This window comes from Empidonax traillii, unplaced genomic scaffold (genome assembly GCF_003031625.1).
Source record: "Empidonax traillii isolate 1590-97213 ecotype Southwest subspecies unplaced genomic scaffold, ASM303162v1 scaffold276:size1176444, whole genome shotgun sequence".
Classification (NCBI taxonomy): Eukaryota; Metazoa; Chordata; class Aves; order Passeriformes; family Tyrannidae; genus Empidonax; species Empidonax traillii.
In genome coordinates, this window is record NW_020955469.1 from 1,038,732 (window position 1) to 1,170,526 (window position 131,795).

The following is a 131,795-nucleotide window of genomic DNA, read 5'->3' on the forward strand; positions in this document are numbered from 1 at the left end:
TTATTACAAAACATGTTAAGAGAACATTGAACAAGTTACATACAACATCACTTTATCTTTAGTGGGCTTTTGTGCCCCTTTTTTTCATACTGTCCATGTGGCAGAAATGGCATAGAACTTGCAGAATGCTCAGTCTTAGTATTGCACCATCGATGCACAAATTTAGCTGCTTGTCAAAATATTTGACCACTAACTCGGTAATCACAGTCCAATACTCAAAAAGTACATCTAAGTGTACCTGCAAGCCACAGACATCTTGGAAACAAAAGCTTCTGACAAACCTGAGATGAAATGGGCTGATCTTGTCTAACTCCTTGCTGTGACTTCCTAAGTCTGTAACAAAAATGCCAAATTAATATGCTATCAGCTTATTAAATTCATCCTGTTGGTTTGGGGTTTTTTTCTGGGAAAGGTATGTTGGGAGGGCCTGAGTGATGGGGAAAAATACTTCATTCTACGTGTAATAAACCTGGATTCCATTAAAGGAACCCAAAGGAGGATTTAGCTTTACAAGAGAAGGTTGTCTACGTTGAGCTCTGGGACAAAACACTCTCACTTTGTTTTTTGTAGGCTCCCTATGTGGATGTGATTTGTGTAAATAGCTACTTCTCCTGGTACCACGACCCAGGCCACCTGGAAGTGATTCCACTACAGCTCACAGCACAGTTTGAGAACTGGTATAAAACCTACCAAAAGCCCATTATCCAGAGCGAATACGGAGCAGACTCAGTTCCTGGACTCCACAGTGTAAGTGTTGCAGATGTCCCAGATGGAAACAGCTCTGCTGCTCTGACAGGACACCACAATTTAACTGGCAGAGATGGGCCCTGAGCCTGCCTTTGTTTTGAGATGCATTGGCTGGGAGTGCCTGGAAAGACTCCAGGACTGTAATCCTGCTCCACCAAAATCAGTGAGCTTTGCCACTGGCAAAGGTTGGAGCCTGCCTAGGGAGGAGTTCCCAGCTCTGAGTGAGAGCACTGAGCACTCTGAAACCTGTGCTTTGGCAGTTGTGGAAGATGCTGAATTGGAAGATGCAGCACTGGAGGGTGATGTCATGGTGCTGTCACATGCAGAAGGGGGTGGCACTGCTGTCCCTGCCATGACAAAGACCACCGCAGCCTTTCCCTGGAATTCTCTCTGTAGGTTATATGTGTGGCCCCTTGGCACTGTCAGTAGTTGCCAGCTGTCTCTCACAGCCATTGTTAATGCAGCAGCAATGAAAAGACAAACCAACCACGATGTTTGCCTTCAGGAAGCAGGTCCCCAGTAATGGGAAGTGCCTTTGCTGGGATTAACTGTCACCTGCACTCAAGGCCACCTCTTTTCCCTGGCTGCAGGATCCCCCTCTCATGTTCAGTGAGGAGTACCAGAAGGCCATGCTAAAGGAGTACCACTCTGTTTTTGACAAGAAGAGGAAGGAGTATGTGATTGGGGAACTCATATGGAATTTTGCTGATTTCATGACTAATCAAGGTAAGCTTCTCTTTGTGCTCCAAACAGCTCTCCATCCTCCCTGCAAGTTTAAAGTGGTTTATGCCACACAAACAATATTGGGCTGCAGGGCAGGACAAAGAGCCCTCTGTTTACCAAGACAGAGCACTGCTGGTTCCTGTGACAACATCCAGCATGACCAGAGCCAAGAGGGAAGGTCCTGCCTCTAATTAATGCAGCCTCTCTCCAGCCTGAGCTCCTGCACATCCCACCTGCAGGGATGGTCCCCAGAACACGAGACAGTGCACTAGGGCAGAGCAAGGGAAGCTTGTGAGCAGACCCAGACTGCTCCTGTTTCTTGGCCACCCTCAATTCAGAGCTCATTCAGCTGTCAGGACGTGTCTCACTTCCTATTTCATCTACAGCTGCCCTTAGCAACAGAGCACCCTAAATAATGCATCATTAACTTGGTAGAGGTTTAGCAACAGAGGAGCAGATGCCACACTGGCAGACAACTGTCTATCATGACACTCCATCCACCATTAATAAATGATAAGTGCAGTCACAAAGTACTGGGCATTCCTTAATCTACAGTGCAGCCACACAGAAATTAAACAATTACAGCTCAGGGGACCTGGTAAGGAACCACTTCTGCTCATGCCACCTGCAGTGAGCTCAGGGGTGAACAGTCAGTGTTGACTGCAGGCAGAGAAAACCCCTAAGAATAATCCAGAGAGCACCAATACAGGCAGTAGAAAGTTCAGTCAGTGCAGTGCAGGGGTCAGGAAAGTAGTATCAGCTTCAAACAGGAGGATGGAGAAAATGTAGACAAAGTTCACACACACAGATGCAGTTCCAGTGTCTCTCTGTGCTGCAATCCTCTTTTCTACTTTCCTATGAGAACTAAAATAGGCTAAAAGGACAGACACCACTAAAGGACAATACAGTCAAACAGTCATCAACATTTTCCAACCATCAAATTTCAAGGTGGAACCAGTGGCAGGAATATCTACTGTAAATACAATACTGCACAAATTAATGGGCACACCCAAATTAAGTGCCATCGACTTACCAGCTGTAAATACACTGAATTGCAGCTGCATTGCTCTGTGACATCGATTATTTGTGCCAAGGTGACACAAATTACATCAGCCAAGTTCCCCGTTGTACCTTGACTGTGTGGAGAGGAAAGTGCATAGGTCTCTTCCTCCTAACCTGATTTAGTACCTGCACTGCAACAGTTCAAGTAGGGCATGTAAGAGCATGTTATATATGCTGTATTTTATAACCTCTACAGGGACCACACGTGTTTTGGGGAACAAGAAAGGAATATTCACCCGCCAGCGACAGCCCAAAGCAGCTGCATTTGTTCTTAGAGAGAGATACTGGAAGATTGCAAATGAATCAAGCTGTCTTCCTCCTGTAATAACATCACATTCCTTCTTTCTAAAATGAAATCAAAGGGTTTTATGCTGAACTTGTTAGTAAATTTCTGTTTAAATAACTTGTGTGCCTGACTCAAGTCTTGCAAGTCTAATGCGATTTCTTAACCACCTGAAGTAGTTACTGTGATGAGAAGCAGATCAGAAACACTGGTTTCCTCTGCTTAGCCATGTCTGGAGCTTCCTCTTTCCAGAGAGTGAAACAAATATTCAGAGTTTCAAGGAGCTGAAGTTTAAGAGATCCTGACTGAGGTATCTGTTTATGGCAAAAAAAAACCAACAAAGCAACACAAATATTAAAAGACACAAATCAATGCTGAAGACTTAAAAAAAAAATAAATCTAAGTTACCCTAAATGAACATCACATCCCCCTAATGCAAATGAGGTTTTCCAGTTATACTCCCCTAACAGTTACACTACTCAGATCACAGCAAATTGTCCACAGAGGAGCAGAGTTTAATGCAGCTTCTCCTGCCTGACAGGATGTGTGTGTGAGAACTCCTGAGCATTCACAGCATTCAGGAAGGGCAAGAACCACTGTGAGGACACCCAACATACTCCCAACACAGTATGGAATTCATAGTACAGCAGCAAGGTGGAATATGTTAGATAAGCAGGTAGTACATCCACTGAACTTTAATAAAAGTATTGATTTTCCTCACAGTACCAAAACTGCCATTGTTTGATGCAGTTTTACCTTCCAGCATGGAAGGGCTTCCTTCACTTTAAACTGTCACCATGGACCACAGATGTTTGCTGCAGCCTTCAGAACATTTAGGAAGTTTTCAAGGGAAAAGAAACAACATACTATCAACATCTCTCACACCATGTTAGGTCTAGATCTTCTATTTAACTAAACTCCCAGAATATAAAAGTCTATGCACAGTAAAAAGACACTTGTCCAAACGTACCATGGTAGAAGCAGTTACCATATTTAAATCCACTAGCAGTGTTTGAAAGTCACTTCAACTTCTCCACCTCTAGACATCATTATTTAAAAATGATTCCCCATTTCACCAGACAGGACATACCAAAACACAGAGAAGGATCTGACACTGTTCACTCATTACAAACCAGGGCTCAGATCCCTGTGGTAACACCGGGCTTGCAGCTGCAGAAGAGGAAGTTTTAACTCCATTCAGTCCAACACAGGCAGAGTTTAATACCCATATGTATGAAAAGCACACATTTGAGCTCAGTTCCTGCTTGTTCTGACCAGCTCAGTGCAATCACAAACCCAAGCTGCCCTACCCAACCCTTCCCGGCAGCTCCCTCAGCCCCCCCAAATCCAGGAACACACGCACTGCATTTCCCAGGTTCTTGGTGATCTTGGGGCGATGGGTTCAAGCAGATCCACAGAACCAATAAAGCAGAAGTGATAAAGATCACACACTGAACGTTGGGGTTGTGTGTTTTTTTTGCACGTTGCTTAAAGAACTGTAAACAATTAAAGCCTCAAGTCAACGCTGCTCAGCCTTTACACACCCAGTGCACACAACGTGATGAAGCTGCAGGAATTCTACAAACTGGGATCTGTGGGGAATCAAGTGCTTTAAACTACTGCTAACACACACAATGCCTTTGAAAAAAAAAAAAAACAAACACAACTTAGTACATTTCTAGAAACAGAATTACAGTACTGACGTAAAAAACAGTTTCTAAGGCTCAGACTGAGTCCAAAAAGGCCTCTGATTGGGTTCATTCAAGCTCTTATGTTTGGACTGCATGAATGCAGCACAAGAATGATTGCAGCAAGACGTCCACAGGTAATTTCTACATTTATTATTTTTCTTTTTATACCAAAAAAGTTATGTGCAACAAATAGAATTCATACATATTTACATTGGTTTTTTTTTTTACCTGTTAGCAAAATTGTATCCTAAACCTCCGGTAGAGAATCTCTCAGCCTGTTATCGATGAAAGGAACATCTGCCCAATGACTCCATTTCCATGGGTGTTTAAATTTGGAGTTTAAAGCACTAGGAATAAATAGTGGATGGAACATACTATACAGAACAAACACCTAATATTTAGGCCATGCTTAATACAGTTTTATGGTAACAGAATACTTCATCTTTTCTGGACCAGTTTTGTCTCGTTCACGTTTGAAACAACATTGGCAGAACCAAAGCCATTCAATCTCTGACTTCAGCCCATATAAATCAGGAGCATCAAGTGCTGCCTGAAGCACCTCACCAACCTCCTGGAACAATTGAGAGACTCTGTACAGCAGCAGACAAACACTACAGAATGCAGAAACCTCCTCACAAGAGATCTGTTGTCACTTCAGACATCAAAGGTGGTCGGGAATGTTTCATTGGCCTCAGCATCGTGAACACTTTACAGTGAGAAACTTCCAAGAACACTCATTTCCTCAACCAGACTTGAATGCTTTGTTGGCCTTTAAGAGTAACAAGTACCTTACAGTAAGAGGATTTCAGGAATGTTTAATTCCTAAGCAGGTTTTGGGATGAGGTTCTTTTGCCTTTCCAATCCGCCCCTCACCGAGGAACTTCCAAATGAGAATATTTGGTGACTCTGAGAGCCAAAGAGGGAGGGGGAGGAAGGACCCAAATTCAGAGCCACTGTTTGGATATTGTGAATTTTTTTCCCCTCTGTTCTCATGGGTGTTGAAACCACAACGAGGATCTGCGTAACATCCCCCTGTCCCTTGCCAGCACAGGTATTAATTTACCTGTGTTTTCCTGTATCCTCAAGATTTCTCAGAATTTGCCTTTGGGGCTTGGAAGGGTAAAATCAGAATCAACCACACACTTCCCACCATGTTTGTTTTGGCTGGGGCAGGCAGGGGGGCACTCCTCTGATTTCCATCACATCACCACCTGAGCCATTTTACTGGAAGAAAGATGCTGTTTCTATCATTGGGAGCAACAAGGAGAGCCAAAGAACTGGAAGCAAAAAGGTCCAAATTTCTACTGCTAAGATTATTCTGCCCTTTATTCAGGCCAACTGCATTTCTGAAGCACGAGAGAGAAATAGAAGAGTCAGGGCCGTTTCTAGCAAATCACTTCCAGTAAAAAGTAACTGCAAGAAAAGCACACAAGACAAAAGAGTTCACAATTAAGGATCAGATTTGCAAGTCTGTGCACAAAGTGTAGCTGCAAATTCTTCCAGAGACCAAACTCCAGTTCCATTTGATCCCTGTGTGCACACTAACAAGGACTGCAGACACGACTGCTGGAAATCTGGCCCTAAACATTTTTACTAAACAAACTGAATTAACAGACTATGCCCACACAAACAAGCACAAGACACAGTGAAGTTAAGTCAACACCAATACTTTCAGCTGATGGGGCTTTTTTTTTTTTTTTTCTCCTTTTTTTTCCCAGAAATTGGGCCAAGTACTCATTGATCATACTTGTCTCCATGGCTGCTTGTTCTGAGATATGAGCACTGCCACTGACCGTTTCAGGCAGCACGTGTTCACCTCTTCCTTGGATGAAAAAAAAAAAAAGATGCCTTAGTGTAGATCACAGGAATGCATCAAAATAAATCTATACCACATATTAAACAGTGATAATGCCTCAAGGCTTGTGAGAGAACAAAGCCAAGCCTTGAGGGACCAGTTTAACATCATTCATTCCCCTCATATCAAAGTTCAAGGCATTTGAGAGACAGAACTAAACATCAAGACAAGCTTTAACTATACTCTGGTCAATACAAAACGTATTTAATGAATTGTTGTCTAAAACTGTCAGACAAGAGGGACAAGTAATTTAGTGTTACATGCAACAGATGTTACTCATACCACAGAACTCTATACATAAAAGCAGTTTCCACCTACATCCTTGATACAAACCAGAACATGACTTCAGTAGTAATTTAAATACTATTTTGTGGATTCAACCTCCAAATTCTCTTTGCTCTACGGAAACACTGCATGTTTCACAGTCAAGTTTATCCTCAGCAACTTAGTGTTTATAATCCACTTATCCATACAACAGAAGGGTCTCTCCGACATTCAATGTTTGAGAAAAAAAAATAAATCCAAAAAGTAGTTAAATTAATTCTTTAAATAAATGGTATGCAGTTGGAATTCTTCATGTTTAGAAGCTGACAAGGGCAAAAAGCAGCACAGCACCAATTACAGAAAGTAACTGAACCTACACATTTTGGTGTCACAGAGTCCGAAACACAAATACTTTACTCTTCCAAATCACCATCAGCCTTTTTTTAATTAAACTGAAACAACATTGCTACCACTTCTCAGTCTAAAAACTAAACCATCTCTCGTAATACTCCTCTATCCCCAGCAAGTTTGCTGGGAATTTTGTTTTGTTTTTGTTCATTTTTAAAGCAAGGACACTTCTGCCTGCCAAGTTCAATGCAAAGTATTTGGTTTAAGATTTTAAGACAGAAGGCACTTTTAACATTCAGCCTTAGAATACTTAGTGCAGAAACAACATGTACAATTTTGTTCCTTTGTTTAAATCTGCAGTTTAATATTTCCCCCCCCCCCCAATTAGTTATTAGAAAGAGCAATGATAGCACTATATCACATTTCATTTTCAGGAGCACATTTACTTACTTATCCCATTAAACAGCTTGCCCTTCCAAGGGATCTTGTGTGTGTGTGTGTCAGGCCTAAAGTTCATTTCCCAGTATAGCACAAACCAAGGATCCTGACGAAGATCAATTAAGTAACTGCTTTTTTCAGTGCACGACTTGGTTATCCCGCTCAGTCAGTGGTTTCCACTGCAATTGCAATCCTATACTGCAGCATTCATAGAACATCAAACATCAGTAACACTGGCTGGCTGACCACAGCTTAAAAATGAAACAGCTCTGCATGGAAACTGAGTCCTTCCAGAGAACACTTTGACACACCAACCCCCAACCTGCACAGAATATCCTGGTGGATCGACCACACGGAGCTATTTTCACTCGGTACAGAATTAACGAGGTTGTGGTTTAATGAACACACTTCAGGTTTTCAGCTTTAATTCCATTTTCGGTACTGGAGACAAAAAGAAAGAAAGAAGGAAAAAAAAAAAAAAAAATGGAACCAACCCCAAGCGTCATTCTTGGGACAGCACGAGCAGTGAGTGCAGCAACTCCGTGTTCTCTTTAGAGGTCACTTCTTCCATCGTGTCAGTCGACTGTGAGCTGAACCCTCTGACAGCTCCTAACAAAACCCATTTGGACAGTGAGTTCTCCAGGGATGAAACCAATAGTTCTAATTTTATTTACAGTGTTAAGTCCTAGTCAAATCTAAGTCCATCAGCTAAAAAAAAAAAAAAAAAAAAAAAAAGTAATACACATACTGTAAACATGGCAACATTAAATATGGTGATGCTAGTCTAGAATATTTAATGTCATGATCACATCTTGTTATACCTGAATTTATATACAGGATATTTTATAGCAAGTGTTACCCACTTCACAAGTGGAGGGGGACGAGAGAGTCTAGGTTTTGCTGTGGCTAAAACTCCTTCAAAGTAAAGTTAAAGCTTGTCTTTGATTGTATTAGAGCTTTCTTTCACAACCACATTTAAACTGAAGATTAGCACAGAAAAATTACCGGGGGGGCCCCTTCAAATTTATAATTAAAAATTCAGTTATGATTCTCAGGGAAAGTGTCTGATATGGAGAATAAAAAATTACTGCAAAATAAACTTAATGGAAGTTGGGTCTTCAGACTGTCAGTCAAGAGTTCAAACAGGGGTTATTCCTGTTTGGGTTGGAGTTGCCGTTTCCAGGCCTCGTTCAAATAAACTAGTCGTTTGTAGTTGATGATAAAGAGAATGAAGTTCAGCAAATATGTGATGACGCAGACAATGCAAAATTCCTTCAGCACGAAGTACAGAATGTATGCCAAGTACAATGACCCTACTACAGACACTATGGAGGATGTCATGAGGATTAGAGCTGCTACTGCACTTGCTGTCATACCTGCAACAAGAGAGAGAGAGTTACTAGGGCTGCTCTCGGGCCCCTCCACACACAGCACAAAGTCCGAGCACTCACTCACGCTGAGGGCTCCTCAGCAAGTCTATCTTACAGGAAAGTCTGGCTAAAACACCACTAGTTCATGACAAATCACCCTCTGGAGGGGAGCAGCTAAGTTCTGTCTGACAGTCCTGTGATAAGGAGTATGTTTATATCAACCATCCTCCGTACTCCTGAGTTATGGGAAAGTTACAGGCTGATCGAGTTATTTCTATCAAAATTAACAGCTTTATCACAGACCACATGGTTACCAATAGGTATACATTCCATGCACTTTTTTGCCTATTACTCCTGCAAAACTTGAGAATCCCATTTTTATTGCCTCTCTTTTCTACCATGCAATTGGATGCTAAATATACTGAAGTGAAAATACCAGCACAGAAACTGTCTTGACACTTATATTATTAATAGTAAAGCAGAGGAAAATGCAATTACTCTTGTTATCAGTTGGGTTTTTAAGCCCTTTGGACAGATGTATCATTAGGCTGGTGCTAAAAAAAAAAAAAAAAAAGATATAAAAATCACAAGCATTTATCTGGTTTCTGGCAGATTGTGCAATCTGTACTGCACTCCTCCTTCAATACCACAGACCTGCTACATGCTTTAGGCTTTAAGAAGAATTAATACTTACCAAGTAGCATCTGTAGTATATAAAACACGAGTCCAAAAACACTGTTTGACTGATTTATTGCACTGTCCTTTCCAAAGATGGAACCCAACAGACCGAATCCTCGACCCCATCTGTAAAACAGTGAAACCAATTATCTCCTGTTTGGGCACCTATTGCTTTTACATCAGTATTTTCAGTTCATCTCTGCTGGGAAAAGAAAAAGAGGTGCATATATTCTGACATGACCACTGGAATCCTACGGGAAGTTCCGGGTTATCCTGGAAAACCAAGCAGCTTGCAACAGGGGGAGCACTTTATCCACAGGTACAGCTTTATCCCACACCTGGCAGATTGTAAACTTTATACACACCAGGAACTACGAGTTCACACAGCTGCAACTTCACCAAACACCACGTTTGCTTCTGTTTGAAGCTGTTTTGTCGAGTACCCAACAGCTTTAGCAGTTCCCTCCACCACAGCAAGTTGGACACGTGGTCACTGAACAGGGACGATGGTACAAGTGGTAGGGATTTGTTCCCAACTCTGCAAACCAGGACATATGTTTGCACCTCAGCTGCTCCTGAGCAGTCTCACACCCCAGGAAGAACCCCAATCTGTCAAGCAGATGAGCTGGGGTTGGCACCAGAACAAGATCCTCAGCCCTCGTTTGTCAGAGCACAGCGAGACACTTTGGGCCAACACCTGAGTTCCCCACAAAGTGACTTCCTAGTGATAAGACAGAAAGCAGCACAAGCCCTACAAAACTGCTGCTGCAATGAGGATAAAAGAGGAAATTACCAAATGTATTTGTGCTAGAAACCAGGAATTTGATGCCCCAAGGCAGATCATGCCATTATTTGTAAAAGCAAAGTGAGGACCTTATTTGTTAGAGTCACTTGAAAAATATGAAGTTAATGCTATTCCAACAGGCAACTTAACTCACTTACAAGAGAACATCGGGATATCTGCCAGCACGATTTTGGAGCACCAAGCCAAGCACTACACATGGCTTGGTTCCCATTATCAGGTTAACTGCCACAGAACTATGTAAAAAGGCACCATTCCTCAGTCCTGTTGCAGCAGAAAATGTCAGTGTGCTACATTTATGCCAAGAAAAGTGCAGTTTGTGGGTAATTTCTTGTGCTAGAGGCCATGCCCTGCCAGACCAAGACACAGCACAGGTTTGCTCTGTGCACAGGGCAGGAACATTGCCGATACAACTCACCACACATGTGGGACCAGTGACAGGACACCAACACATGACAAGCTGTTTCCTCACAGAAAAAGGGATCACAGCAAGTACAATTCAATGCCATCTCCAAAACACTTCACAGTCTCACAGCCATCTGTGCACTAGTTGCAAAACATATCCAAATTAATAATTTTAATTGCAGACAGTTACTAAATTTGAATTAACTATTATAGGCAAGTCTTGTGCTCTTCTCCTCAGGAAATCCAACAGAAAATTGAGTCCCAATTTCTAGAAAGCAAAAAGAGTAAAAAAAAACCAGTGGATCCCAGCACTCACAGCAAAGGGAGCCACACTTCCCAGAGAGGGATTTAAAAACAGACCAAACACCACAGAAAAACAGATCAGCAAACACTGTAAAGAAATACTGCAAATTCCAAGGAATCTCCGCCATGATGAGATTTTCCTCCCACGTGCTGAATGTTATCTGGATTTTAAGTGAGAACTGTTTATTTTTTAGCCTTCCTTTGCTAAGATATCACAGCACATGTAACAATTGTTTTGTGTTGCCCAGCTGCCAAAGGCAAATACATTAAAGGTATCATCCTTTTGCATATCCTAGTTGATTTTTATTTTTCTCCATTACTGCACTTATAGATACTTCAGCTTTCTATCCACAGGTGAAATGTATTATTCTAGTCTCTAAGGGAGCCTTTTTTGAAGGGTGATATTAAACTGTTTGAACACTTTCCTCACCAAGAGACTGCACAGCACAACTCCCAGTGTGCAAAGCCCGTGATGCTCAATCCCTCCCCATCCCTGTGTGCTTCCCCCTCTGACGCTCATCAGATCCTGCAGTGTTTGGATGCAAACTCCAGCTTAAAACATCAGAAACTTTCTTCTGCACAACCTGACCCTGCAGTCCCTCTGCAAGAGAATAAAATGTTGCCGGTGGAAGGATAACGAGTTCCAGCCTTTCCCGCCGGGTCCACACCCGCAGTGATCTAGTCAGAGCTGCAAGGTCAGAGCACGGCGAGCACTTTTTCCACTTCCAAGAGTTCATTAAGGCTCTTGTTGGACTTGTAGCAGCTTGAAGGACATGAAGTATTACATTTCAGTCCACGGAGTAACAGCTCTAATCTCACATCTTATTCCACACTCTTGAAGGCAGCTAAGCAGCCTGGGGTTTAACATGAAGGCCTTTTCCCAGCCCTATAAGGTTGGAAGTGCGAGCAAGTTTTCTGCTTCAAACTGAAAAAAATTAAGGCTTGGTATATTTTTATTTTAATCTAATTTCTCTATTGAAGAGGCTAAATCAGCTCCTAATTTTATTGAGGAAGTTCCTCAAACCTACTAAAATGCACAATGAACCAAGAAAAAAGCAAGCAATTGGAGGAAGGATAAAAACTGAGTAGGATAATCTTCCTTCTCACACCAAAACCAGGCAAAACACACCTGAGTTACAACGATTTAGAAGTCTTAAAAAAAAATACAGCAGACAAACATCAAGAAGAAAGTCCAAATAAAAGAATAAGCCCCAAGAAATAAAACATCAGTTCTTCAAAGAACCTGCCTTTCTTACAAAGAACATAACTTAGAATAACTGTTATTAACTTGTATCAACTTTTTTGGATACAGAATACTAAGTAAAATGAACTTGCACTAATTACAGCGTGGTTTGCACAGCAGGATAAAAGCAGAGCTCAGTATCACCAACTTTTTCCTGGTCCTGACTTGTGGCTCCCATCCCTGAAGTGCCAAGAATTCCAGAGTGAGAAGTGCAGTCACCTGGGGTGACTCAGAGCTCGGTGACAAACATGGGAGCCAAGCCCACTTTCACCACGCCCGAGTTTCACTCCTATTAAATAAAAATAAAGAGCAATCTGGACTAAGCACAAGGAAGATTTCAAACAAACCATTGAGACACCTTTGTGCATGTTTCAAGTAACTCAACTTCCCTCTCTGTTCAAGACCACAGCCTGCTCCACTCCCCACCTGCACGTACGACTCTGAATGCTCTTAGAAAAGTTAAACAGTGATTCAAGAAATTCAAGATAAAGTGGTGAGAACTGGTTATGCAGTTTCCCAACATCTAAAATTGAACACTACAGTGATTTCCAGTCCAACGTGCATTGGGTCTTGAAAGTTATTATCCACCCCTCTAAACAGTGTCCCCTTTGGTCTGAGGTATTTAAAGCTCAGCACTGTTGCATTTTTACAAGTTTAAAGCAGTATTTGTGTTAACCTGCCACTTCTTAACAGGAAAACTGGAACTGAGGTCACTGTGATCTACAAGTGACACACCTCCAATAAAATCTTATACTGTTCTACCATTACCTCTCCTGCACAATTATGAACATCCCCTGTATTCCAGAACGGCGTATTATGGGATGCACCTTAAACATTTTACCATAATTTAGCAGAGAAAACGCCACTGGCAGAAAGGGAACCATGAGAACCTCACTTAGTACACCAGTATCTGATCCGTTTTAGGGAACAAGCAAACAACCCTCATGTTTAACAAGGTAAAAGCTGTAACAGTTATCAGTATTGGCTCAAAAAGCAGCAGAATTCCAAGCCTGCCAAGCACAGGAAGTCAAGCAAACACAACAGAAAGTATTTATTTAGCCAGGAGTTACATTACTGTCCCATCCACTCTCTGTAAGAAATGCTATAGGGTTTTTCTAGCCAAGCACCCCAGTTCTGACAGGCACTGTCAGAAGGAGATGTTTTTAACACTTTGGATGAAGAGATCATTCCTCAGGATGCTTTCCTTGACCTCCATCACCATTAAGTTAAGAATCAGCTTAAGAAACTTCCGAACTGGGGTTTCACCTGCATCAACACACTCACCTTGACACCTTCCTGGTGCTTTCTGAGCACTTACTTTTGACCTCCACAACAACCCCTGGTGATGACCAGAGTCACATCACCTCGATTCCACCTGGCAACCCTTAGTTCTCACGCCCAGAAGAGAACTAAGCACTGTATATTCATTTGAACATGAAGATAACCATATTAGATGGGGTCAGGTCCAGCTGGCCTCAGATCATGTCCCTGACATCAGCCAGCAGCAGATGCCTCGAACAAGCATGTAATTCCCAGGTCACATTCCAGTCTCCTCAAGGACTAGTTGAAAATGCTCAAATCCTTCAGGGGGCTATGATAGGATATGACCCAAAATCTGAGGATATTCTGCATTTGTGCAGCACCAGCTTTCCCCACACATTTCTCTCTCTCAGTTGTTGGGTTTGCTGCAGTGAAAAGGGAAAACAATCAAAAAGATTCTGTTTGCAGAAAACTGTAATTAAAGAACTCAAGTTTTGTTTTCTGAGCAGTAGCAGGTTACTCAAAGCCCCTCTTTTCAGGATTATTAATCATCCCATAAGCATTATTTTGTTATCAACAGCAAGCACCACTTACCCCTTTGTAACCCCGGGGGAACAACAAATACAATTTTCCTAAAAAAGAGGCTACACTTGACAAGTGACTTGCACATTTCCTTAGGCATCACTGGGCTTCTGAGATAAGTTATGGTCCAGAGCTGGCCTGTGCTCACACACTGCCTTCAGTGAAAGCTCATGTAAAGGTCAAAGGATCTGGAGCATGTTAGTACTTAGCAATGTTAAGAAACTTTGGTTGCAGCTTCTTTCCAGCTTCACTAGAGGATTTTGGATTAAACCTAATTCACGGTTTCAAGGTTGCTTAGGTCACTCTTAACAGTTTTAATAAATTAAGTACAAGCCTTCAATTAGAAGCCACAAGAAAGGAGATTAAAAATTCCCATTTGTAAACTTGCCAGGACTGCTCAAAAATTTTGATACACTTAATTTCACGTTTAAATCTCTTAGCAGTATTTAGCATAAACAAATGAGATTTTGTTCTATATATCCCCCAGCTCTATTTCAGAAACAGTTTGTAAAAATCTCAGTGTCTAGATCAGCAAAATCTCAAGCAGACAGTGGTTAATTATTTTAAAGTAGCCTTTACAGAAGCACAGGCTATTCAAGCTACAAGCCAACAGCTCTGTATCCCTTCTACATAATCTCTTCTTTGTTAAATTTACTTTGCACCAAGCAAAGTAATTCTCAGCCCTATTGCAAATTCCAGTCGAGCCAGAAATGATATATTTATGAAAAGCAAAAAATTCATGTGTTTGTGTAAGTGCTGTAAGGATGGAAAATAAAAGACAAGACTCCCATAGCTCTGGTTCTATAAGAGATGTCCCTCAGGCACTAAGTACTTTATCAGTCAGTAGTATCAAATTATCAATTTTCTATTAGAAAGATGGGGGGGAAATAATCACTTGAATTACCAGCTTCTGCAGCTTTAGGAGCGACTTTAATGAAGCTGGTTTCTACAAGCATTCCTGAAACACCTTCCTTCCCAGCTCACACCCTCCACCCCTTGCTCAGGTCCGTTATCTCCCAGTCTGAGTCCCTGGGCACGTGGTGCCAGCCCAGCTGGCAGTGCCAGGGCACAGGGAACCTTGGCTCACAGGCCAGGGTTCCCTCCAGCAGAGGAGTTCCTGGGAGCCTCCCTCCCCTTTGGCACTGAATTTGTCTACTCCGACTCCCCCCTGCCCAGTGAACAAACCAGAGATCCCCAAACCTTCCCTCAGGTAGCAAACCCAGTGAATCCAGAGTAACTGCAGAAACCCCACTGCACCTGCAGTCTAACACTTGGGAATACAATTTCTGCAGTCTAAGAACCACAAATATGATTTCAATTGAATGATCACCCATTGCTCCACCCTCAGCTTCTACCTTCTTCTATCCAGAATCAAAGATGCCTTACAAAAACAATTAACTTGGCTCAGGTTAAAGAGACTACCGACTAAAAAACCCAAAGAGCTGCAAAATGAATAAAATGTTTTTAAAAAGCACATGGGCCTCATTTGTGTGCACTGGTTCACAAGAACAGACTGGACAAACTTCTCCAATCACCTGCACATAGCTACTTTTAACCTTTGCCACCTTACATCAATCACTAACTGCAAACCTCACACATATCTGAATGCCTGCTTGCAGGTACAGCAATAAAAAAAATCCTGGGACATCAGGAATTTACTGTTAATAAGAATGATAACTGCTGTATCATGTTCTCAACCTGGAATGAGGTAAACTTGGCAGACACCAAGTTTACAGGAACTGCCCCACAACAGAACTGCAGTTTAAATATCAGATTAGGAGGAGGTCTGAGAAGTTTGGTTCCATATCCCGTTTGCTCAGATAATGGGGTTGTTCCTGTCAACCTGGTCAGTGCCACAGTCTGCATTTTGTAAGGATGCACCAGAACAGTTCTAGCAAGGTGTTCTACACTGAGAAACCAGCACAAGTCAGTTCTGCCTGCAGTTCCTTACAGCACAGTGCACACCCACCCTGCAGAGGAATGAGCTCTACACCATTACCCTACACAACAGATAGCTGAAGTGCTGTGGCACCAAGCAAAGCAAACATAACACTTAAGACAGTTGTCAATTCACTGCTTACAGTGATTTATAGGTGAGCAGAACAATACAATAATCCTCCAGTTGTCACAGGCCACCCTTGGCAAACTGCAAACAGGCCTGTCCCCCCCACACACAGATTTTTACAGATATGTATTTTCAGGAACTACCAAGTGATGGGTTTGGTGCATCCACCAGGAGACACAAGGCAGACATGCAACTTGGTCTGGTGGGAGGTGTCCCTGCCAACAGCAGGGGGATGGAAATACACGATCTTTAAGGTCCCTTCCAACCCAGACTGTTCTGGGATAACAGGATTTTTCAGAACAGGCATTTCAGAATGGCTCAAACACCAGACGACAACCCAAGACCCTGCCCATGAGCATGAAGTTAGAACAGGGAATTCCTAAAATACGCCATCTCTCCATGAGATCCAATTAATCCACAGAGTCTCAAAATCCTGTTTGGACTCCAGAACCTCTAAAGACGTTAACCTAGATCAATATTGACTATTGCCAAAGCTCTTCACTTACGCAGATGCAAATATTGCTAAAGATATACAGCGACAGGTGCCCTTTGGTCCTCCGTGCTGTCTCAAGGCTGTGTCACACAGTTGTCACAGCATTAGTGCACTCCAGGCCACAAAACTTCCTTCAGAAAGAGAGCCACCCACTAATCCCCTCTGCAGGAACTTTCAATTAATCCAGACAGAAAGCAGAAATGTATTAGAAGACCCCAAAATCTCCCAGGGCAAGCGAAAGGCCAGAGCAAAAGGTTCTGGGGCTCTGTATTACAACTTAAAGGTCACATTTTATTTCAAGCTGTAGCACTCTCAACGTTACTTGAAATGTGACTATTGGTTTAATTCCCTCAGTGGAACTACTGCAACAGCAAGACCAGGAACTGCCATAGGCCAGTTTCATTATGAAGCAATTCTTGCCACTTATTCTCAAATATAAGACAGCAATTCACTGAAAACACCGACAGCAATTGCCAATGAAGACGTTTGGTATTTCCCTAATACCTTCTTTCATTATACAGCCCTTAGCTATTTTTATTTTTAAACTATTTCATGAACTTTCCCCATGATAAAAGCTTGAAATATGCTGAGCATTCCTGTTCTGAATAAGGGACACTGGGAAGGTGTCTCTCCAACCTAATCTTCTGTATGAGTCAGGCTCTGATAGGAGATTCTCTGTGCTCCTCCCTCTGCATGCTGGCAATCTTTACATTTCTGTTCCTGTGCTTGTGCCAATACCAGACTGGGCTTAAAAGCAGGATTTTGAAATACTAACAGTTTATTAAGTGAAAAAAAAAAAAGTCACCCCCAAATACCAGAAAGTCAGCTCAGGGAGGAAGAAACTAATTTATTCTAATGATTCTCTACGTTTAAAATTAATCCCACCGCCATTAAGTGCTTTCTAAAGTTCAGCCCACTGTGGGAGTCAAGACTTGAAATGTGAAGACTGTTACATTCCAAGTTCCATCAGCAAATCCAGCTTAAATAAAAGTCACACAACTGAATGAACACTCTGAAAGGCAGTAAAAGCCACAAAGTACAAGTCTGTCACCCACTTAACTCTGTGGAGTTAACTCTGCTAATCAGCAAATCAAATAATTTCTGACTGCCAGTGTGACAGCTTAACGAGGAAAGAAACACATGAAGGTTAAATCTGCAGTACGTGTGGAAGAGCTGGAACACAAGATTCGGAACTCTACTACCTCAGTAAAATCTGAATTGTAGTTAAAGCTTCCTTGTAGAAATCAAGTTTCACAGAAACCTTGGTGATGTGGGAACAAGGAATGGTCGACTGAGAGAGAGCGACTGATGGATGGGGAGCTGTGGCAACGTGGAAAATAAGATTAATTTCTTCCAATGTTATTCTTCTTTCAAAGTTTAATCACTTGCTCTCCTGCCTTACTTTTAAAGCAACAACACTCCTCCTCTGTGTCCTGCACAGCCTGGAAAGCACATTCTTCTCCAAATATGGTTTGACTGAACAGAACTTGCACGTTCCTTTTCCACAAACTCCTTTTACCACCTGCTCTAATCACCACGAGATATCCTGGCATTTGCAATACTCCACTCCAAGCATGTTCTCCTAGCAACTGCTGGTGAGATTTTCAGTTGATTTTATCCCTGACTCTTCGCATTATTAAAAAGAATTCCTACAGTAAAGTGTTTCTAGGCCTTGCCATGGCATACTCAGCGTGTCAGCTCCTGCATTACTAATGAACACTATAATTACCAAGCATGATTCCATAATTAGAAATAATTCCAATTATATCTGTAAGTGTTTTCCTTCTCCCAAGCATTTAGTAAACACACATCAAAACCATTGCATCAAATCCCCTGCCTCAGTAGCAGGACTTGCAGCAACAATAAAAAGCTGTTGGAGAACCAATTCTGTACAAGAACAGGCTGCTATGGAGGTGATTTATGATGATTAAACCCCTGTTATTCTCTTTTTGCTCCTGGTGCTGAAAATTATTTCTACTGATGAGACTCACACAGTTTAATCTCAGTAGCCTATGCAGGACTTTAATTTATACAGTTTTATGTTATCTGGCAAGTTTGTTGAAGTCTTCTCCCAAGTTAGAGCAAAACTTGTCACTTCAGGACACTTCCCAAACAGAGACATGAACAAGCACCTCCACAAACTAAAGATCACCCGAGGACAGGCAGAAGAGCAGAGTTAAAGCCCTCACTCAATCACAAGAGTCTCCTCTCAGACATCCAGAGATACAGATCTCTGTAACACAATCCCACTGCTGTCACCACAGCAGAGGTTTTAGGAATGTGAGATCCCTGCCTGTTTTACCTCAACAATTTAACAGCTCCCACCCTGATAAGAGAATGGGCATGCTCTGCACAACTGGTTTTTTATGATGGTAGAGCAAATACCTTGATAAAAACTGGGACAGCTTTTACACAGGTTATACTGAGAAAGGAAAAAGGTAAATCTCAAGTGCTCATTCAGCTGAAGGTATTAACATGGTAGTAACAAACTTCTCACTAGAAGAAAAGGAGGATGCATTTAATACATAAATATGCTCAAGAACCAAACCCTCCCCTTCCCACTTCCCTCTAGTGGGTGTTCTTATGTGCCTGTATATCTACACACACACCCAGACATACATTCTGTGCTCTGAGCACTTCTGAGATTCATGGACAAATCCTCTCATTTCTTTAGCAGAGATTTCTTACAATATGCTTTTACGAGAGTTTCTTGGCCAAAATACACCTCGAATCACAAAATCATGAAGGTTGGAAAAGATCTTTAAGATCGAGTCCACCTGAAACTGTTCCCTGTGCCATGTTTGTACTGGAATCACTTGTTACTGCACAGCAGGGTGGGCCTTTTCATTTTTGTAACTCAACCAAATACTTACATGACAAGTCAAGTTAACAGAATGTTAGAGACTGACTCTCGTAACAGAATCAAGACCTTTAGAAAACAACTGCTAAGCTGACTGGACACCGGCAAAATAACTCGGGGTTTGGGCTGAGCTTTTGCTGCAGAGGCATCCAAGTCTCTCTTGAATGAAGCCCTTCCCCTGTACCACAAAACCATCTCCTGCGCTGCCAGGTGACATTTCAATGAAAACGCAATACAAGACACCGCAATTAAAGCCACCCAAAGCAAACCACCCGCAATCGCCCATGTTTACACTGGCCTCAACCACCGCTCGCAGCCACACCACTCCGCTCTAACGAGCGTCTACCACTAAAACGCCCGTCGCTCCACCTAATTACCACTGATTTCAACACGGCAATTGCGGGTGCCTCGCCCTGCGGTCCGTGGTGATCCCGAAAAAAGCCGGTGATCCCGATAAATCCGCTCCCTGGCCGGCCCTCCAGCGCTGGGGCTGCCCCGGCCGGGAGCGCTGAGCCCCCTCCCCTTGCCCTGTGCCCCCCGCCACAGGCCCCTCCGCGCCCGCACCCCCTCAGGGAGCCTCCCAGAGCTCCCCGAAGGCCCGGGGGCAGCGCTCCCTTGGCCGCCCCGCCGGCGAGAGCGGGGCGAGGGGCGGGCGGTCCACACCCCCGCCTCACCTGGAGGTGATGGCGGCGGAGCAGCGCACCCGCTCGCTGAGGTCGCACAGGGCCTGGTAGTGGGCGTCGCGGCCCTTCTCGCGCTCCAGGTGGCAGGCGTAGAGGGACAGCAGGATGCCGGCGGCGCACACGGCGGAGCGCGCCACCCGCTCCCAGCGCGGCACCGACACCCGCAGCAGGACGGGCGCCGCCATCTTTGCCCCGTCCCTCCGCCTCACACCGCGACGCGCGCCCGGCGCCCGCCGCCGCCGCGCACGCGCGCCCGCCCCTCATTGGCCCGCCGCGCGCTCGCGCGCTCCCCTCATTGGCCCGCCCGCGCCGCCCCCCCCTCCCCGGCCCCGCCCCTCCGCCGCTCGCGCCGGACGTGGCGCCTCGCGACGACGTCACGTCAGGCCGGGGAGGCGGAGGGGGGGGGCCAGGGGGTGGGTGTGAGGCGCCCCCTGGCGGCCGCGGGAGGCCACTCCCCGCCCCTCACATATTTCTGCAGGAAAATGAACTTTTCCCCCTGTTTTCCCCTCAGATCCGAGCTGCCGGGGGAAACCTGGCAGTTCTGAGGAATGCTAGGCAAATCGACACGGCCGATAGGACCCTCGGGGGTGATGTGTCGCTTCGCTGTAAGGCGGGTCTCAGGTAGGTTCTCCAGCGAGGCTCCAGGTGTTTTCCGTGGGTTTGGACAGAAGGAGCCTGCAGGCACACAGAGCCCATCTGGTGCACAGAGGGGTCTCCCTTAGGGCCTGTTAACATTCCCAAAAATTTTCTGGGATGTGTAATTTGGACAAGCATCATAAAAAGCGCATTAAAAGTTTTGGTTTCCTAGCACGCACCATAGGCCGGTGCTCTGCCTGGCTCCAGAACAGCCGATGATGATGGATTCCCCCAAGCCTCGCTCCCTCGGCCTTGGAAGAATAAATACGCCTCGCACTTGAGCAATGGGATTTCATCACCTGTTTTCCCAGGTCTGGGAATTCCATCCAGATTCCATCACTCCCCAACAGCCAGAACTGTGAGTCCACAGCGCTGGTCGCAATCAGACCGACACAACCCAAGGCAATCAAGGTTGGATCTTCTTTCCTTCACACACACCTCTGGTTTCTGTCAAAAGCAGCATCAACACCTGGCTGTGAAGAACCAGCCCATGTCTCTGGTCTACCAGCACTAAAGTCACGGCAGATGAAAACAATCTTTGCTCACTGTAAGCACCACCATAACTGCTGGTACTGCTCTGTTTGGGGATGGCCACCTGCTACTCCTTCTCCCGCCCTTCCCCGGTTCCTTGCAGCCCGTTATTGCTGGCACCGGGAGATGCAGGAGTGAGCCAGTACAAAAGGAAGCTCTGGAGTTTTCCCAAGGAAGGCAGGAGGACAAAGCACAAAGGCAGCATTCATCCCATCCTGCCCTCATTGTTCCGCAGAACAAAACCGACTCAGAGAGGGACGCGCTGCAAAATGACTTCAAGCACCAAGAATCCCTCTGCCAGCAAAAAAAAAGGGGAGTTGAAAACTATTAATTAAAAAGAGTTGAGAAAACCACTCATTAAGGAAGGAGTTGTTTGAACTCTAGAAAAAGTATAAACAGAATTATAAATCTCCCGCTCTCTCCATGATTTGCTGTCAGTGGGAACAAGGGCAGAGGGACAATGGGAAAGGAGCGGAGCAGACAGATACAGCAGAACATGACATGTCATTTATATTTGTCTCCTAATAATTTTGACATTAACAGCTGCTTTTTTTAACTGTGCTTCTGGGTTACCACTGCTGTATAAAATCACAATATTCATGCTTCCTTCATCAGACAACAGTTACATCCCCTGACACACAAGATGTTGAAATGACTGGTCTTACACAGCTCCCTCCTTGGCAGCTGAAGAAACTGTGAACAAGCAATTATTTGTCATGAATTATCACAACTGGTGACTGTGGCACTGTCATGACATATCCCTTATTATTGCTGTTTTCTATAAAAATAAATCAATACAATAACGAATAAATTAATTTAAAAATACATTCCTCCAAGTAGACAGTGGCTCTAAAACGGGAGAGTCAGCTTGTGCAGATGGGGCTGAGGGGGGCAGGAAGGACCCTCACTTCTTTTTTTGGGGTGAAAATCACAGAATCACAGGATTTTTAAGGTTGGAAGGGACCTTTGGAAATCACACAGTCCAAAGCCTCCTGCCAAGGCAGGGTCACCTGGAGCCAGTGACACGTGGACATGTCCAGGAGTGTTTGGAATGTCTCCAAACAGGGAGTCTCCACACCCTCCCTGGGCAGCTGTTCCAGTGCTCTGCCCCCCTCCATGGAAAGTTCTTCCTCATGTCAAGATGGAGCTTCTTGTGTCTTAGTTCATGGCCATTGCTCCTCGTCCTGTCACTGGGCACCACTGAAAAGAGTCTGGCACCATCCTCCTGACACCTGCCTTGGAGATATTTATCTCATGTATGTATATCATACATGTACCATATATATATATATTACATATAGCAAATATTTATATAAATGTATTTAGATACATATATACACATATAGATATCTCTTTATATATATGCATATACATGCACATATGTACATACATACATATGCATATTTATATAAATACATGCATTTATGCATGTATACATGCATATCTTTACATATACATAATTGCATATATATATATATATATATATATATATATATAATTAATGAGATCCCCTCAGTCTTCCCTGGGCTAAAATCCAACACCTGCAATTCCACCGGAGGGCTGGATTCCGAAGGGCTTTTGGAGGGGGTTCCTTCTCCACAGAGAACGATTCCCTCCGAGGGCTGGAACACTTTTAACCGCAGCCTAAGTATTTATTGCGACTGCGGGTCGCGCCGGCTCCGGCTTAACGACAGCCTGTGTTCATTTTGGACCCGCAGGCGCGCGATTATCGCCATTTACACGTTTATTTTCACCGCAGCTCCCACCGCCATCGCCCCGCTTCCCGCGCGTCCCCTCAGGCTGCCGGAGGGGGCGTGGCCTCTGTGAAACCCCGCCCACCCCTCCTTCCCGCGCAGGCGGAAGTGACGCGCTCGCGGTGACCTTCAGAGGCGGCGGGCGGGTGTCGGGACAGGCCCTGCTCTTTCTCTCGGTGTTTCTCTCCCGGTTCCCTCCGCTCCGGCTCCCGCTCCGCTCCCCGCAGCCATGCCCAGGGGCAGCCGCAGCCGCACGTCCCGCGTGCCGCCCCCCGCCAGGTGAGGGCCGCCCGGGTCGCCTCCTCGTCTCCCGTCCCCTGTCCTTCCCGAGGGCCCCTCGCAGGCCGCAGCGGCCTGTCCGCCATTGCGGCCGCTGCGGCCCGGCGGGTTGGAGCTGCGCTGGCTCTGGAGGAGCGGAATTCGCTGCTTGGGGGGTGGTGGGAGTGGGTCCGCTCGGCCGCAAGGCCTGGCCATCCCATCTGGACTTTTAAGGCTTATTAACACTTAAGGGTTAATCAACCCCTTTTGGGTCATACCTCATTTTTTTGCACAAGATAGCGCATTCTTTTGTGGGGTGGGGGGAAGGCGAGGCTTTAAAACAGCCAGAAAGAAGCCTCTAAACGCGACCCCTGTCTTGCATAAGTCGCTCACCAGAACACCGAGTTCCTGCCCTCAGGGTATAACTTTGTGACTCTTGAGGAAGGACGGTGACCTCCTGGCCCTGCAGCCACGGGGGCTCTGCCTGGAGCAGTGTGAAGTGATGATGATGTGAGTTTTCTCTCTCTCTCTCTCCTCGCAGCCGGGCCCCGCCGATGAGAGCCGCGTCCCCAGCGCCGGCTCCTCGGGCCGCGGTCCCGGCCGCGGCTCCGCCTTCTGCCGTGGCAGCTCCGGCGCCGAGGCAGCCGGGGCTGATGGCCCAGATGGCCTCGACCGCCGCCGGGGTCGCCGTGGGCTCGGCCGTGGGACACACCATCGGCCACGCCATCACCGGAGGCTTCAGTGGGGGGAGCGGCCACGAGGCTGCTCGGCCTGATATCACTTACCAGGTGAGGGAAAGCACAGCTGGACACTGCTAGTGCCTTGACAGATCGACCTACGGGCTAAGATAGACTATATATATAATCGTATATAGTCTGTAGTTAAGTTAAATCTCCAAGGTAACCACCACACTCACCACGAGTATCTTAAAAGTAGTTCACATGAGTGATGCGTGCTTGTGGCAGGGTGTCAGTGCTATTTTCTACTGTAAAATTCCCCTTATTCAGGCAGGATGTTCCAGGTCTGATGATGGTAAGATCTATTGTAAGACTTTTTTGTGCTGCTCAGACACAGAGACGAAGCTGTTGCTTTGCCCAGATGCCATTCAGAGTTACCTGAGCATATCCAAAATCGCCTAAGTGTTTCTCACTTTAAAAACTGCTCTGTACTTCAGCCCCTTATATTTTTCCCATTTAAAAAGCAACATTTTGACTAAAGCACAGGGAAGAAACCTCAGTAAGCAGCACGGGGGGTGGTTTGGCTTTGAGCTGGAGCTGTTGGAAGGGCCCTTACGAGGCTGTGTGCTGTTTCAGGAGCCTCAGGCAGCTCAGGCTGCCCAGCAGCAGCAGCAGGCTGGTCCTTGCCAGTACGAGATCAAACAATTCCTGGAGTGTGCACAGAACCAGACTGACCTCAAGCTGTGCGAGGGCTTCAGCGAGGTGCTGAAGCAGTGCAGGTTTGCTAATGGTAAGTGGACAGTGCTGACAGTAAACTGCTAAATGGGTTAATTAGTGGTATTATTGTGGGAATGATGTCCTGGGGTTTTGATCTGTCTGATGGGGAATGGGGAGGGATGGCAGGTGCACCGAAGTCAGATAAAGCAGCTGCTGTTCTGTTGGGCTTGCTGCTTTGGTCCTGTACATGTAGCTGGAGGTGATGGGGTGGAGAGGGAGTGGATTCCTGAAGTTTTGTGCTGGTGCATGGATTGAAGCTGACTGGGAAAGTGGCAGCAGCACACTTGGAGAATCAGCAGGGCACTGTGAGCCTGTGGGAAGGACAACAGCCGAAGCATCCTGACCTGGGAGGATGGAGATGCTGCACACCAGGGTGCTCTGCTGATATCTGCACTTCAGCATGTCCCAGCAAATGGATGAGGGGAAGGGGGAACATCTAACAAATCTGCTTTGTGGCAAGGAAAACCACCTGCCATTCAGGGATCCAGAATTTACTGACATAACTCCTTACCTTGCAGGTTTGGCCTAAGCCTGCAGTACAAGGTTGCTGAAGACCATCTTTCAAGAATTGACCTATGAATGAAAAAAAAACCAAACAACAAAACAAAAGCTTCAATAATAAAGTTTAAAGCTGTCTGATATCTTGTTAGTTCATATATTCACACTCATCCTGCCATAGCTGCCTCTGATGTGATACAAGTTAACAAACAGCCGCAGATTAATTTAGCACAAAATGGAAGATGGAACAATAAAGCAGAATGAGCTAATGTGGGTTCACTGGTTTGCTGCTCGTGTTGGATATATGTGATACAGTGTATGAATAAACTTCTCTCTCTATAAGTACCATCTCTGCTTGCTGAGTTTGAGTGCTGGAGTTGAGCTGGAAGGGTGGGTGTCTACCTTTAAAACAAGCCCTCTGTTCAGATGCAAGGGATTCTGAGCATCACACTCCAGTTTTCAGTAACACAGAAGCTGTAGGTGTTTCCTTCATCCTGTGACGGGAGCTGAGGGCTGGAAGATTAGAGGATGGTCCTTTCAGGCAAGTGACAAAGCTGCTGATGCTACATGAAACAAGAATAATAATCATAACTATTTTAAGAGTATCTACTGATGCAAAATGCAAACCCTCCTCTTTCCATTGGAGGGAGCAGCCAGCTCATGCCTTGCTCAAATCCTTGGAGCTTGCAGAGTAAACAACTTCCTGCACTTCTCTGGTAAACCCTGGATAGGATGTACTCCCACAGGCGAGTGTGGTGGGGAATAACCCTGCTCTGAAAAGTGCAGTTCCTGATAAAAATACCTTTTATGGCATGACCTGTTTTTCCTACTTTTATGCTGCTGGACATTCTGCCTGTTCCCAAAGCCCTTCACCGCTCATCTGCAGTTCCTGGAAGTGAAAGGATTAAACCAGTGTTAAAATCATAGAATATTGAGTTGGAAGGAACCCAACAGGATCAAGTCCTACTCCTGGGGGAAGGGTCACCTCGCACATGAGGAAAAAGGGCTGGTGACACGAGCAGCTTTGCCTCTGCTGATGAAGCTCCCAGCTCACTTCCGAGGTGCAACAGAAATAAAACCAGTTTGGGCCCAACTGTGAGAGGAAATGGCCTTAAGGTGAGACGGGAAATTCAGATTGGATACCATAAAAACTGTTTTCACTGTTGGGGTGGTCAGGCACTTGGAACAGGTTGCCCAGGTAGGAGGCGGAGTCAGCATCCCTGGGGGCGTTCAGGAGGAGCTGGGCGATGTGGTTTAGGGGTCACTGGGTGCGCGGCTGGACCGGACGACTTTAAAGCTCCCTTCCCACCGTGGTAACTCCACGCTCCCACCCCCGCCCGCCCCGTCCGTCCCCGCAGCGCTGCCCGCGGGCGGGCCGGGCGACGCGCCGGGGGAATCCCGGATCCCGCAGCCGCCTGCCCGGCAACACCCCCCGCGGGAGGAGCGAGCGGCGCGGGGGCCCGGCGGGGCTCAGCCGCCCAAGGGTTAATTATAATTAAACCCGGGCGGCGCGGCGGGCAAGTCCCGCAGCTCCGGGGCGGCCCCCGGGCCCCCCCCCCCCCCCCCCCCCCCCCCCCCCCCCCCCCCCCCCTCGCCCCTTGCCCGGCCATGCCCGCCCGGCGCCCGCCGCTGCCAACTCGCGCTGCGCTCTGCCCGCGGCCGGGCGGCGGCGGGCGGCCCTGAGCGCCCGGATCCCGGCCCTGAGCGCTTCAGATCCCGGCCCCGAGCTCCCGGATCCCGGCCCCAAACGCGCCCGGAGCCCGGCGCCAGGCCTGGGCCCAGCCCGGGCCGCCCTCAGCGAGGTGAGGCCCCGCCGGCACCGGGGGTGGAAGGGACCGGCCGCGTTCGGGGCGGGCGAGAAAGGGGTTTGGTGTGATGTGGGGGTGTGTGTAGAGGGTGTCGCTGCCTCGCAAAACTCCTGTTTTTCCAGCGTTGTTATTTGTGTCCGGGTGCGGCGGCGGGAGGGTCGCGGTAGGGACACCCCTCCCCTCTGCCTTGGAATGGGGGTCGGCGGCGCCGCTGGAGCCTGTTCTCGGCTGGGGGCGAGAGCGGGAGAGCTCCAGTGCTTAAAAACCGGCCTAAAAGCTGGATTTGGCTTGAGCTTTCCAGGTTCAGTATTTGCACGTTATTGCACATTGATCAAAGACCCCCCCCTCTCCACCCCGTGTGGCAGCTGCGGGCGAGGGGCGATGCCCAGAGAGAAAATTCCCCCCTCTGCCCCCTCCCTGCAGTCCCCGCGTATCCCGTTAGTGCCATGGACCGGCTGCTTATATAATTCCAGGGTGTTTCATACAAGTGCCCGGGCTCTCTTCCCAGGAGAAGGCAGCACAGGGATCCCACACTTCTCCCGGCAGCACCCCCCCCTCGCCTTTCAGGCTCCAGCCCTTCCCCACAACACCAACCCCCCCGGGATGTGCATTTTTTCACTTCAAAAAGAATCAAAGTTGTTGGTTCTCCTCCCCCTCGGAGATATTTTATTTTTCCTACTTCCTGATCCCGCCTCTCGTTTATAATTCCAGCCCAGGCTTGGTTTGGCGTTCCTTGTAATATTTCCAACGGCTAAAATTTTATAAATGAAATCAAACTCATGGCTGTTTAGAACAGCCCATGTTAGACAATCACTCCTGGCAGCAACAGCCAGAGACCCAAAACACCCCATTAGTCTTTACAACCAGGACAGATACGCACTGATAATGAGATTTAAATGTACTTAGAGATGCCAGTGCCCTGGCAAACTTATTTCCACCTCGGAGAGGGGGGGAGAGGAAAAACCTGCAGTACTGGGGATCTCCTGCCTGCCTCTGTCCCCTCGCCAGCAACAAACTCTCACCCCAAAGTGACAGTGTTGCTGCCCAAGCTTGTAAGAGCTGCTTTCCATCCTAATTGCTTGGACTCCGTGTCCGGGCACAGAAAGAAGCTGAAAACATCCAGTTCCCAGAGCTTACAGGGAACAGCCAGTAAAAATTAGGGATCAGGAGTACTGATGATATCCCGTGCCCCTTCCAAAATACTGTCACACTGCTCCTCCTCCAGCAAGAGCAGCACGTATCAAAAAAACCCAACCCCGAAATAGGAAAAAGAAATGAGATAAGAGCCTTAGAAGAGTTTTGGAGGCTGCTGGCAGCTGCACACAAGTGGCTGAGGAAGCTTGTTCAGCTGCTGTCCTCATGCTGCCTCGGCCCCGACTGACCCCGCAGCACCCAGTCCCCCACCTGCACACTGACCCACTGAGCCCCTCGTGCTGCTTCACTGCCTCTCACCACCCATTTTCCCTCCTTAGTCCTTTTCCCTTCCCTTTAAACGCTATTTTTTCCTCCTTATTCTCAGGCAAAGGTAATTTTGTCGTCTTAAAAATAATAAGGGGGAGTGGGAAAGAAAGAAAAAAAAAGGCAGATTCCAGCAGTTGGCAAGGGACGTTGGATGGTGTTGGCATGGGGTGATGATTCTGGAGGCTGCTACTTGCCCTGTGAACGGGGTGTGGGGAAGGGATCAGGTTTTGAGGTGCTGCAGTGCTCCCCAAAGCCTTGCCCCAGCCAGGTTATGGGGGAATCCAGTGGGATTTCTCCTGTTCTCAGTGGGATCTCTGCAAGGTCCCAAGGGCAAAGCTTGGCTTTTCCAACCAGAAAAATAATCCTGTTGGTCTTTGGCCCAGGATTGTCCTCCTCCTTCCTCCTCCTCAGTATTTTCTCCTCCAGAAGGGATCAAGGCTCCTGGCCCTGGGGGCAGCCAGTGCCTGTCCTCACTCTTTTCTCCTTGCAGTCCCTTTGTGCCTGCAGACGAGCCCAGAGTGCTGCCAGATAGGAGCCAGAGATGACCAAGGAAGAAGAGCTACCAGACTGGAACTCATCCAAGGAGTTCTATGAAAAATATGAGCCGAAGGAGGTTTTGGGCAGGTAAAGCCTGTTCTTGGCAAACAGCTTGTTTTGGTTTCGCTCATTCCAGCGCCCGACAGGAACAGCGTTCCCTGGGAATCTGATACAAACAGGGCCCACAGCAGCATGGGGCTAAAAATAGCATGGAACAGCACTTTCCATCAGCTCAAAAAACCTCCTGTCCCACCGAGACAGGGCAACAGAGCGAGACCCGCTCGTGCACGAAAATACCGGCCGGCCCAGGTGCCGATGGCAGGGCTGTGGGATCGGGTTGGGGTGGGAAGGAGTGGAACCCCCACCCTGTCCGTGTCGTCCCTGGCAGGGGGGTGAGCAGCGTCGTCCGTCGGTGCATCCACAAAACCACCCGTCAGGAATATGCCGTGAAGATCATCGACATCACGGCGGGGAACATTTCCCCCAAGGAGGTGCAGGAGCTGCGCGAGGCCACCGCGAAGGAGATCGACATCCTCCGCAAAGTCTCGGGCCACCCCAACGTCAGTAAGTTGGGGCAAGGGGGTTTTCTGCCCTGTTGAATTCTCCAGCGTGTCCCCCCCAGGAGGGGTTTTGGGATGAGATCTCTGGAGGGTCACGCTCTGATGGTCCTAACGTGACGCAGGGCACCTGCTCAGGGCTTTGTTTGCTCTGCCTCCACACACACACCAGCAGTGCCCATGTTGTCTCCCAGCCAAAACACTAGTGCAGATCAACTCCTCATTAATTCAGATAGCAATTAAATCAGCAGTTTTAGCCTGTTAACAGACAGGAACACGTTATACACTGTGCTCACAGTCCCTGTGTTTTATTGCAGTCCAGCTGAAGGACAGCTATGAATCCAGCACTTTCTTCTTCTTGGTGTTTGACCTGTAAGTACCAGCTTGCCCAGCACCCCAGGCCCCTTCCCTCTCTGCAGATTGGCCCCAGCTTTTTACGGTCAGACAACCAGCTCTTGCTTTAGGTAGAACTGAGCCAGCTCATTGCAACCTTGCTGCCAGCACTGTTTCACCTCTGTCAGCAGCTCAGGTTTCCCTGTAACATTTGGTGGGAGCCTGTTATACATCCCTGTGGGTTATTTATATGCTCAGTGGGACCAGAGTGTCTGTGATGCCACAGCTCCCGATGCCAGGGCAGTGGGATGGATGTCAGTGCAGGGGGATGGCACTGTGAGAGCCCTGTCCCTGTCCCATCTTTGATGGTTGGACTTGATGATCTTAAAGGTCTTTTCCAACCTTAACAATTCTGTGATTCTGTCCAAACCTGCCCTCTCCAGGCACAGCCTTTTCTCCTGCCACCTGATGTTTTACAGAATTATATAAAGGCATTTTTACCCCTTTTTACTAAGTCAGGTGGTTATTTTGTGCAGTGGGTGCCCTGGGTTGTTAAGGGGCAGCAACCCCTGGGTGCCACCACCCTGGTTTGCCATTACAGCTGCCTGACTCTGCTTCCCCACCTCGTGCAGGATGAAAAGAGGGGAGCTCTTTGACTACCTCACTGAGAAAGTCACCTTGAGCGAGAAAGAAACCAGGTAAGGCCAGATACAGATGGCTGAAAATCCCATTGCAAAAGCACAGCGTGGTTTTGAGGGACAACCTTGCAGCCAGCACAGCATGGACAGAACAGCACCCCAGGCTGTGCTCCTGTGCTCCTGTCCCCATCCCCATCCCTGGGAGCGTGGTGCATTCAGGACAGGACATGTGTTGCCATCCATCCCCAGGAAGATCATGCGAGCGCTGCTGGAAGTGATCCAGTACCTCCACTCCATCAACATCGTCCACCGGGACCTGAAGCCGGAGAACATCCTCCTGGATGATGACATGAACATTAAGCTGACAGATTTTGGCTTCTCCTGCCAGCTGAACGAGAATGAGAAGCTCAAAGGTAGGAGGGTGCCGAGGCGAGGGTGATGCTGGAATGTTGTTGAAGTGCCCATGGGAGTCAGTGGAGTTTTTCCAGCCCCACTGTCCCCTTGGGCCAGTCTCTCTGCCATGGGTGCAAATTGGTGCTGGCCTTGGGGTGCTCTCCTGCTCATACATGAGTTCTGCCTGCCCTTGGCCTCCACACTGCTCTCCTTGCCATGAAAAAGTTGCTGCCCCTTAGGGAAACCATCCTATTCTTTCCACGTCTTTTTTCCTCCATCATGAGTTGATCCTGTCCATTTACTGCCCAACATTATTGTTTTTTTCCCCCAGCTCCTACCTGCAAAGAGCCACATATCCAACAGCAGGCATTCCCTCCCAGCAGCATCCCCATCCCTCTGGTCACCTGCTTTTTAGCCACTGTAACTCACCAAGAAAAGCCACCACTGAGTGGCAGTTACTCCTCCTGGGAGCACCATCCCACCGCAGAGATCCCACCTGGGATGCAGTTCCCCCTCATGGATCACTTGGGGGTGGGTGGGTGGGGGTGGCACAAACCCCCTGGGTGGCTCAGGGGGATGATGCTCTGCCCTGTCTCCTCAGAGATCTGTGGCACACCTGGATACCTGGCCCCCGAGATCCTGCAGTGCTCCATGGATGACGAGCACCAAGGCTACGGGAAGGAGGTTGATATGTGAGTGAGACGTTGCCCCCTTGAGCTGTTCCCAAAACACACGTGGTTTGAGGCGCAGCCAGAGTTGTGCCAATAGGAATCCACTGGAATGTTTGGAAAGAGCTAAATGATGCACCAAAACCCAACACTGGCAGCTGCAAGGGGCTCGTCCTGGTGACCAGGGGGCTCAGGCACAGAGCAGGGGGAGAAGCAGCCTTTGCCCCATCAGGGAGGAAGCAAAGCAACACTTGCTGTTCATAAGAATCAACTCAGCTGAGCTACAAGACACATCACACACCTTGTTTAAACACACATGAACCCGAGGCAGCCCCTGGGAGAGCAGCCAGCTCAGGACAGCCTGTCAGAGCCCCACAGGAACTTTGCCACCATCTCTGGTGGCTTCAGGCTCAGGCCCTCAGTGATCAGAGCTGTAACTAAACACTCAAAACACACCAGGGCATTTCAGTCCCTGTCCAGTTTAAATATCACTGTTAACTGCTATGACAGGACACTTTGCACACCACAGCCTAAGCTGAACATCTCAGAGCACTATTGCATCCCACCCTCCCACATCTTTTCCTTCCCCTAAAAAATTAACAAGCCTCAGCAGCAGCTCAGCCTCCCTCACCGACACCACCCAGGGCAGTTTCCTCCTGGTTCTCCAGGGAGGCAAAAGCAAGTGTAGCCACCCCTGAGGTGCCACACGGCGGGGCTGGAGGCTCAATTTGGGCTGCCCACAGGTGGAGCACCGGGGTGATCATGTACACCTTGCTGGCCGGCTCCCCTCCCTTCTGGCACCGCAAGCAGATGCTGATGCTGCGGATGATCATGAACGGGGACTACCAGTTCAGCTCCCCGGAGTGGGACGACCGCTCCGACACCGTCAAGGACCTGGTAGGTGCCTGGGGTGGGAAAAATCAGGAGTGGTGTTGCAGACCCCTGTGGTACATCTGGGCGCCCCCCCTGCAGATCTCCCGGTTCCTGGTGGTGGACCCCCGGCAGCGGTACACGGCTGGAGAGGCACTGGCACACCCCTTCTTCCAGCAGTACGATGTGGAGGAGGTCCGGCACTTCAGCCCCTTCCGGAAATTCAAGGTGAGGAGGAGCCTGGGAGCTGCAGGAGCACAGCAGGAGGATTGGGCTTCCCAGCTGAGCCCGGAGAAACTGGGAGTTCAGCGAGGCTGATGGAGCTGGGCTTTGGGAGGATGCGACAGTCTGGGTGGAGAGCCCTCTCCGAGCACTTTAGTGTATACTGGTAATTCCTAAGGGCTTTATCACAGGATGGGGGCTAAATAAGAGAAGGGAAAAACTTGCCTCTCACCCTCCAAAAAAACATTATATAAGAGCTGGGGTTGTTTAGCCTGGTGAAGAGAAGGCTCCAGGGAGACCTTAGAGCCCCTTGTAGTGCCTAAAGGGGCTCCAAGAGAGCTGGAGAGGGACTTGGGCAAGGGATGGAGTGATGTGACAAGGGGGGAATAGCTCCACACTGACAGACAGCAGGGTTAGATTAGATATAAGGAAGAAATATCTTCCCTGTGAGGGTGGGGAGGCCCTGGCACAGGTTGCCCAGAGAAGTTGTGGATGCTCCATCCCTGGAAGTGTTCAAGGTCAGGGTGTGGAGCAACCTGGTCTGGTGGAAGGTGTCCCTGCCCAGGGCAGGGGCCTAGGACAAGATGAGCTTTAAGGTCCCTTCCAACCCAAACCATTCCGTGATTCCCTGGCATGGATCCATGGCCTCCTCCAGCCCCACACAGACACCAGTGCCAGGAGCCGGGCTCTCTCCCTACTCCTGCACACGGATAGCGGCCGCATGGGACACGCTGGGGCTGGCCTGGCCGTGCTGTGGGAGCGCCCAGGGATTGCAGCCCGTCCCCCTGTGCTGCAGGTGATCTGCCTGACCGTCCTGGCGTCGGTGCGAATTTACTACCAGTACCGGCTGGCGAAGTCGGTCACCAGGGAGCTGGTGGTGCGCGACCCCTACGCCCTGAAGCCCGTCCGGAAGCTCATCGACGCCTGTGCCTTCAGGACCTACCGGCACTGGGTGAAGAAGGGGGAGGCCCAGAACAGGGCTGCCCTCTTCGAGAACACCTGCAAGGCCATCCTGCTGACCCTGGCGACCGAGGAAGGGCTGTTCTGATCTCTCTGTGGAAGCCGGTGATTTGGCTCGCGATAGGCGAGTAAAATCTTTGAAAACAAAATGGGGGGGGATTTCTGTTTTTCTTTCCTTCCCTTTCGCTGGCCTCGGGTCAGGTGCAAATGCAGACCCAGCTGTTGTTTTCCCCTGGGGTTTGTCCCACTGTAAGAATGGGTTTGGAGAAGCCACCTTTTAATAGAGGCATAACCTTCCCCAGCAGGGAAGGCTCAGCCCTTGGCAAAGCCCAGCACCAGAGCATGACCCTCCTGGCAGCCCCACACACCCCACAGGGGCTGGGGGTCAGAGAAGCTCTGGCCTGGTCCCACACACATACACGCCCCTCTGCTTATTTAAAAAGGACACCAAAAGGAGAGCTGGAATATCTACCACACCAAATGGATACTTAAGACAAACCCCCCCTGCCTGCCTTCCCCAGTCGCTGCTCCCACCCAGACATCCCAGTGCCCAAAGGAGTTACAGCTGAAAGTATTTATTTTTCATTTTTAAAAACCATCAGGGTTTAATGGGAAGTGACAGCTGGGGGGTTACTGATCATCTCCACAGGAGAAAATGCCTCAGGTCTTCCCAAGTGACCCCTTAGAGCTCGGGTTTGGTCCGGCTTTTCCGGGCTGTGACGGGCGGGATGTCGGCAGCGCAGCGGAAGCTGAGGTTGTCGGAGGCCGAGTCTGGTGTGTTCCCCATTCTCACAGTGAAAAAGAAACCCAAAATTAACCCTCCCTAGTTAACACTCAGATCATTTAATGTGACCTGCTGTAACAGACTAGAAACATCTTCCATTTCCCTTGAATACCCTCAAGAAATGCATTTAATTCCAAATACCCGATGGAAAATGCACATGGTTTGAGAAGCACTTAGGGATGGATTTATAGCAGGAAAGTTTTAGCAGTATTTGTAGTGTGTTCTCCCAACTGCTTCCCAAAAAAAAAAGAGTAGGAACAATTATCTTTTAAAACAAACCCCCCTTCCAAATAAAACCAAGCCAGAGGAAATCCCTGCGAAGCAGCACCTGGGCCTTGCCCGGACCTACCTGGTGGTAACACGAGCTCTGTGGTTTGCAGACCCATCTGCAGTGTCGATCCACGAGGCCCCTCTCAGGACCTGCATGTGCTGAGCCCCCTGCCTGGTTGGCCTTCCCGGAGCCAGGAACTCCGAGGCCGTCCACTCCCAGGTGTTTCCCAGCAGGTCGTAGAGCCCTGAGACACGGATGGTTTTGTGTCAGGATTAGGAGAGCACATTTGTGAGGGCTGCAAAAGCACTGTGGCGTGTGAGAGGGGGCACAACATTCCAAGCATCACTGCAAGAGCGTGGTTTAACGGTGAGACTGGGAACCAGAAGCTCTTCACTGTGTTCCAAACTGTCCCCAGTTTACAACTGGGCCTTTAATGTGTCTCATCATTTCCCACCTGTGTGAGGGCACGGCATCCACTGCCCTCCAGTGTGCTGGGGATTTTCAGGTACATCACACCGAGTTGCAAAATAACCAAGTTTTGATTAAAAGCAGGGGAGGGTTTGGTGCACTGGAGTCAACTTCAGCACCAACCAGCAACGCTTTTCTGGGCTCAGCTATTCCGTCAAGATGCTGTTGTGAGCCCACATCACATCTGAAACTCTGCCACGGCGACAGGATTTTATAACAAGTGCTAATTTAGGAAGCAGATGCCCCAGAGCAGGAGGAGGATGTACCATAGCTGTTCTGAGGGGGGAAGGCTGTCACCGGTGAGACGCCGTGATAACCGTCCTCAGCCGTGTCCTCCCGCGGGAAATCACCCTGGGGGAAGAGACATCACTCCAAGCAAAGAACCACCACAGAAACAACATAAAATCCTGCTTTTCACGGGGCTATGTCACACCTGAATCAGGCAAATAACTCTCTGTTGCAAATTTACACAGCATTTCTGGCCAAGAGAGATCAATCACCTGAAGTTCTCCCAAGACAACCCCCTTCACAAACAAATTTCTGTATGAATTTTAAGAAGCGCTGAAATCCTGGTTTCCCAGGGAAGCTGGGGTGACCCTGCTCTCTCTAAAGGTATTTTGGATAACCCACCAGGAGCTGAGTTTCAGTACTCTGCAGGTAAGTCCCCAGTGCTTCCCAGCACCAGCAGCCAGTGCAGTGGTCAAGTTAACCACCACCCACCCTCAGGAGAGCTCAGCATAGATGGGATGATTTTTAGGATCTCACCTGCCACAGATTTGTACGGTTTGGCTGGAACTTATTTCCCCAGGGATACCGCCTTTCTGCCAAGGAGGAAAAGACACCCATTACTCCTGTGTCACTCCAGTTTTTAACCAGGCTTTTATGATTGGTTTTATAATTATATGAACAGGGCTTGTGGGTCTCATCCCTACAGACACTGAGAAATGGGAATCAGCAACATCTTAATTATTTTACTTATTATTATTAGACTCCCAGGCCAAAAAAGGTGGTTTATCTCCTTTCCGCCCCTTTTCTCCCCCCACCAATTAACCAGTGAAAACATCCCAGGATGGAGGTTTGGATCTGATGGAACTAACACTACTCTATGCTTTGGTTTGGGAAGAGGTCAGAGCTTGTGGTACATACGCTCCAGTCCTCCCCTGGCAGCGAATTCCCACTCTTCCTCTGTTGGGAGCCTCTTCCCTCTCCAGGCACAGAAGGCCCGAGCATCGTTCCAGCTCACGTGCAGCACCGGGTAATCCAGCCTGTCCTTTATGCTGGAGCCAGGGCCTGAGGGCTGGGAGGAATCACAGCAAGGAGATTTGAAATGACTGTATCAAATTCTCACTTAAAAAAGGGACCAGGGGGTGGAGGAGGCGAAGGGATGGAAAGTGCAGCAGAGCTGCTATTTTTTTCCCCCCATTTTCGGTCGGTAAGGTTCGGCTCACGCTGACACCCACACGAGCTCCCAGCACGGACAGGATTCACCACAGCAGGTTTTTTTTCACTCACCTGTCTCCAAAAAGCCTTTTCGATGGGCAGCCACCATGGGGCCGACTGGGGAGAGAAAAACAACCCCAGGTTAAAGGTAAACTGGTGACACCTGAAGTGGTGACACCCCCTGACGCCGTCCCACAGCAGCGTATGTTAGTCTGGAAGTGGGTCAAGGCCACAGTTTGAGCTGGGTTATCACAGGCACTGGGATGGTGCTTCCCCACAGAGCAGAGGCATCTGCTTTTAGAAGTGCAAATAGATCAAGAGGCTTGTGCTGGTTTAGTTTTTCACTGAAGCACTTTGAAACCTGCTTTGCTCTGTCACAGCTCCCTGGAGCAGCTCTGACAGCGTTCGCAGAGGATGTGAACAGAGGAGCATCAGGAAACAACCCCAGCCCATCCCAGGGTTCAAAACCCTGTCAGGTTCAAAACCAAAACAACCCCAGACTAAAGAAAAACCCCTGAGAACAGCCAGGCCCTGCACTTTTCCTCAGTGGAAAAGTAAACCCATCATCACTGAAACTCATCCCCGGGGGGGTTTAGATTTACCTCCAGTTTTTGGGTGACTTTTTTTTTCAGCTCTTCGGACACGAAATCCTCAAAGACAAAGCTCCAGCCGAACGCTTCTGCTTCTGTTTTGTATTTCTTTTCTCTAACAAACTCCCTGGCATAAACACAACATGCTCAGGCTTCTGGGTAAGAGATCTTCAAGTGCTGCACCACCAAATACAGCAATTTGTGCACGCAGCAAGTTCAGAGCAAGGCAAAAGGTACATGACCTACAGACACCCCAACTCCAGAGAGTCCTGGCTCCTCCCCAGCACAGTTCTATATGGTTTAGATTTAGATTTAACAGATAAAACCATATAGATTTAACAGATAAAACTATCCAATGTGCACCTGTTCACAGATCTGATTGTTCTTATGTTACTTGTGCAGGTAACATAAGAACATAACTTTGCAGGCACTCAGGTCTTCCATAATATGTAACAATTGCAGAGATCCCAAATCCCTTAAAAGCCAGTAAAACCTGCAGCTGCTGTTGTAAATGCCCCTAAAAAGCAAAAAAAAAAAAAGTCACATAATACTGAATAATAGCCTGTTCTACTCCACTTGTTGCAATAATTGCCATTACTGGGCAGTTTCTGGTGCAAGGAAGTGTTTTTAACCAACAAGGGCTCAGCCAGGCAAGCAAAGGCATTTCCCCCAGTGCATTTATCAGTGTTCTGTACAAGGGCTCTGATAAAATTCATAGAGTGGTCTGGTGTTTACAAATGGGAATTGAACCTACAGGAATCTGAAATCTGAAGTAGAACAGCCCTATTAGTAAAAAAGAGAGACACACACGAAAAATACATGTGTTTGGAAGGGGAGTAGCAGGGGAGAAGTAGAGGAGCAGGAGGACAAAAGGAAGAAGAAGAGAAAAGGAAGAGAAGGGGGGAAAGAAGAGGAGGAGGAGAAAAGGAAGAAAATGAAAAGAAGAAGAAGAAGTAAAGGAAGAAGAGGAGAGGAAAAAGGAGAAAATGGAGAAAATGGAGAACAGGAAGAACAGGAGAGGAAAAAGAAGAGGATAAAGAGAAGAGGAAAAGGGAGAGGAGGATGAGAAGGAAGAGGAAGAAACAAGGGGAAAGAGGAGGAAAGGATAAATAAAAGGAAGGATGTTTGCAAGCTACACCGGTAAGATGCTTTGGCTTGCACTCGTAGTGTGATTTATTACCGACAGACACATTTTTTGGGAACACCCAAGCGTTGGCTTTTAAGACCCCAGGAACCAGCGCCAAACCCACACCCACACCCAGAGCAGCACCCTCCCCTCGGCCACCCGAGGCACCGAGGGCTCGCCCGGCAGAGTCTTGGCTCTCACCTGAAATCCCTGTTCGTGACGGGGTGTTTGTCGACAGCGAACGGCTTCACCGTCACCTCCCTGACGGGCCCCTCCTCGCCCCTCCTCTCCGGGGAGCTGGATCCCATCTGGAATGTCCCTCCGGGCAGCTGCACCATGCCTTCATCCTTCCCAGGAGCTGAAAGGGGGAGAGATTCAGCACGAGTAGTTCAATTTCCAGACGCGACCGAGCAGGACAGCGCAGCTCCTGCCGGGACATCCCGCAGGGATGGAGGGGGATGCGCTGCAGCAGCGACTGCGATCGGCGCTTCTACAGGTCTGGGGAGGGGGGGTCGGTGACGAGGTTTAAAACATTTTAAGCCCCATTTTCAGTGATTCTGGGGCAGGGAGTGGCTCCCCTCGCGGGGAAGGATCGGCAGGGAGCTCGGGGGAGGGCAGGGTGGGCTGTGCGGGGGATGCGCGGGGGTCTCGGCTCTCACCGCGCTGAGCCCCGCAGCGCAGCAGGAGCAGGAGAAGGAGCAGGAGCGGCTCCACCGCCCCGGCCATCCCGGGGGATCCGACCCGGAGGTGCTGCGGGCTCGGGAAGCGCTTCCGGGCCCTGCCCCACGTGGATGGTCCGTTGTGTGAGAAAAGGGGCATTTCCTCCTCTCCGCAACGCAGAGATTGAAAGGTGTTTCGCCTTCTGGCACCGGGGCCACCCGCAAACCCTCCCACCACCCAGGCACGCAGGGGGGCTTTTTTTGGTGTTTGAGGAGGGTTTTTTTGGTGGGTTTCGGATTTTTAAGGTTCCTTTTATGGTCATTCAGCAGCCACGTGAATGAGGAAGGAGACCATTGTCTGTTAACACAAAGCAGCACTGGGATTAGGGAAAATCATTTAGGAGGGGAGGAGCGAGTTCCCCTCCCACAGTCCCGATCTAAAGCTGCAGCTCTGCCTAGACCTGCTCCAGCTCTCATCCATAAACACTTTAATGCACCAGTATCAGTGTTAAAAACTCACCCCTCTGTTGTGACAAGGGTGACAACCTTGCACAGGTCCTTCCTTCTGCCCACTTCAACCCATTCTGCAGTCAAGTGAACTCAGTTTGATTCATAAGCAAGTACAAAACTATCAAGTGATTGTCTTAATCCAGCTCTTTTGTTTACTGAACAAATTCCAGGGAAGGCTGGAAGCAGAATGTTCAGGAGGAGTTTTAAAGAACCAATGCACATAAATCACAGAACAGAACAGTTTATTGGGTAAAAACGAAAGCAACCTCAGCCGTACACTTCAGTGAAATCAAAAATAAATAACTCATTTTTAGAGCCAAATCTTTGATTAAATTGATAATATTTTGAGAGGCCATGTTTTTCCAAAGGGGCTGCCCCTTAGGGCAGAGTGACTTCCATTGCTGGGAAATCCACCAGGGCCAAGGACATGGCCATCAGGGGGATTCCCTGGAGAGATTCCACGGGGCACATCCAGAGCTGCCACCGTCCCACCAGCAGATCCACCTCAGCCTTTCAGAGAGGACATCCCAGCTCGCATGATTTCATCCACCAGCAGAATGTTGCTGGCAATCACCGTGCTAGAAACAGTAAACAAATACTATTAGAACTGCCCTGTTGACATAGTTCAAGAAGACTCAGGTTTACTTTTGCGTTTCCTGGGATATCCCAGTTCCACTTTATCATTTAAACGATCGAACAGCCACTGGTGTTTAAAGTGGAAATACTGTGAGGAATGAATGAATGCTTACCATGAATGGAGCAGCTGCTTTTTGACATTGTAATTATCCCAGATTCCAGCTGCTGCAGCCACCATTGGCTCCCCTACAACAGAAGTGAAACAGTCTTTAAACAACCAGTTCACACAACTTAAAAGGGAGACTTTCTGTTGCCTGACATCTGATATCACTCAGTACATCCCACACAGTGTTACCACGTGCTCTGTCTTCACTAAAAACCCTTAAACCAGAATGCACTGCTACAACACACCCAACTGCAGCAGCAGGACACCTGCCAGGGCTTTTGTGTATCTTTTTATGGAAAAAGGTAAAGCTTTCTGTATTCAGAGCAACTTTGTTCTTCAGAGCTGAACCAGGACAGGTTCTTTACTAGGGCATCACCCCATTGTTCAGGAAGTCCTTACCAGTGTTCAGATCCACCCCAGTGAGCTGCCCTGACTCCACGTGCTCCGTCTGAACCTTCACTAAGGTCTCCTGGGGATCGTACCCGGAGTTCTGAGCGAGAACCTTGGACAGAAGAGAGACATCACTTCATGTTGTTAACTAAAGAGCCCTCCAGCCGGAAAAGCAATGGGTCTGCACGTGCTTTAATGTCACTTTATTCAGGAACTCCTTTACCTTAGGAATGATGAGCAGAGCATCAGCAAAAGCCTGAACTCCAAGCTGGGCTCTTCCTTTCACGCTGGGTTTGTGCTTAACAAGAGCATTAGCTACTGCCACCTCCAGTGCCCCTGCTCCTGGAACCACACACCCTGCAAGGGAAAACTCAACAGTCACACCAAAGCAAGCACCTACTCCAACTCAAACAGTTCATTTTCAGTGCAGTTTGATCTCTTCCTTCACTCTTAAAAAGACAACTTGTACCTGAGCAGTCGAGTAATTACACACCTACTGTAAACTATAAGGTGGCAGAGCTGTAACTAAAATACATGTGGCTTGGGCTCTGACTGCAGTAGTACAGGGAATCTGATACAGAATTCCCTAATTCTGCAGTGAGATTCCACAGGAGATCCCTCACATCCCCAGCAGAGCAGACTCACCGTCCTCAATCGCGTTCTTCACGGCCCGCAGCCCGTCCCTCACGGCGTCCTTGATCTGGGTCAGCGTGTGCTTGTTGGGGCCCCTGATCAGCAGCGTCACCGAGCGTGGGTTCTCACACTTCTCAATGAACGTGTATTTCTCTTCACCCTGCAAGGAACAGGGTCGTGTATCCCTGTCAGGCACTTGCTTCATCAGTTTACACACTGAATAAAAAAAAAGCTGGATGTGTTCAGGTTCAGTTCTGCACTAACAGCACTTCGAGAAGGGATGAGAACCAGCAGGATCTTTTTTTTCTCCTTTTTTTTTCAATTTTACAGACAACACCAAGAAAATACAGTATGAAAAGAGCCTATACCCATGCAGACGTTTCACACAGGGTTGTGAAATGCCACCAGCCTTTAATTGAACTCCCCAGCAGAGCTCTTGGTTGTACTCACCAGCGTGTACTCATAGACAAGCCCTGCGTGTCCCAGACAGTCAGGAGTGAGATCCTCCACAGAGTTCATGGCAGTGCCACCACACGCCAGGGTCAGCCTGGCAGAGAACACACACAGCTCAGCATAACACAAGTCCTAGGCCTGGAACAGTTTGCCTCTGTTCATCAGAGAGCTCCTCAGAAGAGTAAGTTTGTAGAATTAAGTCTCTTTTACATCTGAAGCATACTGAGAGCTCAAACTCCCCCATCCCTCAGTGTGCTGAACTGGCCTTTCTACAGTGTGTATGAACTACCCTGAGTTACACCAGGAGGAGCTGCATAGATTGAAGGGGACTTTTTAGTCCGAGTTCTTGAAGGCGGATTTAAGGCAGGCTTGACTCACTGTCCCAGTCTGGAAGAGCAGGTTGGTTATTTTACCCTCTCCTCTCCCCAGGAACTGACCTTTCCATGTTCCTCCTTTTCGCTCTCCGCAAAGCAACGATTCCCTCTTTTGCGAGTGCATCCAGGGAAAATGGATCAATTCCCTGGAAACGAAGGAAGTGACCATGAGGATAAAGACAAAGCTAAAAACACCTCTCTCAGTCTGACACTAATGAGTAATTTCTTCCTCAGGGCTCACAGAGTATCTCAAGTAGGAACCTTACACACAAATTCAGAAGTACCAGCCTAAGTTCAGCTATTTCTGTACCAAGTGAGTCAAACAGCACATGGTGGCCAAGAAATCAAAGTTTAGTTACACCCTTCATCTCACCTTCTGGTTGATCAAAACGAATCCTTTATCTGAATCGCCACAGACTTTTCTTTTCAAGTCTATGATCTTGTTCACTCTGTCTTCAATGAATTTTCTCTCTGCTTTCACCAACTTCTCCCTCTCTTCGGCACTTTTATAGAAGAATCCAGAGCTCACCTCTCTGAAGGAGAAAAAACAAACCACCAAAGCAGTAAGGAAACTATCCTCTCTGCTGTAGAAACAAGCATGAGAGCTGATCTTTTCAGCAAAATTCTCAAGAAATCAAATCAAAACAAACAAGACCCCCCCCTCAACTCAAGCTGCTCCTCCTGCTCTTTAGTTCAGAGCTTTTCCCCTACAATAAGGCAGACACTTGAAACTAAGAGCTCTGAACTGTATTTATATGTTTGCTGTAGAGTATCAAATTATGCCCAAGAAAGGAATGAAACAACAAAATAGAAACCACTACAATGCTCAGCCTCTCACAGATATTATTTCAACCACCCGCTTCCCTTTTCCCAAAGGGCTGCAGAAGGGGCATCACCTCTTTCCTTTCACCTTCCACACCTGTGCAGTCCTTTTGGTTGGGATTTCAGCACAAGTTAATAAAGAGTCTTTCAGACACAAGCACTTTCTGCTCCTCACCTCGCTGCTGTGTACTTACGTTTTCTCATACTCCAGGGACACATTGCAGGTAAGAATATAAGCATCTTCCACCCTTTTCCTCATGTCAGGATGGCGAGCACCATGATCCAGAACCAGCCCCCTGATCAGCCTGGAAGATTGAAAACCATTTTGTGTGTCAGTGGATGCACAGGAAGATATGAATTCCATGGAAGTGCAGGCTAGTTCAGAATTGAGGAACTGGTCCAACACGAAGTTGTGTTGGGAGTAAACAAGGATTATGTGTTCCCCTTCCAAGGGCATGCCCACTCCCATATGAAAAGCACACCCAGAAGAGTGAAAAAGGAATTTGCTCTGGCATGGTGTCTGACTGCATTAGCTACTGAGGAAAGCTAGTGCAGAATTCAGCCATGCCACTGAGGTAATACAAAGTCTATGGAATACCCACCCAGATTACCACAATCCAGCTGCCATTTATCAGATGCTATTTTGTATTTAACAGATACAAACCTAAAGAATAACCAAGCCACAGACACGATTACTAAGGGAGAAAAGTCTTCATGTTGTGTAAAAGCTTAAGCCAGTGTTGCTCTTTGCTGTTCAAAAAATTCATCAGGGAATGAAGTTCAGTGACTGACAAACTTCTCCTGCTGAGATATCTATGGCTGAAATCTCTATTTCTGCCTTTCTTTCAGCCCTTCCCTAGTAATTTTTCCAGTGGTAGCCCAAATTCTCTTAAAAAGAAACCAAGACTCCTACAGACCACTCAAACCTCAGGGAAGCTCAAGGACACTCCCGACTCACGTTGTGTCAGTCTCTGATTTGTGCTTCATCTCCATGATTTCCACCATGTAGAGGTCGATGGGCTCGCCTGGTTTTCTGACTGTCAGAACAGAATCTACGACAGCCTGGAACAGAATGGGGGTGAAACGGTGGCAATCCCAGCACTTTAAAACCTGGAGCTCTTCACACAGAGAGGGAAGGGGAGAGCTGGGCACTCACCTCTGTCAGGATGTCAGCAAGCTCGGCGTGAACTTTAGTACGGAGGGACGTTCTGGCAACATCTATGAGGGTCTCCCTGTCCATCTCCTTGGTCACTTTGACCTGCTCCAAGACTTCAAGTGCTTTTTCCTTTGCAATCTCAAATCCTTCTGCTACTATTCTAGGGTGCAAGCCCTTATGCAAGGGGTGAGAAGTCATTAGACCACTGAAGACAAAATGGGACTTTTTCAGAAGCAGAGCCTGTGGTTTCAATACTCCATGTAATGTCAAAACATAGGGAATATGCACGCTGCAAAGACAAGCTGTTCTGTCCTTCTGAATACATATAAAAGGAATGCAAGTCCTTTCAATGCAGAGGAAAAGTACAGATTATTCTAGCACAGAAGTGAAACCAAGGGAACTACAAAGCACACTTGGGTGTTCACTGTGCAATATGAATGTCTACTCTTAACACTCAAAGACCTGCCCTCAGGGAGGGCCTCCTTTTCAACACCAAGAAGTGTTTTTACTCAGGCAAAACAAAGTAACGGAAGGTATCACACAAAACCTTATTAAAAGTTACAGTATCCAAAATAAGCGAGTTTGATTTTGAACAAGTCTTAAAAAGTCCTCCTCGCCAGCTTTTTCCCTTTTTTACAACTTCTTTGATGCACTCTTTTTGAGCAGAAATATACATTCATGTTTCTCTAGTAATAAACATTAAACAAAACAAGCCGCAGGGTCTCAGTGAAGCTTTTAACTCGCCCACCTGCAACAGAAACACTGCATACACACCTCAGAAATATAGAGATCTGCCTGCTTTAGGAGCTCCCCAATGATCAGGACATTTGAGGTGGTGCCATCTCCAGTGATGTCATCTTGTGCCGTCGCTACTTTTGCTATCAAGGAGGCCGTGGGGTGTTGGATTTGCTAGACAAAAATAAGAAGCTGAGCAGGAAGTCTCAACTGCACCGGTACACAAAGCAACAACCTGAGATCAGCTAAAGGAAGCATGTAAGGACTTGGTGACGTTTTAATGGTTTATGTAAATTTCAACATGTTTCAATATGCTGTACATACCCTAGCTTGTTTGGTATGTACTTGCTACTAACTTGCTACTCCTTTGGCTGTTTATTTTATTATTATGAAACCAAAGAACACTCAATGAGTTGGTCTCTTTGCAGTTGCTCTGCTGAGCAGCCCATTTGCTGCTGGAGCCCTGAGCACCGTGCCTGTCTATCCCCTCTCCACAACCACCACACGACTTCTGTTCACCTCGAGAAATCAGTCTTTTGGTCTTTTTTGTATCACTTGGCATCACCAGCAGCTGACTGAAGGGTATTTTAACAGGTTAGATGCCCACAAACCTACAACGGTATCCACATTTGAAAAGTGCTTAGTAACTGTACTACAGCGAAATAAAACCTAATGGGGGTATTTATGGTGGCATTTGGCTTTTTATCACTGTTTTCTTTACAGAACTACCTCTAGCATGAAAGAACCCATTTAAGCTGCACTTAGTCCTTTCCTTTCCTGCCAAGGGACGTTTTGCTCTCAATGCACAGGGGCAAACACCATAGTGGGGGACGTGGTCCCCTCTCAGCCACAGGCACTCGCTGGCCCTACCAGCAGGCTCCTGCCTCCCTGAATTCCCTCCCCGGGGAGGCTCAGCAGCCGCTCACCATCTCCTGCAGCAGCACGTTGCCATCTTTGGTCAGCTTGATGTCTCCGGAGCCCGATACGAGCCTGCGTGGGGGACCCGGGGGGGGTGAGCGGCGCCTCGGCCCCAGCACACGTGGGCGGCCAAGGGCCCCACCCACCCATCCATTCATCCATCCATCCACCCATTCGCCCATCCCTTTGTTCCCCTCCGCACGTCCCGCCCCACCCCGAGCCTCCCGAGCCTCTCCCCTCACGCCTCCCCTCAGCCCGTGCGTCCCCCCTACCCCCCCCACCCCTATCCCCGCCCGCGCCGGGAGGGCCCCCTCACATCTTCATGGTGCCCTTGGGGCCCAGGTTGGTCCTCAGCACGTCCTGCAGCCCGCGGGCCGCGCTGATGTTCACGGCCAGCGCGGCCTGGGCACGGGCCACCTCGGCCTTGGGGTTGAGCGCCTTCACCGCCATGTCTGCCGCTCTGCTCTGCTCTGCCCTGCGCCGCGCGGGCGGGGCGGGGCGGGCAGGACAAATCCCGCCCCTTCTAGAACACTCCGGGCGCGCTGATTGGCCCTCCGCCGCGCCTGCCGCGTTCCCATTGGCTGCGGCGCCCGTCGCTCCGCCCGCCGCGGGAAGGGGCGGGGCGGTGTGGGCGCGGGCGCGGAGCTCATTGGCTCGTCGGCGCACCGGCCGCGTTCCTATTGGCTGTGGCGGCTGTCTCTCCGCCTGGCCCCGCCCCCGCACCGCCGCTGAGGGGACGCGGCCGTGAGGGCGGAGCGGGCGGGCGGTCATTGTGTGGATTTCTCTGAGGGGGGAGGGTTCTTCGGTCCTTAACCCACCTTCTCCTGTCACAGACACCCTCAGCAGCCACGCAGAGCTGTGGGAATAAATAATTAAGCCCGGCGATTTAACGTTAGACGGGTGGAATTAATAGTTAAGCGGACCAGATTAATAATCAGAATGGTTAAAATGCAGGGTTGAAGTTGATCAAAACTCATCTCCTCATAGCACAGAAGCTCCTGTGTGGGGCACCAGAGCCTGTGCAGTGCCCAGCACATCCCCTGTACCCAGGGCTTTCCTGGCCTGAACCCCTCACAGGGATTCCAAGGGTGGGGATGATCCTTCCCAAGGCCACCAGAGGTTTCCCTCTGGAAGAAAACCAGAAATTCTGTCAAGGCAACCTTGATGGGTGCTGAAAGGTTTACCCTACGCGGCCTCGCGTTGGTTCCTCACATCCCCGTGGGTACGGATTGCACCAGGTTTGGAGCCCACATTGCCCCATCTGGGCTTGAACCCCAAACACCCCTCAGAGCACCTGGCAGCATCAGGTGTGACACAACCCTCTCGTGATTTCAAGTATTGCATAAAGGAGATGCCTGGCCCTGAAATAATCCTGTCCTGGCTACGGAGTGCCAGGGACATCCAGGTGGTTCCAGCTGCTCCAGACAGCCCTGAACCACATCAAACAGGGACAACTGGCCCCCAGGCCAGGATTTTGTCAGTATTTGGTACGGAGAAGACAGAGACCCTTCCAGAGACCTACCAGGTGTGAGGCTGCCCAGAGAAGCTGTGGCTGCTCCATCCCTGGAAGTGTCCAAGGCCGGGTTGGACGGGGCTTGGAGCAACCTGGGATAGTGGAAGGTGTCCCTGCCCGTGGCAGGGGGTTGGAACTGGATGATCTTTAAGGTCCCTTCCAGCCTAAACCATTCTGTGATTCTATGAAATCTTCCCAACTCCATCCCACTTTTTGCAGCAGGGAGCTCTGGGTGCAGCCCTGGACGCTGGGCCTTGGCAACCCAGCGGGCAGTGACGCGGTGAACCGAACATGTTTTCATACTCTGCCAGGACTAAAGCCTGAGCCTGCTGCTGGGCCCAGTTTTGTTGCACAGGAGTTTTGGGGGAGCTTGATGGCAGCAGTGTCAAGTGTCGGGGCAGCCTCGCTGGGTTTGGCTGTGGGCTGTGCCACCTGCTTTGGGTGAGCATCTCAGGTTTCTGGGCAAAATGCCATGTTGTGCAGGACAGGAGGACTCCCATGCGTGGCCTGTCTGTCCGATTTGGCAGCTCTGGAAGGGACTTATATCCCTGGAGCTGCTCATATCCTTGGGGTGCTGCTTTTTAAATGTTTTAGGTGGAGTTGATGTTGGAACATAATTCAACACAGCTTTGGGTTCCTTTTGTTTAGCTGAGCAGCGCACATGTCTTGTGAAATATTTTAATGCTGACTCCAGTAGAGTGGCTGGGCTTTCTCTTCTGTTACTGTAATCGTTAGAAATAAACATTAAACATTGCAAAATGCAGGGAATCACACTTGGCATTCCGTTACTGGCTCTGGAACTCTGTTGAAGTTTTGTCTCCACTTTGTTGGGATTCTGCCGGCCTGCTGAAACCGTAACGAAACAAAACACCCCACCCAGCCCCGGGAGGCTGCAGTGGGAATACCTGAGGTGCCTGGATGCAATGTCCAGGTAAAACACCTGGATCCCCGGGTGTTTTGCTGCTCTTGCCTCTCTGGTTTATCATTTTTTTGCCTGTTCCTCTCAAGGCTGTTCTCAGCAGAGGGCAGCCTTGTCAAACCCATACCAGCAGGCTCGTTATATTTTATGTTTTCCTTGCTGATGCCCGCGGAAAGGCAGGAATTATCCATCCTAAGCAGCTGTGCCACGTGGGGCTGGCTGCTGGCAGGGATGTGGCCGTTCCCCAGGCAGCTTCAGGTTTGTGAAGGGAATTAATACGGCAGGAAAAATTTAATTGGAAATTTATATGGGTTTTTTTGGGGGGTGGGAAGAAGAAGGTACTTTCAAAGACATCCTAATCCTTTATGCAGGTGGTCTCTGCTTTTTTGTACCACTGGAGAGGTTCTGTAGTCAGGTACAAGAGCTGGGTGCTGTGCTTGTATCAACAGTCATACATCCACAACCTGTGCTTTTCACTCCTGAATATCCTTTAAAGCTTCCAAGCAGAGCTCTCTGGGTTTCTTTGCTGGATCACATGCCTGAGGATAGCTATTTCTTGTGAGCATTTCCACATTAAATGCCCATTTGCAGCATTTTTCAGGCATCAGGACAAGCTTTTCTTCCTTTTTCAGTCTTAACTGAATTGTTGAATTGTTCTGTGTATTTGGTTTTAATGTGTAGTAAAAATACAGGACAAATGCTCATTAGAGTCAAATTGTCCTTTGATTTTCAATGGGTTACACCAGATTAGAATCAAAATATTTAACAGAATTAAAACCAACATGTCTGTTAAACTAATCCAAATAAAGGGAATATCCTTCATGAAATATTCAGCAGCAATTCTCTTAGTCTAGCCATGCACTGCTTATCTTGGCCAAAAACCCCTCTGAGATTCTCAGTAAAAGCCATTTCCTTTCATCTTTATCAAGATCTGTTTTCCTTTAACCTCATTCACAGAAATGATTTCTAAATCTGCTTTAAACAACATACTGTCCTGCCGACAAACAGGACCAGACTGAAGGGTGATCCACGTCATTGGGGAATTTTGCAGCAAAGGGATTTGGTCCATTTTTTTCCTGACACAAAAAGTTACTGACAGATGCTCCTGTCCCCAAACGGTCGTGTGCTGAGAACTTCTGAAAGAAATATAAAGGAAAGCATGTGAGGAGAGGCACACAAGGTGATTGATTTTAACTAATACATGTAATTCTGAGGGGTGATACTGCCAGGATGGCAAACGAGGTCATGCATAGAATGAGACTGGTGCATCCAGTGGTGCAGAACAGCCTGTCAAGATGGGCAGCAGTCACGGGACTCTTATCACAAGTGAACAAAAGTAGCTGGATCAGCTAAATTGGGCTTTTTTGACCTCGAACAGCTTCTGGGTTGGCACTCTCCTGTCTCCTCACCAATACCCACAGTAGTGTCAGAGGGACACTCTTCTGTGGGATCCCTAACACGAGCAGAGGCAGGTTCTGCAGTTTTCCCATTGCTTTTGACAACATTGCATTTGGGGGGACACAAAACAGAGCCTTGTTATACTCAGAACTTTTCATTTTGCTCCAGAGCTTTCGATGAGTTTTGACTGGATTTGTGGAACTTTGCACGGTGATGCTTAAGCCAAAAGGCAATACTGAATCAGCCCGCAGCCCCTTTCATCTCTCCCTCAGCCAAAGAGAACACTGTCCTTTGCCTCCGCCTTCATGCCAAGAGAAATTCCTGCCTGCTGCCTGTCGGAGCCGCTCCTCGGGCTCATCGCTGTGCTCAGACCCCTCTGGTTGTCCATGCCCACGGCACGGGATGAGGGGCTGAGCGAGCTCCCCACCCTGCTGGGGTCCGGCCAAGCCGTGCCTACCCAAGCCGGGCCCAGCGGCTCCTCCCCTGACGTAGGGAGGTTACACCTCTCCTCCCTTCCTTCCCTGTCAGCGAACAGCTGGACTTCTCTGGTTACATGTGTGCAACCATCTCAAACAAACCACCCGGGCTGGCTTACTCAGCGCGTTATCGGGGCGTGATTTACAAAATGCGGCTCCCGGCCAGCGCAGCCCGTGCCGAGGCTTTGTGTGACTGAAGGTCTCAGCTGATCCCTTCTTGCCCCGTGCAAGCCGAGGGGTTTGTTCGCAGCAGCAGCAGCAGCGGCAGCCACGGCCGGTTCAATACTGTAAGTCAGCGGGATCTTTTCTCTCTCGGCTCGTTTGGTTGGCAGCTCTGTGACACTGTGTTTTTTCTAGCGTAGGAACAGAAGGGTATCCCGTGCCGGGGCCGTGCCTGTGCCCGGCGAGGCACAGCAGCAGCGTGGTGCCCGTTTTATAACAGCAGCATGAATGAATGATGCAATCGGGCAGGGGGGGGGCACCATCGTTTTGTCGGGACAGGCGAGAGGGGATTGGAGAGCTGGGAGGTGTCTGTCAACATCCATCAGGTTCCTGCTGCCCCTTTTCAACTCCTTTTTCCAAGGTGCTTCAGTGAGTTCACTGTGAGGCACTGCTGTTCAGATAATAGCGCTCAGCTACCAACAGCTCATCTCTTGGGCTGCACGCAGGTTTGTGTCACTGCCTTTACAAACTGAACAGAAAACAGAAGGTTAAGGACTGAATCTTTCTATTCTCACCCTGAAAACCACTGCAACTCGCAGTTATGGGTGGATGGGTTGAACTTTTAAAACTTTCAGGGATATAACTGCCTCGATTTGCTTAAATACAGTTAATCTGCTTAAATGTATCACTTTTTCTCTAAAGCTTTCAAAGCATGTTGTTAATTCTGAGAATCACCTCAGCACAGAAAAGTTGTCACTATATTATTCCTATTTTACAGACACAAGACTAGAAACAACGAGGATTAAGTGGTTTGTTTAAACTAATACCATGGAAACACTTCTGGGAGTGTTCTTAGAAGCAGAACCATTCCTGTAGTGGGAAAAGGTCCCCCCAAAAGTTTCAAGAACTATTTTCTCCAAATCCATTATTCTAAGCTGCAGTTTCCCTTCAGTGCAACAGAAACAGTTTAATGTGGTTGAACTTCTGTTGATGTCACTGCATGTTAACATTTCCCACATTAAGTGGGAAAGAAACACCAGGAATTGTTTGCAAACAAGGATATTTCTGAGTGCTTGGTAATATTTCATTAAGATTCACTTAATCTTTATTTTTCACAGCAAAGAGTGTGAACAAAATGCAAAATAGCAGCGTGGCAGCACTTCTGAAAGCAGAAATATGATAACAAGTGAGGTTTAGTCACAATGAGGATTTTGAGATCAAGATCTCATGGAAATATTCCAGCCCCAAACACCTGCAGTTCTGAGCATCACTTTCTCCTTCCATTGACATTACATGCAGGTACTGAGGATGTTTCAGTTTTTCCCAGTGAGGCAAGTGCCCTTCTTTGAAGGGACAGCAAACAGAGAGGATTTCAGTTGTTTTCCTTTGACATGTGGTCTTACCTAATTCCCGTGTTTGCTTCTGTGACTCCGCCCTATCTGTTATGAAAGAGAATTATTTCTTGTGAAAATGCCTGTTTTTTTTCCCCCCCAGTACTTCCTAGTCTGGAGGCAAGGAGATCTCATGGAAATTCCACTTTTCTCTTGTGATTTCCTTTTTCTCCATCTTTATCTCAAGTTTCACCCAACCTCCCTCCCCTTGTCGCTCTCATGTCTTCTCTAATCGCTTCTTTGCCAATTGTTTCTTCTCATCCCCATATTCTTGTTTCCAGCTTTTCCCCTCAATATTTTATGAGATCTATTGAAATGTTTGCTGCTTGGATGCTTTACCAGCATGCAGATAATAGGCCAGGAATAAATTACCTATCTGAAATTCAGTGGCAGGAAGATCAGAGATTCTCTACCCGTGCTTTTCATACGCAGACAGGACTCATTGCTTGTGGGAATTTCTTTCTTCTTACTGTCTCATGGAAGTATTGACATATTTAAGCAATCAGATGCCCTGTGTTTCAGAGTAATTAATCTCTGCCAACTGCAGAGGCCTGTACCAGTCTGGAATAAAACACTGGTGTTCCTTACACAGAGATTTGTTAGAGGTTTGTCCATAGAAGGGTTTTACACACCTTCAGTTCTTTTTGCCCTGATGAACTACTACTGGTGGTTCCTGCATTTCAAACCTCAGTTGTTCCCTTCCAGCTTGTCATTTTTAGGCAATATAAACCACAGTCTGAAACTATTTTGGAAGAGTTATTATGGCATGGAATAAAGACAGGACAGGGTTAATTCCAAACAAGAGAAGGAAGGGTTAATTCCAACCATGGCTCCAGAACTGGTAACCATAGTTCTTCCTCTCACTGCTTTATTTGTCCATCAAAGTGCAAAGTCCATCACAGCACTGGTCTCATCATTGTGAGGAACATCCAGAAGGGAAAGGAGTGTGGGAAATGTGGATATCAGAGACAGGGAAGAGTTAATGTCTCTCCCTTCCTGCTCCCAATGTGTGTTTATGGCGATAACGCTTTCCTGACATAAATTAAAATTTTGAGGACGTGTGTCCAGAGATATACCCCAGGTTCTCACCAAGAAACCACGTCACAGTGCAGTGTCCTCACAGGGTGACATTGCATCAGGATGTGACAGAGTTGCAGTGCAGCCCCAGGTGAGCATGAGGCAACAGGGTGGCTTTGCATAACAAGGGCTCAGTGCTGGAACAGCGTGACGCCCATGTCACGCCACAGTGATGCCTGCCCCAAAATCAAAGCCCTGCTGCTTGGAAAATCACAATATTTCACTGAAAACACAAACAAAGTGCTCCGGAGCCAACGTCAGGTCAAGGTTAATGCAAAGTAAACGTGGAATTCACATGTCACCTGTTCATCCACTGCCAAGTATGACCTCAGGACTGGTCTCTGTCAGAGGGAATTGGCCTCTAAAGAGAGAGAGGGTTCCTTTATGTACTGTGCTGATGGTATACGACTGTATTTCTTATATGTCCAGTGCAGTTTTTATAGACAAGGTAAAAAAACCGTATGTGGTCTGCAGGAAATAATTCTTTAGTCATGATTCTAAGGTTAGAGCAGAGTTTTACAGCATGTCCATCCATCAACAGCAGAGACCTGCCAAACTGCAGTTCAGTCTGCGTCTCTGCCTTTCCCAGGGATGGTCTCTAAAAGCCCTTTTCTGGAACATCTCCTCTTTGCTGTGTCCCCACTCCCTTTTTTCTCTCTGGCACACTGGGGAGGTTGAGCCCAGGCTCTGTCCTACCTTCCCACACCTCACCCCAATGCACAGGAGGGAAGTGTGGGCTGGTGGTACCTGCTCTCCTGTTCTCACTCACCCCTGGGATGCAGGTGAGCACTGAAGAAGCTGCTGTGCCACCTGCTTGCCTTGTGCAAGCGCCATGAACCCACTTGGGTTCCTACAGAGGCGTGTTCACAGCAAAACACTCCAGGATAGCAGAACAGCCCTCACACAAAGTACTGCTCCCTGGCTGCCTCTGCCTTTCATATCACTTGCTCTCTCTGTTTCTTGCTACTTCACATCTACCTGTTTGTCAGGCAGATCCTCTCTTACAAACACAGCTCTTGGCTGTTCACAACAGGTTTCACCTCTTAGACTGGGTGAATTCATTTGTGTAAGCTTTCACCTTTCAACAAAGCACTGGAGTGTTCTCTTTTATTCCATACACAGGAACAGATAAAAGGGGTGTGTGTGTGTTCTATGAATTTTTAGCGATCGTGGTAATTTTTCGTAAAGGCTTTTGTATCCCAGGATTTGCCACGTGGTTACTTCTCATGGAAATAAACCCAAAGGTTCCCTTTCCTGCTCTGAGCATTAACTGTTTAGCTGTGATCTCGTGGTGAACACATGAAGTCACCTCAGGAGACAGCACTGGTGCTTACCATGTGAGATCCCTGGATTACTCCTGTCTGGCAGTGAGTGACATCAGTGCCTGTCAGCTCCTGTACTTTTCCACAGCAAGGCACACAGTGATCATCTTCTCCATCTTCTCTGGGTGTCTTTTGTGCCTGAGGGGTGCAAAGTTCATAAAAAAAAACCCCAAAAGGGCAAAAAATAAATGGGAATTTGTGTGTAAAAAACCTCTCACCTTCAAAATTCACATGATCTATAGGAGAACAGTAAATTACCTTAGTAATATAAAGGTATGTAAAGACATCCATAATTCTTGAGAACATGCTGTTTGATGGTGTTTTTCCCCTATCCCAGAAAAAGAGAGAACCTGCTACTCAGATCAGTTATACAAGACATGTCCTGACAGATGTCTTAGGAGGTTAGAAGGAACAAGCAAACAAAAACTTTTACAAAAATCTGGGAAGTGAGATAGGCAGCAAGCTATTGTTTGTGTCTAAATGTACAGATCAGTAAATAGTAAAGTCCACAGTGAATTAATTCCCTTACAAAAGGATGAAGCACAAGATGAGCAGGGAGGAGTAAGAAGATACTTAACTCCTCGAGCTCCTGATCTGCAGAAGGGCTCAACATATTTAGGTGGACAGATAAAAAAGGGAAGAAAATAAACTTTTATCAGGGCATTGTTATGGAAAATGTGTTGTCTTAATGGGTTGAGTGAAGTCCTCAAAGCCCAAGACTTTAATGGATTTTATAAGACTAATCCCCAATGCTAATGGCCCACTCTTTTATGCATTCATAGATGATGAAAATATTTAGCTTGTATTAATCAGGACATAGAAAAGGATCTAAACCTTCATGATTTAGGGACAACCAGTCACTGACAGATTTAGGGTAGTTATGTCTACCACAGTTACACAAATCCTTGAGGGCTGGGTGTCCTGGAGCAACCAGTCTGACACCGATAGGTCAGAGGAGAAATCAAGACCCATCTGAGTGGGGGGGGCAAAACAAAACAGAGAACTGCAAGTCCCACACAGCCTCTGGCAGCCTGATGGTTTAGCAGATGCCAAGTATCACAACCTTGAACCCCAAGAGAACACCAAGGGGCCGAGCCAGCAGAGAGCAAATCAGCAGCTGCCCAAGGCTCCACGGCCCACCTGGAACGCAAGTTGAACATCAGCAGGCAGCAACAGCGGGGAGCAAATCAGCAGCTGAGCCAGACCCCCACCACCGCTCCCCCTGGGATAAAAGCTGGCGATCAGGCTGTGCTCGTCCCTTCTCGCACGAACCAGAACAGCGGCACCAATGGCTCAGGAAACAGTGCAGTACTGCCACTCTGAGAAAGACTTCATCTTGTCCCCTCACAGTAAGAAGGCTCCCAAAAGGATGGCGTCCCTCATGGAGCTGAAGGAGATCTTCCGCAGCGCCGACGCCGTGTGCTTCGACGTGGACAGCACGGTCATCAGGGAGGAGGGGATCGACGAGCTCGCCAAGTTCTGCGGCGTCGGCGACGCCGTGGCGGAGATGTGCGTATGGCTGGGGTTCAATCCACAGAAAATCTGAGAAAGAACGAGTGTGGATAGGGCTGATCTGCGACAGGGGAATTTACAGTAGGGGGTTTGCTCAACCCAGTCGTAGATTATTAGAGTTTAAAAGGGATTTTTAATAATAAGTGGAATTAGCACATAGTGATGTAGCTTGTTTTGGAATTGCGAAGCCACCCTACAAAACTTGATATATATTCTACATATATATCTGTTCATATACTGATATAAAGTCTGTAATGTTAATTTTGATAGTTAGATTAGCCCTTATCATTGAACTTGGCTTAACATCAGCAAATCTTATTACAAAGTTGCAAACCTTATTATATGAGATGGAGGAGAGGGGACAACTCTCCTAACCCTTCTCTGAGGCTGATGATTGAAGATTGTAGCAAAAGTTAAGTTCAAAGAAGAGCACCTCACTGAGCCCAGTGGCTCATGGCACTCAGAGAGAGAACGAATTTGTTTTCCACTGGTTTTCCAGTCCATGGAGATTTCCCACCAGTGGATGCCACTGATCTTTCCAGCGTACAAACCTCCTCCTCTATCACACAGGTTCAGTTATAACCTACAACTCTAATCACTTAACATGTTTCCTTATCACCTTTTTTTAAATCTTCTTGAGGGAAGCCTCAGCTTGCTAAGAGTCACTGGTTTGGTTTCTTTGGATCCCAATTCAGGACCCGCAGGGCCATGGGTGGCACAGTGACATTCAAAGCAGCTCTAACAGCACGACTCGGTCTCATACGTCCCTCCTACGAACAAGTGCAGAAATTAATATCTGACAACCCACCTCAGCTCACACCAGGGATAAGGTAAGAAGAATTTCAACTTAGTTTGAAATTGATTTTGGCATGAATAAACCAAATCCTGTGCTGTCACTGAAGCTCTGAGAACACAGAGCTGGTTTGGATTGTCCTCCTGCTCCATTTCCATGCTGGTTGTGCACAAAGCTGGTACCAGGAGCTGAGTCCATGTCAAGTGGTTAAGCACCCATGTAAAAAGAAAATAGACATTAACTGGCACTTTGGCTGGCAAGCTCAAATCCTGGCTTGAGGATTAAATGGGCATGGAAAATAACCTGTTCAGTCACATCTGGTATTTCATGGGTGATGGAACTGGAAGGAGATTTAATACCCAGTAGGAACTGCTGGCTGGTTTATTCCACAACTCTATCACCTCTTAGACTCCTCTGTGCAGCCATAGCTCTGACTCAGCTTAGGGGACTCACTGCTCAGAGCTACCCATTCTGTCCTGAAGTCCCCACACAGCATAAAAAAAGTCATTTAACAAATACACATGTACATGTGTGTTCATTCACTTCCAGGTTTGGAATGAACTTTAACAATATAAACAGAAAAGGTTTGGATTTTTTTTCCCCTATTTAAATTGTTTAAAACAGTTGAGAATAAATTGCTTACTACAAAATTCAACCACAATTCCAAGTCCAAAGTCGTTTTAGCCCACAGTAGGAGCTTTAGATGATTCTGTGCTTGTATTTTCTCCTTGAAATGGAAGCACATGCTCAGCTTTTTCTGTAGAAGACATAGCTAAATCTAACTACAACGAGAACATTGTTTCCTTGTTTAGAATCATGTGATTTTCCTTTTCATTCCTTCCTTTTCTTTTTCCTTTTCAGCCCTTCCCCTTCTTCCTCCTTTTCTGTTTAGCCTGCTTTGAGCCTCCACTTTGCTTTTCAGTCTTTAGCCTTTCTGCTGTTACTGCCACCACTTCCACTGCTCAGCGCTGCTGCAGGCTGATCTTCCTGCTTCCAGAGCCAAATCCCTAAAACTTTTAACTGCCTTCAAGTCCCTCTGACATTAACTGGGTCCACAAACTTCTTTTTTTTTTAATTCCTTTTCTGTAGCTGGTGCCTTCTTCTAAAGATGGCATCCATGTCCAATGTCTGGGGAACCAACTCTGAGTCAGAAAACATTTGCACTTTGCTCTTTTCATCCCACTTTTGCATTCTGGAGCAGTGGCTTCATCTCCCCCACATTCCCTACTTTTTTTTTCTGCAGATTAATTCTCTTGCTGTTGTTTTACTTCACTTCAGAAAAAAATCTGACCTGGCTCTGCTCTTGTTTGTTCAAGGGAACTGATGTGACCAATATGAGAGTAAAGAAAACATTTCTAGGGAGTGCTTGTTTTCAAGGAATTAAATACCTGTTTGTCTCTAGACACGATGGTTTTGCCCAGAGCTTCCTTTTGTCTGCACAGACTTGCCACGGAAAGGGGGAAAAGCTTTGGGCAGCAGAGATGGATGGAGTGGGAAAAGCAGCACAGATCCAAACTGACCCGGAATAACACAGAGCAGGGGCAGGCCTGGTTAGGGAAGCTGTGCTTTAACTTTCTGCTCTGCCTTCTCAGGGAGCTGGTGAGCAGACTCCACCAACGGGGGGTTCAGGTCTTCTTGGTGTCCGGGGGCTTTCAGAGCATCGTGGAACACGTGGCCTTGCAGCTGAACATTCCCACAGCAAACGTCTTTGCCAACAGGCTGAAGTTTTACTTTAACGGTGAGATTCCCTCCAAGTCTCTTTTCCTTGCTAATTAATGCCATTTTTTAGGCTCCAGCTGTCAGAGATTGGGCTGCAGACACTGCCCAGCCTACCTGCTGTGGTTACCAATCCAGCTAACTCCAAGTAGGAAAATTACAAGACCTTATCAAAACCATGTTCAGGTCATTTTCCACGTATGAAACAGAGCTGCAGTGACTTTTTAATGGCAAGCTGTGCCAACGGTAAAACATGTTACAGTTGCTGACAGCAGAGTTTCATTTTTTCTTGCTCCTTCAAGTTAGAAGAGTTCATTACACTGACCTGCTCTCACAGACTTCCCTTTCAGTGACTCTGGGGTATGTGTGAGGTTCTGCAGCAGAGCTGGTGTAACCAAGCACAGCTCTAGTTAGTGAGGTTGTTCCTTACTCAAGTGTCTCCCACACTGTTTATACATCATCCTCGGTGCTGCTTTTGCAATGTTTACATCAGAATGACTGAACCAGAGGGACTGGGAATGGATTTGCAGCACTACTCACACAGGGTTTCTATTTTGAACACATGCCTTTGAAAAATATTCCCACTGAAGACTTGGGTAAAATCCCAGTTTTCACTCTTACCTTCCACTTAATTTTTGGGGCTGCTGGTACTGTGAGGTTTACAGACCATAGGCACAGATCTCTCTTCATTTACAAGACAATAATGCTGCATGTCCAACTGGTTCTTCCATCCGTTCTAGGGGAATACGCGGGGTTTGATGAAACACAACCAACAGCTGAGTCAGGGGGGAAAGGAAAGGTTATCAGTCACCTGAAAGAACAGTTCCACTTCAAGAAAGTAGTTATGATTGGAGATGGAGCTACAGACATGGAAGCCTGCCCCCCTGGTGTAAGTATCACAGAAATCTTGAATTCCTTTAGGGGAGGGGGAAAAAAAAAGGAAAAGTGAGGTTTGAATTCCTGACAGGACTTCAGGGACTGATTAAAGGTGCTCAGTGCGAAGGTCTGGCACAGACCTGGTGCACATTTACCTGATATGACCTAGCAAGAGGGTTCATCTCACTGCACAGTGAAGAAAGCTTTGTAGACATCAGCTCTGATGGGGTGAAATAATAAAAGAAATTAATAGATAACTTAAAAAAATGATCTTAATTCCATCTCCCTTCTAACATCACCCTTTCTCACCCATGCTGAGGGACAGCTGGTCCCTCACTGTTAAACACCAGTGACCAAAGCAGCTCAGTATTTGCTCAATGCTTCCCAGCTCCAGGCAAAAAAAGCAGCAGTGGAAATTTTAAACCCTGCACTTTCACTGCAGGTGGTTTTCTGAGATGTAGAAACGATGATTGCTCCTGGTTAATGATTGAAGACAGGGTTAATGTTTGCTTTTGGTATCTGTCAAATGGGGTAAACAGAGGTAAGATAAACAGAAGAGGGATAATTGTGGGATGCTGATGCATGTTCCAGTGTTTACTTGTTCTTGAAGAGAATTGCATCATATTTACATCAGATTTTCAGCAAAATCTCAGTTCTGAACACTCTTGAATCTACAGAGTGCTGAGACAACTTTCCTATTGGAATAAAACTCCAATTAACAAACTGCTGCAGAATTAACTGTTAATGAAACCCTTGTTAATAAATCTGAAAGGTGAACATGCAAAGTAAACCAGGGGAAGAGGTGAGGGGGGAATGACATACTTTCAAAATCCAGTCTTAAAAGCCAACTGAATAGCTGAGAAGCTCCATTCCTTCCACGGGCCTGCAATAATCAACATGCCTGCTCTTTGTGTTTCTCCAGGATTGTTTCATTGGATTTGGAGGAAATGTAGTCAGAAAACAAGTAAAGGAGAAAGCAAAATGGTACATTACTCACTTTGACGAGTTGCTAAAGGAACTGGAAGAGCGATAAATTATACAGTAAAATAATCTATTTAACACCTGTAAATTCATTATACAATGCAATTAAACATTTATTTGTTTGCAAAGTTGGGTGCTGGAGTTTTTAATGATTCTGGGTGTTGGGTACCTTCATTCTTGGGCCTGAAACTCGTGTGGCAAATGGCACCATTCAACTCAAATACTTACCATGGAAATGGTAAGATTTTTTTATACATCTTTCCCATGCTGGAAGAAATCAGTTGATTATTCACTCACAAATGAAGACCAAAGGTAGAAAACAATAAGTTAAAAATACCTTAATGGATTGGCCCCTGGTAGGTTCTGCATATCTGTTGTTTCAGAATCAATCAAGTTAATACCTCTGCTTATTCTGGGTGGCAAAAGAAGGGAGCCACAAGCAAGAACTTCACCTAATCAAGAAGTAACAAAAATACAGTCTAAAAGGTCAACAGCATGGGAAGTACTTTTCACTGCACAGAATCTCAGAATTAGGTCCATCAGTGAGCAGACAGATAGGAAACATCACTAAGTGTCTCTAATTTCATTAAAATAGGGCTACAGGAGAACCTGAAGGAGAACTGTCACTTCAGTTACTCAACCTGTCTGAAAGACATGAGTTGCATGCAAAGCTGAGACACTGTCCAAGAAACACATTTTAAGGGAAGTGATACAGTGGTTCCCAAACTTCATTAAAATACTCCAAACTAATCCCCCAAACGGTGATTTTGTGAAATGGTCACACTGATTACTTAACTGTTTTATTTATTTAACAACCCACCCCTATCAGCCTATAACCGGAGGGAAGCTAATTCATCAACCTTTAAAAAACAAATGGTCTACTGATTAAGGAAATTCTGTGAAACTTCAGTCTCTACCTCTGCCTCAGAGGTGGATTAACCACCCCTAAAGTGCCCTAGAAAATAAGTGTGACCTGTCCTGAGCACTTCTCGGAGCTTCGCTAAGGAATCCTGGTTTCTTAAGGACACCTCCTTTGTGGCTGCAGTGTCTGATCCAAGAGAACACATTTGGTAAATGCTGCCTTTCCATCAGCAGTTCCTGACAGCTCCTCTGAGTGTGTCTCTTTAACCAGCTTTGCTGTCACATCACGGGTCTTTTATTTCCCTGCCTTGTAAGAACCTCACCTGTGATAATGTGAAAAGCTTTACTAATGTGAACTGACGTGATTTGTACTTGGAAAAAAAAAAATCTCTGCAGGTTTTTACCTTCTGGGTGCTTGCAAAGAGTCCCAGTATTTTTCTAGAGACTGAAGATAAGTCTGAGTGTGCCAATTCTCTTTCATCCCACCACAGACTTCTAGATGGAATAGGAAGAAGTGGTGTCCCCACATTCCAAAAGCTCACACTGTCTAATAATAATCAGGTTTTCACAATTAGCACGAGATTTCCTTAATTTAGAACAAGGTGCCATGAGACAGCTCCTGTCCAATTGTTAAAGCAACACCTACAATTAAAACAAATACTGGTTTTGCCCATTCTCTGACATCACTGGGAAGGGTTTGGGGGAAGAGGAGTTAACAAAGCCCCAGAGTGAGGGATGGCAGCTCTCAGTGATGCCATCAAATAATTGTGGCAAAAAAAATTGAGACAATACATGCTTGAAGCTACAACAGCATTTAAATACTAGAGAAATAGAAGGGCTAAAAGAAAACAAACCCAGCAACAAATTTCTGATGGCTTTTTAGAGAAGGCAGACATGTAACAGCCACACTGAGTATCTGCACACAGCTTAGAAAACTTCACCAAAGCCAAGGCAGACAATGGCTGGCAGTGCTCCCCAGAACTTCTGGGAGTATTAAAGATGGGCTCTTTTAAATTCTCCCTGAGAAAAGTCTCAGCCAGCTCCAAGGGCAGCTCCTGTACAATCCTGCTTTTGTTTGGTCAAGACTGTATGAGCAGAGCAAGTATGAACTCCTCCTGCTCCCACTGTGCCCCTCTGCAGACCCGCAGTTACGAAGCAGAAATGTTTGTTCGCTGCAGTTTTTCTGCCCAACTAAAAGGCCACTAAAAAAAAAAAAAATTAATCTTAACGTGGAGCTGGTCAGCTCGAGCTGCAGGCCCTGACCCTGCAAACTCTGGGATATGGGTCGAGTCAGTGTGATTTCCCTGGTGCCCCAGCCAGAAGCCACGCAGGGGCTCCGTGCCACAGGGATGTTAACATTCCCAGCAGGATCCTCTGCCAGTCGGAGCGCTATGGAAACAGCGGTGCCCTGCCAGGGATTTCACAACAGCTCTTTAGGTCAGACTGGTTTGGAAGAAAATGCCACCAACCCCCCTCCCCTTCCACTGGGCAAATATGAAGCCTGACCTCTAGCCCAGGAGGTACCAGGAGGATTACTGAGCTCAGCGAGTGGCTGAGCTCTTCTTTTGTCTGTGAAATAGTGGAAAAAACCCAGGAGGGAATAGAGCAGCGTGAGGGAAGTTCCAACGTTACAGCCAAGCTACTGATTTGCCTGAACATATCCCACCAACAGCAGGGCAAAGTCTGGAGAGCAGCTCATGTCAGGCAAGTAATAGCTGGCCTCCCTACCAGGAGCATGGGGAGGTACATTCTTTGTGTAAAAGCTTTCTGATGTAATTATTCAGTGAGGCAGAAGTGCTTAAAATGATATATTCAATTTGCATGAGGGGACTTCTGAAAAAAAAAAAAAAATCAGCTCTCAGTCTTCTCTAGGAAGGGCACAGGGCGACTAAATTGGAGTTTGAATTGTGTCTTCATTACAGTGGAACAAGAGTTGATAATTACCAGAGACTCTTCCAGGCATTGTTCCCCACCTTCCAACCACTGGAGAGTGACTTCAGTTCTGAACTCTACTGGTTTTGCTCTAAGTTGAAGTATTGCTCATCAATGGAAAAAGGCAGACTGGGCTCTGAATGAAGAGGGAAAATCAAAACAGTATTCAGACAACAGGGGAAAACCAATCTCAGGAAAGGCTCAGGCACAGGAAAGCAAGGAAAGATTGGCATTACTTATCTATTGCATCACGTTCAGCAAGTTTACTCAGTTATCTGTAAGTAAAATTACAGGAATTCATCTGTCTCTGATGGCAGCCAGAGCATGAGCATGAAGCTCAGAACAGGACGCACATCCACAACACATTCCAGCACCACTGGTGGGAATTCAGATCCTGGGGGGTGGGTAAGAGACCTGTGCTGTGTGATGTCACCCCACAGAACATCCAGTTATTCCTCTGATTTCTCACTCATGCAAAACTTCATGGTCCTTGAACAAGAGCTCTGCCAGACAGAATTTAATTCCTGGTGCTCCTGGTTGCAGGTGGGACAAGAAGGATCAGCTCAAATGATTTTCCTTGGCCCACTGAGCAAGCCAAGCTGAGAATTTAAGCTGATGTAATACAGAATGTTACTCAGTAAAATCCCGTATCAGTTGACAACAGGAGGAAAACACGAAGAACCAGATCAAATAATGACTTTGTTCAAGATGGAATTCAAGTGAAGGCACGAGTGCAGTGCATTTCATGTGAGCAGAAGAGAAAAAAACAGACATGAAAAATGAAGCACAATTTGTGGAGAAAAATCAAAAGGCAAAGCATCTTCTATTTATCACCACAGCACTCACGACCTCTAGAACACTCAGCAAAATGAGATGTGATGGAGAGATTGTAAATCACTCTGGAGAAGGAGAGCAGAATACTGGGAAATGCTGCCCCTGACCCTGAGAAGTGACACTGGCTGGGCTGAAATATTCTGTGCAATTATTCGTATTTTTCATAATAAACACTGCAAGCGGAGAGAAAACACAGGTGGTGCAATACATATGAGGTGCCAGCAAAATGTGAAAATTAAAAGGATTTTATTGACTGATATGTTCTTCCTGAAAACTTATTGAAATGTACAAACTGGACATTCAGTAACTGATTTGTACATTCAGTTATGTTACACTGATTCTTGTAGCCACTTGAAAGAGAGAATATTATTTTCACTGACAGGATGTTCACATCATTGCAGACACCAAAAGTGTTGATACATTCTAGACTAAAAGTGAAGCCAAAACAGAACTGGACATCATGGGACACCGAAATGCCAATTCCATCGACTCGACATGCGCCAGTTTCACACACCAATTCGGGAGTACCTACTGGACAGGGAGTGAAACACCCGACCAAGCATATGTCTGGAGTCACAACTGCTTATTAAATTAAACCCCTTTTCCCAGAGTTCTGAGCTGTTTTGTAGAGAGAAATGTATTGAGCTGAATTGATTCCCTGCAGAGTGTTCAGACAACCACGTCTTGGCAGTATTTCTTTGAAAACCGTGGGTAACACTTCACAGAATTCACTTTGTGCGACGAGTTTCGACAGGTTTCAGAGCCCTTGCCAACCAAAATTCCCTATTCTCTGTCCATAAGCCATCACCTGACACAGCATTATCCCCAATTAATGACTGCCTGTATGCAAATCCAGAGCTACTGACTGATTTCAGGCCTGCTCCAACAGCCAGGTGCAGTTCCGAGCTCCCCAAGGGCTTCAGAGCTTCTGATTTCACAACTCCCACACTTGTTTTTAAAACCTGCAGTCATTAAAATGCTACAAAAAGGCCACAGCAATGGCAATGCTCCGTTCTGCTGCTGTTACTGAACACTGGGCAGTGCCTGTGTAGCAGGAGATATTAAATACTGTAGGCCATACCTCACCTGGGGAGCTGTCTCACAAAGAACTCCTGTCTTTGGACTTGTTTTCAACTAACCGACCTTTTAATTACGGTCCTGTGTATTTTCTCCCCCCTGGAACAATCCTAAGAGCAAAAGGTCATGGGTTCTGAAGAAAAGAGGTCTCTTTTATAAGCTCAATACAGTACTTTTATATTTCAGACTATGATATACAGTGTATACCATAAATTAAGACAAATACTTGTCACTTTATCTATGTAGGCACAAGTAAATCAGTGACTTTACTGAAGTGGAGAAATCTTCAATGGGATCATGATTCTGGATTCCATTTCCTGAATAAGGGGCACTGAAAGGAAAAAAAAAAAGAAAAAAAAGAGAGAGGGTTTCATTTGTCTAACAGAGATCATAAGCACACTCAGTTTGAACAGCTTTTATTGTCTTCAAACTACTCCCCCCGCCAAGTCATCAGTAACACCAACATCCCTGTAAACTGAAGCACAACAGTTTAGAGAACAAATGATTTTAATACAATCTCTCTGCTCCTTTGAAGACAAATATTTCTGTTCCTTTTCACCACAAGGGAAAGTTATCTTACATTTTTTTTCTGGTATACTTCCTTTGAAATGCACTGTATGGAACCCAAACCTGACATGCTTGGCATGCTTTTGTGAGTTTTGTTTTGAAAGCTTTCTTTGATCTCAAAGATCTCCTGGCTTCTGGTTCCAAAGTCTAAATTCCCTTTTCCAAGGAATGCATTTAACAAGGCTCTCGCATTTCATGAAATCTTAGAGGTAATCATTTAACATAAAGACAAATTTCACTTCTGTCTCCCTAAATTTTTGGGCACAAGCATTTACACGAACCTGTTCTAGAGGGGTGATTTTTTAGCACTGTAAAATCAACAGCGAAATTCCCTTGGCAGTTTCATGCCGTGTCCCTCCTTTCCCTTAGAGCAGAAAAACTGACTCACACACACTCCCCACTGAGATGCAAAACTTTTTACCACTGTGGGATGTGCTGAGGAACAGAAAATGATGGCACACACCAAAGTCTGCCCCCAGCATTCCAGCAAAGTTAATAGGTTACCTGTGTAGTAGACTAGTTCATCCCAGCCAGGTTTATGCCATGCAGCATTCCTTATGTCTTCTCTGGTCTGAAGGTCTTTGTAAGCTGGGGAGGGAAGACAAGCACGAAGCTTAGAGGTAACTCCTTTTTCCTTCTGCACAAGAATAGCTCCTCTAAAAAGTGTTCTAGGGAATAATTAGGAGGCTGCAAACACTGGGAAGGAAAGGTCAGTTGCTCTCCATGAGAAGGAAAAGCTCCCAAACCAAGGCAAACAGAAGGAACTGGGGAAGAGAGAGAATGTCTTGGACACAGGTAAGACAAACAATGCAAGAGTGCAGTTCTACAGGAGTGGAGTCAGATTTATAATGCTGGAATATAATATTCTGAATTGTCAGATATGAAGGCCATTATATGAATATGATATTCTGAACTGCCAGATATGAAATCTGCATGTTTTCTAACATCAGTATTAGACTGAGTTTCTTCAAGTTGAAACAGTGCTAACATGTGAAAAACAGCTGGGTATTTTTGGAGGTTGATGCACAGAGAAAGCCAAAACCCCTGGATGCAGGAACGTAAATAAATGCTTGACTTTCCTTTCTGCAGGTGTGGTATATGTGATGCTTGAAATGAAACTGTAAAAACCTGATTTCAGCATGAATGGGGATGGCAGGACGTGGTGTGTCATGGTTATGGTACCGAGAGCAAACGGGTAGTTCCTAACAAGAGAGGGACACGAGAAACTGTTGATGGAAACAGAACAAACCAGGAAATGTTCACTTCTGCTTGCTTGTTAAGGAATAAAGTTACCTACACAGAAATTAAGAAAATCAACAGCGTTGATGCGAAACAAAACAAAATAACCCCTTCTGAGATATTTCTTTCCCTTTTGTAAAATCTCCTGGGCAAAGTCCCCAGTCTGGGGGGGGGCTGACTCAGTGAGAAAAAAGCCAAGCAGGTGAATTTACCCCAAAGGTGATGAACCATATAGAGCTGTCCAATCTGTGAGAAAAATCCTCCAACTGCTTCGTTATTGTCCTGTCGGAAACGAATTGCACGAGCCCTGGAGGGGAGCAAAGCAGGAATGAGAACCAGCAGGGCTGGGGAGGAAATAAGTGATAACTGAAACGAAAACAAGAGTTGAAAGGAAGCTGAAATGTTGAACAGCATTCGCAGTCCAACTCAGCAATTAAAAATAATAAAAAGTCTGCAATGCACTGATTTTTGGCACTAATTAATGAAGATATATATCTACATAGCTTGTTAGAATGCATTAAAATTGGAGGTTTAGTTTCACTAGACTGTGCATTAATCATTTTTCACCAGCAGATTCGGTATAAAGATAATTGCTGGAGCACTGTAAAGTTGCCTCTTTATAGCAGGTTCCTCTAAAGCTAAATCCTTGACTTCCAATCATATAATTTTTGCCATTCATTTTCCACAGACTGGAATTTCCACAGGGTGGAACACAACTTTTTTTTCCACAGACCTCTGTCCAAACAAGTGTTGTATAAATAAGATCAGTACTTAATTATAAATCTGTTGCATCTTATAAAACAGACTGGCTACCAGTATAGATACATACATTTTATATTCTCAATTCAGTTTGTTCAAATTACTGTAATTGAAAAAACTATATCAATGACCATGACACATCTGAAGTCCTCACCTTTGTCAAAATAATTGAAAATGCTCAAACTGTTTAACTATCAACCCCTAGAATAGCAAGGAGAGTGAATAGAAATTAAAAGAAACTTACACTGGTTTTACGTAAGACAAAATCAGAAGCATATAACCAACAGAAAAATATCTCAAATGCTCTTAACCTATCAATTAAAATGGAAATTTAGCTTTCCAAGAAGCAACTTGACTTTTAAAGATTAAGAGTCAAGATTTAGCCCATTTAAACTGAAAAAGGTCTTGTGAAAGATGAACTCAGTCTAAGATGAACTTTGTTAACTGCCACACTTCCCCAAGAAGTGCTTTCTGCTGAAAATCAATGGTTTTTGCTATATTGCAGCAAAATAAAAGGGTTCTGTGAAGGAAAGCCAAAGCAGAGAGCCCACAGTGTTGTTTGTACACAAAATTCCTCTTTCTTTCCTCAAAGGATAAATTAAGGGCCGAAGAACTGTCTTACAAGTTGAGCAAGTAGAGCAGCAGGTCATTAACTGGGGGACTGGTTTTGGTACCATCCTGCCACCTCCAGTCCGTGGATTTTAAACACACATCTCTCAAACAGGAGAATTCAAGTGCTAAGGCAACACTCACCAGTAATTCCCCCACTCAATCATCGTTCCGGGCTACAAAAACAAAACAGAAAGTTAAAACTGCACTTTCAAGAAAAGCCAGGACACTCTGACAGCTTTCACAACATTTATATACGGAAAACACTCTGCATTAACGAGATCCCTTCCTTCCAGTGATAAGCGTGTTAGAATAATCTGTAATTACTCTGTTTACTGCCTGTATTCCCTCTTAGTCATCTGCCTGAAGTATCCAAACAAACCACAGGGTTTGCAGCCCTGCAGACACCAGTACCTTGTTGGAACCTGCCCTCACTTTGGACCCCACACTTTGAGAGCAGCAGTGACTCAGACACCATCTTTGATAAGATCCAGAATTTTTAAGACGGGGTCTGTTTTCCATCCGCATCGTACAAACACCCTTTGAACGTCTTTACAACAGCAGAGAGCTTAAAAAAAAAAAAAAAATCAAAATCTAAACTTACTCTGAGTTGATAGGATCTCAATTCATAAATATTAGGCCCTTCTCTGGGAACGGGTTCATTCCAGAAACTGAACTCCAGCAATAACTGGTTCTTGCGTGAGAGGAGCATGTTACCCCGTTCTTTGCGAAACTCTGTGAATTCCTAAAAAACAACCACGTCACCCCTGTCAGACTGGGGGTTATTCCTCAGCAACAAAAAGCAGTACAGCATAGGGTGGGGTAGATTTTTTTTTTTTTTTAACGCTGTCACAGGGTTTTAGGACAGTGAAATTCCCCCGGCATAGCTGATCCAAGTGTTGGCACAGCAATAAGTGTGTTCCATAAAGGTTCCATTCAGGCAATGAACCTCAGTATTTCTGAATATGAAAAAAAAAAATCCTTTTCCAAAGAGGTTTCTGAACTTGCACAGGAAATGGTGAGACACTGAAGTAGAAGCTGGTACCCAAATCTGCAGGTTTTTTTTGTTCTGTACTTTGTTCTGAGTAAAATAATCCATTGTAACAAAATCAGTGCTTTTTACCTTATTTTGACGAAGTTTACTCATGACCTCATTGAGAGCTGGATAACCTCCTTCATATCTCCACAAATGAACTGAAACAGAAAAAAGGAACCGTCTTCAGGGATGTCACAGACCAGTGCTAAACCTCATGGAAAAATCACAGTATAAAATGCTCTTCATACTAGAGAATTACACAAAAACAGGAGTCAGGTAGCAGGCTTAAAAATAGATTTTCATTAATGAAAGTACTGCACATTGGAATATTTTAAGAAGAGTGGAATCATCTGCTTTTTGAAAAGGGTTCTCTTGGAAAATTTTGCAATTTACTCTGAAGATAACAGGGAAATTTCTGAAAGGGCTTTTTGTTGCCATGCTAGTAAGATGTGATGACTTGACACGACTGTTATTGAAATTAAGATTCAGTTTAAGAGGATGATTTAATTCCAAAAACGTGCTTTATACCAATTTCATCTAAGAGCAGTAGAGGGGCAGACTTTTCAGTTCAGTAAATTACTCCAGCACAAAAGCAACACACTTTCTGCAGGACACGAAAAACGATGCAAATGTTATTTTTGAGGTAAACATTAATAAAAGCAGAAGATATCTGAACATATTAGAACTGTTACATTTGCTGGGATTTTCCCCATAAAACCAATTTCAGAGCATGTATCTACCCTGGTTTTTTTTCAGGGCATCCTGTCCTTAATAAACCAGAATAAATCCCTTTAATAAATCACAAAAGGATTTATTTACAAGCACTTAACAGAGAGAGGCAGTAATTTCACCTCACAGAATCACAAGAGCTATTTTCTCTCCTCTAAAGCACTTCTGTGCCTTTTCCAGGAGAGCACAGGGGACTCTTCCCTGTGACAGCAGATTCACCCAGTGCTCCTGCTGCCTCACCCCCAGGGCAAATTTGATGGATCCACCTGCTACTAACACAGCCTGGGCACAGGTACTGAACAAGTCACACCCCATAATCTGCTTTATTACACTGCTAGAACTGCTGCAATAACATTGCCAGGGCAGGCTTTGGATGCAATTACAGATACAGTCTGTGTTAATATGTTACAAAAGCAGCCACTGAGAAATCCCCAATTCAATTGTCTTCATTCCCCAATTCCCCTTCAGCTCTCAGACACTGTTTGCTTTATCTGCTGTTATTTCTCTGCTGTCATTTCTTTGCCTTTTTTTTCAGTGCCAATATTGCAATATGCTGTGAATGCAGGGAAAATTAACGTGTGCATGAGTTAATTTTCCAATTACAAAGCACTGACACCGATCCTTGTGTAGCTCTAACTACAGAGCTACACAACCTCTACATAATCTGTATTTGTGGCTTCCCACTCCTTCAGTTTCCCAGGGTCTAGGACATTTTTCAAGTTTTCTCTCTGCACTAGACTTTTTGGAGTTACCTCTGCAGCAGCTCTTCAGTCATTTCTAGTTCCAATGTTTTCAATCTGCACAGTTAGGCAGTACCCTTGTATGAACATGAACAGAAATACTTTTAATTTTCCCCAGTAAAGCCCGAGTTTATTGTTAAGTTTACAATGCAGTGATTTTTTTTTTCAGATGGTTTGAATGACTCGCATTTCATTATCATACAGCAATTACAGCACGAGAGCCTGAGTAAAGCTTGAGGGGTAAATGAACTCCGGCTCTGCAAGCCTTTGCCTTTACCCTAAATATTCAGCAACACCATCCGTGCCCACGAGAAGGACCACATTTGACAAGCATTTCCCCCCCCACCCAAAAACCCCTTAATCTACCGCCTGCAAAACATGAAAGTGCATTAACAACAGGACAAACTTTAGGGATTAAAGCTTTACCGTCAAAACTCAGCACGACAAAAAGCAAGCACCGCGAGCGTTACCACGGCCGGTGACTGATGCGCCACCCCCTCGCTGAACACATTGCCACAGGTTTTTACTGTCAACAGAGATGATTTAAAGAGAAGAAACCTGCCAAGCACACGTTTCACTTGCATGGGTTTACATTCTGTTGTACTTCTAGCTCCTACCAGCCTGATCTTGCTCTCCGTACCACGTGTTCCAAGTCCCCACCAGTGCACATGGGTAGTGTTTTTCTTCATGAATCTTTGGCAGCACCTCTTGACTTGAAAACAAGGAATACAGACACTGGGTTGCATTGCCTTCAGGGAGGCTACAGTTGATATGTATAACAAATCACCACACAGCATTATGCTATGAAAATTCACAAGCTCTACAAGTTTCAGAGGGGAAAGCTGAAATCTGCTACACAGGGGGAAAGGTTGCTACAGCAGCGTGGAAAATTAAGGTCTGTTGTTACCATCAGACTGCAGGGCAAATACAAAGCATGGGAGGATTCTTTCGATGCAATAAATTATGTCTAGCACCTAAAAAGGTTAAACAACACATTAGGAAAACAAATATCGGGGTGTCTCACTTACAGAAAATAAATGCAGCCTAACTACACGGGTGATTTGCTTGAGGAAAAGCTTTTCTTTTTCAAGGGAGGGAGAATACACAAAATTAGGTAAGCAGAGTCTTCTGTGCAGTGCTATCAATTGCTGGGCTGACTGAATAAAAATGAGTATTTTGATAGATGTAATGACTGTTACTCACAGCCTTACTGGTTTCTACCGTTTCAGAAAGTGGTCTTAGTTTGAGGCAACTTACCCACCAATGAATGCAGTGAAACTGCCTTAAAAATACCTCCAACACATTTCTGTTCTGACTATTTCCAGTATTTCTAACATTTTTTCAAACTTTAGAAGAGGCCTACATTAGCATAAGGAAATTAAGTTTTACTGATTGCTGACTTAGCCAAGACAGCCTTCACTGCACTGTGCTTTGATGAGTCAGTCAATTAGTCTGGTTCAACTTTGCCTTTTATTTTTTTCCCTGAATTATTACCCTTCTTACTCGGTTTGGCTCATAAGCAACGAGTCTCTGCACAGTATCAAATAATAAAAAGTAGGCTGGTCTGGGGCTGGGAGTCATTAGATATGAGTTTTCCTCTTGATTCTGCCACTGACTTTGCAGACAACCTTGAGCAAATCTCATTACCAATTTGTACTTCTACATTTCTCACTACCCAGTGTAAATAATATGATAAAATGTCTCTACAAGGACATTTTCAAGGATGTTTGACCATCAGTTCATTTTTTTCAGAGCAGCATGAGATCCTAGAAAGGCAGTTTTAAACAGGGATGATAAATTATTACATAACCCTATAATGTATTGTTGCAAATTATAGAAAAAAATGCCCTTAAAATATCATTAGGAACACTGTCTTTTTTCCTTTTCAGAGATAACTGTCCCTAATTCTGTAGAAAGGGTCCTTAACCACAGTGATTCACAAAGTGCTCTTGTAATTGTCCTCATTACATTGTTTTTTTATTAGTACATGATGACTAATCCTTAGTCTGATTTGATACAGAATTAACCTGTTCATCTTTTATTTAGGCAGAGGAAGGAGGGAAGCTCAGAGAGGTTTAGTTTTTGTCTATTACTCCTTTCAAGTTTTCTCCTTCCCTGGAATACTTAAAATTTGCTTTGGAAAGAATAAATCTAACCACGATTTCATCTACATGCTGTCAGCAGCTTCTTTCTTTGCTATTGTCTCTTTCCTTGCAAATAGAAACCTCTGCTTTCACTCAACATTTAGGCAGCTCATGAAATAATGCAGAGAAGTGGTTCCCTGTCTTGTATAATTGGACGTGTTTATATTGAGCTTTTAAACAGAAAGCTGGTTGAATGCTAATTGTCCTTCCCTGGGTGTGTATTTATGTTAAACAACAACAACAAAAAAGCTAAAAATACCTTGATTGAGTATTATTCTAGTGGATTCTGGAAAACAGTTCTGAGTTATCCAGCCCCATTTCAAAGCTGAACAGATGAAGGTGATAGATGAGCCACTCAAGGCTGTGCAGCCAACCAGTAACAGTGGGGGACATGAACTGGGAGTTGTGAACTTCTTCCCCTCCCTCCAGCCCAGCTGGTGCTCACCAGCACAGTTAAAAAATTGGTTGCAGTGGGGTATCATTATGCTGGGAATGTTTTATTTAACTGACAGGTTGGCCACTGTGGGTGAGAAAGCACTGCAGAGTGTGAGGCTCGCTACAATTCCAAATTTAAACATTCAGTTCTTTAAAGGCAGCTGTTCTGGCTCCAGAGGGGTGATTATGCAGGCAGAAGAGGACTAATATTTCTGCGGTTTCATCCTTAAAGCAGTAAGTTAAAAACGTGATTAATTAATATGTTTATAAAGCTGTAACTTTTTGGAAAAACTGTAACACTAACCCTCCCTTTGGAAGGAATCACCCCCATGTAAACACTCTACCCAAGGGTTTGTGTAACTCTTTAGGAGCAGATCTCAGTAACGGGACTTGTGGAAAAGGATATCAATGAGCTGAGAAAAAAAAATCAAGCCTGTGGGTTTCAACATCTCCTCAAAATTGTACTTCACTTTAACCCTGGTGTGCAGTTTTACTTACAGGTGATCTCTCCCTTTCCTCCCTGTATGCAGACAATAATCATCCTCAAGATGTTCCTGCCCGGCAGCTGCAGTGGGACATGTTATAACATTCCAGCTGCACGGATCAGTAATTTTAGGATCATTAAGGGAAGGGGGAAGAGCTGTTCCCACAAATGTCACCCAAGTTCTCCCAACAGGCATCATCCTGAATTGCAGCTTAGGAAAACACCTCCATAAGGGAAGGGAGGGGTGAACTGAGCAAAGGAGCTTTTGCCATCTCTTTCCAAGAATCATATGATCTTTTTGATACCAAATCCTAAAAAAGCAGAGTTTTGCCACCTCCCCTCTAAATAACTAGAATATCAACCAATTTTCAGACCAGCTTGTGATCAAATCAACATGTCTAAAACGTGCAAACATAACACACACACTTACCAAAGCTTGTTGTAGGCCTCTAGACATTCTGGTTTTACATTGTGAACTGCAACAACAACAGGACGTGAGACGTGGGGGGACCAGAATAAAGAACTGGCAACATCAAATACAAAACCACCACTCACACTGGAGTTTGTACAGACTGCTGGTCTCTCTTTTGGCCAAAAGGTTGGAGTGGGCATCTTTCCTCGGATCCACTTTGCGGACGAAGAGGGATTTTAACCAGCTGTCCTCCCGGGGTCTGTGAGCTGAGGATCCCAGTCCCCTGCACAGCAACAAGGAGGTTTTACTGGCACCAAGGAAACTCCCACCACAAAGGGAACACAGGCACATTCAAGTTCAATACAAACAGGACCATAACATGTATCTGTTACTAAAAATGCCCACTTTTTTTTTTTTTTTCCTAGCAAGGCAAAGGCTGTTCATTCCCCACTCAGAGTTACCCTCTCCCAACCCATTTCACCAGCTACAGTTAACCACACATTATCCATGTTTATTCTCTCTCTTTATTATCTCCTTTTTAATCCTTTCTTAGCTCAGGGCTGGGCCTGCCGTGATGGAGACAGACAGGAGTGAAAAAGAGCAAAAAGAAAAACAGGCATAAGGAAAACTGTGTACAGTGTAAATAGGAAGGAAACTGCCATATGTTCCTGTGTTGCTTAAATACAGCTCAACAAAAGGAAAAGTTAAATGGCACGTCTTTCAGGAGTAACAAAAAAAAAAAAAAAAAATAGCATGAAAGTCTAATTTGGGAGGAAAAAAAAAAACAACAAGTGGCAGGAAACAAACAGCCTGCAAATGCTTCAGTTCCAAATTCTGGCAGCTGCACCACGTAGAGGTACCAGATCCACGCTCTCTGCACAACATTCACATTTCCCTTTCTTTGAAACAGAAGAATTTCACTGTCTTTTTTTGTCTAATCTTTATTCAGTTTCTGCAAGTACTTTTTCAAAATAATATCAGCTCCCTTTACATGGTAGAGCACACAAAACAACTGATAACTGTAATTTTTTGAGATGATGTGCTGAAGGAATTATTCTTCTCTTTTTCAGCTCAAGAGCCCTCAATCACCAAAAACTGTGCAGAAGGACAAGAAATCTGATATATTTAACTGATTCTCTACAATGTCTGACGGGGGGGACCCCAAGCTCAAATGTTCTTTTCTTCCATCTCATAAAATCACTTCCTTCAATTTACCTTTCTTTGATAGCCCCACACCAGCCACTGTGGGGAAATCTAATTCCAACTCAACCTTCTCCTGAAACACCAAAATATTTCTCTGACAAACTAAAAATGTGGTATTTATACCACATATATTTATTTATAAGCTGGAAATGTAAACCTTTTCCCGCCTCAGATGCCAACTTTTCACCCTTAATTACTGATCAGGAGAGCCAGAAGACAGCTATCAACCTCCAGCTCAAAGCTGTCTTCCACATATCAAAGGTTTGTGACAATCACTCAAATTGAAAAGAAAAAAAAAATAGGGAAGAAAAATCTCAGTTTCCTTTGGGAAGAATATCCTCATGGACACGCCTGTCTGCATTGCACAAAAATAGTTCACACTAGCGGTGTTTTACAACAATCAACCTTTTAATCCCAGTGTCTGAAAATAACCCAGTGAACTGGTTCACCCCGTGGAAGCAGGATGGAGGAAAGGAAAAGTGTTCCACAGCAGAGAAACAACCACCAGAGAAGAACAACTGCAGCTGAGATGACCTTCAGCGTTAAAGGAGGAGTCTGTAAACACCTTATTGGTTATTTATCGAAAATGGTGCCTTCCCTGGCCCTGGGCAAACACACAAACATGAGGCTGTGCTGAAAGCCAAGCAGCTATTCCTGAGTGCAGGCATTTGAAGGGCATTCCATGATAAGGCTGTTGCTGGAGTGGAGCTATCTCTGATCTCAGCCGGAGCAGGCGAGGCGCAGGTGACTGCAGTTGTGTTGTCACATCAAGTGCCACAGCAACACAAGCTGTCCCAGAGGAGTGGGGGGGAAACCCACCTAATAAATCTGAGTGGTTTTAAAAAGCTCCCTCAAAGTAAGCACTAAATGCTCAGTGGACACCAGAGACAGAACTCAATCCCAGTCCTGCAACACTCAATTTTCAGCTCAGACCTCTAAACCATCATCATTTCCTCACCTTTATTAAAGAGAATTAGCAGACTAATAATCCTCTTCTATGAGGATTATTGTTTGCAGCAAACTTGAAGAGATAAATAATCACAATGCTTTTCCTGTGAACCAGTTTTATCCTCAGTAAGAGTAAGCTGGAGTTACAGGGATAACACTAAAAAGCAAAAAGCAAATTCCTTTGCTATTAGGAGAATCTCATGACTTGAATGTTAAACTGCACCTAAAACTGGAGGGATAGTTAATTGTAATACAATGAAATGAGTAATACTTTACATTTATGTAAAATCTTTCACCCAGCAACTGTAAAGTTCCTCATGAGCATTGACTAACAAATCACAACTATCCACCTAAATATATACCTTAGTTAGAATAAAGGCAGGAGCTAAGTTTATTAAAGCAGATATTCACTGCACCCACCCTGAGATGCAAGGGCCTGATTTTTAATCAATATCCTCAGAGAAGCCCTAAAATACCCTTGCCATTCCAGACACTCAGAAATCAAGAAGCCCTGATTACTGGTTCACTTGTGTGGGCAGAATATACCCAAAATTAGCTCTGGAAGAGAAGGGACTGAATTCATGTCTTTGGACTGTCAGTTGTGAGCATCAGCTTGACTCTGGTGGTTCTTATCCTACAAATATTAACTATGAGCTTAGCTTCTTTCATTGCTACAAAGATTGGGCTGTGAACAGAAAAGGATAACACTGAATAGTTTGCTTAGATTAGATTAAAAATGTCAGTGGAAACACTTCTATCCCACTTAGCTTCTGCTTCAGCACAAAATATAACCTGGGTGGGAGATATCGGGTCAAGTATTTACATTTTGTAGTAACCCATATCTGCCTGGAGGAGAAAGAAAACAACCTGTCCTCAGTTTGGCAGTTCTTGATCTAAACAAAGTTTATTTGAAACTGAAATAACCCCAAAACATCCACATAAAACCTCACAACATTTACTTCCTAGAGCCCTCCCTGTTCCTGTGTTAAGCAGCTGCTTGCAGGGATGCTTGTGGTCTTCCATATGCAAATATTTGCCCATTCTGAGGCAGCAGCTTTCCCTGTTTCAAAGAAAGGGAGGAAAAAACGTGTAGATCCATCCCAGCTTGGGAATTCAGGCACTTCTGTGTCTCCAGCATCCTGGGAGCACATCCTGGGAGCTTCCTACACCCTGGTGCCCCAGGAGCTCTGTGTGTGCATCTGCACTTTGTGCCTGACCCTGCACACATCAGATGTGGCCACGCAAATCTCTGCACCCCAAAACCTGAGGGATGTGCCTGGGTGTGTGCCCTGACACCGGGGGGTTGTACACACATCCCATCTCCCAAGGGAAGCATGGATACACGTGCCCTGGCTCCCAAAGGGGGGGCACACACACGAGCAGGGTGCGTGTGTGGCTGTGCACCAAGGCAGGAAGATGCTGAGGTGCACAGTCCTGCACCCCAACACCGGGAAAACGTGGATGTTGGGCAGGGGTGCAGCAGCTGTGCCTCCCGACAGGAGATGCTGCTGGCTGTGCACCCTGTTGCTCGGAGCAGTTGGGACACGGAGCAGCTACACAACCCAATTCCGGAGGGGTGCGGAGCATCCAGACGCTTCAGCCCCAGGAATACACGAGTGCAGGGCGGCTGAGCACCCCGAAACACGGAGGTACGGGATGGTGGGGTGCGTGTGCTGCCTGCTGTGTGCAGGGGAGGAGTGTCCAAGCAGGGGAAAGGGTCGGTGCAGCGAAGGGATGGACGGCAGTTCATGGGTGGGGTGTCAGTGCAGGGGTGAGCTGTCAGTGCAGGGGAAGGGTGTCCATGCAGGGCAGGGGGGTCGGTGCAGCGGTGAGGTGTCAGTGCCAGGCTTAAGTGCCCGTGCAAGGGTGAGGTGTCGGTGAAGGGGTGAGGTGTCCGTGCAGCGGAGGGGTGCCGGTGCATCCTGAGCCAGGGCACCGTGGGCGGCGGGCGCCCCGTCCCCGGCGGGTCAGCGGCGCGGCCATCATCCCACCCAGGGGCGGACTCGGGGGAGGGAAGGAAGGGGCCGGCCTTGCGGCCCGTGACCTTGAGGGACACCCCGCCGAGCCGCACTCCCCGCCCCAGGCCCGGCCGCTGCCCCACGACCGGGGCGCCATTTCCAGCCGGGGAAGGGGAGCGGCGCGCCGGGGAAGGGGGGTGGGGAGCTCCGCGCGGGCGGCCCCGGCTCCCCCGCCCAGCCTCCTGCGGCGGCCCCGTCCCGCCCGCTCGCCCCCTCGGGGCTCACCTGAGGGCCAGCCCGCCGCCGGGCGGCAGGCGCGGCACGGTGGCCGCTCCCGCCAGGCTCCGCCGCAGCAGCACTCGCGCCGCCATCTTGCTCCGGCCGCCTCCCTGCTGGGCCGGGGGCTGCGGCCACGCCCCCTGGCAGGGACGCGCCTGTGCGCATGCGCGGCTGCCCCGCCGCGGGGACCCCTCACGGCCCCTCAGCCCCGGGGGAACCCGCACTGGGGTTTGGGAGGGAGTTCCAGATTAGTTTGGGGTGCCCAGCCCGGCTTTGAGGGTCCCCTCCTGGGTCGAGGGAAACCCAAGGCCCCTGTTTTGGGGAATCCTAGGCCTCTGTTTGTTTAGGGGGGGATCCAGACTAGTTGTGTGTGTGTGGTAGGGAGGGCCTCCCAACGCCCTGTTGAGGTGACCCCAGCCCCGATTTTGGGGGGTTACCCAGTCACAGCTTCGGGATGAGCGCCGGCCCCGGTTTGGGGGGTTATCCGGCCCCAGTTGGGGGGGTTATCCAGCCCCAGTTTGGGGGTTACCCCTCATCCTGCATTGTGGGCATGACCCCTGGCCCCCATTTAGGGGTGACCACTCTTTAAGGTCTCACCTCATAACCACTAAGAGCGAGCCCAGGCGTTTTTTGAATCATGTGCAAAATCTTGTTCCTCATTCTCCTGTGATGTTTTCTCCCAGCGTGCAGTTGAAGGGTTTTCTTCATACTCTGTTCAGCCACAGTCAGGGATAATTTGGTTGAATGGGTGGCATGTGATGGCATCGAATCCTTAAGTAACTTGAAATTAAGGATAAACTGATAACTAGGCTAATACTTAAAGGGCAGTTCTAAAAGCAACAAGCCATTAAACATAAAAAAGTCGATGAGTAATCCTTATCTTTCCACATAGCACCCATAACATTTCTGTCACATCGCTGCACTTTCCCTTGCCATTTTATGATTTCCTCTATCAGCACTCTTGTGAGAGTAATCCCAAAGATAACACCTAAGATGTGCTTTAACATCACTGAAGTACAATTGCTGTGGTGCCTCTTCAAAAGAGTTTAACCTACAATCGCCATCACTCTATTAAATAAGTCTGAAATGTAATTTGTTTTTAGTCACATTTTGATCCGACAGCATGTTGAGTTCTTGAGCAACCCTCCCAGAACCCACCTGTACACTGGAAAAACTGATAACCTTCTGTGAATAATCAATCTAAGAAAAAAATCTGGCATTTTCACAGCTACTCAAGAGAAATCACAGGAGATAAATTATTTACTTCCCTAATTAGATGTAGATGCAACTACAACCAAACAGGAAACTCTTCCTATTTCTTATAAATATTATGTCTAGTTATTAGAACACTCATATCCCATGTACTGAGGGTCAAGTTTCTTTACTCCCTTCTTAGACACAACTTCAGTGTATTTGCTACAGCCCAGGGCCATGTTCTGACCTGGGTCTGATATCTCTCAATCTCTGCTGGGATGAAGTTTCACGTTTTACATTCACCTGGACAGGAGTCAAAGCCCAGGTTTCCTCCCCTTGGCTGAGGGCCTCCATCAACCAGCTACAGTTACTGAGTCATTTACATAAACCTAAACCTCTGCAGCAAACATCACCAAGAATAACCTACAGCCACCTGCTTAAGGCACCTCCTCAAACTCAGGGACCGTGGTCACATTACGTTACACCAAGATATTTCAATTAAGGTGTCTTGCAATCCCATCCCACTGACCTGACACACAGGATGGCACGGGAGGACAAGCATTCAAAGAGCAGCATTTTTTTTGTTTGGAGCACTGAAGGAATTTTATGTTTTTCATTCTTCCTGTCCCAAATAATTTTCTGAGTAAAATCAGACTTTTTTTTAGTGGTTTGTGGGCGGACAAAACTGATTTTGTGCAGGTGCAGGAAGCTAAAGGGCAAATGATTTACACAGTGAAAGAGAACACAACTGGTAGCTACTAGTACAAGATGGCTCAGTTTCTTTAAGGAAATTATTTTAGGTCAGAGAACTCTGCTCAGTTACACCTTGTTCAGCTTCTGATCTTAAACAAAAACAAATGACAGAGGCAGACACTTCAAAAAGCTTTCTCAAAACTTTCATACCCTACACTCCTCTCCCACAACTGCTGGGTTTTGAGGCAGGTGCTCCTTTAGATCCAAAGGAGAAGTCAGGAACACAAGGCTGCTGCAGCAGCTGCACAATCTCAACTTGCTTTTTGTCCTGGAAGGCAGGACACAATATCCCCAGAGCTGTATCAGGATAAAGTGATCTTTCATCATTAACTGCTATGGCCTTCCAGCTCCATATTAAAGCATGCAGCAAATCAGCACCTGTATCTCCCCAAAATGTGTTGTTTTAATTCACTTTTCTGATGGGACTAAATCTAACCATCTTTACTTTTTTGGCTTTGTATTCTCATCAGCCTCTCTGTCCTGCTGGCAGTTCAAAGAGATCCAGCTCTCCCAGAACTAAATACTCCCTTTGGACAAGTTACCAAGCCAACCATTCTGAGCTGCCCAAAGGTTTTATTCTCACCTTACTGCCACTATAAAGGCAAGGGGCTTTGTTTTTGTTAGAGATTTTGGAAGTCAGAAGGCACTGCAGTGTGGGATGAGTGATTGTAAGTGGAAATAAGGACACAAGCATGGAGCTGGTTTTAAAATTCTACACTTCCTTTCAAAAAGCTTTAATAGCATTATCTCCAGTAATCCTACAAACCACAAAAGACTGTCTGAAATACAGAACAACCAAATAATATAATGGCCCTCCCACCGAAATGAAACGTTATACAGTTGTATTTTCCTTTCTCAACACAGAAGAGTTGTTCCAGGAGGGCAGCTGGCTTTGGGAATTGTCACTGCTTGTGGCAAAACTACAGGCAATAAAATGAAGCGTTTAACACTAAACTTACATTTCCTCTACATTTTCATTCAAAGCTCTGGAGTGCTCATCAATCTGTACCATCTCTTCACCTAAGCAACTACATTTACTATTTATTTTGACTACAGATTTCACTGAAACATTTAACATACCACAGCAGGGCCTCAAACACCCCTGACAGAGAGAGGCAAAGCTGGAAGCTCTTTGCTTGAATATTTCGCCCGCTATTTGTCTGTTGAACAAACTTTCAGTTCCTGAAGTTTTTCACTTAGATAGGTAGTATCTGCCTCTGTCAGGTTTTCCGAATCTGACAGATTCTCCAGGAATCTGGTCCCTGCACAGGGTTTCCCTGTGATTGGATCTATGACATTTCCAACCTTGAACACAATTTCAGCCAGTTCGTGTTTCACGTGTTTGCTCCTTCGCTCGGGCAGAGCTTTCAGCAGAACAATGTCTCCAACAACACACTGCTGCAGGGGATCGTGGGCAAAATAGGTTTTTCTTTTGTTAAAGAACTGTAAAAGAAGAAAAAAAAAAAAAAAAGAAACCCTGGCATTAGATTTCAAAGTTTCTTGCTCAATTTGTTTTCCTTCACGTAAAAATCTAATATTTGTTCTTACTGGTACAACAGAATTTAGAATCTTTTAAGAAATAAATTAACAGGTTCTTCTGCTGGATAAACTATTGAAATGGGTTCCACAAGACCCATTATCCAATCCTGACTCTATCCTTAACCTTCTGCTCAAAGGCAAGTTATTCCACCTCCATGTACCACAGTTCCCCCATATAAAAACTGAGAAAATATTATTTTAACCTACTTGTTTGAAGTGCATTGACAAGGGAGAAATGCAAACTCGTACAGCACATCACAGCACAGATGCAAACACTAAGCAGTGTTACAATTATGCATACAGAAAAACAGCAATAAAACTTACAGTAAAAGTGACTAACATAATGTCAAGTTTCCAAAGCATAATCCACATCAACATGAAAAATGGAACCTAAGTGTGAAACAACAAAAACTTACCTTCTCAGCTGAGATCAAATGAGCTGCACTAACAAGGCACTTCAAAGAAATACATTTAGCAGACAATTTGTAAGTCCTCACCACACAGTGCTTTTCATCCTTTGCAGTCAACCCCACAGCCAAATCCTCATGCAAGTTCCTTAAGGAGTTTGCATTGCAGAGTCATCAAAAATTCGAAGAGTCAAATCAACAGAACATTCCTCCCCACGGTACAAAAACCACAAGTTGTTAACCAGCTGCTATTACCTTCAGCAAGTAGGGATCCAGCACAAGCCTCGTCACTCTCACTTTGGCAGTTTTCTGCATTTTGGTTCCTATTACTTTCCCTACTATCCATTTTGCATGGACAGCTCCACGTGGGACAGACATTGTTTAGTTATGGTCATCCAGTGCCTGGCAACAAGCAAGCAGAGGTGCTGTTTTAACAAAATAAAAAACATCACTGGTTCCTGATCAATAACAACATTTTCCCATTTCAGACCGACAGCTTAATCAGGTAATTTTGTTGGAAAAGGGCAGGTACGAACAGTTCCAAACTCCACATATTGCACCACCTCAGCCTGGTTTAACAATATGAGGGAGATGAGCATGTACTCATTGCCAGGGAAAGGGACTTCAGGACAGCAGTAAAAATGGACATAACACCATAAGGATGAGACCTTATCCCAGAGCCCACAAAATTGCTTTGAATCACACCAGTTCTCACACATGACAGAAACGGGGAAGTCATTAATGTAACTCACACTCCAGCAGCTGTTTTGGCTGCTAACCTGTTCATCAGGTCCATGGGTGACCACAGAGCACCCAAACAGGGAACAGCCTGGAGCTTTTGTTCAGAGTCATCTGCTGCTGTGCATCTCATTATCAGCTGAGCTGATGAAACCTAAGAAAGGTAATGAGCTTCTCAAGCCATAAGTGACATATCAAAGAGCTGCCTGACTTGTAGCAAGTGTAATCACTTCTGAGTTAGTTCTTCCCTGCCAGTAATTATACTCCACTACCTTTTTTTTTTTAATTAGGAAGAGCTTTCTGTGCCACTCTCGCAAGACTCAGAGGCAAAAATCAATAGCTAAACACAGGAAGACCTGAGCCAACATTAAACACTGACGAAGACCAGTGACCTTTTCCTCTCCCACTCAAATATATGTCGTTAAACACAACCGACACCTGTGAGTTCTCCATACGCAGGTGGATTCCCTCACCACAACTTGCAAGGCGCTTTCTTTGATGTTGCAACACGCCCGAAGAGGAGTTTAGGGATACAGGGGGCACACGGGGTGAAAACCCAGCAGCGATACCTGGGGCTGCTCTCATCACCCCTGACCCCGCTGTGCGCCCACAGGGCTGGCGGGGGGAGTCAGTGCGGGGCTCTCCTGCCCCCCCAGGGCTAAACTCCACAGTTAGGCACGGCAGCACCCCCCGAGCACCGGGAGCCACCGGGATAAAACAGCAAATTCAAGCGGAGTGGGAGCTTTCAGGCCTCCCCTTCCCCAAGGCCCCACAGCGCTCCGCGACAGGCCCTGCCCCGCCAGCGCGGCCAGGAGGCCTCGCAGGCAACGTGGCTCGGCTGAGCTGCTCGGAGAGCTGCTCCAGCCAGAGGAAACCCCCCCAAATTCGCGATCCCCACCCCCTCTCACCGGCACCGCCGCCACCGCCGCACCTCGGGGCCTTAAAGGGACGGGCCCGGAACGGGCGGGGCCAGGCACGGAAGAGCCGCGCGGCAAAGGGGCGGGGCCAGAGGAGGGGGGGCGGGGCCAGCGGTGGGTGGGGCCTGCCGGGGTATTTAAAGGCGCAGGCGGCAGCTCCGCCTCCCTCAGGAGCGCTGAGGGGAAAGTGTTAAACAGTCAGCGAGTTATCAGCATTGAAAGAGACTTTTAAGGTCTCTTCAGAGAAGGCGGTGAGGATGGTGAAGGGTCTGGAGGGGAAGCCTTATGAGGAGCGCTTGCTTTGTTCAGCCTGGAGAAGAGGAGGCTGAGGGGAGGCTTCATTGGGGTCTTTGACATCCTCACACGGGGAAGTGGAGGGGCAGGAACCCAACTCTGCTCTCTGTGACCAGTGGCAGGGCTCAAGGGAACGGCGGGAAGCTGAGTCAGGGGAGAGGTGTAGGCTGGATGTCAGGAAAAGGTTTTTTAACCAAAGGGTGGTCGAGCACCGAACAGACTCCCCAGGGCAGTGGTCGCACCATCAAGGCTGGCACAGCTCAAGGAGTGTTTGGACAATACTCTCAGGTACATGGTGGGATTGCTGGGGTGTGATGAGCAGGACTAGGAGTTGGGCTCGATGATCCTGATGGGTCCCTTCCAGCTCAGTATTCCACAGTTCTTGTGACAGTCCAGTCCAACCATCAACCCAGTGTAACCCCTAAACCACATCACCCAGCCCCAGGTCCAGATGCCTCTTGAACACCTCCAGGGATGGTGACTCCACCACCTCTCTGGGCAACTATTTCAATGCCTGACCACCCTAACAGAGAAAAAAAAGTTCTAATATCTAATCTGAATCTCCCCTATCTCAGCTTAAAGCTGTTTCCTCTTGTCTTCTCACTACAGGCGTGGTAGAACAGACCCCACAGCCTGCAGCAGGCAGGTATTGGGCTGGGGATGATGAGGGATGAGTGCTGAAGGGTCCCTTTACACTGAATTTTGAGGATGGATTTGACTAGGAGTGCTCCCTCTCTTTGTGGCACTGAGGTGTCCACACAAGAACAAGTTTTGTGTTTTCCCACCTGCTGTTAACTGATGTACATGAGCCAAATCTTGAAGGTTTTGCATGTAAATCTGGAATAATTGTAGCCCATACAAAGAGCTGGCCTGTTGTCCTTGCTATCCATAACCTGGAAGATATTTAGTTTCTGTAAATCTATATACAAACCGGAGGGCTGGGAGAAAAAAACAACAACCAAACCACTTATAAACTGAATAATGGCCTTGGAGATAATGTGCTCCCAGTCTCTGTCCCTCTGACTTAAGGCTGGGACCATCCCTTTTTTATTTAAATGTGTTCATTTCTCATTTTCTGCCGGTATTTTGGCAGCTGCCCAGTTTTCAGGCTTGTTCTCTTTCGGTGTTAGTATCCCATCATTTCTCACCACAGGAAGAGGGCAGGTAGGGAATCCTATTTATTTAACAGGACAACTCTGCGCAGCTTCCCTTCTAAAGGTGGCCGGTGTGGGGAGAACAGGCTGTTCTTTGTACAGCTGGAGACACTGTTGAAATAGTTCGATCAGATACTGTCAAAGGAGTTATTTGGAAGTTCATTATCAGCTCTTACAGACAGCCAAGTCAAGACTCGTGGGCTTCCCTTTATTTTAGTGCCTTTTTACTTGAATTACAGTGGAGAGGAGCTGGGAGGAGCCTTGTTGGTGCAGGCAGGAAAAGGTTAAGAGCCGTTTGTATCACCTGGGAAAGCAATTCTTTGATTTTTCAGAGGGCGCTAACATGCTGCAGCTCATGGAAACAAAGGAAAGGGGATCAAGCATAAAAGTTGTTCTGGGATTTTATTCTCAGTGGCAGAACCTGTGAGGGCTGGATATTGATGTCTGCTGGAAAATACGGACTTTTGGATCAAAAAGGATTTTTTTTTTCTCCTTTATTCAAACAGTGATCTGTGAGGTAAGTCTTGATTCCAGCTGGTGACTTTAGATAACTTCTTTTTACATTGAGGGGTAAGAAAACCCTTTATCTTGCTGATCCATTTTAAAACAGTGAATTCTTTGCCTAAATTGTTCCTTGGGCAGGGAGCACAGGCAGGAGTGTGAGTCAACAACTGTAAAAAGCCCACAACGCTTTCCTGTGCTGTCTGCATTCAAATTGCTTGCATTAATTTCCGAGCTAAAGTATGGAAATTCGGGAACTGGGAGAAGCATAATGAGTCAGGGGAATTTGCGACTCAGAGTTGCAGTAAATATTTCAGTGATGACAGGAGTCTTTCGAACTGTAGTAGTGTCTATGTTAATGTGCTTTTGCAGCTGATTCTTCAAGCATCTTCTGGTGGTGGCTCTTGAAGTACTTCCCAAGCCTTGTCTCCTTCATCCTCACTGCACTCCCGAGGGTTTTGTATTTCCAGCTCCTGTAAGGACTTTGGTGGCAGCTGGTTCACTTGTTGCCCCGGTGCTGATCCTTAAGGGCAGATTGCTTTTGGGGGTCTCAATTGCCATTAATCCCTTGTCTATCTGCAGCTGAGACTGAGGAGTTCTCACCTTAAAAACTGCTACTTATTTTTGCGTGTGTGTGTGTGAAAACAGCTGCTTTTTCACAGCAGTGTGTCTGACCAAAGTGTGATGGGTGGGAACAGTTCACACACAGTTGTCACTGAGAGCAAGTGCCCTGTGAAAGGAAGTTTTTATATCCGGTGGAGAGCCCTGCAGAAACGATCCATTCACCTTGGAAGTACTAAACTGGAAATAAAATGTACTCTCACCTCTTGGGCAGGTTAACTGCAGCTTGTTCCTTGAGGTATTTCTCTGTGGCTGTCTCTAAGGTACCAAATTCTGGTGGAGTTATTGAACTTTGGGGCGGGGGGGGGGGGAGAATGCTGATTTAATTTTTTTTTTTTTTTCCTACTTGCAATTGTCAGTGAATGCTGTAAGTCAGTGGTATCTGATGTGAGGGTTATTTCCCACTGGGATAGAAGTGCAGCACTGTGGTGTAACTCGCTGCCCACCTGGTGCTGTGATACAGATAAGCATCAGTCCCTGCAAGAGTTGCCTTGCCAGTTCTTCCTGCTCTTCCCTGCTGTTCCCAGTTTCCCTCGCACCCCGACATTTTGCTCGGGCCCTGGTTTCTCACTGTCCACGAGGGACAAAACTGTAATCCAGCCAGATTTCATCTTGGACACGAACACGCTGGAAGGCAGAGCTGGGGCTCTTTGGGTCCTGCCCATTTTGTTCCTCATCGCTGCCTTTCCGCTCCCCTCATCACGCAGAGCTTTTATCATCTCCCTGTTGGTGTCCACAAAGTGCAGCAGGAGCTGTGGATGTTCACAGCTTCTGAGCTGTCTGTTCCCAGATTCTGATTGGACAGGAGTCTTTTGTCACCCCGTTCCTATTTTGGATTAATATGTTCTTCGGAAGGGTTATGGACATGCTCTGATTTATCACATTCTGCTGCTTCTGAGTCTCGAGCCTGGATCCCTGTGGCAAGTGCAGAAATAAATTCCTGGAGCCTGGTGTCAGAAACTCTATCTTGAAGCACACTGCACATGATTCACAGTTAAATGCTGTTGTTAGCAGGGATTGCTTTTGCATTAAACAAAAGATTGCAAACCCAGATTGTCTCATTCGGCAAGATTTGTCTTATTTGAAAGTTATTTTTCTAAAAACTGGCCTGTTAAGTGCTTTTGCTTCTGTTGTGAGTATCTGACATTCATTTAAGCTGCTCAGTGTGAATACCATTTCCAATTTCTTTACCGGTGCTATTGATTAAAATGCAGTTTACTTTTCTGGGGAAAATTTGATATTCAAAAATGTCTTTTCACTGTGAGTCAGAATGTACTTTTCCATGGAATAAAAATTCTGGAAAGAAAAAAAAAACCCAGCTATTGGAAATGTTGAACAAATTATATTGTCATTTCAACCAGGTTATATAAGAAAAATGAAAGAACTTCAAAGTAAAAATAAAGGGCTCTGGTATTTTTCTCATATTTTGAGAAAATTAGTACATTTCTTTGCAGTTGTTACATTTTATCTGTTCAGAGTTTTCCATATGAAACTCTCAGAATGTTCTGTACTGGCCCTAACTCCAAGTTCCTGTTTAATTCAATTGGCTGTTTCAAGTTACATATTAAAAATGAATTCTGAACCTTTTTTTCTCCTCTGCATTCAGCCACTGGTGCTTCTTTAGAGCTAATAGAAGAAGGGGCTGTTTTCAGTGTTGTATAGAAGTCTGTAGTACTCATGCTATAAATGCTGTATCCCGTGGCACAATTATTCACAGTAAGCCTCTGGTTTTGAGGAAAACTAGACAGAAAACACCTTTGGAATGCAACAGATTAAAATTTAATTTTCCTGTGAGCTGTGTTGCATCTTGCAGATTAGAGATCAAAAAGTTACTGGGGTAATTCCTGATGGTTTGGGTGCCCTCACATGATGCTGTCGGTGTCAATATTGCTGTGGTCACATTACCACACCTCTGTGGCCAGTTTTTGGTTTTTAATATTCCTTTCCCTTTAATTGCAAGCACTTTTCTGTGCTAAGTAGAAAGGAGCTGAGCTGTGCTCAGCTGTGTGCTCTGGGGTGTTGCCTGAATTATAGAGGAAACAAACTCTGTGGCAAAGGTCTGCTTTTCACTTGTTTAATTAAATAATCCCTGAGGAGAAAGGGGGTACCCTGGGGCTGATGGAATTTGGGTTGAGGATGTGCCCATCCCTGAAGCACCGTGGGTTACACTGACTCTTGGGGTGAATTGGCCTCTCCTTGGACTGGTGGTGGGCACTGGCAGAAGGACCGACCTGGGGGGAATACTTTGAGGGTTGTAGGTCCCTCCAGTCTTCAGGAGGGAGCAGATGCTCTCACACTGTTTTGGATAGAAATTCAGAAAGACAGAAATGCAATTCTATGCTTTTCCAGCATCACAGTATTCTTGTTATTCTTGATTTTTTTTTTTTTCCCCTCAATGTGCAACCTGTCTGCAATTTAATGAAGCCCATTATTCCTTGTCCCAACCCCTGTGGTCATGAAGAGCAGACATTATAATGTCCCACCGCACCTGTCCTTTCTCTGTACTAATCAGTACTTTCATTTTACCACAGGTGATTTTCTAGCCCTTGGATCTCTCCTCTGGACTCCTTCCAGTTAGCACATTGTCTTTCCAGAAGTGTGTTGCTCCAAAACCAAACCAGACTTCAACAGAAGCTCTGCCAGGGCCAACTGGAGGGAGAGGAGAACTCAGCTGCTCTCACTGGTGTCAGAAAGATGAATTTCCTCCCGAGCTTTTCTTCCCCTCTCTGAGTTGCCTCAAGTGCTTGTTCTCACCTCTGCTGCTGATGTCCATATGATTTGGTAACTACCTCATGTGTTCTCTGCCTCAGCTTCCCTACAATTTGAAAAGAAAAACTTCCATATGGGTTTATTTAGCCACTTAAAATTTCTGGGTGAGGGGCACAAAGCAAGTGGAGAATAATCAGTGCATTTGCCAGCCAATTTAGAGCTCAGCAGAAGCAAAGAAGCGGGCAAGATGTTTTCTAAAATCCTGGAAGGCTCAGTCAACTGGAACTTTTCAGTTTAAACTAGAACTTTATTTTGGAATTTCTTAAGGAGAGGTGGGAATTCTGCCACACTGGAACAGTCTTATATTGTAGGAAACCAAGAATGCCTCAGTCTCTTGCCCTGTATAGTTCACAGATACTCACTGGGTCGTGCAAGTCTGAGCTGTTAATTTTATAAACTAAAAAGAAGCGAAAAGCTTCCTGTGCTCAGAAATAAACACCTGAGAACTGCCTTGTGCAGATTCACGCTGTCATTTAACCCCAGCTTTCAATATTTGGTTTGAATGTATCCACAAAAAGCCCTTGTGGCTGTGGAAATAGCAGGTCTCATCAATTTTGGATGGCACGTGCAGCTGATTGCATTTAGAACAGAAGATTTGTGAAGGAATTTTTTTGCCAGCTGCCACAAAATCAAATTCATTTCACAGGAACTTCCCTGGGAAAAATTCTGCTCTGAATAACTCATCACTGTGAGTTTGGTAGCCCAAGAGAAAGTGGTAAATTCAGCTTAATTTCACTGCGTGTACTCTTGGCATTTGTATCATTTCAGGGAGTTGAGATCTCGTGTTATAAAGAAATCCAATTGCATAGTTGCTCAAGGAGCCATAACTGATGGAACAGGATTGAGCTGTTGATTTAACATCATAAGGTTGTGCTGTGTTTTGTGTTCTACTGGGTGTAGATGCATTTGGTGTTGGTACCTGCTGCAGAGACCTTTAAGCAAGGGAATTTTGCTTGGATATGTAAAATGGATGAGGAATGTCGTGTTTGTGTTGACATTATTCAAAAGCCAGGTGTTACTTTTATGAAACTAAACACTCCCCCACTGTAGAGTTTTTTTGCAAGAGACTCCTGGTTTGCAGGGATGTGGCTGATTGAGTGGAACACGAGATCTGAGCTTCCCTACACATCCTCAGCCATAGCTGGATCTTGCAGTATAAACCCTGAATGATGCTCTGTCTGGTGCTGTAGGAACCCAGAACTCAGACCAATTTGCCAAGGTCTGAGAAGAGACAGCAATGACATTTTTTTGGAGCAACTTATTTTAAGGAGCAGGTTAATTTTAAAGGTTGAACTGTATTTTTTGTTTCAACGTTCTTCCTGTCTTGGACAGAGAAATGCATATTTAAAGGTGATTTTATTCTGCATGTTTGAACTCATCCTACTTTGAGATCTAGCCAAGAACACGCTGCTGAATTTCCATCCCTGAGTGTAATGTGTGTTTGATTTCAGGTGTGGCTGCCCTCACAAACTGCAAAATATGTCCATCCGAGGCCTGAAGAAGAAGCAGCCGAAGACTTTTAAAGTCAAAATTATAACAGTGGATGCTGAAATGGAGTTCAGCTGTGAGGTAAGCGGTGGGGAAGGTGGGGACTGACCTGTGTATTAGCAAGGCAGAAGTTCTGAAAGTTCAGATAATCAGTTCAAGGATGGTCTTAAAACTGATCTATTATGGATTACATAGTCTCAGATGTTTTCTTCTGTAAAATAACTCAGACTATTCAGAATTTAAAGCTCTTTGCATGAAATCCCTGTGGCTGACAGAGCAAAATTAGCAGGAGGTCTGTTTTCTTCAAAAGCTTTCCAGGGCATAATGCAAGCCTTGTTTGTAAGTATTCCTACTTCTCCACAAAATTATCCTTTTTTTTTTGTGATACAACACTTTAAGACACTGCCAGCTTAAATGAAGAAATCTGGTTAAAGCTGGTGCTAAGATGTTACTTATAAAATAATTTATAAACTGGTATCTTCGTGCTCAGTTGATCTGGGACATTCTCTTCAATTTGGCCAATAAACTCCAGTTTATTTCTTTAACTGCAGTGGCTGTTTGGTATCTCTGGGCAAAGAGAAAAAAGAATCAAATGGAAAAGCTGGCTTTTCTTCTATTAGTTATGGCTGTCTAGTAAATTGCTTAGAGAAATCATGACTCAAATAAAATATAGCAAGTGATCAATTGCTAAATAAATTGGGCTGCACTATCAAGGAGACAGAACTGTGCCTGATTAATTCCTAATCATCCAGCAAAAGGAAAACAAGGCATAGAGTTATTCTGAGGAGTTACAAAACTGAGGTCCAATGGGACTGGCAATTTTAATGAGACTTGACTGTCTCGTGGGCCATTTAGTATGTCATTTATTATGTCCCTCAGAGACAGAATAGATCAGTCACAAGTACTGCACTTTTGTGACTTACTGATCTAGAGTTCATGCAGGTAGGATTGTGAAAATAAAGGATTTGGAAATTTTGATTTAGAGATCAGAGTCCTGGTTAACAAATCCAGCTTAATGTATTCCTTCCTTTGCTATCTCTCCCTTCACCCCAGATATTGCTCTTTTACTGGGATGGTTTCCAGCTTTCCACTCAAATACTGCCTAAAAGTTCACCTTTTTTTTTTTTATTATTTTTTTATTGCCTTTAAGTTTTTAGCGCCTGACCCAGCAGTTAGACAAAACCTTTTTAACATGTAGTCAAATAGATGAAACAGATGTGCAGCCTCTTTGAAAAAAAAAAACGAGGATCACGTCTGTGAATTTGGGACCTTTAATCAAAGTTTGCTCTCTGTGGAGCCAGGCTGCTAAATTGCTGCAGAAGACAGGCTCCTGCTCATTTAAATCAGAGCAGCATGAAGGCTTGGCCTGGTGCCACTGACACAGCTGAGGGGTGTGAAAGGTGGATTTGCTTTCCTTGTTCAGCATTCCTAACCTGTGCCCTGACACAGCTTTGATTTCCCCCGACCTTCCCTCAGTCTCTCCAGTTCGTGTAAACTATTGAGTATTTTTTTTTTTTTTTACAAATATTAATAAAGCCTTGCTGTGTGCTAGGAAATCAATAGCACAATCCCCATCCCCTATGCTCCTCAAGCTCTCGCTGTTGTGGCTGAATGACTCCAGTTGCTTTGTGGATGTGTCTCTGGAGGAGAAGGAGGGGAGGTGGAGCACAGGAACTCTTACACAGCAGGAGGAATATTTCAGAGTTCACAGGGGAAAGACGAGTGGGAAAATCACTTAACACATTAATACAGTAATATCAACATGTGAAAGTACCCATTTTTCTTACTTTTCTTTCTCTCTTTTAGATGAAATGGAAGGGGAAGGACTTGTTTGACCTGGTGTGCCGAGCGCTTGGTTTAAGGGAGACTTGGTTCTTTGGCCTGCAGTACACAATTAAAGGGATGTGCACCTGGTTAAAGATGGACAAGAAGGTACAGGAAACAAAATATTACAGTGTGGCAGTTACTTAAAAAAAAAATATCACTTTTTGCAGCACAGGAGCTAAAAGAACGTTTTACATAACAACTCATAATTCTACATGGTAGCATTTTTAAGACTAAAATTTTACTATTTGGTCTGGTGGCTTCTATCCCATTTGACCTGGAGCATCAGACACTAATCACCACTCTAGGCACTGATTGCTCTTAGACTAAAACTCAGCATTGCCCTTCCTGCTAAAATATGGGAAGGCTGCTTTAAGTGGATTATGGAGTGCTTTCTGATTTTCCTTGGGAATATTATCTTGAGACACTTATGTATCATTTTTGCTGATGATTTTATTTTATCTGTAAACAGGTTTTAGATCAAGAAATCCCCAAAGAAGATCCCATTAGCTTTCATTTTTTGGCTAAATTCTACCCAGAGAAGGTAGAAGAGGAACTATTACAGGAAATTACCCAGCATTTATTCTTCCTTCAGGTCAGGAATAGTTTTTTAACCATGAATTCCCTCTGTATTTACCCCAGCCCTTTTGTATTGTCTTTGATCTTGTTGGCAGCTGTTATTCTCAATGATTTTGCTTGCTTCAGCTGTATCAGCATCTCTCTAAATATATTAATTTTATGAAATACAAATGTCTCTCCTGACTGCTGTGGTTTTATTCAGGTAACCTGAATATTTTGCCTTCTACAGGTTTTTGTTCTCTTGATGGCTCCTCTTACCCTTTGTGCTGGGAATTGGAGTTAAATTACTGAAACCTGGAGTTTCATGTAAAATGACTTTTACCCCTTGCAGTTGGGGTGATAATTCCACATCTGGATATTCCAGACTTGGTTTTGCTCCCATAGTATATGTTAAAAAATCTATGCAAGGCTGGCACCGCTTGGAGGACTGTGAGGCTTTTGCCCTAACTGGTCAGTGCTGGGAAGCATAAAGTGAAACCATTCTTTGTATCAGTTTAAGAAGTTGTTTTGAGGACTGTGTCACCTGGTGTGTTCTGGCTGCAGATAAGGGGGATGAAGAGAGTCTCAACAGCTCCTTGTCACTGTCATCTTAGACCTGCTGGTGTAGCCTCTTGTGTAACCATTCCCTAACCCTGTTCTTTCAAAACGAGCAGAATTAGAAGCAGCCTGTTATTAGATGTCCACGGGCTGTGGGGGAGTGACTGCACAGGCAATTGTGGAAGCATTTGTGGAGGAGAGGGAAGGAATGGTAATGAGCAGTTGGGGACAATAAGCTTTTTCACTCATATCAGCAGCAGATGGAACAAGACCTTTGGCTACAGTCAAACTAAAACTCGTGAGTTCCTAAAAATAGCCCTGGTGGTTACTGGGAGATCTTCTTGTGCAGGACAGTAGAAAGCAAAACCACTAGAAAACAAGCACTCCCTGACATGGCTTTCTCAAATCTTCATTTTGGATTGTAGGGGTAAAAGATCACAGAATTTGGCAGCCATTCTAAAACACAGGTTTGCTCATCCAGAGAGTTTTGAAAGGAACAGGCAGCAGACACGGTTTCTCAGCTCCATTAAAAAGCAGATGAAGGAGCAAATTCTTGGAGCGTCACCAAAATAAAGATGCATCGCCCAGGGAGATCCCTGCTGTGTCTCCACAGCTGTGGCAATGGGATACAGGCATTGAGTTTTGGATGGTCACTTGTTGATCAGCTGTTAGTTCCAGTGTCTGGGACATCCACCTTCTCTCCCAAGTGGTTGGGGAGTCCCTCTGGAGGTTTCAGCCTTCTGGGCTGGTGCTTTACTCCAGTAGCTTTCAATAGGATGTGTCTGTGCAGGCAGGTTGGGTGTATGGAAGAAATTCAGTCTGCAGCTGTAGATAAACACAGTAAATACCCTTGTTCCCTGAGGAGGATGTGTTAATGAAATAATGGGGAAATGCTGCTGTTCTAAAGGTTTATACACTAAGCAGAACTTCATCCAGAATCCTTAACCACATGGAAATTTGCTTATTAAGCTAATTTTGGAAACGAATGAGAGGGGCAGAACTCTTTTAATCCTGATTTTTTTCACTGATTTTTTTTTTCTTTTCTGCTTGAACCTGCCTTGACTAGCAGATATGCAATTAGCAAATTCTTGTCATTCCGAAGTAGGAAAACAAGACTGAAACAAATTTGAACTTGCAGAGTTTCCTGACTGTAAGAACTTAAGATCACACCTGGATGCTAATAGGAAAAACATGTACAGACATCTGGATGCCTACAGATTTCAGCTCTACTGACTATTCAGACCTTTGCAAATTAATGGGGCATAACAGCCTTTTGCAAAATTCCTGAATAAATGTAAATGACTGAACCTAAATGTTGTCTGCTTAAAGACTAGGTAAATTGTTCCTTCTTTGTGAAGTTTAACAAAAAGTCCTTGTAAAATCTGATCAGAAAAAAAAAAAATCCCCAGATGCTTATGGGGGATTTATCTACATTGTTCTAAATTTTGGAACATGATATGCACCATGGAGTGTGAAAGCTGGAGCTTTCCAAATTGGAAGAAAAGTCTTTTCGGTCTTTTCATTCTTTCCACTTTAACAGCTGAGAAAGAATTTTCCCTGTGCCATAACCCAGGTTCATACACTGGACTCACCGGGGACTAAATTTAAAAGAAAAACTTTCTTGATGGTTCATTTCAGTTCACAGCACCTGCAGTGCCAGGGTGTATTTGTAAGATAGCTTGGTGCTATCACAAGTAGTTTTTCCTTCTGGAAATGTTTAAGTCTGTGTGCTAGGCAAAATTTTGTTGTCTTGTGCTTGTTATTAGGCTAAAAACATTACACCTGAGAGGAGGATTTGTGAAGATTAATTTCCTCTTCACTCCATGGGTTTTCAAATAAAAATTGCACAACTGATTTAAAATCGAGCAAAACCTCACAAACAATTTATTACACCTCTGGTGTTGGGAGCACCACAGATTATTAAAATGAAAAGAAGGTTAAAAGAACCCTTTAGTGGGCTTTTAAGTCCCTATGGTTTTACTGTGCTTAGACCATTGAAATAGAATAAATTAGTACTCTATTAGCTTCCCTTTTTCAGGACTCCTTTATTTTCTCGTTCTGGAAAGCTTGAGAACATACTATTATGGTTCCAGTATGTCCATGGCAATACCAGTCAGCCCTGAGCAATCTGGTGTAGTAGGTCCTATGTGACCTCCAGAGCTCCCTTCCAACCTAAAATGTGATGTTTGACACGATCTAAAGCTAACTTTTCCAAAGCAGGAAGAAAAAGAAGGACTGTTAAAAGAAATGAAGTGTGGACAATAAAATTCATGTTTTATAACATTTTCTTTTATAGGACTCCTTATATAACTGTGTGGAGATAGCTGACTGGCATTTTTGCTCTCATTAAATGCAGTGTTAAGTAAAGGCTTCCTGTGTTCCTGAATGCCAGTTTACGGTTGCTGTTATTAACTCCTAATGGTGATGTTTGGTGCCAAGTTATGGTCTGGGCATGTCTGGTTTCATTTCAAACCTAACATAAGTCCTGATTTTGAGGTCCTTCAACTTACTCCCTTTTTCTGTTGGTTTAGGTTAAGAAACAAATACTGGATGAGGAAATCTATTGTTCCCCAGAAGCAACAGTTTTACTGGCTTCTTACGCTGTCCAGGCCAAGGTTTGTGCATGGAAGGTCTCTTTTATTGACTCTTTTTTCTTTTTTTTTTTTTAACCAACACATCTACATGGTGGTGTGTTAAACACAGTAGTGTTAGAATTTCCTATGAAAGAAGCAGGTCATCTTGGGAGGTACAGGCACAGCTAGAAAATAATCATTAGATGCCACTACAAGGTTTTTTTTTTTTTCTATACTATGCTTTTATAATTTAGAGGATTTCTTTGGACTTAACATTTAAATGTAATCTTTCTCCCAGCTAGAATTACTTCCTGTTGTTTTAAAAAAATAGCCATGGATACAGAAGGTGATCACAATGGGAGGACATGATGTTTTTTAGTATCTCTCAGGACACAGTTCGCTTCATGACACCAAGGGCCAAACTTACCCAGTGGCAGGGGGTGAACACAGCTTAGCAGGGCTGACCCTCTGCAGAGCTCAGCTTAGTGCAGTTGGCTGCAGGAATAGGGGAGCTCACATTCCTCTGCTTCAGAGCATGAAGTCATGGGAGATTCCTTCATTCCTGCTGTTTCCAAGAGCTACAGGTTAGGGCTGAATTCTAAGTTGAGAGGACACCTCAGTGGCTGTGTTGGAGCCAGGTGCATAACATGAGGCTTCAAATAACTTCCATGGACTGTTGAGATGAGAAGAGCCTGTTTATTTTGCTACCACGTACAGAGGAGAACCAAAATAAAATCTATCTCAGGCAGTCATGTTAATCTACACGAGCAACAATTCTCCTCCAGCAAACTGAACTATCTTTTCCTTTCTTGGCACAGTATGGTGACTACGACCCAAATTTTCATGAGCCAGGCTTTCTAGCCCATGATGAGCTTTTACCCAAAAGGGTAAGTCCTTATTCTGTATAAAAGCAAATCTTTGGATCTACTCTGCAACCCAAATATTGCTGTGGATCAACCAGAGAGAGCATCAGAAACTGTGCAAAGTGAGCTGTGAACTGCATTGCTGCACTCACATTGCTTGGGAGGGGCAGCACGTGGATCTTGAAAGGCACCCAACCTTCTTCCTTTCTCTGCAGGTCCTCAGGCAGTACCAGCTGACAGCAGAGATGTGGGAAGAGAAGATCACTGCCTGGTATGCTGAGCACAGGGGTATTGCCAGGTACTGAGATCATTGCACCCTTTGGAAATCCCACACGCTTCGGTCATCACTGGTTATTTGCTGTCTACAGTGAACTTTGGCTCTTGTAGAGTGAGCAAAGAAATACTGGTCTCCCAGCTGTGTTAATTAATTTATCACTATGGCTCAAAAGGGTGCCAGTATGCTTAGAAAGGAAGCAAAAGAGTAAAGGCAGAGCATCGTGACTTTTGGTGTTAATCCATGCGGACATTCAGCTGCTTCAAGACATTCAGCACGTCTGGAAATTCAGTTAAAAGAGAAATAGGAGCTGCTGGCACCCAAAGGCAGCTTTTCTGAATATTTGGGCTCAATTTCTCTTTGGCTGTCCAAGAGGTTTTTTAGCACTATTTTTATTGAATATTTTCCTCAAGACTTATTGATGCCTCACCTTGAAGGGAGGAGAAAAGTGGGTAGAGAGACTCTCCCCCTTCTTTGGCCTTGACCATAAGCTCTGTTTATAGTTTGTTCAGAACTCATTTCTCAATGAACTCTATTTCCTGAAGGAAATATATTCATGTAATGGAAAACAATAGCAGGGTAGGTTTCTAAGACATAATAATGATGGAGTGGCAAAACTAACGCAGGGATAAGACTGGACTTGAATTTTAATAAAGATTACAGAATACATGATTCATGAATCAAAATAGGTGCAACTTTACTGTCTTTTTTTCGCTTGAGATGCTGTTTTTATTATCCTTTTCTATTGTTGGGAGCAAGATGGCAAAATTAAAGTAAGTTTGTACAAAGGACCAGATTGCTTGTTCTTTTCTAAGTTGGGAATGTAGAATCAGCCAGGAGAGAAAAGTTAGAAAGGAATCTTATAATCATGGCCTTATTCTCTAGGGATGAAGCTGAGATGAACTACCTGAAAATTGCCCAAGACTTGGAAATGTATGGTGTCAATTATTTTCCAATTGCTGTAAGTGCCTTATTTTAGCAGTTTTCAATTGCTGTAGATGATGGTGCTGTTCTTTTAAAATCCTCCAGGGAGTTTGGAACTGGGACTCCTGACTTCTTCTTTTCCCTGCTGATGGTGGGCTGTGTAGTGGTTGTCCTGACTTTTACTTGCCTGCTAAAGGAGTAGGTGAATAAAACGTTTAAGATGAATGTTTTGCAATCAGACAGAGGTCTTGAGTAGCTCCAGATATGTAATAGGAAGAAGGAGAAATAGTTTGAGCTGCTGCAGTCAACCCAGAGGACTTGGTTTATCAGTTAGCAGTGACAACATTCACTACATTTTGCAGAAACACCAGTTTCCTAAAAAGACAGAAAATATCAGTGCATTAAAATAAGTGTGGTTCTTGTCTGTGGTTGTTTAATGTCACCATAAATGCCATTTACTGCTATCTCTTGTTTTTTAGCAAAATAAAAACCACACAGATCTCCTGCTTGGAGTTGATGCCAAAGGCATTCATATCTACAGCATCAATAACAGGTTCTCTCCAAACAAGTCGTTTGAGTGGAGCGCTATCAGAAACATTTCCTATAGCGAGAAAGAGGTACGATGGCTTTGATGTTTTATTCTTTTTATATGGGTGTGGACTGGGATTCTTGGAACAGGCTGAAAGCTTCCTCTGTTTAAATAATTTGGGGGGAGAGGGGGGGAAGCTTTGTTGCAAAACTAAAAATAACAGACCTGCCTTTGAGATGTGCTCGTAACCTCGGTTCCCCGAGGCGCCGGGGGCTGCTCTGAGCTCTCACACTCTGTGCTGGGTCCCTCCCTGCTGCTTGTCCTTTGCAAAACAAGTGTGCTGATCTCTGGAAAAGATAGATATTACCAATGCCACCGTGACTGGCTTCCTCAGTTATCTCAGCAGGATTTCGATGATCCATAAAAACTTAATGCCGTTTTCCCCAGTGGAAAACCTCCTTGTTCAAACCCCGGGGCTTGAAGTGCAGTGGCAAGAGGAGACATGCAGGGAGAGAAGCTGTGTTTTTCTGCCTGAACTCTGCCAGTTTGTCAGTGCATGATTTCAGGCTCCAGCACAACCCCACCACTGCAATTTCCCTGTGATTTCAGAGCCCAGCTTGTACTTGTAGGAAGGACCATGGGGAGCGGGTAAAATTTATTCTCAGTACAAATCTTGGGCTACATGGAGGGCTATAATCAGGAAAACTCCATTGGAACTGGCATACCTGGAGTTTTTCAGCCACAGGACAGCACAGCTTTTCCCATTTTCTTTGGGCTTTTTGGAAAACACTGAGATGAGATATGCTCTTTGGAGTTAGATGCATGTACATTAAATCAGGCCAGCCCTACAGGTCTTCTGCCTCCAAAGAGTTTTTGGTCCTTAATAACAATAAACTTTCCCCCAGATCTGTGAATAAACTGTGTTAACTCACTATTGCTGGGAAATTGGACATCCCTGTGTTAAATCTCTACTATATTTAGTGACACATCACAGCCTTGCTCCTCACAACTCGTTACCTGTGGAGTGAAATGAGCTGTAGGACCTTATAACCTCAGCGACTCAGATGCCCTGGAATTACACATTACACTGCAAATGAGTTATTGAAATAGAGTGCTGTCTATCTGTCCTGGTTCTGGAGAATACCCTTCCTAAACCACCACACTAACCCAGGAGTCACGGCAGACAGGATGTTAAAAAATGGAGCCATATTTTGTTATGCAGCCAAACCCAGCACAAGGTATGAGATGAAGCACTTTGTACTGACCTGGCAGCATGAGAACCCCTCATGTCCTCTGGGAACAGCTTGAGAGAGGCACTGAAAAAGTGAGAAAGCAGGAGCTCCAGGACTGTTACCTGCTGGGCAGAGGAACAGGTCCTTTAGGCCCTTGGTATTATACCTGCAGTGATTGGTATTCTGAGAGGTGTTTGGCATCTCCCTAACTTTAAGACTGTGACTGCTTCTGGGGATTAGTAATGTATTCTGTTCTCCTGACAACTGGTGCCTGTTCCAGAGTTTCTGTAGTGTGCAGTGCACAGGTGGTGTTATCAGGAAAATCATCATCCAAACTGGCACCGGGGTGGGTCGGTGGGAGGCTTTATCTTCTAACAGAGCCCGCTATGGGAGCAGAGGAACCCCTGCAACAACAGCCCTGGGTCTGATTCTTTGGAGCAAAGCAGTTTTGCACCACTCTCTCCACATTTGTGGCCTAAATTGCTTCTTCCCTGGAGAGAAGTGGAGATGAGCTAAAGTTTGCATTAGTATTAATAGTTTCAGCTTTGTTTTCCTCCTTCTTACTGTGCTTCCTTTTTCTTTTTAATTTTGCCTGTACAGTTAACTATCAAACCTCTTGACAAAAAAGCAGAAGTCTTCAAGTTCTTTTCCTCTCAACTCAAAGTGAACAAATTGGTAAGTGTAGTCCTGCTTTCCTTGTTTAAAACTGAGCCTGGTAATACTGGCTGATACCTGAGTGAGAAACACTGCTTGTAAAACCTTTGGAGAGCCAGGGAGTGCTGAATTTCAGCATGCTTTCCCAGGGATTGTTCTGTCTGGGGAGTCAGGGAGAGTATCTCTGCCCTCTCTGGGAAGGGCAGATGGTGGATGAAAAGTGAGATGTAAAAGAAGGCCCAAATCCCAAAGGGAAAAAAAAGATACTGGAAGGGAAGGATGTAGTGTATGGAAAAGTGCAAAGCTATTGCAGCAGCTGCCTGTGTGGGGAGGGATCAGAGAAGGATGAAGGACAGAAGGAACCTCTCATCTTGTTACAAACTTATCTAGACTGTTACATGAGCCTGCCCTGGGTGCTGATTTTCTTGGAAGGGAAGCAACTGCAGCGCTTGTGCCGAAATCAGACTTGTCCTGTGAGGCCAGTGTGGGACTCTTTGTCCCTCTGGCAGGGGCACAGGTACAAAATGCATTTGCTTTACCTTTCCTATCCAGATTTTCCAGTTGTGCATTGGAAACCATGACCTATTTATGAGGAGAAGAAAAGTGGACTCAATAGAGATCCAGCAAATGAAAGCACAAGCCAAGGAAGAGAAAGCTAGAAAAAAGGTAGGTTCTTTCTGCTCCTGCATTGTTGAAAACAGTGATTATTATTCCAGCTGGTGCCCTTGCTGCCCATACCTTGCATCAGTGTGTGTGTTGATGCCCAAAAAAAGCAGATAAAACTGATAATCAGTGTGGGAGGTGAGAGAGTGCAGCAGGATTGAATGTGGGAACAGCTCCAGCGTGGCTGTGGCACCTGAGGATGTCAGCGACGTTTGTTTGTGAGACTGAAGAGGTGACAGCAAAGATTTGGGGTATATAACAGATCAATCCAAGGGCTCTTCCAGCAGGCTGAAATAACCAGTATTACCTGCTAGAGGAGTTCAGTGCTGCAAAGTGCAAGCAGCTCCATCCCTGCATCTCTGGTGACTATCAGTGCCCCAGACAGAGAGCAGCCTGTTCTTCACTGGATTTGTTCATTTGCTGTGCTGCCTCAGGCCCAGGTGAGATTCTGCTGCAAACCCACAAACGTGGTGTTGCTCCTCCTATTTCCAGATGGAGAATCAGAGGCTGGCCAGGGAGAAGCAGCTCCGGGAAGAAGCTGAGCGAGCCAAAGAAGAGCTGGAAAGGCGGCTTTTCCAGCTGGAAGATGAAGCCAGGCAGGCAAATGAGGCCCTGGTGAGTAGCAAGTTAATTTGAATATTTTTGTGCTTGATGGACTCTCTTTTTTGGGAAGGAGGATTTTTTTTTTTTGGCTTGTGGCTCCTGTGAGACACCAGGCATTACAGCTCAGACAAAGCTGGAGGGTTTCTGATCCCTGGTGGAAAGGGCATGCAGGAATACCTGGGAAAATGCTGCTCTGCCGTAGTCTCCCTTTGCTGTGAGCCATTCACTCCCTGTATTTGGTTCAAAGTGCTTTCCTTAGGGAAAGAGGGGAGAAAGGAAGCAACCTTGCAGCTAAAACTGGGAGCAAGGGGCACAGTGCATGGATAACTGAAGGGGCTGACTTCAGTTTTTGGTTAATATCTTTATCCAGCTCCAAGCACATAAATCTCTCTCTTCCTCTGTAGAGGTGAGAGGCAGGAAGTTCTGGAGCAGAGGAGGAACACCAGACCCCACAATTACATTTAGTTTTTATTTAAGAAATAATATTTTTATCACTTGATCTATTGGGAAAAGGTACTTTCTTCCTGCCTGTCTGCAGGGGTGATTTTGGAGATGCCAGACAAGGAACTAAGACAAATTGTTTCTTCTCAGCTGCGATCCCAGGAAGCAGCGGAGTTGCTGGCTGAGAAGGCTCAGATTGCAGAAGAAGAGGCAAAACTGCTGGCCCAGAATGCTGCAGAAGCTGAGCAGGAGCGACAGAGGCTGGAGATCACAGCTCTGAAAACCAAGGAGGAGAAACGCCTGATGGAGCAGAAGATGCGGGAGGCAGAGCTGATCGCAGTGAAGCTGGTGAAGGAGTCTGACCGCAGGTGGAGTTTGCTTGAGCGGGGCTGTGTGGTCTCAGCTGGGATGCTTGGGTGCAGAGAGTGCTGTTTTGCTTAAAGCTAAGCCCAGCAGGGAGGAATTGCTCCTAGAGTAACAGTTCACAATGACTAAACCTCCTTGCATCTTCTTTGTTCCACCTGGTCCGAGTGGTTGTGAAGCAGATCAAGAAGATTACATGCAAAGCTTCAGAGATGTTTAGTAGGAAAGATCCAGGATGCAGAAGCATTTTCTGTTTAGTGTTATCAAAAGAGCACCTGCTACCCAACTATCTACATTTCCCAATCTGTATACCTGTGAGTTAGGAGGCTGTTTTCCTTCATTAATGCCAGGTGATGGTCTCTTGTGTCCCATTCAGATTTTGAGAAGTGTAAGCCAGGCAAACTCATGTGGAGCATAAACCACTCCAAGTGTTTGCATGTTCCATAACACTGTGCTGCCTGAAAATGCAGAGCAGGCCAGTGTTGACGGAGGATGTTTAACCTTGCTATTAAGGGCCTTCAGCAGGTCACAGCTTTAGCCCATGGAAATGAGGAATAGGAAAAACATGTTAATTCAGCCAGTTTATGCAGGACTGTCTCTGCAAGTGTGTGTCATGCTGTGTGCAGTCAGTTCTCCACGTGCCCACCCTGCCACACGTGTCTTGGGGTAAAGTTATCACGGTCATGGACTTGTTCTCTGGAAGCTGGTGAGGTGCATAGCTCTGAAATCCATGTGTTGCTTTATACTGGAAATTATCAGCCATTTACATCAGGATATTTTTCTTTCAGAGCCAAGGAAGCAGAGCATCTGAAGCAAGACCTGCATGAAGCCAGGGAGGCTGCACGGAAGGCGAAGCAGAAACTCTTAGACATAACCAGGCCTAATTACCCTGTAAGTTTCTGCTCTACTGGGCACCACTTCATCTTCAGAGGCAGTCAGATGTTGATGGCATTTTTATAGCCCCCATCAAGCTGAGTAGTGACATTTCAGCATCCAATTGGGGGACAAACACCTGCGGGACCAACTGGTGCATAAACACAGCATAGCCAGGATGGAAGTTGTGTTGGTTCAGGGCAGCGAGTCAGGCTGGAAGGAAAGGCAAGACAGGAGTTAAAAACAGGAGTGGTGTTGGGACTTAGGGAGCAGAGACTTCTGTCTTGCCTTCGTGCCTAGTACTGACTCTGTGCCATTTCAATCAGGCAGTACTTTGTGGGGATGGTTGTACTGAACCAGCTGTGTCATCCTGGCACGGGAATTGCCCATGAGTGTCATTAGGCAAAGCAGATGGAGCTGTCTCCAGCAAGAAGGCAGCGCTAAGAATGTGTGCCCCAGCCTCCTCCTCTGCTCCAGTCTTGCAGAGGGTGGATTTCCATCCTCAGCCAGGATACATCTGTGCCCTTGGATCTGTGGGCTGGGGACTTCAGCAGTTCAGCTGGGTACAGGGGAAGGGCTCTAGGAGCATCTGTGTGTCTCAGAATCTGATGAAATGGCTGAGCTGGGCATTCTTGCAGAAACTGGGTAGATAAACATCAAACCAAACAATCAGATCTGTCTGACAGTGCTTGTGTTGCCTCTTTCAGCAGGTGGCCAAGTACCCACAGTACTCCCCAACTGACTCCAGAGAGGCCAACTTTGACAAAGGATCCATAAAGCTGGATTTGAAGGACATTGACCTCAAGAGACTATCCTTTGAGATAGAGAGAGAGAGGTATCAGTATGCTTGTGGGGTAAATAAATGAGAATGTTAATCATGGAAAGTATGGAAAGGAAATATTTGGGAATCACAGTTCATCCTTTTGATAACTTGGGATGGCCTCCTGCTGGTACATATGGCCTTTTACTGAGCTGGTGTGGATGATGTCCCTGTAAGACCAGCTATTTACACACAGGAAGAGTGTTCTGGTGGCATCAAGCCATGAAAAGTCCAGAACCTTCTGTCTTGGGGAGCAGCATGTCAGGGACGAAGCACTTTGCTGAACTAACAGCAGGTGAGAGGAGAGAAGTTTCCCTCTAGTGCTGAAGTGTGGTATTGCTGTGAGTTGATCCAGCAGAGGCTTTCCCCCCTTGGTCTGGAAGGAAATGCTTGGTCAAAAGCCAGGAAGCAAAAAGAAGGTGGTGAACCTCTTTCTCACTGGGTCAGGGGAGCCAGACTGACATGTGCCAGACTTAATTTTGCGTATCAAACTCCAAAATGAAACAGAGAACAGCTCTCCCCCTTCCACACACTCCCCTGCTCTTGGGCTATGTGGTGTCACTGAGCTTTTTGTCTCCCATGTGTGGACTCAGGCTCGACTACTTAGAAAAGAGCAGAAAATTCGAAGACCGACTGAAAGAACTGAAGTCTGAAATCCATGCTTTGAAGCTCGAAGAAAAACAGTCTGGGCTTTACTCCCACTGGAATGAAGTCCTGGGCTCCTTGGATCGCTCCTTAGGGAACGTACGTACCCTAAAACCCTGCCCCTCTCCTCAGCATGAACCATAAAGGAGAACAGTGTGGCTGTGCCAAAGTTTAGTTGCTGTATTTCAGCTCAAGGCTTTAGTACCCTTGATAGGAAAACATCAGAAGCATGAACACAGAGGAGGAAAATTCATGTCAAAACAAAATCTAAGGTGTTTTTCCTGGGCGTGATACCAGTACCGTGAGCAAGAAATAATCAGCTTATTTTACAGATTATGAAATCACAAGAAGGGCTTAAGGTCTTGCAGCAAACTAAACTGTTGTAACTAACACATTTGAATGTGGTTCCCTGTAGTTTGCATCACATTCTCATTCATGTGCTTTGTGGTTGCCAAAGTCATAAAGTCTTGGTGTGTGGTTTTTATTTTTATTTTTTTTTCTTTCAGGAATGAGGAACTAGACTCAGGTTTTTGTCATAAGTTGTTATTTATATAAACACTTCTTCCTGAATCAGTGCAAGAATGGGGTTGGCTGTGTCTGCAGGTTGTTCCACATGTAGCAAAAATGGCTCTGAGTCAACAGTTTTAGAGAGAGAAGGGAGGCTTGGAAAAATTATGAGGAAAGATGGCTTTTATTTCCTGACTATTCATCTGATGTTCTTTTTGGCTTAATGAGTGTTGATATAGAGAGGGCATTAAATTTCCATGTGCTCTTTTCTTTTAAAGGCCCCATCATGGATGAAAACCTTCGAAGCTGGAGATTCATTGGATATAAATCTTCAAAGACCTTTCCCCGCTTACTTGTTAAACACTGCAAGCAGCTGGCCTTGTACCAACAAAATTCAGCACACGGTGCCAGTGGAAAAGTCATCTTCTCAAGCAAATTCTTTGGTTGCCAACAGTGTGGGCACAGAAACCAGAAAACAGATTATAAAGGTGATCGGATCTGTAAGCAAATTCCCAAATGTTGACTAAAAGTTTAGAGTTCAGAGAGAATGGCTGGTTGTAGGGACCTGGTTTGTCCAGCTCTGTCACAGCCTCTCAGGTGACAAGTCAGTGCAAGGTTGTTTCATGATTTTGGAGCCCCTGTGCTGGCACATCATTTGGGAATGTTTATAACTTGAGGCCACCTGTTTTCTCTCAGTTATGATCTAAGCTGGAATGTAAGCCTTGCTAAATGAAGCAGAGATGCCCGTACACAGGAGGAGGATCTGTGTTAAATTTTATTTGTGTCAGCCAGGCTTGGAAATGAGAAATGTGCCCCCAGGTACAGAGGGCTTAAAACAGGCTGTCTTCTTGTTTTAAAAGGCAGGGACGAAGATACCAATAAATGCCCAGACTTCCAGCAGGTCAGTTCTCTTCCATGTGTTCCCTGTCAAAGAGTCCTGAAGAGCTATGAGCTGGGTTTTATGAAAAAAACAACCAGCTTTTAAATATCACTGGACTGGAGAATCAAGAAGGGTGTGTGGTCTTGAACAGTGGGAAAGAAATCAGCTTTCTGTAGGGAATGCTATTTGTGCAAGGCATTGGGAATGAAGAAAATTGATGTATTTGCTGCTGGTTTATACGAACAAAACTGAGGGGGCTTAGGATCAGTTAGAGGCTGTAGTATAGAATATTCAGTACCTCAGTCTGCAGTTGTGTGATGAGAAGGAACACAGTTGAGTGTAGCAAGAGGTGAGGGATCAGCTCTTTCTGAGGTGAGTAACAGCAGTGACTTTTAAAACCAACCTCATCCAGGTGGCAGGGGAGAGGCAAAACCACTGGTTTAAAGAAGGAAGAAAAAGCTGTTGCAGGGCATCTTGCAAAAGGCTCCAGAGTTGGAGGTAAAGGAAGACCCAGACCAAAGGGAGTTACTTTAAGGAGGAACTAATTTTGCCTCTTTGATTTGCCTGCAGGTTCAGCAGCATGACTCGGATGTCATCTACATTTGAAGCCTTTCCAGACTGGTGGGACTGGTGGCCTTCTTTTTGGCTGCTTTAGAATGGACCCAGATGAGGTCACTTGGGCAGCTCTGTCTGTAAGAAACCTGGCACTGTGCTCAGAGAGGTACCATTCAGCCCCCAGGCAGAGACATCAGCTGGGAGCACTAAAACTGCCCCTGTAAAAACGTGACCCGTGTCTCTGGGTACAATGGTAAACATGCAAACCCAGAGGAGTGTTGTTTACTACTTATGCACTTTTGAAGAGACACTTTACACTTTGCTAAACCTTCCTCCCCCAGGGGTTTTCACACACTGACTTATCAGTGCTGTGCTGCTGGAGGAAGGATGTGAGGCAGCAAGTGCCCAGGAGGTGTTTGGGATGAGAAAATTGTACACAAGCTTGGTGTTTACCTACACAATAGCCTAATTATGTTTTTGGTCCGGTCCATGGGACACGACTCCCACAGAGATGCTCAACATTTTAGTGTTTGCCTGCCAAATATTTTCCTTTTCCTCCCCAAACATTTCTTGGATCACTTAATCGATTTGCATTTCTCTGTGAGAAATCTCGGCTTTTAATTCCAGATGTAGAAGTGGACATCTTCAAATACCTCCCATTCCTGGGGGAATCCTTTGTTTGGAATGCAAAGCTTGTGCTTTAGTGTCTCTGACTAGACGAAGCACTTGCTGTTGCTTTTGCTGCTCCAGCAAACTTTGCATACATTAACCGGCTTCCCAGTGCTGTGCAGCACAGCTCCCAAATTAGACAAAGACAAAAGATGCTGTTGGTGTCTGCTGAACTTGGACTTGTTTCTGATGGAGAAATGCATGCAGCAAATTGCCTCATTGGTAAAACCCACTTGCATTTTCCAGGTCTGTGTGTGTTTAAGTGTCTGTTCCACCATAAATCTTCACTCTGAGGGCTTGTGGGGAAGCAGACAATATGCAGCTGCAGCTAAAGTAGTAGCATGTGACATGTGATGTAAAAATGAATGTTAATGTTGCTAAATATCTTGTTCTAAAAAGCTAAGAGTGGAAAAAACCCCAAAAAGGTTCAATAAAAAGCTTCAATTTCCCCCTTGCTGGTAACAGCTTTGAAGGGAATGCTGTGTCAATATTCCTACAACGTTAACAAGGCAGGTTTGAAGAACAAACACACACATCTCTGTACAGATCTGCACCAGGCTGAGCACAGTGGGGGATGGCAGCTGCAGCCAGCTCCGTGTCAGGCTTGTAACAGTCGTGGCAGCCACACGTGGAGAGGGACAGGAGTGATCCTGAGTGTGTTCCCAGCCCTGGGAGCAATTGCTGCCTTGGGTGGGTGGGTTGGGGTGTGTTAATTCTCTCACAGCTCTATCTGGCACGTGACGTTTGCAGACTATTGGCTGTTCCATAGTTTCTGAGCTGCCTGCAGAAGCCTTGTGTTAGAGATGCCAGAAGGATGAGGCAGATGCTGCCAAGGTCCCAGGGTTAGGGAGGGAGCACTGGCCAGGATTTGGGACAGTGCACCATGTCCTGCATCAGATAGGAGATGATCCTGGAGGGAAACAGCACAAAGCAACTCTGAGCGGGGGGAGGAGTGCTGGGATTTCCCTGGTTCTTCTTTTCCTGTTCCCTCTTTTCTTTTTGCATGTGTCTTGCCACAGATAACTGAGCTTGTGCCCTCATCCTTCACACGTGCCTGGGCTTCCTTTTGCTGTTGTATCTGAGCTGCATCATGGCATAGAGAGAGAGAACTGCTCCATGTGCTCCACTGATTTATTTCTTTGGACTTGGTCCTGTATTTCCCAGTGAAGAAAAGGACAAGGTCACCCTGCTGCCAGCTGGCTCACACGTGTGCTTGCTGTGCATTGCTCATGGGCAGCACCGTGTTCCTGCACACTTAATGGATGCTGGAATGGTTCAGATCAAGGGGCAAGAGGAGCTGGGATACACCACAGATAGAGTCAGGTGCACTGCAAAGAGAAGAGACACTGGGGTGTTAGTTTAAAACCTGAATAAATATTTGCAGCGATTAAACTTCGTAAGTTGGTGCTTCTGATGCTCATATTCACTTGCAGTATTGACCACTGGATCTGAGGTTGTCCTTCAGCTGATGGAAGTATGAGAAGCCTGAGCCCTGGTTTCCCCCAGAGCAGGGAAGAGAACACAGTTCTAATGAGTAATTACAAGATTTGTCACCCTGAAGAGTGAGATGTTTATCTGATGGTGCTGTCAGCTCAAAGCCCAACTCGCAGCTGCCTGGTGGGGACCTGAGGACCAGCAGGCAGCAGATGGTGCTGTGATGCTGCTCTGTGCACAGCTCAGACGTGCTCAGAAAGACCTGGCTGGGAAACCCTGCATCGCTCCTTGGGAATCTCTGCCAATTCCTGTGTTCCCACACTACCACGAACTTGCTCCTGTTCTGTTCCTGGAGTTTAACTTGACATCATTCTTGATGGGGATTCAAAAATTGCAAGCGCTGTATTCCGAGAAGTGATTATTGCACGCACAGCTCAGTCCCGTGAGTATGAGCTAGCTCCCCAAACTACGAAAAAAAATCCTCTAATGGTTCTGACACCTCATTGTCATTGTCAGACTGTGGAAATGGCCTGAGTGGATTCCAGCCATGACTGCCAGGAGCATGTGGGACCCCACGGCTCCTGTGCTATGTGATATTTTTATTAACGCTATCTGTAACAAGCATTGGCCTGTTCAATTTGCAGAGCGTGGAAGAATCGTGGTGTGTAGTGCAGAGAGGGTGAGAGAGGCCTGAGAACAGTCTACAAGGGTCACTGAACAATTTCAGCCTTTGTTTTCATGCTGGAAGGGACACGATGTTCTGGCCTCAAACTAGAGAAAAAAAAATGGAAGAAAAATGCTGCAGCAGTGAGGAAGTGCTGGGAGATCACCTGGAGTGTGAGGAATTCTGTTCCTAGAATGAGTGGTGAATGCTGAACTTCTGTGTGGAGGTTGATGACTCTCCCCGGCCCTGTTTTCTGCATTTCTCTGAAAAACCACTTGCTCTTACCCCAAGAGCCTCTCCCTCCCCTCATAGAAAGCTGAGATGGGAAGCTGTTACTCTTGCTCACCCAGGGGTGAGCTGTGGGAGTGAGCAAATGCTGTTCAGTCCTTAGAGACAGCACACCCTCTCCTGGGACCTGTTTCTTGAAGACCAGCCACTTCATATTCCACTCACCCAGATGATCCAGGGTTGACCTGGCTCTGGAAGGTGGACACCACTGCCCATGTGGATCATCCCTGAGTCATCTTGACCTTTTCCTCCCTCTGCTGCTGCTGCTGTTAAGGATTCCACCTACCAGCAGCAGGATGAGTCCACATCTTGCCTTCACAGACTGCTGTTGCAGAATTGCACACAAGGCCAGCTCCTTCCTCTTTCTCCTTGCAGACAGGCTGTCATCCCCGTGTCTGTGTTGCTCCTTTGCTTCTCTCCAGCCTCGTGCCCTCTGAGCCAGCGAGGTCTGTTGGCCCTTGTGCCCAAGATATTTGTTCTCTTTTGCTGGAGGGAGCTGCCAGCTGCAGTGTCCTTCCCAGAGCATCCCTGGCGCTCGTGCTCCAACCTCAGGAGTGTGGATGGAGCTCTAGGCTGGCACCCTGAGTTTGTTATTGTCACATGTGCTCCCAGCCTGCTGCTCTAGGCGTTGGGGACTGTGGTGGGGACGCAGTCCTGGCATGGGGACAGCTGTGCTGAGTCCTTGGTGGCAAAAATCACAGGTCAAGCTGTTTTTTTTTTCACACAGCTCTATGGGCAAAAGACGGGCCCAGGTGCAAGACTCAGCTCTGGTTTGTTATTTCTGGTTCTCTGCACTCTCTGGACTCTTTTTCCACCTTCCTGCAAGGCATTTTTAGGAGTAGCAGGGTCAGCTTTTTGAAGGGCCTCTGGGCACAGAGGGGAGCCCACCCTGGGACTGCACTGAGGCATTTAGCCCAGGGTAGGAAGCAGATTTCACACCAAAAAGCTCTTTGAATCAAGAGTGATACCCCTCCTGGGAGGAGGAGGCTTTGTCACGCTGAATTACACCCAGCAGGGTTCAGACATGGAGTCTGCAGGAAGGAACTGGCTCTTAAAAGGATGGGAAAGGGCTAATGGTGGCCATTACCTCCGGGTTTGGCCCTAAAAGCAAAGCAGAGGTGTGGCAGTAGGTTACCTGCCAGAGCCATCATCCAGAGTGCTCTCACTGAGGAATTCACAGAAGGAAAAATCAGTCCCTTTCAGCTGAAAAGTGGGAGAGAATGTCCAAAGAGCCAGCTTTGTGGCTGGGCTGTGGAAGTGGGGGATGCTGTGGGTGTTGGGGTTTCCAGACCTGGGGGGATAGAAGAGAGGGATCATTAAGTAATCATCCCTATAAGTGTGAGTCAGTCCTACATCCTGTGGTCAAAAAGGAAAGGGGTACAAACTGACCCCAAAATTAATCTGGTACCAGTAAATTCGAAAGGGAAATTCCAGAGAAAGAGGAAGTCAATAGAAAAAGCCTGAAAATTTAAGATAGTGTTATAAAAATCTTTTAGCTCAGCAGTGAGGAAGCCCAGGAAGCTCTGAAGGACTTGCAGGAGGTGATCAGAGAGAAGTATGTGGAGGAAACTGAAACCCGAGAAATTGAAACCCCTGATGATCCCAAAGGAGATTTGTTGTGCTTAGGCACGACAGAGATGTTGACGTGCTCCTGGGGATGTGGCAGCAAGGCTGGAATGCTGGGATGGGTGGTAGCTGGGATGGGCACATACAGGGAATGTGAAGAGTAAAGTGTTAGTTGTAAACATTTAGTTTGTTGTGAAATGAAATTCATTCCTGGGGAGCTGGAGCAGCAAGAGGTCAGTTTAGGAGATTGGGGTATCTGCACTACCAGAGACTCTGCCTCAGCCCTGCTCTTTCAGGGCAGAGAAAGAGGGGCTGTTAGAGATGGAAGTGCCCAAAAAGGAAACTCTGGAGGAGATTTGGAAGAAGTGCTATTGTTCGATGATTTCAGACTGAATGGTGGAGCTGAGCTGGCCAGAGAAGTTTCAGAGGGAAGCAGTTGATCACATACTAAAAAACCACAACCACTGAAACCACCTGCAGTCCTGGAGGGGAGCAAGTGGATCTGGTGCTTGTCCTGGGAATGGGAGCAGGCAGCTGCCACCTGCCCAGGCCCACAGGGCTCCCAAACTGGCATGGCCATTGCTGCTCTCCCTTGTTCCCAGCAGCATAATCACACATGCTCTGCTGACTCGAATCCCTCCTCCGTTACTCCAGCCCTCAAGGTCATTATAATCTTTCTCTGTGATATCCTGGCCTGTTCTGGATTGATGATGCCATCTCGTTTTGCCGCATCAGCACATTTCCTTTGCCTTCTCCTGCTTTTTGTGCCAAGATCATTAAGGCAAATGTTAAGCAGAGTAATTTTTGAGGCAGAAACTCGAGGAACTGTGTGGGTAACCCCCCTTCCAGCTGAAGCAATTACCCTGCTCCTTTCAGGCAGCTCTTCACCAAATTTACTTTTCAAATGCCAGTCACATCTTCTCTGCCTTATCTAATAATTTACTATGTGGCATCATTTCAAGTGCCTTCCTGAAGCTCAGACAAGAGAGATCTACTGAATTTCCTTCATCACAAATATCTCTGAACTTATAAAAGGAAGCTATTAGATTAATGTTGGTGTGCGTCAGGATATTTAAACTATGTCAAGATAATAAATTAAAATAAAGATAGTATCAGCTATGTTGATTCTTTTCATGGATTTTTGATTTTTTGGGGGGGATATTTGATGATGGATTCAGTACGAGAATAATGTTGATAGCGCAGTGATGTTTTAGTTGTTCTTAAGTAGTGTTTACCCTGGCCAGGGACTTGAGGAGCTGCACAAAAAACTGTGAGAGAGAGTATAGTTGGGACAACTGACCTGAGCTGGCCAAAGGGATATTCCACCCTATAAAACATCATGCCCAGAAGGGCCAGGGGAAATTTGGGGTTTGGCATCAGTCATCACCTGCTGAGCAGCTGCACTGTGCATCGCTTGTTCTTCTTGCATTTTCTCTCTCTTTTAAATGACTATTATTATTATATTTTACTTTGTTTCAATTAGTAAACCATTTTTATCTCAACTCACAAGTGTTGCTCTTGATTCTACTTGCCATCCCACCAGGGTGGGGGGAAGTGGATGAATGGCTGAACCCAGTGGCCAGTTGGGCTTAGAACACCACAGCACCACTCAGGGACCTGGATGAATTGTCACCCCCATCCCACATGTCCTTCTGCTGGAAGCACCAGCAGGACCAGACTCTTTGCCTCATCATCCTGTGGGTCCCTTCTCCCACATCAGGCCTCCAGCAGGGAGGCATCAAAACGGACTCTTCATTAACAGACACGCTGATATATTTGAAATTATCTTTATTTTAGTGTATTATTTCGACATAATATAAATTATTTTTGTGCCTTTTTTTTTTTTTTAGAAAAACATTATTTAATTTAACTTAAATAAGTTAAATAAAACAATTTTTCCCCTTGAAGGAGGCTGCAGGTCAAGGGCTCTCGCGTGTGTGCCTGAGGCTGGAGGCCACGCAGGGGTGGGACCGTGGGCATTGCGGGTGGCAGCGAGGAAGGGTCAGTTCTTTGGGGTCTGGAAGTGCTTCAGGCGCTCCTGCACCCAGGGCTCCTGGGGATTCACACACAGCTGCTTCCCCTTCTTGGTGACCACTCTGCCAGGAGAACAAACCCCTGTTAAGGTGCTGCGCTGAGGCCACGAGGTGCCCCCGCTGGGTTCCACCAGCACACCCTAAGTGTCCCCAGCCACGTTCCCAGGTCCCTCCTGGCCACCCCGAGCCCCTGGCAGTGGTGGGTACTCACATCACCCCCGGGTTGATGCAACTGCTGCTGGTGACGAAGGTGGAGTTGATGAGGCGAAGAGGGATGGGACGCTGTTGGTAGGTGAAGCAGCAGGTGATGGGGATGCCGTCTGTGAGGGCAGAGGGACAGACAGACAGCACAGGTGAGACCCCAGCTACAGCACAGGCTCTGACCCCACTGGCACGTGGTGTTCCCCAAGGATTTGCCATCTCTCACCCTCCCCTTGTGTCCTATTCCCTGGCAGTGGCTCTCCAGGAGAACCCTGCCCTCAAACCCTCCATCCCACACTGTGACAGAGTCTCCTGCCCTCAAACCCTCCATCCCACACTGTGACAGAGTCTCCTGCCCCCAACCCTCCATCCCACACTGTGACAGTCTCCTGCCCCCAACCCTCCCCACAGCCCCACGAGGGTCCTGCTGACAGGGCTGGGGCTCTCCAGCAGCTCCCGTGGAGCGATGTCCCCCTCCAGCCCCGGGAGAATTCAGCGACTCCGGACTCACCGAAATGGGCCTCGGACGGGGAGCGGGAGGCCACGAGGAGCAGGGCGAGCAGGGTGGCTGCCAGGACCTTCATGGTGCTGTGGGGCCGAGGGCTCTGTGAGCAGGGCTGGAGCTGGGGAGGCTGCAGGGCTCTCTCTGCACGATGCTCCTCCGCTGTGGCCATGCCCTCCTTTTATCCCCCGGGCGCTGGGCGGGCGCAGGGTTTCAAGGAAAGAAAGTGAGTGCATCATACTGGGGAAATTATGTCAGGATCGGCCAGTTTTGCTGAGCTGGAAAAGGAAAGGAAACCGCAGAAGGGGAAGGGACTGCTGGCCACGAGGCTGCAACTTTCAAGATGCTCCTCGGGTGCCTGGTGGGGGACTGGTTGGAGCCCAAATGCCAACAGTGACTCTGCCACTGCTGCAAGGGCTGCACAGGCCATGGGGCAGCTTGGGCTTGTGAAGCTGCCCAGCCAGAGCTCTGATGTCAATCCCAAGCAGGCAGCTGTGAAGGGACACCAGCAAGCAGACCCAGGACGGGGATGTGCTCTGCAGCAGCCCCAGCAGCATCGCTGTGTCGGGGGCTGTGGAGAGAGTCCCTGGATGGAGACCCCAGCCCAGCTCAGGGGCCCTGGCATGGGGACACCCCCAGCCACTGCTGCTGTTGCTGGCAGAAATCCACTGCCAGGAGGCAGATCCCAACTTCTGCCCAGGTTTGCCACAAATAACAGTTCTCGCTCTGCTGCTCCACAGGGATCCAGAGTTCTCCCTGCCACGATGCATTGCACATGTTCATCTCCACTGATAGCTCTAGGTCTTGCTTGGACATTTAGGGAAGGAAAGATCATGTAGGAACAAGATTGTGTTGAGTCACTGTGGGTCTCACATTTGTCCCTTTTTGCTGGTATTAAGGTCATAAGCAGTGTTCCCATTTGGGAAAGTCTGCAGACACATGGAGTCCCTGCATGTGCAGGAACTGGATTGTGTTGCCCTGCTCTGGGGCTGGAGCAGTGGGCTCAGCCACCTTCCACGTCCCTGGGCTGAACACAGGATTTACACCTCTCTAAGGATTTTAGTTTCGGCTGCAGTCTCTTAATGGCCAAGCTGTTGCAATTACTGCCAGCCCACTTCTACCCAAACAGGATAATTTCATCCAATTTAAGGTCTCTCTTCTGACTGAGCCCCAAAAAGCAAAGACCCCCATGTCAGGACATGTGAGGGGACTGAAAAGGGGCAGCATTTGCAATGCCAGGGGGTAATTCCCAAACATCCCCCTCTGTGGCACACTCAAAAGGAGGGAGCTGCCAAACTCACTCCTTCCCCCATTTTTTTTTTCCTTTCCTAGCCTTTCCCTGATGCTGCCCCGTGGTGCCATGAAAGGTTTGTTTCCTTGTCTCCCAGCTACCACACAAACCCCTGGCTTCCCCTGGCCTTCCTGCTGACCCTGGCTCGGGCATGACTAATTCCTGCCATTCTGATTCAGGGGAAAAGTCCCACTCACAGAAATGCTGAGCAATGCCAGGGCTTGTCCTCCCATTCCCACCTCCCAGCACCTCCCGTGGCCTTTTGCCCAGCAGACCCTCCCCAGCCAACAGGCATTACCTGATGGGTGCATCCCTCCCAGGTAGGTGGGAATGGATGTAAATCATCCCCTGGAGTGGGGCAGGAGGAGCTGGGCGGTGCTGATCTGGCCTCCAGTGGAAGAACCAATCCAGCTGTTCCAGCTGTTCCCTTCTCCAAGTGCTCAGGTTTCAGCTGTTTCTGTTTCAGCCACTCTCTGTGCAGGGCTGAAGAGGAACAAATCCTTTGTATTTAACAGTGACCAGGGGTTTCATCTGTGGCACTTGAGAAGGGCTTGGAGGAGAGGTGGTACCTGCTGTAAAAACTCCTGCTTGTCCCATGTCCCTGGCTGCACAAAGGCAGAAGGAAGGGACTCAGTTCCTCAGAGGGATGGAGATCTGCATGAGTTTTTTTTCTGTTAAGGCCATGGCAGTGACACTGAGTGGTTTCTCTTAAGCTCAAAGCATCCACTGTGTGCTGAGGAATCCCAAGTTCAGGGCCAGCCAACAGAAGCTTTTTGTGCTTTCATGAACCTCTCTGCCTGTAAACCCTCACGTGTCCCAGAGGGACCTGCTCCAGACTCTGCCCTCCAGCCACCCCGTTCTGGCACCTCTCCTGCCCTCACCAGAGCCAGCTCTGCTTGGTGCCTGGAGGAGAAGTGGGAGGGAGGACCACAGCGTGCAGCAGGCTTTTGTGCTGAAGGAAACCAGAAACTGCTGTCTGGGCCAACCACAGGAACAAGATGCTGAGCTACCTCAACACAGAGTGGGTTTTTTTTTCTGGAGAGGCAGCACCGAGCTAGGGATGAGCTGGGCTTGGACAGGAGAACTGAGCCAGGGGCCAACAGCCAGGGATGAGCAATGGCAGGGGACAAGATTGGTTTGGTGGGAGCCCCTTTGCTTGCCCAAGAAAATTAAAAAAGATTGGGATGGGCCAAGAAAGTAGCACTGGGAAACCATGAGTGCCAGGAGGGTGGTGAGGGATATCCCCCTCTCAGGAAATATTAGAGACTGAAATCAGGGCAGTGATAGATAGAATGATCTGTGGGCACTGGCTCCGGCAGCCACCAGAGGAAGACTTGTCATCCGGCAGGAACCGCAGGAAATCTCACAATCACGAAGATTATTTCTGATGGAAGAGGCAGAAATATTTCCTCTTTGCTGCAGAAGTGACTGGCCAAGCTTTCAGTTCTCCATTTAGATGAGGGCCGGATGGGACTTCTTACTGGATGTTGATGAAATACTTTCCATTATAACTGGAATCGAGGACATTTCAATGAATAGTTTGTGTCTAAGGAATTAAATATAAGGAACTGGTGCAAAGGGAAAGTGAAAAATGACTAACAGTTTATTTCTCCTGCCATGGAAGACCCTTGTAAGCAGGGCAGGAAACACAGGAAATCAGAACCTTCAGCTTTGCAAACACAAATTTGAAAAATAGAAGAAAGGAAAAGCCTACTAGTTAGGAAGGGGAGCAAATAACCAAAGATGCCACTTCTTTTTGGCTTGCCTTTGCACAAACAAGACAAGAGATTGTGGTCAAGCACTCAACACAATCAAAATTTAGTGCACTCAGGTGAGAAAAGGGAAAAGAGAACAAATAAGTAAGTAAGAGGTAGGTAAGGCAGGTGTAAAACAGACAAAAAGGCCCCAAAGATATCCCTAACTTCCTCCTGAGCCAGGCTGTGGCCATCTGATTAGCAGCAAAAACTCACATGGTGTGGGAGAGGTACCAGAAAGCCAGAGGTGAGCAGATATGGCACTAGTCTTGCATGAGGGAAGCTCAGATGCTGCCTCAGCCTGCACCCAACCTTAGGGAAGCCTCTCCAGCTCTGCAGAGAGTTTTCCCCGAGGACAGAGCCCTGCTGCTGGCAGCAGGCCTCGTTTCTGCCCCTGAGTCAGGGCACAGGGATGTTCTCAGCACCTCTTTCAGGAGAGGCTCCCAGACAGCCGGGGCCCTGCACTTGACAGCACTGATGGGCTGACAGCAGCCTCTGCCTGCCCTGTGCACCAGCCTGAGGCAGCAGGAAACCACAGGCAGAAAAAAACTAAACTGCCAACAGCACCATCCCATTCAAGAGAAAGCCACATGGCATTGTGCAACATCCCTCTGGGAAGTGACACTCATTGATAAAAATTATGCACAGGGGTCCCGTGACTCGGGGTTAGGAGGAGAACCTGGGTCAGCTGCCAGCCTCACCCTGCAGACAGCTCTCACTGACCCTCATGAGTGTTGTTTTATGAGGGCAACTCAGCATTCAAAGTGGAATTCCTAGACCAGTCCCCACTGATACATTTTAAGTTCCAATTCCCAAATGTCCATTCCCCCTCCGAGGATCCTGTGCTGTGCCCTGCACGAGGAACCACAACCACAACCCAGAGCAGGGAGTTTTCTGTGGTCCTGGATCAAAGACAGCTCTTCTCTCTCCAGCTTAAGTGACTTCTGCACCAGACTGGTGCAGGAAGGAGAGAGAGAAGAGCAAGAACAACCTTTCCCCCTGCAGGATGCTGCAGCACACGCGGGGGGCTGGCATTCCAGAAAATCCCAAAGGGAGTGGTATTCTGCTTAATCCTTGGACTTGCAGCACCAAAGAGCAGCTGTAGAAAAGTTGGAGAGGTTAAGTCTCATTCTCTAAAGAATGCCTGCAAAAATGCTTTGACTGAGCACAGGCAATTATCCAGTCACAGGCAAGAATATTCTTTTCAATGAGAAGGAACAATTCCAGATGATATGGTCCCATGGGGATTGTGGCAGATGACTGGGCCCAAGGTCATTGACCTGTACAGAAACACCCTAAAGGGGGGCAGTTATATGGCAACAAATCTGGCAATATGTCTAAAGGTATCTTTAACAGTAAAGCATGTCCCAGCTCATCAAAAAGATTATTCATGTGAGTCATAAACTAACAGGGAAGTAGATAATACAGCATTCTTCTGGAGAAACTGGCTGCTCATGGCTTGGATGGGTGCCCTGTTCACTGGATGAAAAACTGGCTGGTGGCTGGGCCCAGAGAGTGGTGGGAATGGAGTGACATCCAGCCAGGGATGGTCACCAGTGGTCACCCAGGGATCAGACCTTGGGCAAGGGAGCTGGGGAAGAGCCCAGCTCTTGAGGAGAAAGCCCTGGGAGAAAAGGAGGCTCAGGGGGACCTTCTCTCTCTCTCTCTCTCTCCAAATCCCTCACAGGAGGTTGTAGCCAAGTCGGGTTCAGACTCTTCTCCTGGGTAACAATTGACAGAACAAGAGGAAATGGCCTCAGGTTGCACCAGTGGAGGTTTAAATTGGATACTAGGGGAAAACTCTTCACTGAAAGGGTTGTTAGCACTGGCATAGGCTGCTCAGGGCAGTGGTGGAGCCACCATCCCTGCAAGGATTTAAAAGATTTTCCAGCTTCTCCCCAGCTGTGCCACAAATACCCTCCTCACCCTTCTCCACTGGTCACAGCAGGGACACAGAGTTGGCTCCAAAGATCCATGGCTGGTGTCCTGATGGGAACCAGGCGGATGAAGGATGCTCCAGCCTCCCTGCACTTGCTGGAAACCTGCCCCAAAGCATCTGCATCTTTAATTTCTTCTTCTCTTTAAGGAATTTATTGACACGAGAGACAGGCCTGATAAGGTTCGATTTCCATTGTTTGCCACCCCCATTGCCACCGTGGGTGGACGGGTTCTGGGGGTTGCAGGAGGAATTTTTTGCATGAGACAAGGGAATTTCCAGGCACCTGGAGAATCAGTCCCATGGATGGCTCTCTCCAGGGGCCTGCCCAGGTCTGGAGGACAGTGCTAGACCTCATGGCCCCGCTCTCTCCTTCTGCAGCCACCCCTGTTTACCCACTTGATCCATATGGGACAAAAAAATCCAGCCCTCGAACCCCCCAAAGCCAACCTTTCTCCCATTGCCAGCCTCACCTGCCTCTTCCCTGCCTCAATCCCCATCCCACCAGGCAGGCAGCTGCCCAGGACATCCTTAAAGGTCATATTGGGCAGGGTCTGCTTCATTAAGCAGGTGAGCTGGAGGCATCAGCCTTGGCCCTTAAGGTTTCCCTGCCCTCCCAGGGGCTCCTGGACTGTTCCTGGGTCTCTGTGGGAATGCTGAGCCCTGATGTGACCTGTTTTCTCCCACAGGATTCACATCTCTCACTCCAGGTCGGCACAAGATGGTTTATTGACTCCATTGAGGGAGGGACTGGACAACGGAGGGGGCGATGGAAGGATAGGAGACAGAGCCAGCTCCATAAATGAATGACACAAGAACATACAGATAATTACAGGAAACAAATAAATAGAGCTTATAGAGAAGGCAGCTTCACGTGGAGGTGCTGATTGACTTCTCTTCCTTCAGGTACTTCTGGAACCAGCTCGCCTTTGGGTCCACACAGACTGTCCCCTTCTGCAGCTCCACACTTTGGGGAAAAGAGTATCCCACATTAGCTCAGGATTGGGGGGGATGGATCCCTGCCAGCCTGGAGGTGCCTGCAGCATCCTGCTCCCCACTTTCCCTGGAAGTGCTGACTTTTGGCAATCTCTGCAATTTTAACTTCCTTCCCGTTTTTTTTCTGGCTGGCAGCTGAAACAGGGGGGTTTGGGGCTATTTGGGATTAAGCAGCAAGGAGGGAGGGGAGTGCGAAGAGCCAGGTTAGGGCACCCCCACCTACAGAACCCTTTGCAGGGTGGCTCGTTTTGGGGGCTTCCCAAAGGCAGAACAACTGGTAGGAAAGGTGGGTGAGGGGTGGGAGGCCAGGGAGGAAGGCTGGGGGGGGGTTACTCACATCACAGCCTTGCGGGAGCAGAGGGAGGGCGTGTCCCGGTAGCTCTTGATTTTGGATGCTGGGATTTTGCGCCAGATGAACATGTCCTTGTGGCAGCACACGGAGTGGGACCTGCGGACTAAGAGGAGACAAGAGGTTTTAGTGCTCTCCCACGCCTGGGCTGAGGGGTGTGGGTGCTCCCCCTCGTGCTACAAGGGCTCTCCTCTTGCATCCTCAGTGGTGATATGATCCTCTCCAGGGAAGGAGCCCCCCATTCCTCTGCCTGTGGGAGGTTTGCTCAGCAGAGCTCCCCAGCTGGGGCTCTGGGGCTGAAGCCATCCCCCAAGTCTGTTTTTGCTCATTTTGAACCAGTCCAGGGCAGTCCTGTGCTGGGGCAGCTGGTCATGCCCCTCAGCCTCGCAGTCCTGTGGCAGGAGCAGGAGCTGAACCCTCATCCCCCTCCCAAATCCCATCAGTGGAGGGTCCGGGGCAGTCCTGGGGAAGGGCTGGGTGTCGGTACTTACGGGACATGCCCTGGCTTCCAGTCCAGGGGGCTGCCAGCAGCAGGGTGAGCAGGGCCAGGGAGCAGATCTTCATGTCCAACACAGGGCTGGGTCAGCACCAGCAGAAGGCAGCTCTCCCTGTCTCAGGCCACCGAGAGCTACCTGCCCCTCCTGCCTGCACCCTGGCACGATATATAACCCCTGCCAGGCGTTCCATGACAGCTCTGGACTCTCCCCACGGAAAGAACCACCTGGTAAAGGGCAAGTGGTGCAGGGAAATTCCTCTTTCCAGCCCCTTTGGCCACTGAGATACCCGAGGGCTGCTGGAAAGTGTGGCTAGTGATGTGCTGGGGCTGGGTGTCTGTTTTGAGTCTGGTTACCACCACCAGCAAACCACACAGGATGATGCTCACACTTGACGAGGTCCTGTGAGAGTTTCTTTTCAGAAACCACCCCTTGCCATCAGTTCTGAAGCCTCTCTTGCAATTTTGCACTGGGTGAGTGGCTCGGTGGGGGCTGGATTTGCCCCAGCCCACTCTGAGACCCACTGCTGGCTGCTCATCGTGGTGCCTATCCCTGTCTCAGGGTCCATCTTGTGGTATACTGGGATTTTGGGCTGTCAGTGGGGCCCCGACCAGGCATCCTCGAGGGGCTCCTCTGACAGAATTTGGGCCAGGGTTTTCCCCTCAGGATGGTGGATGAGGACCACGGGAAGCCCCCTCCTCATGGCTGTGCCCGCCTGTTGCTGCTCTCCCTGGTGCTTCCCCAAAGCACGGGCATGGTTTGGCCCCAGACTCACCCCGGCCATCCTCACAGAGACAGGGCTGTGGCTTCAGCTCTTCCTGGCTCCATACTGACCCCAGCACCTGGCTGGGAAAGCCGGCAGCAGGATCTGCCCACTCCCAAGACATTCACACAGACAGATGTTTGCTTGTGTGAGATCACGTTTAATTCTGTTCAGCGTGTCGTACAAAGAATAACGGTGGAGCTGCTCCCCCTGAACCCCTCGGCTGCTGCCAGGCTGGCAGGAGCAGCCTCTCTGCCTTGGAGTTCATGGGAACTGGCAGAGGATCCAGACCTGAGCATCCCACAGGGTCAGCACGCTCCGTCCTGGTGGGATGCCAGGGTTGGCAAAGGCCCCTTCCCTTCAGGGAGATGGGGAGGGTCATCCCAGAGGGGTGGGGAGGACGTCCCCGATGAGCTGCTCTGTCCCAGTGTGTCCCCACAACCACCTCTGCAAAGGGGTTGCCTTTGCAGTGTCCTCTATGGAGACGAGTCCCTGCTGCCTCTGGCCACCCCACTAGCTGGGGATGGAGAAGGAACTGACTTTGAAGCTCTGCTGGTACCTCTTCACCCACGCCCTGCTTGCCTGGGTGCAGATCTCCTTCCCGTTCCTCACTCTGAAACTGGGGCAGAGAGAAGATGTGGTTAGCGGGGTGGTCCTACAGGGACCCCAGAGATGAGTTTCCTAGAGGAGGCACAGAAGGTCAGGACTGGACTCACCAAAGCAAGGCAAGGGGTCTGGCAGGATCTAGAGGGTCTTTACCCCCAGGGTGGATTTAGGGTACTCACATCACAGCCTGGTGTGGGCACTCGGGGCTGGTGGGGTAACAGGCAATGACGTTGTCTCTCTTGATCCTTCTGGTCTGGAAGTTGAAGCAGCACTTGTCTGGCATGGCTGGAGCTCCTAGGGGGACAGCACAAGCTCGGCTTAGCCTGGAGACCCCCACCTCCCACCTCAGCCTTCCAGCTGTGGGAATGGCAGCTCTTTGGAAAGAGCCCACTTGCTCCCCATGCACGAGGCAAACCCATCCCCACAGTCCCAGGGTCTGTCCCTGTTCCCCATCCTGTGGGGATGATGGTGCTCACTCTGAGCCAGGCTCTGCCAGCACAGCGTGGTGAGGAGGAGGAGGAGGAGGGTGCAGACCATGCTGGCTGCCTTCACCATGGTGGATTGTGGCAGGGCTGCTCCGAGTGCCGGGGCTGGGGCTGCTCCGTGTGCTTTTATGGGGAGCAGGGGCCTGGCTTCCCCCAGGGCCAGCAGCTGCGTGAGCAGGGGGAGGACCTGGTCCCTCGCCACGTCCCAAAGCACAGAGGGTAAGTGATACTGATCCCCTCCCAGCACAACCCTGGGAAAAGAAAAATCTGTTCCCAGGACGGGCTTTTGGCATCCAACGGGCTTGGGATTTTTCCTGAGTCCTGCCTCCAGCATTAGGGCTGATGGACAGGCTGTTCCCAAAGTTTGGCTCTGCACCCTTATTCTCTGGGCAGGCTGTGTGCCCCATGGTGGGACCCCAGGGTGGGTGAGAGAGCTGGGGGTCTCCCTTGGATGGGACAAGGGACAGGCACAGCATCCAGCAGGGTCCCTGGCAGCCCCACACACTCCCAACAGTCCATGTCCTCCCCCTGCACCGTGAAATTTTGTATTCTATTGCTTTGCATCCCGGTCCAGGGGACCAACAGTCAAATAAGCCCCCTCCAAAAAGAAATAAAAAAGCCTCAGAGAAAAAAAAAAACCACAGAGAAGCAGCTTCTGTTTGGTTGCATCAGGCACAGAAACATCTCTGTGCTGGTTTTGGGGGTGTTTGGGGCCCACAGGGACGGGGGGAGGACGGGCAGGTGGTTCCACTTCCCTCCGCCTGGTGCCAAAGCTGCAGCTCATGTTCTTGGCTGTGCTGAGCTGGGAAAGGCAGAGGCCAGTTTGGGGCTTCCCTCATGGATTTTGCCTGGTTGCAGCTGTCAAAAAAGCTCCTTCTCCCCCCAGCCCCTGCAAGCCCCAGGGCGCATCCCAGCTGCCGGCAGCTGGCGGATGGTGGGAAGCAGTGGGGAGATGCAGACACACATCCCTGCCAGCCTGGCTGTCCGAGCAGCCACATCCCACCACGTGGGGCTGGGAATGCACCCTGTGGCATTCTGGACCCCCTGGGCTGTACTGCAGCCCTGATGTGGGGAAGACATGGGGTGCTGATCCAGGTAGGCTCCTGCCTGGGTGAGAATGGGGACCACCTCCATGGTTGGACCACGTGTAACCTTCCATTTGCTCTTCTCCAAGGCCATTTCTCAGAAATCAGCCTCAGTTTTCTTGGGGGGGACATGTGGGATAACAGTGAGGTGCAGGAAGTGGGGTGGGGTGATGCCCCAGGGCTGTCGGGTGCAGGCAAAGGGGTTTGTGTTTGTCTGGCGGAGCAGAGCACCTTCCACCATCACCCAAACTCCCAGCTAATCTCTCCTCAGGGAGCAGAGGAAAGCGGATGAGAGCTGGTTCTGGTCCGGCACAGCTGCCTGGCTTGCCTTTCCCTTACTGGATCCATCCTTTCCCTCATCCCTGTTCTTACCCCCACGCACCGAGGAGCTCATCTACGGGCAGGAAATATTCCCCGCAAGAAAAAAATGAAACATAAGGAAAATCAAACAGCATTTATTAGTCTGGGAAAAACACCTTTTAAAGGTTTCCTTGGTGAAATACTGGGATGCAGCAGGCCAAAGAAGCCCAGGAATGCCATTCCCAGCATGTGCAGCATCCCTCTGTCCTGCCCTCAGGCACTGGTGCTGGCCCCGTGGCATGAGCGGACCCTTCGGACAGGGGATTTTGGAGCACGTGATCCGGGCTGAAAAACACCTTTTTCCTCGCTTTTTCCCCCTTGTTTCATGGGGAACTCCTTGCCAGCACTCCCTTCGGCTCCGTGCTTGGCTGCAGAGGGGTTTGCCTTTGCAGAACAGACAGGACAGATCCCCCTCCTGCGCTGGGGGAGGTGGCAAATCTGGGGGCTGGCAGAGGCATTTAGGACCCCACTGGGGGTCGAGCTTTCATTGCCCCTTCCCAAAAATTTGCAGGTGTTCCAAACCTCCCTCTTCTGGGTGGGGTGAGGGTGCGGACGCTGCTGCCCCGTGGCTGCTCCCCACTGCTCCTCATCCCTGAGCAGGAAACAGAGCAGCTCCTGGGGAAACTCTGACAGGAGCGTGGGTGCTTTAATCACCCTCCGTGCTCAGAGCCAGCCTGGCCGAGCTCTGCCAGGGGGGAGCTGCTGGGCACACCGGGACAGCCGCTCGGCAGCACAAGCCCCCCCTGGAAGCGCCGCTCGCCCCCGGGTGAGAGCGGCTTTCCCAGCCGCGTGTTGATGCTGCGGCACTTCTCGTTTCAGCCGATCAATAACCCCGCAGGAGGAAGATCTGAGTGCAGCGCCCGCGGGACGGGGCGGCTGCTGCAGCTGGGGCAGCCAAAGTCACGACCGTGATCAAAGCAGCTTTTGCCGGGTCAGGTCTGCTTCCATAAGGGATTTGTTTGATTTATTCTTCTCCCTTTTAAGTCTCGGTCAGATCAGCTTTTCCATTATCTTGCCGGGGCTGATGTTGAGATAACCACTGAATTCACACCCTCTGTGTGCTGTTTCCTTTTTTTAAGTCCTTGTCCCCCAGGACTTCCCCAGCTGCTTGAAGGGATGGGTTATATTGGGATGGGTCACCCACTCCTGTCCCCAGGAAGAGGTGGCTCACAATTCTCCCCTGCCACCCACATCCCTGCAGAGCCCAACTGGCTCCTGCCCAGATGCCATCACTTCCCTAAAAAGCAGTGGAGGGTTTTTTTTTTTTTTTTAAATTTTATTCCAAGGTTGGAAACCCCAGTGGGTATCTGGATTTCATCCCCAAAGCTGCTCACTCAGGTGGGAGCAGGTTGTGCAGCCCCTGAGGTACCTGGTACCCTGAGGCTGTGGGGATGAGCCCATCTCCATCTCCTGCTGTTGGAAGCTGCAAACATATAGAAATAAGATGGAATTTGTGCTGCCATCCTTCTCCAGAGGAGATTTCACTGGGAAAGGCATGGCTATCCCCCAGTTTCAGCCATGGGAGCAGTGCTGGGCATGCCACAGACATTGCTGGAAGAAGCTGCAGGTCCCCTCTTGATTTTGGTGCCAGCACCACCCCTCCTTTGCCCAGCTGCCAGTGCCCTACATCCCACTGGCCCAGCCACAGGGAAAGCAGTCCCAAAAGGAAGGGTTTTCAACCCGAAGCAGTGTGTGTAGAGGTGCTCAGCACACCCACGGCAGAGCTGATCCTGAAGGTGAAAAGCTCTCATCCAGGATGACAATCCCTCTTCCCATCACCAGAGAGAAGGGGCTTTGTGGGACCCCTGCTGTGCCGTTCAGGAGACTTGTCCCTCAGCATTTCATCCTCTCTCAGCTGTCCCAGGCTGAACTGCCTCCCTTCCTCGATGTATCTGCCGTGTTCTGACTGACTCATTTCCCGTGTCCTTTGGCCCCCGGCATCCTGACAGCCCCCGCACAGGGACCAGCCCTGGCTCAAAACCTGACTTCAACACCAAACTCCTCTGCTTGAGATTGAGGTCAGAGTTGGGCTGCTCGAGTTGAATGATCTCTTCCCTCTGCTCCCCAACCCTGGCCTTTGAAAAACCAGACTTGAAAACAAACCTAAAGCCCCATCTGACTCCCGACCTTCATCCTGATTTCTGCAAGTTGCACGTGCCTCGTGACTTCCCAGCGACCTGGAAGGCACAAACCAGGTGGAAAAAAGAAAAAAAAAGGAGAAAACATAAAAAAACCCAAGTAAGATGCTCAAAAAATCCTCTGCATCCAGGAGCTGGGGGCAAAAGTAATTAAAAAAATCCACACTAGGGACTTGCTCTGAATTTTCTCCAGGTACATGACCCAAAGCTAAGCAGTGCTGTCAGGATGCAGGGGGGCAGTGATGGGTAACGAGGATCAGCATTTCCAGGGGGTGGGGGATTCTGTTGCACACCCCTGAGTCCCCCCCACGGCCTGGCCCTGGGTCCCCGTGGTGTTTTCCCAGCTATCAGCAGCTACGATCTGCCTTTGTGGCCTTGCTGACTGTTAGTTTTCACACATATTTTCTGACACCCCCTGACCAGGGAGGAAAAGACACCCCACAGGAGATGAATTCATTTCCTCCAGCTCACCCCAGGGTATTTTCCTTGTGTATCCTACGCCTGGCATCGCTCCGAGCTGGTGGGAGTTGGAGCTGGTGTGGCCACGCAGCAGCCCTGCTGTGGACACTCTTTCCACTTGGAGCGAGTTGCTTTTGGGAATTTACCTAAAGCACTTTAACAAAAATTTCCTGGGCCAGCTGTGGGAAAGACTTTTCTCCTGCTGTCCCGACGAGTTTGCTGGGGGAGAAATTCAAAGTGAGAAACACGGGATGTGGCGCTTCCATGGGGATGGGGGGGGATGTGGGGAGATGATGGGGATGATGGTGGGGATGATGGTGGGGATGAGCACCAGCTGTGCAGGGCTGGGTCCCACTGGCCTTTGTCATTTTGGGGGCCCCAGGGCTTGCTTGGGGTTGAGGGCAGTGGCTGAGCCATGAGCTGGGTGAGGTGCCAGCCCGTGGGGGGCATGAGCAGGGTTTGGGGGTGCCTGCCTGGGGCGCGGCAGCAGCGGAGGGATCCCGGCGTCCCTCCGAGCCTTGGACGATGTTTTCCCTCCCTTCGGCACAAGATGTCAGTGCTGCCCAAGGAACGGCTGTCAGAGCTGTTCCACCCCGTGGTCTGACCAGGCCATGGTGCTCTTTCTTTTGGGGTCCCCGGCCTGGGGTGCTGCACCCCGGGGCCCGGACGTGCCTCCCCCCTCCCCCCTCAGGGACCCACCGGGGCTTCTCCTGACTGATGGAGGTGCACCGAGAGCAGCAGGTCTTACCCAGCTCTGTGGCCTTGGGTTCTTCCCCTTTGGAGACACCACAAGGCTCTCAGACACCCCCAGCACCACGGGAATCACCTGGGGAGAAATCCAGGAGGCTGGAAGAGAAAGGTGGAAGGGATTCGGCCCCATCCCTGTGTCCCATGGCACTGCCATCACTGCTGCTGGCCATCCTCCCCCTCCCAGAGGTGTGCAGGGCATGGAGAGCAGCTCTCCCGGGTCTGGCATTCCTTGAGGAGGGATGAGAAACTCCTTGTGGGGAAAAAAAAAATCAGGAAAGTGGATACAGAAGGAAAAGAAGCTGCGGATGAAAGAACTGAAACCCTCTACCAGCAACACGTGGAAAAGGGAGAAAAAAAAACTCAAAAGAGTGTTGACAAGTCTGGAGGCTTCTGGGACCTTGGGTGACCAGAAAAATAACACATCAAAGACCCCACGTATGCCTGAAGACAGATATAAACTCTGAGCCAAATGTTCTATGAATATTTAACTACCATCAATATTTAATTAGCAGATAGAGATTAAGAGCAAAGGGATCCATTCTCCATGTTTGCTCCAGCCCCTCTCCATGGCTCGTGGTGCTGTTGGGGGGCACGGGGCTGCCTGCAGCCACACTGGGGGACAAGATTGGGGTGCAGGAACTCTGAAGGAAGGGAAGGAGCCCCTTGAAAGGAAAGGTTCTGTTTTCCCATCCCCCTGCCGTGGGGCTGGGTGGGACAGGGGAGGGATAACTTGTGCATGCCATCCAACAAATATCTGCAAACAGTCTTTCTGGAGGTTCAGGGTGCTCCAAAAGGAGCATCTTTGCCCACCAGCATAAAGGGTTTTGATGAACTGGCAACAACCAAGGGCAGCAAATGGAGCTGGAGAGTGCAGAGGGTGGGTCAGGATCCAAGCTCCCAGCTTTCCCAGCGGACAGGAGGAGCTTTCCAGGAGTGCAGTGCTGTTGGGGGCTGCTCAAGGGAGTGAGGGCAGAGGGACTGACCTTTGTGAGGGTCACTGGAGGTGCCTTCTTCCCCTGCTCTGGATCCATCCAGCTTTAGGTCCATGTTTGTCCTCCTCTGGGCTTGAAATCCCCCCTCCTGCCCCAGTGCCTGTGAAACCCTCTGTCTCTTGGGGGCAGAGAGGTGTCTGCTTGCCCCCCCCCCCTTGGCTGCCCCCCAGTTGCCTCCCCAGCTGCCCCCCGGGCTGTCCCTCCCCTGCCCACTCAGTTCAGCTTCGCTAATGCTTTGCCCGCGGTGTTTAAGCCATATGGGCCTGAGTGTCTAATCCACTATTAATCCCTAATGACTAATCCTTTTAGGTGACAGCAGTGGCAGGCAGGGGTGGCAGGAGGGGAGGGGGTGTGTGCCACTGTGGTCTCTCTCTCCTGGCCCGTGTCCTCATGTCCCCTGTGTCAGGGGACATCTCAGCAGCCTCCAGCCTCCAGCCTGGCCACATGCATTCCACCCTCTGCCAGAGGCTCATCCTGGGCTACTGTGGTCACTGGTAGAGGACTGAGGATTGGGACAGTTTGCCTCTTCCTCATCCCTCATCTGGGGATGCCTCGGGATGGGGGGAGAGCTGGAGGTCCCACCACAGCTCAGCCCTGGGCTTTGGCCCCCCCTCCCCTGCCCTTGCCTTCAGGTGATTTCTCTCTCTGGGACCTGCCTTGGCTGGAGGGAACTGGAAAGCCAAGCCATGATGGGTTTTCCTTGCCTGCTGGGCCAGGCACGGGCAGGATTTGGGGGATGAGGGCCAGGCACATTGCAGAATGTTTGCAGCCCCCAAAGTGCCTCAAAAGCTTTTACCAGCCCCTTCCCAGCTAAACCACTGCTTGTGCAAGTGAAGCAGCTTGTGGGTGCAACCATGAGGGTGCCTGGATCTGGGCTTCATGGTCTGGGCCGGGTCTTGGAGATGAGGATGTGGGGCTGGGGTTGGGATAAGCCCAGGACCCCTCTGCGCTGCCTTGTCCCCTTTCTCCATCCCAGTGTTGGTCCCTACAACCTGTGGCAGCCGATCACTGAACCGTGGGGCTGTGTCCTCTTGCATCTGGGGAAATCCTGGTGGCTTTACCATTCCAGCCTGGTCCTCTGGCATCTCCTGAACTGTGGATGCAGCTAAACAGGGGATATTTCATGCCTGCTGATGGCTGCTGAAACCACTTTGGCAGATGCTTTGCCAGCAGCTGAAGAGGGTGTTATTTTCCCCTCTTCTTTTTGGTGGATTTGATTTTGTTCTCGTTTTTGACTGATTTTCTCCCCGCCACAGCGTCCAGGGCAGAACTGGACCCTGGGTGAGCAGCAGGAGCCAGCCGGGCTGGGAACAGGCTTAGGGGGTTGGTCCCCACCTTTCATCCCCCCCCAGCAATGCAGAGCCCAGGGGGGTTCTCAGAAAACCAAACCAGCCACCCAAACCCCAGCGTGGGGTGTCTTTAACCACCCCCAAAGGCGGCGCAGGGCCCGACACCCCTGCACACCCCGCAGCAGCACTGTCACCCTGTCCCTGTCCCTGGGATTGCACTGGATCACTCGTGTATGAAATTGCTCCTGGTTGGCAGGGGAAGCCACGAGGGGCTGCTCTGGCCTCCTCGGCGTGGGGACCTGCCGGGCCCTGTGCGGCGGCTGCAGTTTCCATATCTGGGCCATTCACCACTCGAGACTTTTAGCGCCCGGAGCAACGGCATGTACTGCTGATGAGTTCTTTCTGCTCCAGTAATTACAGTGAGGAATTTGTCAGAACGAGCTTTCTAAAACCTTCTTGTCTTGTTCTGATTTTACCTGGAGTGTAAAAAGTCATTAGTACAGTAAAACAGAGGCTGTGCTAAGCCAGCAAGCCACCCAGATAACGCAGTTTACATCTGCTGAGAGCTCAGTATGCACCAAAAAAAAAAAAAAAAAAAAAAAAAAAAAAAAAAAAAAAAAAAAAAAAAAAAAAAAAAAAAGAGGAAAAAGGGAGAAGAAAAAAAAAAAAGAAATTAAAATTGCTGGCTTTCTCTTTTATCCAGATGGAGTTTTCCGTGATTGAAATTAGCAGGATGAGGAGGGAAACGGAGAAGGTGGCAGTCCTGTGGGCTGGGCACAAGTGGGATGTGCTGATGTCTTCCCTTGGCACATTGCTGGCTGAGGAGGCACTAAATGCCCGGCCCCCCCCAGCCCCTCTGGGCTGGGCCAGCCCTGCTATTTGGGGGAATCTGCGTTTTACCCTCACCCCCTCTTTCAGGAGCTCCTGCCCTGCCGGCAAACACAAGCCCAGCTTCATCGGGTACCCGTGCCATGGTTTGCAGTGGCTCCTGACAGCCCCAGCCTGTGATGGGGCTGTGCTGCCCCCGCACAACAAAACCATGGAAAAACTCCCCCGGATGATGCCCTGGATCGCCTGGGGCTGCCGTGAGCATCCTGCTGCAAGGCACTGAGCCCGGGGTGGGGAAAACCCCTCCTGATCCCATCATGGCCCGAAAATAGCATCAGTTGTGGTTTCAAAGCCTCCCGGCCCCTTTGGGCTCCCGTTTCAGGGATATTAACAGATGTCAGGGAGAGTCTGGGGAACTCAGGCTTGAAATGAGCCAGGGAAAAAAAAAAATCATATCAATAGCACAAAAAAAGGAACTGAGGACAGGAGGAGGAGTGAAGCGGGTGTCAGTACCCTCCCTGCTGTTTTTGGCAGGGAGCTGCAGGCCCTGTTCTCCTGAGCTCTGCCCACAGAGGGTCACCAGCCCCCCCGAGGGAGATGGATGGGTGTGATGAGACACAGGCATTTTTATTTTTTTTTGTTGTTAAGCTTTCCAGCCAAAAAGTAATCAAAATTTAGCAAAATACATAATGGGGCAAAGGGGATTTCTCTTACAGAACTCTCCTCAATCTGCCTCCATGGGATGATGCCTGGCTGGGCACCACATCCATCCCTGATACTGCTTCATCTCTGTTCTGCCTGAAACCAGATGGGAAATCCCACCCTCACAGCTTTTGGTGTTTTTTTGTTAATGGGAAGTTTTAAAAAAATTAGACATTTCTGTCTTGGACTCTAATCAAAGCATTTTGGGTTGGATTTAATTAAATGATAACGTTGTGGGGGCTGAAAAGAAAGATTTCGGTG

At 47.2% G+C, this 131,795-nt stretch overlaps 13 protein-coding genes, 1 long non-coding RNA gene and 2 other non-coding genes across 22 annotated transcripts in view; 6 read left to right on the forward strand and 10 right to left on the reverse strand.

Moving 5' to 3' along the window:
- The window catches only part of GUSB (glucuronidase beta), a 14,466-nt gene extending 11,531 nt beyond the window's left edge, over positions 1-2,935 (forward strand). The window contains 3 exon segments of the mRNA XM_027890058.1: positions 517-747; positions 1,338-1,473; positions 2,729-2,935. Of these exon segments, the coding sequence (XP_027745859.1) occupies positions 517-747; positions 1,338-1,473; positions 2,729-2,886 (525 nt within the window). The 3' untranslated portion in view covers positions 2,887-2,935.
- Positions 2,936-7,352: 4,417 nt separating this feature from the next.
- VKORC1L1 (vitamin K epoxide reductase complex subunit 1 like 1) lies at positions 7,353-20,361 on the reverse strand. Its single transcript, XM_027890055.1, has 3 exons — positions 20,147-20,361; positions 9,476-9,585; positions 7,353-8,787 (listed from the first exon to the last, which is right to left on the reverse strand). The coding sequence occupies exons 1-3, from the start codon at positions 20,338-20,340 to the stop codon at positions 8,561-8,563; spliced, it is 531 nt and encodes a 176-aa protein (XP_027745856.1). The 5' UTR covers positions 20,341-20,361; the 3' UTR covers positions 7,353-8,560.
- A 2,823-nt stretch (positions 20,362-23,184) lies between these two features.
- Positions 23,185-25,631, forward strand: CHCHD2 (coiled-coil-helix-coiled-coil-helix domain containing 2). Its single transcript, XM_027890056.1, has 4 exons — positions 23,185-23,355; positions 23,876-24,122; positions 24,648-24,801; positions 25,307-25,631. Exons 1-4 carry the CDS (start codon positions 23,306-23,308, stop codon positions 25,315-25,317), a joined length of 462 nt encoding a protein of 153 aa, XP_027745857.1. The 5' UTR covers positions 23,185-23,305; the 3' UTR covers positions 25,318-25,631.
- A 1,331-nt stretch (positions 25,632-26,962) lies between these two features.
- PHKG1 (phosphorylase kinase catalytic subunit gamma 1) lies at positions 26,963-33,882 on the forward strand. Its single transcript, XM_027890053.1, has 10 exons — positions 26,963-27,088; positions 29,046-29,179; positions 29,481-29,656; positions 29,967-30,021; positions 30,615-30,680; positions 30,870-31,033; positions 31,615-31,705; positions 32,425-32,578; positions 32,654-32,779; positions 33,570-33,882. The coding sequence occupies exons 2-10, from the start codon at positions 29,097-29,099 to the stop codon at positions 33,819-33,821; spliced, it is 1,167 nt and encodes a 388-aa protein (XP_027745854.1). The 5' UTR covers positions 26,963-27,088; positions 29,046-29,096; the 3' UTR covers positions 33,822-33,882.
- Positions 33,883-34,295: 413 nt separating this feature from the next.
- On the reverse strand, positions 34,296-39,185 carry SUMF2 (sulfatase modifying factor 2). The gene is made up of 9 exons (XM_027890054.1): positions 39,072-39,185; positions 38,614-38,770; positions 37,299-37,413; positions 36,769-36,813; positions 36,403-36,553; positions 36,022-36,077; positions 35,523-35,607; positions 34,867-35,032; positions 34,296-34,521 (listed from the first exon to the last, which is right to left on the reverse strand). The coding sequence occupies exons 1-9, from the start codon at positions 39,136-39,138 to the stop codon at positions 34,416-34,418; spliced, it is 948 nt and encodes a 315-aa protein (XP_027745855.1). The 5' UTR covers positions 39,139-39,185; the 3' UTR covers positions 34,296-34,415.
- Positions 39,186-39,802: 617 nt separating this feature from the next.
- On the reverse strand, positions 39,803-46,300 carry CCT6A (chaperonin containing TCP1 subunit 6A). The gene is made up of 14 exons (XM_027890049.1): positions 46,121-46,300; positions 45,813-45,876; positions 44,926-45,060; positions 44,152-44,325; positions 43,954-44,057; positions 43,190-43,300; positions 42,547-42,706; positions 42,237-42,319; positions 41,797-41,893; positions 41,359-41,506; positions 40,937-41,070; positions 40,723-40,825; positions 40,331-40,403; positions 39,803-40,159 (listed from the first exon to the last, which is right to left on the reverse strand). Exons 1-14 carry the CDS (start codon positions 46,252-46,254, stop codon positions 40,087-40,089), a joined length of 1,593 nt encoding a protein of 530 aa, XP_027745850.1. The 5' UTR covers positions 46,255-46,300; the 3' UTR covers positions 39,803-40,086.
- LOC114060524 lies at positions 43,430-43,563 on the reverse strand. Its single transcript, XR_003571907.1, has one exon. It is a non-coding gene; the product is annotated as a small nucleolar RNA SNORA15 (small nucleolar RNA).
- LOC114060525 lies at positions 44,452-44,583 on the reverse strand. The gene has a single exon (XR_003571908.1). It is a non-coding gene; the product is annotated as a small nucleolar RNA SNORA22 (small nucleolar RNA).
- Positions 46,301-55,242: 8,942 nt separating the features above from the next.
- Positions 55,243-60,063, forward strand: PSPH (phosphoserine phosphatase). The gene is made up of 5 exons (XM_027889989.1): positions 55,243-55,571; positions 56,270-56,404; positions 57,960-58,105; positions 58,824-58,972; positions 59,882-60,063. The coding sequence occupies exons 1-5, from the start codon at positions 55,351-55,353 to the stop codon at positions 59,990-59,992; spliced, it is 762 nt and encodes a 253-aa protein (XP_027745790.1). The 5' UTR covers positions 55,243-55,350; the 3' UTR covers positions 59,993-60,063.
- A 3,731-nt stretch (positions 60,064-63,794) lies between these two features.
- Positions 63,795-78,803, reverse strand: NIPSNAP2 (nipsnap homolog 2). 2 transcript variants are annotated; one of them, XM_027890040.1, is made up of 10 exons: positions 78,784-78,803; positions 73,942-74,081; positions 73,817-73,862; positions 70,941-71,035; positions 68,942-69,012; positions 68,423-68,563; positions 67,963-67,994; positions 66,663-66,757; positions 65,716-65,799; positions 63,795-64,975 (listed from the first exon to the last, which is right to left on the reverse strand). In XM_027890040.1, the coding sequence occupies exons 1-10, from the start codon at positions 78,786-78,788 to the stop codon at positions 64,911-64,913; spliced, it is 774 nt and encodes a 257-aa protein (XP_027745841.1). In that variant the 5' UTR covers positions 78,789-78,803; the 3' UTR covers positions 63,795-64,910. The 2 variants fall into 2 exon arrangements, with proteins under 2 accessions (XP_027745841.1, XP_027745840.1); XM_027890039.1 differs by lacking the exon at positions 78,784-78,803 and adding an exon at positions 78,193-78,309.
- On the forward strand, positions 65,753-76,904 carry LOC114060500. Its single transcript, XR_003571895.1, has 2 exons — positions 65,753-66,006; positions 74,869-76,904. It is a non-coding gene; the product is annotated as an uncharacterized LOC114060500 (long non-coding RNA).
- Positions 78,804-80,832: 2,029 nt separating the features above from the next.
- On the reverse strand, positions 80,833-83,829 carry MRPS17 (mitochondrial ribosomal protein S17). Of its 5 annotated transcripts, none has more exons than XM_027890041.1 (3): positions 83,732-83,829; positions 82,335-82,481; positions 80,833-81,576 (listed from the first exon to the last, which is right to left on the reverse strand). In XM_027890041.1, the coding sequence occupies exons 2-3, from the start codon at positions 82,455-82,457 to the stop codon at positions 81,286-81,288; spliced, it is 414 nt and encodes a 137-aa protein (XP_027745842.1). In that variant the 5' UTR covers positions 82,458-82,481; positions 83,732-83,829; the 3' UTR covers positions 80,833-81,285. The 5 variants fall into 5 exon arrangements, with proteins under 5 accessions (XP_027745842.1, XP_027745846.1, XP_027745844.1 ...); XM_027890045.1 differs by having other exon boundaries at positions 83,726-83,810; XM_027890043.1 differs by lacking the exon at positions 83,732-83,829 and adding an exon at positions 83,403-83,523.
- Positions 83,830-85,435: 1,606 nt separating this feature from the next.
- LOC114060496 (merlin-like) lies at positions 85,436-107,976 on the forward strand. Its single transcript, XM_027890038.1, has 19 exons — positions 85,436-85,699; positions 88,836-89,085; positions 90,525-90,642; positions 92,368-92,493; positions 92,858-92,980; positions 96,033-96,116; positions 96,893-96,961; positions 97,153-97,235; positions 98,097-98,172; positions 98,615-98,752; positions 100,497-100,571; positions 101,103-101,216; positions 101,706-101,828; positions 102,408-102,625; positions 103,409-103,511; positions 104,201-104,328; positions 104,907-105,057; positions 105,744-105,953; positions 106,916-107,976. Exons 2-19 carry the CDS (start codon positions 89,078-89,080, stop codon positions 106,949-106,951), a joined length of 1,983 nt encoding a protein of 660 aa, XP_027745839.1. The 5' UTR covers positions 85,436-85,699; positions 88,836-89,077; the 3' UTR covers positions 106,952-107,976.
- Positions 107,977-113,392: 5,416 nt separating this feature from the next.
- LOC114060466 (C-C motif chemokine 4-like) lies at positions 113,393-114,339 on the reverse strand. The gene is made up of 3 exons (XM_027889994.1): positions 114,267-114,339; positions 113,766-113,874; positions 113,393-113,617 (listed from the first exon to the last, which is right to left on the reverse strand). Exons 1-3 carry the CDS (start codon positions 114,337-114,339, stop codon positions 113,524-113,526), a joined length of 276 nt encoding a protein of 91 aa, XP_027745795.1. The 3' UTR covers positions 113,393-113,523.
- Positions 114,340-119,979: 5,640 nt separating this feature from the next.
- On the reverse strand, positions 119,980-121,862 carry LOC114060465 (C-C motif chemokine 4-like). 2 transcript variants are annotated; one of them, XM_027889992.1, is made up of 4 exons: positions 121,853-121,862; positions 121,075-121,141; positions 120,572-120,689; positions 119,980-120,205 (listed from the first exon to the last, which is right to left on the reverse strand). In XM_027889992.1, the coding sequence occupies exons 1-4, from the start codon at positions 121,859-121,861 to the stop codon at positions 120,109-120,111; spliced, it is 291 nt and encodes a 96-aa protein (XP_027745793.1). In that variant the 5' UTR covers position 121,862; the 3' UTR covers positions 119,980-120,108. The 2 variants fall into 2 exon arrangements, with proteins under 2 accessions (XP_027745793.1, XP_027745794.1); XM_027889993.1 differs by lacking the exon at positions 121,853-121,862 and having other exon boundaries at positions 121,075-121,199.
- Positions 121,863-121,979: 117 nt separating this feature from the next.
- Positions 121,980-123,039, reverse strand: LOC114060464 (C-C motif chemokine 4-like). The gene is made up of 3 exons (XM_027889991.1): positions 122,923-123,039; positions 122,626-122,740; positions 121,980-122,459 (listed from the first exon to the last, which is right to left on the reverse strand). Exons 1-3 carry the CDS (start codon positions 122,999-123,001, stop codon positions 122,354-122,356), a joined length of 300 nt encoding a protein of 99 aa, XP_027745792.1. The 5' UTR covers positions 123,002-123,039; the 3' UTR covers positions 121,980-122,353.
- Between the last annotated feature and the right edge of the window lie 8,756 nt (positions 123,040-131,795).

What these genes read in the sequence shown, in the direction of transcription:
- PHKG1 (XM_027890053.1), top strand. Translation starts at nt 29,097, where the DNA reads ATGACCAAGGAAGAAGAGCTACCAGACTGGAACTCATCCAAGGAGTTC. An exon ending in CCGAAGGAGGTTTTGGGCAG is followed by an intron (nt 29,180 to 29,480) that starts GTAAAGCCTGTT and finishes CGTCCCTGGCAG; the next exon opens with GGGGGTGAGCAGCGTCGTCC. An exon ending in CTCGGGCCACCCCAACGTCA is followed by an intron (nt 29,657 to 29,966) that starts GTAAGTTGGGGC and finishes GTTTTATTGCAG; the next exon opens with TCCAGCTGAAGGACAGCTAT.
- CHCHD2 (XM_027890056.1), top strand. Translation starts at nt 23,306, where the DNA reads ATGCCCAGGGGCAGCCGCAGCCGCACGTCCCGCGTGCCGCCCCCCGCC. An exon ending in CGCGTGCCGCCCCCCGCCAG is followed by an intron (nt 23,356 to 23,875) that starts GTGAGGGCCGCC and finishes CTCTCCTCGCAG; the next exon opens with CCGGGCCCCGCCGATGAGAG. An exon ending in GGCCTGATATCACTTACCAG is followed by an intron (nt 24,123 to 24,647) that starts GTGAGGGAAAGC and finishes GTGCTGTTTCAG; the next exon opens with GAGCCTCAGGCAGCTCAGGC.
- PSPH (XM_027889989.1), top strand. Translation starts at nt 55,351, where the DNA reads ATGGCTCAGGAAACAGTGCAGTACTGCCACTCTGAGAAAGACTTCATC. An exon ending in GGCGACGCCGTGGCGGAGAT is followed by an intron (nt 55,572 to 56,269) that starts GTGCGTATGGCT and finishes ATCCCAATTCAG; the next exon opens with GACCCGCAGGGCCATGGGTG. An exon ending in CAGCTCACACCAGGGATAAG is followed by an intron (nt 56,405 to 57,959) that starts GTAAGAAGAATT and finishes CTGCCTTCTCAG; the next exon opens with GGAGCTGGTGAGCAGACTCC.
- LOC114060496 (XM_027890038.1), top strand. An exon ending in GGTTAAAGATGGACAAGAAG is followed by an intron (nt 92,494 to 92,857) that starts GTACAGGAAACA and finishes ATCTGTAAACAG; the next exon opens with GTTTTAGATCAAGAAATCCC. An exon ending in TTTCCTATAGCGAGAAAGAG is followed by an intron (nt 98,753 to 100,496) that starts GTACGATGGCTT and finishes TTGCCTGTACAG; the next exon opens with TTAACTATCAAACCTCTTGA.
- VKORC1L1 (XM_027890055.1), bottom strand. Translation starts at nt 20,340, where the DNA reads ATGGCGGCGCCCGTCCTGCTGCGGGTGTCGGTGCCGCGCTGGGAGCGG. An exon ending in TCCGCCGCCATCACCTCCAG is followed by an intron (nt 9,586 to 20,146) that starts GTGAGGCGGGGG and finishes ACTGTTTTACAG; the next exon opens with ATGGGGTCGAGGATTCGGTC. An exon ending in TATACTACAGATGCTACTTG is followed by an intron (nt 8,788 to 9,475) that starts GTAAGTATTAAT and finishes CTCTTGTTGCAG; the next exon opens with GTATGACAGCAAGTGCAGTA.
- LOC114060466 (XM_027889994.1), bottom strand. Translation starts at nt 114,339, where the DNA reads ATGAAGGTCCTGGCAGCCACCCTGCTCGCCCTGCTCCTCGTGGCCTCC. An exon ending in CCCGTCCGAGGCCCATTTCG is followed by an intron (nt 113,875 to 114,266) that starts GTGAGTCCGGAG and finishes CTGCCCTCACAG; the next exon opens with ACGGCATCCCCATCACCTGC. An exon ending in TGCATCAACCCGGGGGTGAT is followed by an intron (nt 113,618 to 113,765) that starts GTGAGTACCCAC and finishes TTCTCCTGGCAG; the next exon opens with AGTGGTCACCAAGAAGGGGA.
- CCT6A (XM_027890049.1), bottom strand. Translation starts at nt 46,254, where the DNA reads ATGGCGGTGAAGGCGCTCAACCCCAAGGCCGAGGTGGCCCGTGCCCAG. An exon ending in TCCCTGGAGTATGAGAAAAC is followed by an intron (nt 42,707 to 43,189) that starts GTAAGTACACAG and finishes TTTCTCCTTCAG; the next exon opens with AGAGGTGAGCTCTGGATTCT. An exon ending in TTGTCTATGAGTACACGCTG is followed by an intron (nt 41,507 to 41,796) that starts GTGAGTACAACC and finishes TGTTCCTTGCAG; the next exon opens with GGTGAAGAGAAATACACGTT.
- SUMF2 (XM_027890054.1), bottom strand. Translation starts at nt 39,138, where the DNA reads ATGGCCGGGGCGGTGGAGCCGCTCCTGCTCCTTCTCCTGCTCCTGCTG. An exon ending in TGCCAGGGGAGGACTGGAGC is followed by an intron (nt 36,078 to 36,402) that starts GTATGTACCACA and finishes CCTCCTTGGCAG; the next exon opens with AAAGGCGGTATCCCTGGGGA. An exon ending in ACCGTACAAATCTGTGGCAG is followed by an intron (nt 35,608 to 36,021) that starts GTGAGATCCTAA and finishes CTCTTCCCCCAG; the next exon opens with GGTGATTTCCCGCGGGAGGA.
- LOC114060464 (XM_027889991.1), bottom strand. Translation starts at nt 123,001, where the DNA reads ATGGTGAAGGCAGCCAGCATGGTCTGCACCCTCCTCCTCCTCCTCCTC. An exon ending in CTGGCAGAGCCTGGCTCAGA is followed by an intron (nt 122,741 to 122,922) that starts GTGAGCACCATC and finishes CTGTCCCCCTAG; the next exon opens with GAGCTCCAGCCATGCCAGAC. An exon ending in TGCCCACACCAGGCTGTGAT is followed by an intron (nt 122,460 to 122,625) that starts GTGAGTACCCTA and finishes TCTCTGCCCCAG; the next exon opens with TTTCAGAGTGAGGAACGGGA.
- MRPS17 (XM_027890041.1), bottom strand. Translation starts at nt 82,457, where the DNA reads ATGTCTGTCCCACGTGGAGCTGTCCATGCAAAATGGATAGTAGGGAAA. An exon ending in TGGATCCCTACTTGCTGAAG is followed by an intron (nt 81,577 to 82,334) that starts GTAATAGCAGCT and finishes CTTCTTTTACAG; the next exon opens with TTCTTTAACAAAAGAAAAAC.
- LOC114060465 (XM_027889992.1), bottom strand. An exon ending in TGGAAGCCAGGGCATGTCCC is followed by an intron (nt 120,690 to 121,074) that starts GTAAGTACCGAC and finishes GTCTCCTCTTAG; the next exon opens with TCCGCAGGTCCCACTCCGTG. An exon ending in TGCTCCCGCAAGGCTGTGAT is followed by an intron (nt 120,206 to 120,571) that starts GTGAGTAACCCC and finishes TTTTCCCCAAAG; the next exon opens with TGTGGAGCTGCAGAAGGGGA.
- NIPSNAP2 (XM_027890039.1), bottom strand. Translation starts at nt 78,278, where the DNA reads ATGGCGGCGCGAGTGCTGCTGCGGCGGAGCCTGGCGGGAGCGGCCACC. An exon ending in GAGGCCTACAACAAGCTTTG is followed by an intron (nt 71,036 to 73,816) that starts GTAAGTGTGTGT and finishes CTTGTTTTCAAG; the next exon opens with TCAAGAGGTGCTGCCAAAGA. An exon ending in TGAACTAGTCTACTACACAG is followed by an intron (nt 64,976 to 65,715) that starts GTAACCTATTAA and finishes TTTTCCTTTCAG; the next exon opens with TGCCCCTTATTCAGGAAATG.